This window comes from Cinclus cinclus, chromosome 2, assembly GCF_963662255.1.
Source record: "Cinclus cinclus chromosome 2, bCinCin1.1, whole genome shotgun sequence".
Taxonomy (NCBI): domain Eukaryota; kingdom Metazoa; phylum Chordata; class Aves; order Passeriformes; family Cinclidae; genus Cinclus; species Cinclus cinclus.
The window spans coordinates 36,798,675-36,942,853 of NC_085047.1; the positions used below are offsets into that span (position 1 = coordinate 36,798,675).

General features: G+C 41.8%; 1 protein-coding gene across 1 annotated transcript; it reads right to left on the reverse strand.

Annotated features, from left to right (window-relative positions):
* Nucleotides 1-3,204: 3,204 nt before the first annotated feature.
* ME3 (malic enzyme 3) lies at nucleotides 3,205-120,275 on the reverse strand. The gene is made up of 14 exons (XM_062514165.1): nucleotides 120,081-120,275; nucleotides 56,532-56,665; nucleotides 55,077-55,226; nucleotides 38,350-38,425; nucleotides 34,510-34,671; nucleotides 31,565-31,668; nucleotides 21,371-21,480; nucleotides 8,524-8,621; nucleotides 7,241-7,354; nucleotides 6,471-6,576; nucleotides 5,755-5,897; nucleotides 4,716-4,889; nucleotides 4,184-4,282; nucleotides 3,205-3,366 (listed from the first exon to the last, which is right to left on the reverse strand). The coding sequence occupies exons 1-14, from the start codon at nucleotides 120,273-120,275 to the stop codon at nucleotides 3,205-3,207; spliced, it is 1,827 nt and encodes a 608-aa protein (XP_062370149.1).
* Nucleotides 120,276-144,179: the final 23,904 nt, after the last annotated feature.

The window sequence follows — 144,179 nt, forward strand, 5'->3', positions numbered from 1 at the left end:
AAAGGAGAAATTTATAGAGACTGATCTCCATGACTCATTTCAATGATGTAGCAGACATGACCCTTTCTGTCTTCCAAATCTCATAGTGAAGAGCTTGAGCTTGTGCCGAGTGTGCTCAGGACTCTGCTCTGGGTTCAGGTGGACACAACACTCCAGGGTGGCATTGAGAGCTGTCCTGGAACCCCCCCTTAGCACGACATTCTTATTTCCTTCTCTTCCCATATCTCTTTGATGTGTTCAGCTCCCAAGCTCACCAGAATGTTTCTTTGGGCATTGAGGCTAAGCACCCTGACAGATGATGAAGGTTCCTAGTCAGTCTGTGAGACCTCTGGACATCTCAGTGATTGTCCAGACCAATCTGTAGGAGTTGCAGATTAAATAACATTTAGTGCTCTGACTGCTGACTGTATGAATACAGCCTGGTTGACTATGACTTGAGCTGGACTCTGACAGATCTTGTTTCAATAATACCAGCAGTGTTAGAGTTCTGTGATCAAATCCCCTCTTCCCTGCCAGTGGTTTGTCAGCTAGATTCTGGAGTAAACAGTCCTGTTATTCTTGAGATACAGAAAGCAGAGATGAGAGGGGTAAAAATGGGTATGAAGTTTGAATGAGGAGAAATTCCATCCTTCTACCACCATTTTTCATCAGTGGGTAAACTAATAAGGAATTTTTTGCATAGAAACACCTCACAGTAGAACTGGGCTTCAAATAACAGCTGTAATTGCTTCTGTGCACTCCAATAATTGCATATAAATCAATTACCACCATTTTAGGTATTTGAACAGCTTGCTCTATGAATAAAAACCTTTCTTTCCTGTTTAATAGCCAGACCTTTAGCTTCTTTGTTTATCCACATATCTGGGACAAATGATTCAAGCTCAGTCATTAATTAGCGATTTTATCAAGATTTTCCTTTCAGGATGGAAAGGTCATCACATCCTTGAAGTGCCAGCAAAACAAATGTCTCCCATTTGCACATGAAGTCAGGGCTTGTGAGGAAGAAGCTTCAGAACATGACTTAAAGGATAGAAGCTTAATTTTGGGGTGGCTACTTGTAAGAACACTCCTGTTGTTCCTAATAGAAACATGATGGCCAGACATCCTGACTTTTTTCCTAAAGTCTGTGATTAATACTTTTTATGTTTTAGATGACCCTTAACGCCTAGAGCCAGCTGACAGAACACCAGGCACAGGGTAAAGTAAAAAGTCAGGCCAGAAGAGGATGGCCCTGACTTCAACAGAATTTATTTTTACTGGATTGTCCAGAGCCCCTTGGGTTGTCAGAGCCACACATTGCTCCTGGATGCTCCTGGAGATAAGCCAGTGCTACAGCCTGTGGCAACTCCAAGCAATGTACTGTCTTGGCCAACTGATGGGCCCTGCCAGGGGAAGAAGAACATGTTTTACTACAGGACAAATGCTACCTGACTAATACAGACCAACTGGAATTATAAATAAGATTAAATTTTGTTAAATAAGAGGAGAGACATGAGTGATGAGGCAAAGAGAAGTGAAGGGTTTTTTTTCCTGGCAGAGGTAATTCAGATATCAGGAAATTGCCGGGCTTAGCATCATGTTTGGATGACACAATAATATTTTCTGAGCTTGAAATAGGTATTAATATTGCCATATTGTTACGTGTATTGATATGTTTTTATTATGTTTATGCCAGTTACATCACTGGTATCAAATTACCTTATTTCTCAAAGGAAGGAGAAAAGAACAGTTTAAGAATAGAAACTTTTCCTGCTGCTGAGAGAAAAACTGGGACCAGAGAAATCCAAAATGAGCTGCAAGAAATTCCTTGCTTTAAATTAGAGAACAAAGCACAGTGGCTAAAAGTCCCACACTATTCAACTTGAGTTTTTCCTACACCAATTTAGCCTCTTTTACTACTTGATGTTCCTTGTAGGGCAGACGCCCAATAACTTCAACACCAGTAAGTATTCCCCCTACGGGAAACCTTTCTGGTACAAGACTGGACAAGGAAAGAATATTCTGTGCCACTGCTGAAGTCCCTGGTAAAGTGTGCAGTAGGGCTGACAGGACCTTCTCTGCTGGGGATAAGCTGTGCATGGAAGTCCTCTGCAGCCCTCAAGTGGTTCCCTTTGAATCCTACACGGTGGGAACACGGCTGCGGGCTTTGGCAAGAGAACTCGCAGGGCAGGCATAGCCTTGCTCCCATAAGAGGTTGCCACTCAACTTGCTGTGCTTCCCCGAGCCCCACCTTCCCTTCAGCCCCACCAGCGCAGGGAGTGTGTGCTGGAAGAATTGCCAGCAATCCCTCTGCTCTTTCCCTGGTCTGGTCAAGAGCACCCATCCTGCTGGGATAATACTCAGTGAGGCATGACAATGTCACAGGGCTGGGAGAGGCATCGCTGGAACTCTGTGACACAGAGAGACTCCCAGGGGAGCCCTTGGCTGGTGGCAGTGCTTCCTTAGCAGTGTCCATCAGGAGCTGCACCAATGTGATGGCTGTATGTGGTTTTGGGAGTGTCCTGGTCTCTGGCTTGGCTGTCCTCTATGTGCCCCTTCACTCTTGCTCTCCTGAAGGGCCACCTGAATTGAGGAGGGGAGGCGGTCTGTTGTCCCCACAGGGTTGAGGGAGGTTTTGGGGTTTGTTTCCATGGGGTGTGGCAGATGACAGTGCCAAGCTGTGTGACCCATGCAGCAGTTTGGGTTGGTTGAGACTCCCCAGCATCAGGTACTTCAGAAGCAGAGAAAAGAGTAGTGCTTCCCAAATATACGACCCTCCCAGTGCAATGCACAGACTTCCCATTGTATCCACAGAGCCACAGGTAAAGTGTGGCTGTCATGTGTAAGGGATAGCCACCTGGATTTGATCTTCCTATGGACACTCCCAAGTAGCAATGGGATTCTGTGCTTCTGAGGTGGCCCAGGTAGCTTATCCCAAGGCAGCTGAGAGCAGGCAGTATGTTAAGCCATCAGCAATCAGCAGTGCTGACTGAATGTGATGGGCTGCAGCCAGTCTGCCTCTCTCCTTGGAGTACCCACTGCCCACCCTGGACTCGGTTTTATTCCCCACTGACATGCTCCCCCAGACAAAAATCAGTGGCAAGTAAAAAACTACTTGGATTAATTTACTTTTATCATTCTGCAAGTCTGGAGGTGCATTATATCAACAATAATATGGGCCACAGGAACTGATGGCAAAAATGAGAGAACAGTTCTGACAAAACATTATATATTTTGTGTTTGCATGGCTGCAGGGGGCCACCTGTAATTGTCAAAAACAAATGAATCGTACTCAGGGCTGTACACAAACTGTTTCACAAAGGATTCCTTGTCTGCTGGCTCAGGGTAACAAGAAGCGAGGCCTTGCTTGTAGGCCCAGTCAACAATCTGCAAAACGATAAGCAAAATGAGCTGCTGAAACAATGCTGGCACTTTATGAAACTGAAACCAACTGCATTTGGCCCTGTGTTTTTCCTCTTTCCTCCTCTCAGAATTGTGCAGTTTTTTTTCTTTTTTTTTTCTCTTTGTGAGTCAAGCTGCACTTCACCTTCAGTTGGGTGAGGGAATACAAGCTGCCTGCAAAGAGTGGCTGGTAAGAAATGCACCCCCCTGCCCTGACAGAATGATTGGGGTGTGCAGGTGAAGAAGGAGAGCAGCCCTTTGGCCAGCTCTGCTCACACCTGTAAGCTCCTCGGCCATGCTCTGCATCTGTCCCTAGCTCTGAACAGGAGAAGCAGATTCTCAGTGGGTGTCTCTGAATTACAGATCTGATGTACACAGGGCACCAAACCCATAATTAGACAACTCCAGACATAGAATAGTATTTATGTACTTAGGTCCCAACTAAACACAGGAGGAAAGGTTCCAAAACAGCAATTTGGAACCCAAAATCTTTTGGCAATTTGAGTCATGTTTGAATTTGACTCTAAACCTCATTTGTTTGAAGTGCTAAAGACTCACAGCTTCATGCAGTAAAGCAGAGCTTTGTGAGCTGTGAGACAACCAGAATCAGAATGTATTTTTCACACTCGGGTTTTAAAGATGGAAGATATCAAAGCAGCAATTATGGCCATAAGAATTCTTGAGAATGACTGCTTTAGACTTTAGAATAAATTGAATTTAAAAAACACAAAACAAAAATTATTCCAGGGCAATTTCTGCCCTCCCTACCACAGAAAGTGGAAATAAGAATGGAAATACTCACTTTCACAGCAATTTTGAGAGACACTTCTCTGATGTTGGCCAAGGGAGGATAGAGTCTTCCTTCTGCAAGATTCTGCTCTGTCACTTCAGCAGCAATAGTCTAGAAAGAAGAGGATGGTAGTTTATAGGGGCAGTCTCAAGCACACACCACATTCCCTCACATTACATGGCATGTGGCTGAAACCTCAGCAGCATCAGGACTGGGACTAGTCCTGAGCGGGAACTCGTGACCTGTTCAAACACATGTGTGCAGACACTTCATCACAGGCTTCAGACTGGAGCCAGAGTGGGGAGGTGCTGTGTTAGGGCAGCAGGTGTGGAGAAGGAGAACCCTGTCATGGCTACTGCACCTCTGTAGGTGTAATGGAACCATAAGCTTTCCCTGAGCCAGGAGAAGGCTTCAGCTTTTTGCTGAGGCTGAGCCATTTCTCCTCCATGCATTGTCCTGGGCCAGGTTCTTTAAAACACCTGAAGTAGATACATGTGCCTCTTATCATCTTTTTTACAGTATCAGTTAAATGCCATTTGAAAACCTCTGCTGTGAGGAGAAAGATTTCATCAGAGACGTGCCGGACCCCGCAAGCAATGACTCCCAGTGCCACTCCTGGGAAGACGTAGGCGTTGTTTCCTTGGCCAGGGAAGAAGGTCTGTCCATTGGGCAGGGTTACCTTTGGGAATGGACTTCCACTTGCAAATATTCCCCGGCCCTGATCAAAGAGAGAGAAAAAAGCATTAGGATTTGGCAGAGAAGTCAGATTCCTGCTGCTCATCATGACCTGCACTCAGGGGACACTGGTGACAAAGTTGCCAAGCCTCAGTCAGTAGAGGCATCTCAACCAGAGCTACCTCCAGCTGACACTTTGGGAGGCCCCTCCCCCCCAGAGCCATGATCAGGGCCATGCTAAGGGCAACCAAGCATGGAGTGTGTGTTCGTACTGCAAGTGTTCTGACCTTGCTGGGCTCTACCTCTCTATCAACCATCTATGGAGTGTGAAGAGAGACTCATGTAGGATAAAGGTCTGGGGCTGTGTGATTGCTCTGGCCATAGGCAGGTGGTGGGGAAGGCAAAGGAAAGAGTTAGACAAGGGCTACTCTCTCATGCCAAGTCAATCCACATGACTGCAATCCTTCAGTGACATTGGGTCTAAGTTGGGTGATGAAATAGTTACGTAAACAACTGGACTGCCGTAACACAGGGGACAGAAACCGGAGAGGATGGGACATCTCAGAGAGCTGTGGGTGAAGGAGGCAAGCAAGTTCTTTTGAGGATCATTAAGTAATTCAGGCTGGTAGGGACCCAAATTCTTGCTCACAGCAAGGTCAGCTATGAAATCAAACTGGGTTGCTCAGGGCTTTACCCAGTCTGGTCTTGAAAACTTGCAAGGATAGAGACTGTATGAGCAATCTTGGGCCCTGCCCTGCTCCACCTCCTGACCCTCCTCACATGTGAAAGTTTTTCTTTACGCCCAGCTCGAATGCAGGACATGCAGGCTGTCACTTGTTTGCCAGCATGCCCGCTGTGGTGTCCTGGGCACAGCCATGGCCCCTCGCTCCCTTGCCGAGCCGCGGTACCTGGGTGAGGCGGTAGCACTGCTCTGCCGTGCACTCTGCTTTGCTCGTGGGGTTGCTCAGGGCAAACACAATGGGCCTCTCATTGAAGGCTGCCATGTCCTTCAGCAGCTGCTCCGTGAAAGCGCCTGCAACAGCCGCGACACCTGCAACAGCAACCACGGAGTGAGGCGGTGCTTCCCCGCAGTCCGACTTCAGGGCATTGGGCTGCTTCCTCTGGGAATGGTAAATGAACTGTGGCAGGGAACCAGCTTCACCTCTGGAGATGCAGGTGGCAATGTTACTTTCTTATATGACAGTGAGATTGAAAGCCTGCCTCAAAATAAAGCCCTCTGCTCCTCCAGGCAGAGTGGGCATCAGTGTTTTTGCCAGCCTGACTGCAGCGCTCTGACTCCCACAGACCTTCCTGAGGTTCCCGTTGTCATCCTCGTCCTGCCCAGCCTGACAGGGCCAAGCTTGTTGTTTGAAAACCCTAGATCCTGCCTCCCCCAGCACCTCCCTCTACAGCTCTGTCTGAAAGAACTGCCACAGCTCCAAAAGTGAGGAAGCCTGTGCCCCATAGTTAACGCGAAAAGGATATGGAGAACTTAACTGACAAAATGGGGTGAAAAAAGCTCAGTTTGTTTTGACTAGGAGAACAAAAGGAGACTCAAGAAGAAAGACAGAAACTCTCCTAAGAATTGAATTTACACAAAAAGGTCATATAATGTGAACTCCACCTATAACTGCTGTAGGCTTCACTTTCTGCACAACCTCTTCCAGTGTGTCCACACTGGGGTGGTCCTGGGCAAACATTTCTTTCTCATGGCTCAGGTGGCTCCTGCCCTGTAAGGAAAAAGGAGTCAAACTTTGTTCTGTTGTCTGGTGGACACATAACACAGTAACTCGTCTTCAGCTCAGTTCATCTCTCAGCCCTCTACCTAATGCAGATTCCACAAAGCAGGACTTCAGCCATCAGCCAGTCAGGCATTAAGCAGTCAGTGTAATGTCACCCTGGGCTGGCCTCTGCTCCTCTCACCCACCAAAGTACACTGACTGCATGGAAGAAGCACCTGGCTGCCATTCACTTGTACACAAAGCACAAGTCTCCTCCAGTCTGAGGGGGGACAAAGGCAGAGGCCCTGGGGGAACAAGGAGTGCAGAATGGAGCTGGGCCAGGCTGGGTCACTGAGCAGGGCACAGTTTTGCTGTGATAATGCCCCATATGACGTGCAAGACTTCCAGCACTGCTTGAGGCCATGGCCAGCAGGGTATCCTTCCACTTTAGAGGCCCAGCCCAAAGCACTGCCTTTAGGGCAGCCAGTGCTGCTAGCACACTTGTCACCATGAGACCTAGTTCTCTGAAAGCAGGAGCAGCAATACGGACACCAATAAAACTGTAGCCTTTACTTCAGGGCTGAGCAGAGGTCCAAGGTATCTGCCTGCTCTGGCCTCTCTAGCTGGAAATGGATGGCAGGTGAGTGGAGCTTGGCTCTGGAGACAAATTCACCTTCACAATCAGTCCCTTGGAGTCTACCATCCAAATTTTTTTGGTGGCATCCTCTCGTGAAACTCCTTCCTTTTCCATGGCCATGAGGATGAGATGAGCTATGCCCGTTGCAGCCTGGAACACAGTATATAATCACTTCATTAGGATATCATTATCTTTTGGGAGAAGATTTTAAATGAGAGATGGATTGGGACATCCCCCAGCACTGCACAAAGCAAGGAGACTTTCTGCTTCAGGGTTCCACAGTGCCAAACTGTGGGGCTGATTTTAGCATTGTAGATGCTGCCATAAATAAAAACCCTCACAATCATTCAGCAGAGCAAGTTGCAGGTGAGGCTGAAGAAGCAGAGGTGATACCTTGACAAGCAGGGGCTGTCTCCATAATTTAAACCAGTTGCTGCAGGGGAGGAAAACAGGCAGATACTTAAAAAATGCTGGTGGCAATGCCAGTACAGAGGATCTCAAAGCCAATGTTGCATCTGAAATAGGGCCATGAGGAAAGTCTTTTCCCATTCTTGCCTGGGAAAGCAGCCCGAACATGCTGTGTGTTTGTGGTCCTACAGCCATGCCTGGCCCTCCTGCCCAGATGAGGACTAACAAGGCAGGAGGGGCTCTGTGTCACAGAGATGGTACCAGCAAAGGTAGAGAGAGAGAGAGAGAGAGAGAGAGAGAGAGAGAGTAATCTTTGTCTCAGTGATGGGTAGACAAATAGTAACAGACCTTCCCAAAGTCTCACAGGTGGGTGAGAGCTGAGACAGGTCCTGGACCAACACTTTTAGTCCATGGACCAGGCTTTGGAGGCTTCTTCTTCCTCTCTCTTTGAGCAAGGTGCCATACAGGCAACCTGGCTTCTGCCATGGAGCACTATGACTTACTCCAGTGTAAGAAAGGTGTTCTTACACTTTTTTAGTCTGAGTCCTTTGGACTCTGCTGCTAAAGAAATTCTGGTTTATCCTAGACATCAACCTTGAGAACTCAAACCAGCCTCCTTAATATTCCTGCCTCATTAGTGACTTCCCTAAAGCCCCACTGACACATGGGCAGCCTCATAGTACCCACGGAGTCTGCCCAGGACTTGTGGGCCACAAAATCACTGAAAGACTGTTGGTAACTTCCACAGCAGCAAGATCCACCTGTAGGGTCCAATCCTGCCCAATGACAAGGAACCTGCTTCTTTGCTTCATCCTCATGAAACCAAGCCTTGCAGGAAGTTTCATAGTTAACTTTTCTCTCTAAATTTGAAGACGGAGCATATTAAGGTACAAGCTCAGGAACATTCCTACCTCTCCAGCTCCCAGGAAAACAAACTTCTGGTCAGAGAGTTTGTTCTTTGTAATCCTTAAGGCTGCAAAGATGCCAGCAACTGCAACAGATGCTGTGCCTGAAAGAGAGAAACACCATGAGATGGATATCCTGGCAAATGCATTGTCTACCCTGCAAGATATACTGTCAGAAACCTTGTTGTAGGAATCATTCTCTTAGATGTTGTCACTGAAGGATCAGAGTACCTTCCCCATGCTGAAATATTAACATTCAAATTCTCCTGCAAGGCTGGAGAACAGAGATTTTCCTCCATGTAGAGTCAAAGGGATACCAAATCCTAGAACACCAGGAGAAGAAGTTAATACCTAACTTGCAAGGGTTTCAGATACACCTGACTTCTCTAAGGTCATGTAAGATCCCAGTGGTTTGAACTTGAGTCACCTTATCAAAAAATCCTCTGTGATCATGGAATTACCGTCCTCTTCTACTTACCTTCACAGCCCAGCATTACCATTTCTTTTACTCCTCTAACATCCTGATACCCTGACTCACATCCATCACATCCTGCTGCTAAACATTAAGGAGTTACTGAGATTAAGAACAGGAGTTGGTCCCAGATTAGTGAGAAACAATGTAAATGCTTTCCAGTAAATGGAAATGTCTAGACTGAATAACCTGCCTTTACCCCACATAACTCACACATAAATCACATGCAACATTCATCTAATTTCCTCTCCCAGGTGAAGGAATATGGTGGAAATAAATCAAATAAGGCATAAGTTAATAAGGATTCAGGCACCAAAGTATCTCAGCTCACCTGGGCAAGCTGGATGCAAGCGTTAAAGGGGACCTGGGAGTGAAGGAGGGAGTTTGATCACAGAATGTGTAAAGTCGGAAGGGACCCATGAAGATCATAAAGTCGATTAGTTTTATTCCTTAACATTTGAAAGAATATCAGTTTGGATATGCCCTAGTTTTAATGTGTTCCCAGCTCTAGTGCTGGTCTCTCCATTCTCATCTTTAGAAGCTCTGTGAGAAATCAGGGAGACAAGTAATGAGCCCTGTGGGGATAGTCATGGCTGGGGCAGACAATGACCACTTTTAGGCTAATACACCTGATTTCACCAAATTTCCAGCACTTCCTATTCTTCAGGCCATTTAATCAGCCAATGGTTCAGGGTTTCAAATAGCCAGTGCTTGACTGAGGTTCCCTGCAGAGTCCTAAGGGCCTGGGGTGCTGCAAGGCATCAGGAACTTGCAGGCTGAGAAACAGCAGACATGACCACAAGCAGTGACACCAGCAGATGGAGCTGTCTCATTCTGAAGGACCCAGAAAACAAATTCAGCTTTACCTAATAATTTTCTTTAGTGCAAAAGCCACAGACAAGCTAGGAACCCGCTGGTGTATCACTGGGAAATGATTCACACTCTTATCTTTCCTAGCAAGCAGAAAATCTAGTGGAAGCACAAGTACTCGACCAAATAAGTAATTTTATGACTTATCTTGTTTAGGAAATCTATATAAACTACTGTGACAAAAAAAATCTTTATAGGCCAGATCAGAAGTATTTGTCAGTACAATGTGAAACATTCTGTGATAATGACTCAGATGAGTTTAGTTCTCCAAAACCTAATAATTAGCCTCTCTTAAGAGTAGTCTAGCAGAGGTGACAGCAGCCCTCATGCAGCAGATGTGGTGTCCACATTGGCACACTGGTACAGAATGGCAGCATCACTTCACAGAACCAGAGAATGGTTTGAGTTGGAAGGGACCTCAACGACCATCGAGTTCCAACTCCCCTGACATGAGCAAGGACACCTTCCACTAGATCAGGTTGTTCCAAGCCCCATCCAACCTGTCCTTGAACACTCCCAGGGATGAGGCATCCATGACTTCATGAGGGTACTGTAAGCACTCATGCCTTAAACCTAAAACAGACTAGACTGATGGCTGATAGCTTTGTAAGCTTCTTTCTTATGAAACACTTGAGACACTTGCTTCTGCACCAAGGATGAATTCCCTTCATCAGTTCAGATAAGTTTTTACCATTACATTTCCAGACCCAGACCACCTGAGTTGAGTAATTTTAAAAGGGATTTGATGGGGAGGGAGCTAGTCACTGAGCACTTTGTTGCTTCAGTATTAACGTGTGACACAACTGAAGGAAGTGTACAAAGGATTTCCTCTTGCTCCTTCTATACTAAATCTCTGCCTTTCAATGTTCTCTTTAGAGTAGTGTCTTTGCCTGGTGAAATTCTACTGGACTATGAAAATTACAGAGGAAGATAATGAACACCCAACAAATTGAAAAGAATACTGAATAATTGCCTAGTTTTAAGATTTTGTGTTTTATGTGTATCATATAACTAGTCCATGCTCATTCTCTGTGCTATGGTCAGTCTATAATCAACAGGACTGCTTGGCGTGCTGCCATGACAATGCTGAGGGACTCCTCTAAAAAAAACATGTATGATCCTGCTCCTGCTCATGCTAAAGCAGCCACCAGAACAGGGTCAAATGAAATGCACCATAGAAGAATTACTACTACCACATGTATTTTAGAGAGACAAGGTAACTGGAATACATATAGACACTTCTGTTGCAGACATCTAATCTGTGCAGGAAGAGATTCCACCCTGTAAGTCTGAACTGCAAAGAAATGGGAAGAGACCAGGGTCCCCCAGTTGTCAGCAATGCCAAGCTTGTGACATGCAGTAGAGTATGAACATCGATGTGGACACTGTCACATGTTCACATACTATCTCTGAGGCTTACTTTGCACAGAAATCCCCAAATCCCTGTGTAGGTGGGAGTGGGGAACTGATTAAAGTTTAAAAACCAGAAGTGAAACCATTACAGCATGATGGTGCAAGTGTCAGGTCACAGCATTAGCAGTGATAGATGCCTGTGAAGTAGAAGACTGAAATGTAACTGGAGAAATATCTTGTTTCTCTTGGTCCTGGCCCAGGCAAAACTGCTTTATACCCTGTGATTGTCAAGAAGTCTGATGGGACAAGTGCTGGTACTTGCAAACCCATTTAAGTGGGAAATGCTCTTGAGAGATTCAACAGAGGGAGGTACTTAAGATACTTTTCGAAGGTGTCACTAGCAGGAATTTGACAAGTGCTGTGTATGGAAAGAAAGGGGGCATGGACTCAGTCTGCAGAGCCTGTGGGAATGGGTGTGCCATTACTCATCCCCTGCACTTCTACTACAGCTTTGACTAACGGCAGGGCTCTGTTCAGCTCTGCCACTCCTAATCCTCCTCTCTTGCTCCAATGTGTTTTTAATCCCTCCACATTTCCCAAATTGCATGTCACCCCCATTACTCAAGTAATAAAGTTACTGTATCTTGGCCTTAACTCAGTATTTTTCTTTGATAATTAAAATTTCTGAGCACAGAACAAGAGTATCTCTGTGGAGAAGAGTTCACAGCTGGTTCATGTAAAGAACTGGCTAATCATTGTGCTTCAGTTCTAAAAGAATCACAAAGTCAGACTGGGGTGGGGAACTCCTCACCATGGCAAGAAAAAAACAGCCATCCTTCAACACGTTAGTCTGTTTTCCAAAGGGAATGAGTGCTGCGATTATGGATAACTGCTTCCCTAAGTAATTAGCAAGAGCCAACTTGGCTGGTCTGTATCTGAGGTATGGAGTGGTACAGAGAGAAGAAAAGAAAGTGCTTGCAAACCATCCTGTCTATCCAAGACTTAAAGTGAGTGTTAAAGATATCACAAAATAGCAAGCAGACCTCAGGAGCTCTCTGGGAAGTCCACAGCAACAGAACCGGTACAAAAAAGAGGCATTTAGAACTAAGGCCCATTCAGGAACATGGCCACCATTGCAGGAATCAATTTCTGACACTCGGGCACAGTGAGAATATTGCAAAACAGTAAGGAAAACCCTGTGGAGTTGATGTTCCACTTGTATTACTGCAAGTGAGAACAAGCCCCAGTAGATGTCAGTGGAGGTACACTGGAGCACAACCTGAGGAAAGGATCTGGTCCACAGCATCGGATGGCAAAGGCTGCAGCAGAGCGGCTCCCATTGCCGGGGACCTGACTCTTCCTCAGAGAGGGGAGAGCGGGCGGAGGGGCGAGCAGCTCTGCACGTGGAGTTACAGGAATCACTGCACGACTCACCGGGGAAATCGCTGCGCAGTGCCGAGGTCAGGGCTGTGCCGTGGCTGCCAGCAGCCGGTGGCTAAGCAGGGGACACAGGGGAAAGCATGGACCATGGGGGTGCTTGGGGGCAGGAGTCCTCTCATGCTGATGGTTGACACTGCCCTGTCACCTGTCCCAGAGGGCTCACTGAGCTGAGCAGAGCATCACCACCATGCTGAATCCTTCCAATAGCAGCAGCAATGGGAATATACAGGCACACCACTGCCTATTTCTTCACACAGCACCTGTGTGAATGATTCCCCCTTTTCCACAGTAAATTGGTGGAAAAGATGACCAAATTAATCCTGATCTTTTATTTTCTACTCTTGACCTGCCTGCTTACACTTCACCCTGTCAAAACCAAGCTAGTATTAGGGCCCAGGGAACAGCAAACTGGTTTAACAGCTCCAGCAAAGGGCAGCAAAGGAAATATATCTAAATTTATGGATGAGGAGGAAGCCTTGGGCTTTTCCAAATTCTGGTTCACATTAACTCCCTGCAGCAGTTCCACCCATTACTGGAAAGCAGAGTGGAGCTTGTCCAGATCTACTCCAAATCCATACTCAAACACAACAATGCTGGAGCAAAAGGCTGCCAAAGTGTTTGCAGCTCAAGGTCTTCCCCTTCATGGCAGTGGGCTAGTGTTACCCTTTCCCCAGAGGGTGTCTGTAAGACATTAAGAAAATCAACTTGAAATGCTACAGAGTTAGTCAACGAGAAGAGCAGTAAAATGCAAAGCATTGATGCACAGAGATGGACCTTGCTCTCTTCAGGGTGACCCAGAACTGATGGTAGCATAGAGAAGATCGGCCTGACAATGGAGAAGCCTAATGAGGCCATCTCTAGGCTCCTGCTAAAGAAATTAGGTTCCTGCTTTTAATCCTTTCACTGTAAAGTGCTTGGACTATACTGTGCATGACCTTAATGATGGGTTCTGACCAGGGCAGCAGTGCTCTCCCTCCTGCCTGTAGGGTGCCAGCCTGCAACTGCTGTGCCAATGCAGGCTGAGCCCCCTTGTGCACCCACGCGGGCAGAGGCTGTCAGGCAGCTGCCAGCACTCTGTAAGAAAGCATCCCCATTCCCAGCACAGCACTGGGGACTCTTCATGTTCCTGCTTTTAATCCTTTCACTGTAAAGTGCTTGGACTATACTGTGCATGACCTTAATGATGGGTTCTGACCAGGGCAGCAGTGCTCTCCCTCCTGCCTGTAGGGTGCCAGCCTGCAACTGCTGTGCCAATGCAGGCTGAGCCCCCTTGTGCACCCACGCGGGCAGAGGCTGTCAGGCAGCTGCCAGCACTCTGTAAGAAAGCATCCCCATTCCCAGCACAGCACTGGGGACTCTTCATGTTGCTGCATACCAAGAAGCTAAACCAGGTCAGAGCACTGCCCTTTCTTCTCTTCATTTTGCCTCCTTAGCCTGGACTTAAAAGATCACAGACGGCTTAACACACAGGTGACCTGTGCTGTTCTTCATTGCAGAGGAGTTGGCAGTGGCATCCAGTGGATGAGAAAAACAGCAAACAAGAAAAGCAGGAAAGGGAAACAAATGTCACAATTCCCCAAGGTGACAGAAGATATGGGCCTGATCTTTAGAGTGCTGCAGTGATAAGCCCAAGAAACTGAGGCCCATTTACAGCCCGTAGTCCAGACTGTTCTGCCCTGGCTTGTGCAGCACTCAGTGTGTGAATTCAACACAAACCCAGGAGCTGGCCCTTACATAGTTAAGGCAGCAGCACCAAGGGGAAATGCAGCAGCCGCTTCCTCTGCAGGACTGAGAACACCTCCACATCTACCTCCAGGCTGGGTAGATCCCCCGGGAAAGCGTGCTGCTCAGGAGCTGCCTGGCAAGACATTGCCTGCTTTGTTCTACAGTACAGTAAGGTCCCACACTCCCTTCCTATTGTGTTCTCCCTCCTTAGCTTCCTGTGATAATTACCCATGCATTTGCCATGCCAGCTGAAACAACAAAGTAAAACACTGTACCATTTTAATCCGCTGAAATTAGTTACCGCTGAGCCAAGAACTCTCACTTTGCCTGCTTCTCACAGCACGTGGAAACGTGCCTGTGGAACAGGCCTCGTTTTCACATGATTGATTTCCAGCTTGCTCAAGTGTTTGAAGCTGCTCAGATTTGTGGCACTGGAGTCAGCCTGTTCCCAGCCTCAGCTGAGATCTGGAGCACTGTTGCTTCAGGCCAGGCACTGCTTCCTGAAGTGTTTTGGGAAGGTTATGGAAAGGTTATCTGCTCGGATAATGAGAAAAGGTGGTTGGTGGGTCAAGAGATATTTTGAGGATCATCAGCAGTCACACATCCTACAATCCAGGGGAATCATTGCTCTAATGACTTGGAAAACACTCAGAGGTGTTCTCTGAAAGGGGGGACCCTGAGCATTGCCAGCAGACTACTTTAGATAACAGGCTTTATGCTTTTGGGCACTATTCTCTTTGCCCTGCCTGTATGTGTGAAAAATTTTTGAATGACACCATCTGATCGGACATAATTAATTAAATAAAACATTAAGGATTTCTTCATTTTTTTTTCTGCAATTCTGACTAAACTTGCATATCTACTTCTGCTGTTCAGTACTGAGTAAGCATCTCAAGAGGGAGCTAACTTGGTCAGGTATGATTTGCCTTGGGAGATCCATACTGTTCTCATTCACCTTCATGTTCCTAGGTGCACTTCCAGGAGACTTGTTTTGTAATCCCCAGATACTGTGGTTAGGCAAGCTGGGCTAAAATTCCCTGGATCTTTCTTTTTTGCCTTTCTTGAAGATGGGTATGACTTTTTTTTGTTTGTTTGGGGTTTTTTTGTTTGTTTGTTTGTTTTTTTGTTTTTTTTTGTTTTGTTTTTTTGTTTTTTTTTTCCAAGCATTAGGAATCTCCTCAGTCACCATTTCCTTTGAAAGAGCACCTTTGTCGCTGGTGGCCACATGAATTCTCAGATGAATTCTTAGATGCATCTCATCAGGTCGCATGGACTTTGTCTCTTGAACAATCCCTGCTAAATAGGCAGACGTCCATGGAGATGCTGTAATTTTGCATGCCTAAAGTGATTTGAAATAATCTCCCAAAACATCCTTGTAGCCAAACTGGATAGCTACAGACTGAATAAATGGGTGAAAAAGTGGCTGGGCTGGTAGGGTCAAAGGTCTGTGGTCAGCGGTACAAAGAGGCCATTACTATTTAAATTCTCAAAACAATCTGGATTAGAAAACAGAATGCACTTCCACAAAGTTCATGGATGATTACAAATTAGGGACAGTGATTGATACAGTGATGGCATGACAGTCATTCACAGGGATCTCAGCAGGCTGGAGAAATGGGCTCAGGGAAATCTTGTGAGGGTCAGCAAAGGTAAATGAAGAGTCCTGCAGCTTTGCGGAAGAAAACTTTGGGGTCATGGTGGACAGCAAGTGGAAGATGAGCCATCAATACACCCTTGTGGCACAGAAGGCCAACAGCCTGCTAGACTGTGTCAACAGTAGGTCAAAAGTGACATTTTTTTCTATTTCAGCACTTTTGAGGTCATCCCTAGACAAGCAATGTCCCATTTGGGGCTTTCAGCACAATGACAAACTGGAGCAAGTCCAGAGGAGGGACACAAATATGACCAAGGTATACAAAAAGGACTGAGGAGCTTGGGTTTGAAAGGGCCAGACAGAAGACTAAGAGGACATCTGATTTCTGTTTACAGGCACTAGTTGGAGTCTTTGTAAAGAGGCCAGATTCTTCTCAGAGATGTACAAAAAAAGTTGAGGGGCAATGAACACAAGTTGCATCTAGCAAAATTCCAATTAGATATTAGGGAAAAAAATGCACAAGGAAGATGAGAAAACTTTGGAACAGGTGGCACAAAGAGATTGTGGATATCCATCCTTGTATACAATGCAAAGTATTTGGCTGGACAAGGCTCTGAGGAACCTGAACTAATATAAAACTTGAATCTAAGTTCGAAATCACCCTTTTTTTGAGGGAGGGCTAGCTGATGTCCAGAGGTACCTTCCAGTACCTTCCAAACTAATTTCTTCAATGGCTTTATGTCATTTCTTGTATGAAGCAGGAATCCAGAGATGCCTGCTTCAAGGATTCACCTGACTTGATGACTTTGTAAGACTTTTAAATTGTCTATTTTCTGTTTATCACTGTGAACAATTAAATGGAGCAAAGTTAGAAGGGGAAGAGAAAGAGCAGGAGCTAAAGCATTCTCATGCACCTCTAATCTTATGTGCTTCAGAGCCTGCCCTGGTACTTTACTGGGAAAAAGGAAGAAGTGACAATCAATTTTCTCCCTTAGAGCTGTAATTGAAGCTGCTGCCCCTTGCATGAACCCAGACAGAGCTGGGAAAAGACTGATGTCATCACCCCCTTAGAGGAAGGAGAAGCACTTCTTCAATGGGAGCTCCCACACGTGGGCACTGTGAGCCAGCTCCTGCCTAGATCCCAGGCTGATGGCTTTCAGAATAAGCAATCACCTCATCCCAGTTGGTGGTACCTGGCAGGAATCCCACTCAGCATCAGTAGGCGGACTCCAACTGGAAGGGGTCTGAGTCACCTTCATTCTCTGGGGTTAGAATGGATTTGGAAATACAGTAATTTGAAGGACAAAAACCACAAACAAATGAAAAAAGTAGTATTAATATTTTAAACTGTTTTCCATTTTGTGTAGGCCCTGGGGCAGCAACAGGGAGGCCTAAAGGATTTTAAGGGAAGCAACCCTTTTTCCCTCATCTCATCTGGGTGTATATGTGCAGGCACACTGCATCCAGAGTCCCACTAACCAATGGTCAATTAGTTTCAATTAGTATAGCTCAGGCCTGATCCAGCTTGCATTGCTTGTGTCTAAGATGTGTTTTTAATTCAACATACTTCAAATATTTCCAGCTCAGAAGTTGGAATAATTCAGGCTTCAGAAGGTCTGTTCTGTCTTGCTTGAGTAAAATTAATCAGGTCTGCTTAAACAAGGCATTGTATAACTCTCATTAATCATTTAAACACTACATACATTGAATTCTAACAGTTTTTTAAGTAGGTGAGTCATGGAACATCAGCATGTTAGAAAAGGGAGAGTCTAAGGTACATCCAAAGAACAGGAGGGTGTAAGTGAGAAAATGCCACTCCTACCTTTCTCATATCATCTGAAGATACAGAGGGATATATTAGGGTGGGTAAATAAGACTACTCATCCCAGACTGAACTCTTATCTCTGTGCTGGTTGTACCTTGAAAGCACCTGAGGGGAGGGGATACTAGGAAGTTTTCCTCCATGAGAACTTTCTCTGTGAATTGATGGGACCAATTGAAGGCTGGTTTAGTTGTTGACAGCCTGAGAAACCAATTGGAAAAGTCGGTTCGCTCCATGAATTTGAAGCAAGTAAACCCCGGGAAAGCTCTCCTGCATTTCCAGCCCCTCACAAGGTAACACCGACCTGGCCCGGGCCAGGCAGGGCTGGGCTCGGGAGCTGCCGGGCCCCGTTTCCAACCAGGAGCCCCGATAGCCAAAAGAAGCCGAGCCCATTGCTGGGATCCTGGCCCTTTTCCCGGTGTGTCCGTGGCTCGGGGGGCCCTGCCCTGCCCTGCCCCGGCTCGGAGCAGCCCTGGGGTGGCCGAGCCCGCCCGGCCGCCCTCACGGGCTGGGGGGAGGCAGCCGGGCCCGGTTCGGGAGAGCCCCCAGGGCTTTGTGTGCTGGGCAGGGCAGAGGGAGAACCCCCGTGCGGCTGGAGCTGGGGGCGGGCAGCGCCGGGGGAAAGCCATGGACACACGGCCTTGGCACCCATTTCTCCTCTGCGTGCACTTTGCAGTTCTCGTCCTGCCCCTCCAGCGTGGCCTGGGCACCCTGAGATCCTGACACAGCTCCGGCATGGCCTGGCACAGCCCCTGCAACTTCTGGGGGAGATTTTAACTTTTCCAATGCTCAGATAAGACTTACAGACTTTCCGTCCTTCCTTGGGTGAGATGTAGAAAAATAGAAAGGATACACCAAAGTCAATGAAGCAAATGCTAAGTTTCTAGATGGAAGGAGAATGAGGAGACGCCATGAAGGTTGGCTGAAATATTTTTTTTAAGTTATAGGAGTGGACTGTACTACACTAAAAAAACTGCTTTAAACCATGGAAAAAGACATGGGAGGTGGGGTGAGGTGTGAAGTGTTTGGAAGATCCTTTGCTCCGAGGGAAAAAGGGAGATCTCTGTTCCTGGGAATGAAGTATGAACAGAGAGAAGTGAGCTGAAGAGAACTTTTGCCTTTAAGTAGCTCATCCTTAAAAGTAATACCCCATGACTTTGACATGGCCCACAAGCACAGCTCTGGGAAGGCTGTGAAGGTGAGAGGAGCTTCATGATTGCAGGTCCTGGGCGACTGCTTTTTGTGAAAAAAGTGAAGTCAGGAGAGAACTGTTTTTTTCTTTTCCTCTCTTAAAAATATCCCTATAGCTGAAAAGAAGAAACTCCTTAAAGTGAACGGAAAAAGATTATTTAAGCAAGGAATTGATTGAAGTGTCTCTGTATGTTGTTAAAGTGTGAAAAGGGGAAGGAGAGGGTAGTCTGAAGATCTATTCTGAATTTATTATTTTTTTCTTTGTGTTATTAATAAAGTTTTTCCTTAACCCCTGTTAAGTTTTAAGCCTGCTTTCCTTTTACTTGTTTTCACAACAAAAGGTAAATATATTAAAATTGGCAAACCCAAACTGTAACACTGACATGATTCCAAGACACAGTTAACTGAGTAGATTGACATTACTTCAGCATTCCAAAGGTCCTCAAAACTCATTTCTGACTACAACCCTAGCTTGGATTTCCCTTTTCTTTCTGACAGCTTCATAAAAAAGCCTAAACAGATGCTTGCTTCCTTCAACTTGTTGTGCAGAAGATCAGCAGGATTTCTTAACTTCTCCACTACTGAGAAACCAGTGCCAGCAAAGTGTTTTATTTGAGAATATAAACATGTTTTACTACAAAGAGGTAAAATCCTACTCTTTCAAAAGGCAGGACTTGAAAGAATTTTCAGGGGACTCGACAACTTCCGTGCACTGTGACTCTAACTGGGGAGAATCAGATAAGGTCCATTCTATGACAATACTGTTTTACAGCATCCTCCTGCATGTGGTTTGCTGCTCTGAGGCAGTCATTGCCAGGAACCGTCTGAGACATTCAGCTATGACCTATGGCCAAAAAAACCCTATAAAAATTAGTCTCCTGCTTCCCAACCAGATTCTGCAGTTTAGCTTTAATATTCTTCTTTCTCTTTCTCTTAACAAAGAAACCATTCCAATTCACCAAGAAGCTGTTGCCATTCACTTCAGTTCTGCCAAGACAACCTACATCCAGGCCCCTGATGTATGATTAGCCATATCACTGGGCCTCTTTTTGACTGCTGAGCCCTCTTCCACTTTCAGAGAGAGCAACTAGACCAAAAGAAATCTTTCCAATATTGGCTTCTTATTACGGCCTTCATCTGCCCATCTTCAGGAAAGTCTGAGTGCTTGGTTCCCCCATTTAATACTTCAGTTAAAAAAATTTATCTCCTGGGTTTTCTTCTTCTGTGCTTCTCTCTCCACTGGAAATTTTTGGGGGTGGCAAGAACACCTGATGAGTCTTCTTGTACAGGAGTATCCATCTGCCCTTCCCTGAAATGCCTTTAGCTGCTCTGCTTCTAAACCCTCTTCATGAAAATGTCTTTGAGCAGGTCCATGCATCCCACTACATCAACTGCATTTCCACAAACCAGGATCTTACTCCTTGTGTCAGATAGGAAGAAGCTGCTATACACATTGCCAAATGTTGTTAGATAAGCAGCAGATGCAGAAATAGCACTGGAAGTCTGCTCACAAAAGAACCAGCACTGTGTGAAAAATAACACTGATGTTTCTTTCAGTTTCTTTCAAGTACAAGTGAGGATGAGCCCAACTGACTGCAAATAATTAAATCAAACTTTGGAAATTCCTGCATGTTTCAAGCAGGACTAGACAAAAGAAAAGATGAAGGGACTCAGAGGAAAACTGTTTGTTTGTAGACACTTGGGAAGAGCCTGTCCCTGTCAAATGGGCAAAGAGCCCTTCCAATGGCTTAAAGCAGAGTCAGCATCAGACTGGGATGCAGATTGCATCCCTCTGGGCATTGAGCAATCCTGCTGACTGCTGAGCCTCTCATGGCCTCGAGACTCACTTGTTATAACCCCAGCTTTGCTGCTGTCACTTCTCTTTGACACTGGAAGAGTTATGTTAACCATGGTACGGGAGAACAGATCTGTTCTCAGATTACTGCAGAGTTAGCATCCACAGAGAGGAAAGAAGCTGATTTACCTTTATTTTTGTGCATGTAGTAAAGAGTATAACAATAGAGGGAAAATGCTAGGATCAGCTAGTGACCACCTGGCTCAGGAAAATGGAAAGCCTTGCATAACTGTTAAAACATCATCATTGTTTTAGCTAAATTATAGAAAATTAATGGAACTCTCTAAGTTACCTGCACAATCTAAAGCATATGATCCATTTTCTCCCTTGAATGTTTCTGCAATGAAAACAATGGAGACTCACTTTTCAACTCAGATGGCTGAGCTTCTGTTTGCATTTTTAAATGCTTCTGTGTAAACTCTAAAATTTGTCAAGACATCTGACTACTGCATAATAAACAGTCTTGTGAGATTAACCACCACTTCTCATGACAAGGTGAAGGCTAAATTTGATTTTCCTAACAGTACTTACCCTGAATATCATCATTGAATGTACAGTATCTGTTGCGGTATTTATTGAGGAGACGAAAAGCATTAGCATTGGCAAAATCTTCAAACTGGATAAGACAATTCATGCCATACCTGCAAGTTAAAGGGAAATTTAAAATGGATAAATGTATTTATACAGCATAGGACAAGATATGCAATTTTTACCAAGACGATGGAGCTAGAGATTCTAGTGCAGAAATAGAAGTATCATGACAGAAATGCAGCTCAGTAGTAGCAAACAGAATTCCATCCATCCTTAAGTCCACACACTGAGAAACTGGAGTCACCAGAATTAAATTGTATTCATAACTCAAGTGGCTTCTTAATATGTGTACTTATATACCTATATGTACATGCATTTTTGGACTTTTGCTATGAGAAATTTTCAGTGGTGTACTTGCAGAGGAGCTTCTCAAAGCAAAGGAGACACTCTGTGTTGCAGCTGCCACGCTGCATTACAGCAAATCTGACTGCTGAGGGGACACCAGTTAGAGGGACACCACCAGGGGCCCACTTCAACTGTAAGTGGCCAAGAGATGAGAAGAAAATCTGCTTGTAGGATCCTATGGAGTGAGTGTTTCACGGTGGGACTGAGTAGTTCATGGTGTGATTTCACAGCCACACTTCTGTGCTTTGGAAATGTTTTTTCTCCACTGAGTTGTTTAGCAGGAAACCAGCATGAAATGACAGCTAGTGACCTGTAGAGTGAAAAGGCAGGAAATAATTGCTAACTTTCCATAATTGTCCAGTAATTTCCAGCAATTTCAAGGAAAAGTGTGCAGTTTATAAATTGGGTAATATTCAGACTGGTCCATATGTATACACATTCAGCAGTTTGCATGACTCCAGGCTGCATTAAAGCTTTGCAAATAAAATCTAAAAGGGCCATAAGTACTTGTTTCTCACACATAAATGTGATAGGGCAGTGAGAAACTCAGGGAATGAGTAATGCAACTATTAGCAACCTCTGGGCTGCATGCAGATGAAGGGGCTCTAAATAGCTGCACTTTGTTAGAGGTAGCATCACCTTACATGTTTTCTATTCAGACTTTCCTCCTTTGCAACTGAAATCTGTGGTAGAACACCCCTGCTTTAGTGTAGAAACTGATACTGGATAAATCATACTCTATTTGTGAACTGTGGCTTCTGTCATGAAAAGGTCTTTTCATGGCACTCACAGTATGGGCAGTCAGGCTCTCTAAAAGGGCCTTGAATTTTTTATTATTATTATTTTCCACTTCAAGCACATTTGTCAGTAAGGAGACAATGATAAGCACATGCATTGTGCTCCTTCATTTGTCCATCATGAGAATCTCTCACTTGATAAACCCCCTGCTCTCAAAAAGGGACAAGGGTTGGCTCTAACACTTGCTTCCCGTTCTCTGTGTTTGCTTTTAGGAAAAGGACCACAATGGGGACAGAGTTTTTAGCAGGGCCTGTAGCAGCAGGACAAGGGGTAATGGTTTTAAACAAAAAGAAGGTAAATTCAAACTAGATATAGGGAAAATATTTTTTACAGTGAGGGTGGGTAAAGACTGACACAGGTTGCCCAGAGAGGCAGTGGATGCCCCATCCCTGGTAACATTCAGGGTAAGGGCAGATGGGGCTCTGAGCAACCTGGTCTGGTTGAAGAACAGCTACTAATGGATGTTCCTCTTATTCATCATTTGGATGTGTAAGGAAAACATGGCTAAGAGGGAAATGACACAGCATCCAGAACATCTGCTAGTATCTCATAGCAAATAGTTAGCAAATCTTTAAGCAACTTCAGTTGCTATGGAAACTATTTCTCTAACACCAGTCTTATTAATTGGTATCACTGAGGAAGTGATACCAATATCAACATTACTGACTTGCTTAACAAAATCAATGATCTCAGCCAGCATTAATGTACGTGTGACCAGCTCTGTGAATTCCCATCTCACTTCACATTTGTGATCTACAGCATGGGACAGTGCACAAGTTTTTAATCTTTGATCCCTGTTTATTAAGCAGAGCACAAAAGAAGTATGGTAGCCCATAAACATTTCTCTTTCTGCCCCTCAGTATGACAGGGACAGTGCTGCAGTGCAAGCCCTTCTCACTAAGGTATTTTTTGAAGATTGTTTTCTTTTTCACTGCAGTAAATCTACTGAGCTTTTTAAAGTATGAACTTCATTTTTGAGCTTATGTGAGCCTTTGTGTAATGTGAAAACTAAAGTTTTCATTAATGAAGAACACAAATTTGTCATGGTAAAACCTGATGACGGGATGCTTTAAATGAAAGAACCAAGTATTTTGTATTCACAGTTAAAGATGGGAATCTCAGATCATGATCTTAGTCCTCAAGGGCTACTCACCTTACTGAAGTTTTGAGAGAAATTTAAAGAGCTTTGTGCTACCCAAAGTCTCTGAAATGAAACACAACTAGGCAGCTGACTTATGAGTTGTCTTAGAAATCTACCAGTCGATCCTGTTGCCCTTTCCTAGTGGTACTTCGGTGGCTGCATGTAGTGCTCCATCTGAGGGTGACCAGAGCAGGCTAAGGATAAACTTAGCAAGGAGTTTGAAAAAACCAGGACTGGGGCCATGTGCAGTAGGATCTTTGTGAGCATCAACAGGTTGAGTCAGTTCTACTGTCCCTCCCCCACAGCACAGCATCTCAATATTTGTGTAATTTCTTTCATCCTGAAGGAATTCAGAGCGCTCTACAAAGAATATTTAGGTAGTGCCCGAAAGTAAAATATAGCCAACTTGGGACTGGAGCATAGAAGTCCTTTAGTATGCAACAATGCTGAGAAGAAGTCCAGCTCAGGTAAGAAGGTGGAGAATACTTGGTACTGCAAAGGAAAAGGGTGTCCTAAGAGCTGCTACATGTATTGGAATCCAGCCAATAAAATGCAGCGCAGAATGGGATTTCTTCCACTACCTTTACATATCTAAAAGTTGGTTGTGTAATGCCCAGCTCTGTATTGCTCAGCTGGACAATTCTGGCTGCCCTCTCAGACCATGGAGAGAAAGGACATATCCAGTATCAACTTCTTTCAACTAGTCTAAGTGAAAAATGGAAGTAGATAACATCTCTGGAGATGCCTCTTTGTTCAGAATGTTTGTGAAGGCAGAGTAAGATGACCAACCTAAATTTAGATATCAAACTTTAGACACCTAAATTAGGAGAGATAATCTAATATAGTCTAATTATCACAGTCAGGAAGATCTGGTTGGGAACATCTTAAATAGATGTCATGCACCTTAGGTCACTGGCTTATCACCCTTTCACTGCAATACTACACTGTCCTTCAATGTTTGCAATTTCTTTGTTGATGTCTGCAGAAACTGCCCTGCTCCATGCCTTGTGTGTTGTGTCCAAGCAGTCCCCTGTCAGCAAACACAGAAATATTTGATGAAGTGAATAATACTGTCCGGTCTTCCCCCACCATAATGTTTTCATTTGAAATTGAAAACTGATTTTGCAAATTTATGTGTAATTGGAAACATTGTATTTTCCACTAAGAAACCAAAATTAATGAATTCCTTTGGAGGAATAATTTTTAATGAGGTATACTTTTGTTGAACCTTCTGTTCTGTTTAATATGTGACATCTGATATGAATGCAGTCCCAGTCAGTATGCATGCACTTGCTCTCTATAGGTGCAGGATGCCTTTTAACAGAAAAGGTGTGTGTAAAGTGAGTATTTGAACAAGGATTTCTGAAGATCCCTTCCAAGACCTTTAAATATTCTTAAGTTTGCAGCAAGAATTGATGCTGGCCCTGCTGAGAGATGTTCCAAACTGCTGTGATAGGAAGAGGCTCTTGAGGTTAGTCTGCTTGGCTGGTTGTCAGTTCTCATAGATTCTTCCACTGATCCATGTGACTCATCTCCTAACTTTCAGCTGAGAGCCTGAAGGAGATTTGGAAACAGATCAGCAGGTCACATCAGGACTGAATGTTTTCCAGTCCAGAAAAGGCATGGACAGCTAAGGTTGGCTCTCTCCAGCAATCTCATCCTGACTGCCAATGATTCATCTTCTCCAGAGCATTCTATGATCATCTTGGCAACTGGGACACGAATAGTTCAACAGCCAAGATCCGACTGCCTTTATCTACAAGGAAAGCTCAAATGTAGACCATCAGGATTTCAGACTGACAAGGTACATTAAAACTGAGCAAATGCCATGGTCCAGTGTGTTTTTTTTCCATTTCTCAGTTCTTTATCTCCCTTTCAAGAAAGGGAAGGTTGTAGTTTTTGAATGGTTTTGGGTTCAAAGCGTTGGGCACTCTGCAGTTTGCATTTTGTGGGATCTCTGCAGTTCTACGTCTCCTTGTGGAACTGGAGCTTTCCCCTCAGCATGAGGCATTCTTATATTCGTAGGCTGTCAAGTAGGATGCTTTGACAGAGGTGTTTTTGAAAGAATTCAGACATGCTGAAACTTGTAACTGGTTACACTACAACAGTCATTATTTAATACTGTCACCATGTCTCCTGCTGGCTGCCAGACCATCATCTGGGGGATCCTGTTCTCTGCCACCTCTGGAATTAATTTGCCCATTTTATAGAATTGGAAACAAAAAGATACACTTTGTCAGTTCTTCCTCATCCAAAAAAATTCACCACTCCTTCAGGCAAAGATTATATTGCTGTTACATTAGTTTACTTATTTCATGGTTTTGTGCCATAAATAATTATGACCTAAATTCTGGCTCTCATACCTTGCAGAAATCTTCCTGTGAAAATAGCCTCACTGGGAAATGCTTTATAGAATGGTCCCATACACTCATTTTAGTCCAATCTCCAGCCTTTGCCTAGCAAATCTTGTACAAACAGTACTTTCAATGAAACAATATACTATTGATTAAAATAATAGTACAAACTGTCACCCTAATGAAGGATTACTCTAGGATCTAAACACATATAATATTATAAGCCTATTGTAAAAGTTATCACCTGAAAATCTTTATTAAGAAATTATCCCATTTCCCGGAAAACAAACAGACATAGGATTCATGCTTTGTTTATTGCTGTATTGTTGTTCTGGTACTGTTACTATCCCCCTAGACCTACAGAGAACCCCTGCACTGTGCCAAGAGAAAAGCAAAGTCTGCATCCTCTGCAGAGAATGATACACATTTCCCTTGGATGACCACCTGGAACAAGTGGTAGAATAAAAATGTGGAACAAAAGAGTGTGAATCCCAGAAAACGAACAATGATTATATTGCTTTTAAATTCTTTATTCGAGAAACTTCTCAGTTGCCTAAACAATCTCATTATGATTTTTTTTTTCTTTCATCCTCATTTGTATGTACCTCTTTGAGTTAATCCAGACTCATTATAAGCCATGAGGTCACAGAGGAAAAAATTCATGAGGCAGCAGTTACCATTTGAGAAGTATCTGACCAAAACTGCTCAAGTCAGAACTACAAGGGTGGCCTGAGGACCTGTCCAGTGCCTTTGCTGACCAGTACCAAAAGGGCTTTTCTGTTTTATTGACAAATGAGAACAGAGTAGAATACATTCTTATATGCATAAAAGAAAGGTATTTGTTCCTTTATGGAAAGAATTACAAGAAAGAAGTTCCAGTCCTTGTGTGAATTTAAAATTTTATAGCAGCACTTTTCATGATGCAAGGAATCTGCTTTGAAGAGCTGCAACTCCTTTTCATAGTCTTAGATAAAACCAAGCAAAGAAACAAATTGTCCTTGCCATTGTCATCTTCTTATTGGTGCCTGAAATACCAGCAACCAAAGTTTTGATTTCCAAGTAAAACTAAATTATTTGTAAAGAAGCCCATCACCAGAAAAATATCATGCTTGGCAAGTGCCCTGTGTTTAAGATTGGAAAAACAAAGTCCACTCAAGCAAGTAAAAAAAGACTAGAACCTGAGTGTGTCTGGTGTCCTGAGGCCACTCTTACTGTTAAATTGTTACTATGATACTTGTCAGCAGCAGTACTCTGCCATGCAATTCCTGGCCACAGGCTAGGGGTCAGTTTGGTCAGGCACCTCCTCAGGAGGCCAGCTGAGAGCAGCCCTGTGGAGAAGGACTTGGGCATATTGCTGAATGGAGAACTGAATATGGGCCAACAGTGTGTGCTCCCAGCCCAGAAAGCCAACTGTGTCCTGGGCTGCATCCAAAGCCATGTGGGCAGCATGGCAAGGGAGGGGATTATGTCCCTCCTGACACTCCATCTGGATCCAGCATCCAGCTCTGGGGCCTCCAACACAAGAATAATGTTGACCTGTTGGAGTGGGTCCAGAGGAGGCTATGAAGATGATCAGAGGGCTAGAGCATCTCTCCTATCAAAGACACGCTGAGAGAGCTGGGGTTGTTCAGTCTGAAGAAGAGAAGGTTCCAGGGAGAGCTTGGAGCCAATACAAACTTAAAAACTCTGGGTCCTGGTGTTAGAAATCCCATGCTAGTGAGCTCCATCACAAACCCAACAGGGATTGCTGCCTGCCTCACCATCATCTTAGGCTACAGACAATTTCTAACATTGGGCAGGAGTCTCACTGGGTTTCTGCCAACATAAACATAGATACCATGCTCTTAGGCACAGAGCATGCTGTGGGTTCAGTGAGTGCTGTGCCAATAAAAGTGCCCTTGAAGCACAAAGGTATCAGGAAATCACAGAACGGGATATTTTTGGAAACTGGGGGATGTACTAGGGATTGCTGTTCATGGTCGTATGCCAGGGCATCTGCTATGAGCTACAGTTAGAAACAGGATAAGGGGGAAAATGAAGTTAAGATTGGTTACAAAGTTCTTGAGAAAAAAAGTCTTGAAAGTTCATAGTCAACTTTCATTGTATTCTTTCAAAGGAAAAACCACCAAACAACTATTTTGCACATCCTGTCTCATGACCTTCAAGCACTAAGACCAGCACTAATGGCTGCTATGACCATTCTAGTGCTTTTATGCAAAATGACATAATTCTGCTTGCAGCTGGCATGAGGAAGGACTGCAGCTGGAACTACAAGGCTTCTCAGGAGCAGGGCAAAACCAGGAGATACAATCATATTAATGCTGACCCTCAGATGTAGCCTTGATCTACCCTCTGGCACAGAACAAGGAACAGACCCTCACCATGTACCTTCTGCACAAACAGAGCTTCTCCAGCTGCATCTTACTGAAACTGCTGTGGTACATCTGGCGTAGGTGGAAAAGCCCAGACAACAGCCTAGAGCAGAGAGCTTTGTGACATCTGTAACTGCATTACCCCAAAGGATTAGAACTCATGGTAATAAAAGCCACAGTGATCCCTAGAAGCATATCTGGAGCTCAGTCATTCCTCAGTAGCAGAAAATCAAGCTAACAAAACCTAAATATTGTTCCTTGACTTAAAATATTATCCAGTGTTTTAAAGTAGATTTTAGATGCTGGCTGATGATCTTATCTCACATCAAGCCAGAACAATGGGCAGCTGGGGTGGCTTTTCCCATCACCTTCACTTCTCCCTCATGAATGGTCTTGGGGTCCCTCTGGCCACAGGGGGTCTGAGGTAGATTTGTATGGGGTAGATGGGCAAAGAGAGTATCTGCCTTGTATTCCATGAAGGCTGGATCTGGTCTACATGACCAGCCCTGCCAGGGCACTAGTAATGGTGTCCTAACAGACCCACAGATGCTAGGGAGTGACTTTGAGTGTTAGCAGTATATGTGAGGGCTTTTTTGAAGACAGTCAGTGCCTAGAAACGAGTGCCTAGAAAATAAAGTCTAATCTTTCAGGATCAATTAGCCAAGTTAACTAGAACATGTGAAAAAATAACATCAGGGCACACCTGTACTGGTGATTTTGTTTCTGAAAAGTGCTGGTGAATTTTTGATCCATGACCCTGGAGAACTGCTGGAACAGAGGTGGTTTCTTTTCAAAAGGTTCTGATTATTGAAGAGCACATGACACCTGCCTTGGTATGTTCTTGGGTAAAAGCATTGGGAAGGCATTACACAAAGAGAAATCAGTACGAAACACATATGAGGAAAAAGAAATTCAGCAGAGGTATCCTTCTTTTCCCATCTGAGAAACTGAACACTTTATCTCCGGATGCCTTCTGTGCTCTGTCTTATGGCACAGGCTGACAGAAAGTTTGTTCCCCTGGTCACTCTGTTAATAAACACTGATGGGAAAGGAAAGGGGAGTGAAGTTATGACAGGTTAATGAGGTTTTTTCTGTGACACGGTTTGCTGGGGTGGGGAATTGCATCTTGTAGAGTCTCAGGCTGCATGTTCCACATCTGCCAGCCAGTGACTGAGGCTAGAGCTCAGAATGGAGGCTGGTATTCTGGGACAGGTCTGGCACCTTAGAGCACGATGAAAGCTACACAAGGATTAATCAAATCAGATATTCAAGCCCCAGAAATTCTGGGGTTTATTCAAATTACAATCCTCGGACACTTTATTAAGCCTAAAGAACTGTATCAGGTTAAGAGTATGACTGACTTGTCCTTTGTCACAGTAACTGAGCGGACACAAAACTGAAACAGTGCATTTTCCCATGTGAAGCATATTGCTGCTCACTGTGAGAAAACAGCAATTTGTCATTTGTCTGCTTCATTCAGACACAGGTAGGCTCAATGGTCCAAATTTTTCATGTAGTTACTTCCCAAGAGGAGCAAAAGGCATAGCTTAGAGCTGTTGTTAAAAAGCTTAGTCATTTCACATGTTTTAGGTGAAAGAGTAATGAATGGTGGTTTAGGCAGCAGGAAAACACAGAAATTTATCCAGCTGTTCCAGAAAGAGCTTTCCTTTCTAAAATTGCCTGGGGTGCCCACACTTTATTTCACAATATTGGAATGGCTAACTCTGAAGTCTCTGGCACACGCCTGGTTTCATTACAAGGTGGCTATTATGAGACCAGGAGTCCTTTCTACTGACTGTGGGTCTCCAGCAGCAGAAATTTGACATCTGTTTGATATTATTATTCCATTAGAAGATTAAATCTTCAGTCCCCTGGCTTTTTTTGTGGGCTCCAACACATTCCACTTCAGTGACAAACGTCCCTTGAGTCAGCAGTGCTTTAACAGGGTGGGAGGTACTCCTGCAGAGGAACTGACAAATGGTTCCCATAAGAAGTTAAAGTACCCTCAGGAAGTAGAGAGAATTTGTGCATGAATATCAAAATGAAAAGGAAACCCCCAAATTGCAAGGGATTTGTGGCAAAAACCTAAAAGATTCATCTCCAGGAACTGAATTTGCATGTGACATTACAGACTTGCATAAGAGATTATAGCAGCTCATACTCACAGGTTGCCTCAAAACTGGAAGCAGGCTACAATAAAGCAGCATGTTCTTGACCTTCTGAACAATTTCTGCTTCCTTTCATCACAGAAGCGGGAGCTCCTACTGGGTTGAATCCAATCATTCCAGTGGAGATTTGAGACAGAATGAACCTGTTTCATATGACTTTGCCAAACCCAGGCTGATAGCAGGATTATTCACCAGACCAGAGTGCACAAGGATCACACCCCAACAATGCTTTCAAGCATGCTGGTGGTCAGGATGATAATATGGGGTAATGGCTCCTTTCGCTCTAGGATCTCCAAATACTTTACAGATGTGAATGGAGAAGTGCAGAGCAGAATTTCCCGGCCCCACTTAACTGAGAACTTTCAGGGGCCTTACTGTGTTCAAGTGTTAAGGGAAATAGAAAAGCAGGGACAGGAACCCCAGGAACTTGATTACCAATACTTGGATGAAAGCATTAGATGTGACTTCACTGCCTCCCAAGATAAGAGTTCATTGTGTCATGGTCTTCTCCCTTCAAGGCAGTTTGCAGACTCCACACTGTGTGAAGGAACATGCCATTTCCATTTAGATGATTTCCTTCACAATGGCAAGAGCTAGAAACTTCCTTTATAAAGTGTAAACAAACCAAAGTTTAGGTTCTTACTATGCTGAATGAGGGTCATAAATACATGACAGAGGCCAGATATAGCCCACAGGACACATGTTTGACACCTCTGGCCTATGTGGATAGGAAATGCTTATAAATAGTTAGTCCCGTTTCAGTTCTCTGGAGACAAATATTTTTGACACAGACTGCTCAAGCACAAAGAGTCATTTAAAGACCACCCAGGAGACTTGCATTGAAATGACCTTCCTTTGCTTGGATGATCAATTATACTAATGTTTATTTCAGGAGTTGCAACATTTGTTCTTAAATGGAAGCAGCCCAGAGGAGCCACGTATATAACCCCACTTACTTGTTGGTAACTGCCTGCATAAACTCATCAATCAGCTCGTCGTACTGTTTCCCACGAACCCTCTTGTGTTTCAGTCCAATATACAGTGGATCATTCAGGAGAGCCTAGGACACAAAGCAATTCTGTTGACATCTTCTCATCTGTGGATGGACAAAGATGTATGTCCCAGCCTACCAAAAATCTTTGTCTAATGTAGTCATGTTAATTTTACTTACTATGCAGTGAAAGCCAGCACACACGTTTCTTCCCAAGCAGGAACTGTTTCTATAGGAAGCTATGGCCTCTCTTTTCACATAAATAAAGTCAGAGGGATGCAACACTTCTTGACTGCCACAGGAAATGGAGCTCTGCATCCCCAGAACAGCTCTACCAAAGGCTCTCTGCCTAGCTGCCTCACTCCTAGTGAATTAAACTGACCTGTGTGGGGAGTGTTCACTGTGAATTCAGTTCTTAATTTTGCACTGAGGGCAGGATGGCTGTTGAACATAAACAGAGCTTTGTGCAATGAAGACTGCCTGATGCAATTTGAAATAATGTGTCACTTAGGCCTTTTAGATGACAGCACAAAGTTGACCACAATCAGTGATCAGATGACAGAATGTTCCCAAGACCTGCACTCACCTTGGTTATCTAGCAGGTACAAAGTCAAGGTATTTTCATACAATAGATTATTTTATATTTTGGTTCCCAGCAGGAAAATAAAACAGGCCATTCCTCCAACCAGTTCAGGAGATGTTAAGTCAACATCCATAAGCCATCTAAAAAGGACTGGGTCAGCATGGAAATAACATATATTTTGGGGGAAATTACAGGACAAACACTGGCAGGAGACAGGTGGGCCAACACCTCTGAGAGTCACTGCAAAGGAACTCTACTTCCTTTCCAATTTCAGGAACTGAACTATCCACATGAGGGGAGGATGAGCCATCTCAAACTTATTGTCCTGCAGCCATATGGCCCTAAATATTGGCAGGTACACTAATATCAGGTCTGTTTTTACAGCCACAGCTGTTTTCCCTTAGAAGGAAAGATGAAAGAGGTTTTCCTGTGAGTTTGATACATTAGGGCTCTTCAGGGCCACGAAACAGAAAGGAGACCCATTTCTATAACTTCACTGATTGCTCCTACAGCACTCCATGCTCTGGACCCTGTTCACAGAGTACAAAATTCTGCCACAGACAAGGTGAGAAATGTCAAGGTCTGAAAAAAGACTGATTTGCTGAAAGCGTATATAAAGTATTATGGACTGTCAGAAAAACAAGCTCACAACTGAAGCTCAAAATACAGTATGATGGCAATATTTACTGAGCTCTACCTGAGGTTCATGTGTCAGCGACACAGTCACCCTTGGCTCACCAGATATTAATAGGCAGAGAAGAACAGGATGAATGCCTGTAAGAGGTATCTTATTTATGCACTGATAAATGAATTTACTCGTGGGGCAGGATGCTCCTAGGATGTGCAAAGGGTTCAGTTAATCTGGGGTTTATGCATGTGAGAAAGCCATTAAATAAATAAGCAAACAAATTATTTATATGGTGAGCAAATACATTGTTCATATTTCTGGAAAACAGTGACTTCTATATCTTAACCCCAGATGTGGAAATTGCCTTCACAGAGAAGTTCCTGAACACATAAATTGCATCTAATCTCGGGCTGGGACTGATCCCGTAAGCCCCTTTTTCTGATGCCATCTGACCCTCGCAGATGCCTAAAAGTCATTGGTGCCACTTTGGATTTTGGTGTCTCCTGTCTGCTGAGACAGAAACAAGGCAGACGCACATGAGCAGATGCTTTTCATGGGAAGGTTTTTTACCCAGGTTCCTCTGGGAGAAGGTCCTGCTGGGAGGCTCAAAGCACTAGTGGCATGCAGATCAGCATGGAGGAGGAGATGAAGGATCCAAAGTCAAGTTCTATTGACTGAAGACTTCAGTAAGTGAGAGACTGAGACTTAATTCCTGCTTTAGCCTCAGTGGGTCCAAACTCAGAATTCTCCCTTTTGAGGAAAGACCATGAATCAGGCTGAGAGGAGCAAATCCTGTATTCCACAAGTCCATGACATGCCACTATGTTAAAGGGGTAACATAATCCTGGGTTCAGAGACCAAAGAGGTAATTGAGATTCTCAGATGTCATCGATGGACACAGATTTTGCATTCTTTCATTCATTTCAAGGGTCCAGTGTGAGACATTAGTGGCAGGATTGAAAGAGGTGCAGAAAATCTTGCTGTCTTCTTATTAATCTTATGTCCTTCAAGAAATGTGTGTTTGGTTTACATGGGGTCATGTGAAGCACAAGTACATTTTACAAAAAAGGGCAAACCCGGGCCATCATGAATAACTATAGGATATTAATTTTAAAAAGACATCCTCACAGATGTCCATTCTGGCATTGCTGAAATGTTTCGCTTTGGCCTTTCTGAGCCAGAGTCATAAGGCAAAAATCTGCAAACAGATGGAGTCCTCTTGCTTGGTTATCATGTGCAGTAACATGTGCAATCTAACAAAACAGTGACGTTAATCATTCCCAAACCACTCACCAGGGATTCTCCATTTCTGGAATATAGTCATCTCTACACAGACATGAATATCTGCCTGCTCCCTCACAATTACCAGAGGAAGAAAAATTCTGGGACTTCGTGTATGAAGCCTGTCAACTCACTTTACCATGCTGAAAAGTGGAGCTGAGCTTTCAGCTCCAATTGGTAACACTCTGAGTCTTCTCAGACCATGAGTCTATTTAGTGTTTATTTCAGTTCCCCATAAGAACAAAAGGTTCTCATGCATCAAACAGAAATTAAACCTTCCCTCTTTCCTGCAGTGCTGGTCAAGCCATCATCTCATCTTGGATGTCTCCAGCTTTGTCTCCATGTTTAGGGAACTGGAGTTAAGCACTAATCTTGATTCTTTCTCCCCCCATGTCAGATTTATGAAAAATCCTCTTACCTTGTTGTCTGTGCCAACATCCAGTAGGACAGGGAGACATTGTTGGGGGTGAACTCCACCACAAGCTGTGTACAAAGCAAGCTTTCCAACTGGGATACCCATGCCATAACTTCCTAGGTCTCCTAAACCAAGAATCCTCTCTCCATCTGTCACCACAATAGCCTAGGAGGATCAAAAGAGACTGTTGTACAGGGTTGCCAAGGCTCTAGAAGCAAAACCAGCTCCACTGATTCCACAACGATGCCACTTTGCAGATGCACTGTGCAATGGGTATTTGCTACTTGTCCATGACAGCATGTTAATTAGCTGTTAGGAACCGGAGGCTTTTTAGGGGTATAGAAAGTATGGTGAACAGCTCATGGTGTGGGACAACAACAGCTCTGATGGAGAATACTTCAATTCACTGTAGCAGAGTCCAAACAGCATGGCTTTCTGTGCATCCCCAGCTGTACTACAAGAAGTATCACAAATGAGAGCTGGCCTTGATTTTTTTCATCTTTTTTTTCTAGAAGAAAAAAGTGTGTTTAGGAACTGCATCTGTGGAAGAAACATATTTCAGTGTCCTTTCTTATTCAACATAAACTATACACGTATTCGAACTTTTTGCTATTTGCTTTTTCTTCTGAGTCAATTTGAAGTGTTAGCAATGAGAAAGTCTCTTTTTGGGTGGGATCCATCTGGTTTTGGGTGTGCACTCACTTCTTTACCACACCCAGAGGATGCAATTGGGATTGAAAGGCAGTAATGGGAATAAGGAAAGCAGAAAGCATATGCACTGCTGCAGGCTTATCCTGAAATTAAATGGAGTTAATATTCAAACTATGCAGAGAATATCAAAACAAAATTAAGTTCTAATGAATCAAAATATTTCCCTGGAGCACTGGCCCCCTCTCATCCAAATAAATAAGTGTTCTCAGGCAAACCTAAAAATCTCTCCATAGCATTTAGATACCCATCAGAGAGACAAAAATTCTTCAGCCTAGGATGTGCTGAAGCACTCTACAGTTCCTCAAGGCAACACTGAGAAATTAATCAGAACAGAAAATACAGCATGGGAGAAATGCATTGCTATTTGTAACGGAGAGAGGAAACTGGATTCACATTTGTTTGTGGCTCTTTGGATTTGAAAAACACTCCAAAAAAGAGCACAGTTTCTGTGAGCACCTGATACAAAAGGACATTAATGCTTTTATTCACTCATGTTCATATGATCAGAACTCAACAAACAGGACATTAATCTCTGGATGAGCAGGGCAGACCCTTCTGCCTGAAGGTAGATTACTGGTTTAACAGTTAGGAACCTGTTTTCTACTTCCATCTGTGACACAAATTTTCTTGATGACTCTAGTGAAGTCACTGTATAAAGGTTGGGTGTACAGTTTATGACAGCCATCTAAATGGTTTCTAAACTCATTTGACATCTGATGGGGAGAGACAGAAACCTCCAGAGGGCATCTCCTCTCGCTGGGGAGCAGCAGTTTTGGGAACAGATGAACGGGTTATTTCTCTTTGAAAAACTCAGTTCCCTCTTCATTGGCAGTACTTCATTGCAGAAGTACTTACAATATGAGACTAGACACTATATCCCCAGGCACCTTATATTAACTGAGGTAACTCTGGACCATAGGCTGTACCCAGTTAACCAGTCCAGGTTTGCAGTGCCTTAGTAGCAGGCATGTGGCCCAGCAGAGTGATCCGGAGTGCTACACTGATCTCCAAGCTGCCAAGGCAATGCAGAGAGGCAAAGTGCTGCTGTTGGCATCCCTAGTTCTCTGCTCTGATTGCACAAGGCCAGCATTTACAGGATTAACTGATACTCTACATTGAGTGAACCAACAGAAAACACTCAGTGGTAAGGTTTTGAATAGCCCTGTACAGCAGTAATCCTGGTGGGGATTCAAGATTCTGATCCCACAGAAAGAGGGAGGAATGAAGAGAGGGCAGGTAGGATGGAAGGCCAGTGCAGTAGCTTGCATGAGAGCACATTTGTCTTGGAATAAAATACATGTTTCTATACCATCCTCTCTTTGAGTGGCTTGAATTCATAGCTGCCAGGATGACACCCATCCTGTATAATTCTTTGCATTCTTTTTGCTTATGATGAGCCATTGTGAAGAAAAGAGTACAAGACTAAGGAAGCAGAGAGAAAATTGGCAAGGGAAGGCACTCCTGAGGATGGCCAGCATTTTATCCAATATTTCTTCATGTCAGGATTCATTAGCCATCCTGGAAGAGACACAAACCTCCCACATTCCCACGTAAGTATGACCAGAAATTATTTAGTCTCACTTGTTCTGCTTCTGGTACTATGATTCTTTCAGGGCAGCCCAGCTTTGGCAGGAGGGTTGAAGGTGTGGCTCATTAGAACTTGGCCAAGGCTTTGCTAAGCTAAGCAGAGCACCAGCACCTCTCTAGCCCTTCCAGGCAGAGGACTCAGGGTTTGGCCCAGATTTCCCATTTCTACAGTAAGCATTGTTGCCTTGAAGCCCTAGTGAGCCAAATCTAACAAGCAAAATGTGGGTAGCATCTCCAGGTATTTCTGCTGTCTTTAGTGGATGGTGTTCAATGGTGGGGAGTGTTCAGCCTTAAAAATCCAAAATAACTGGGTCCCTCCAGGGACTTAGGTGCAGTCCAGGTGCCTCTCTACTTATCTTAAAATCTTGAGTGTTCCAGTGCCTACCAGTTCAGGCATGAAGAAGTCTGTGCACAAAGACACAGGGAACCCTGTGGTCCATAACAGTAATACTGCTAAAATGAGCTACCTTTGTAGTCTGGCAGACCTGGAAAGTAGATAGTCTGAGTCTCTTTCATGGACCATTGCCCTTCCTATGGTCTGTTTTGGGCGCCAGAGCAGCTATTTCAATAACAATCTCTAATCTTTCTGTGCCAGTTTCCCCATCTGCAAAAACATTTCTATTAGCCGTAATGAATTCTGCTCACGGTTCTGAGTTGGAAACAAATGGAAGTACTGAGTTTGTTGGACAGAGCAAGGACAAAATATCAAGCCTGCCTCTCTTCTCCATGGTTCCAAACACAAGTTTATATGACTGTGATCATTTCTTCTGAAAACATGCTAAATTTTCTCTTTTTTTCCTCTTAGAAATGGAAAATGCTTGCAAGATTTTCTCAGCTGACAAACCTTTGTTCTTGGAAGAAGCAGATGATTGATAGGGGACCAAAACTCTGTCAGTAGCCATGGCAATTCCCAGGAACGTGTACTTTCAGACTGATAGAATAAGGTGAGGTGACTAGCAAGACCTGTCTTAAATGTTGACTTTATTTAATGCCAGGGACTTGCCCAGCCTCGAGCTCTAGTGAAAAACACTTCACAAGAACACTTTCTGGGTGGGGTGTCATTAATATTTTCAGCTGCTGGATATCAAACATGATTTTCAGAGTTGCCAGTGCTCTTGATGCTGCATGACTCACTGGATTTGGGAAGGAATCCTACAAGTATGTTAATGACAAAGATATCTTAAAGAGCTTTGGTATAAGTTAGCCACACAATTCTTCAGTATACTGTATCTTACTTTTTCACTAGGGCCCCTATTCTGTACAAATTTATTATCCTGAACTTTTTTTTTTTAATTGACCAAGATCCTGCTACCTATAAAAAGTTGTTCTTGACTGCATATATACATGATAGAGTCTCTGAGGTCCCAGCTTGGCTGGAAATGGAAACTGAAATTCAGCCTGAAAATTCTCTGAGGAAAGGAAGCATTCTTTGCTTGTCCTTTTAAATAGCCAGTTCTGTAAATGATGTCAAGCAGTTCTACTAAGTATCCCATTTTGCACCAAACTGCCTGTAATTTCCCAATCCACAGAAGACATGCCACATACCTTAACATTTTCTTCAGGCCAAGAGTTTAGCATTGTTGCAATATGGCCTTTGTCATGGATGGTGATGAACAATCCCCTAAGAGAGGAAAAGAAAAGGAAAGAAAGACAAGAAAAATAAGCCTTGTAATAAAACTAGTAACTCCAAGATAAAAGAAAACAGGTGAACTGGAAAATGGAGGGATGTAAGCTGATAAATACAAAGGCAGGCAACTCACTGATACAAAAATGAGACCACAAGGGACTGCTAATAGCAAGGTAAATTCTCATTTTCAAACCGAAAGGGTCAACACCCTTAATGGCAACTTCATTCAGCAGCCACCAGTGTTGCACATTTAACACTTGTGAAACATCTTTGCTTCAGGAAGCAAACTCTGCCTTAGTGCAGAAGTGTTTTCTACTTAAAACAGTTTTGATAACTGCAGTGGAGGCTGATGGTTTTACCATAAGCCTTGCTACACATTGTTTCCTGAGGAGTTTATAGCTCCTGGCCATCCAAACAGTGAAAGCATGATCCTTCTCACCCAGCTACGAGTGTCAATAATGGGGATCAGTACTCCAGAGAAAGATATTTTGGGTCACCAAATATTCTCTAGTCCACAGAACTCCAATCTGACTGTATCAATATCTGCCATGACATTTGCTTTGATCAAGCCAAATCTGCCCTTGTAACAGTGTTTATTTTTTTTCCATGAATATCTGATCCCAGTTTTTGATATTCACCAAGTGAAAAAGCATGAAAAAATATGAGATGTGAAACAGAAAATTAAATATTTGGGCATAACTTCAGTGTGAAGTGTTTATACAGACAATAACATAGCTGATTGCACTAAGGCTAATCATGTCTCAGTGCAAAGGGCTTCAGGATTTAAACAAAAGTGCCTTCTTTTTAAATAAAATTAGGAGCTGGAAGAGATAGTTTTTGAAACATGTTTTAGATTTGTGGCTTGTTTTTTCGCTTCTCTTCTGTTGTTATTAAAAAAAAAGTATCTGTAGCAGGGATTCTTTGAATACCCAGGACAGTATTATTTACATTGAATGATCTCTGCTCTGATACTCTGGGATTTTGCTGAAGTTCCTTTTAGGTTGCACTCACCCCAAAAGAAGCAACCTGTCCTCTGTACCTATGTCAGGGAAAATTGCTTACATTGCTCACAGTTCTGTCTAATCAGCGCAAATCAAGGGCTCTAACTCGAGGACTCCCCTTGGCAGGACGATGCAGCCATTTTCCTTGCCTTGTTATCTGCTCACAAAAGCAGGAGTTGTGCCAGCAATTAGTAACAGTTGGAAAAATGGAGAGATGCATTTTTGTTGCTTACATCTCTCAACTATTGCTCAGCACCAGAAAGTTCAGATCCGGTCATGGTTTGGGCTTCTAATGTGAAACATTAGGGAGAAGAAGCTTGGAAAAAACCTCCATTGTGAGGCTATATAAGTGATGGATAATCAAACATAATTGGGCTACTCACTCTGGCAAGGGCTTACCTCACGTGACTCTTCTAGGGGACGGATATCTTCCCACAGTCAATTGTGGGATTCCTAATGAAAATGCCCTTTACTTCGAAAATGAAGAAAAATAAAAGTGCTGACTTCAACACTGATCAAGTCACAATCACACAGACAGATCAGAAAGGCAAAAAAGGAAAATAACATTTCATTTATTCAGTGTAATTCTTTAACACTGTGCCAATAACCAATGAACTAATCACATACACATGGCTTGCCTCAAAGACAGTATTCACAGATGTCAATCTTCATAAAAAGGGAGTACTGTACTGCTGCCACCTAAGTTTAGACAGCAGTTATTAACTGAGAATTAAAAGTGCAAATTACTAACATCACTGCATATATTTTAGGTTGTGATATGCTTTTAGGAAGAATGCTATTGTTTGAAGATAACATTTTCCATACATAATGAAGACACTTATTAAGTGTCTAGCCACGTGCCTTATACATTCACATCCCTTCAGTACTGAAGGGAGACCACCAGCTATTTAACCTTTGAAAAACATCCTGAGCTCACAGCAGAAGCTGAAACCCAGCTGTCTGCCCACTGCTGGTCATGCAGCTTGATGGAACTGAGAGTTATTTAATATAAAAATGGAGAGGGCAGATACCCAATGCCTCTTGATTCTGACCCTTGAATCAGGAGGGCAGTGGGTTGGTCTTCAATCCCTGCTCAGGATTTTGCAGTAGAGAGAGTTCAGCTTGGGTCTTCCAAAATCTAATGACTACTCTCACTGCTCCTTGGGAATCAACTCTCACAGCTGTTATCAGATTGGCTTGGCTTAGACAGCCTGGTTGGTGACTGAGAACCAAGCACAGAGACAGCCTGCTCAGAATTTGTGTCCCTTCCATAATATCATGTATTTGATGCTAATTGCTCCTTACTTTACTTCAGGCAAAATCAGTTGTTATATTTTAGACTAACACTCTAATAGCACTATCAGCTTTGCAAGGGAAACCATCAGGAGGAGCAGAAATGGTGATCCATGTGGAGAAAGTGACCTCTCTCAGTGACACAACCACACCGAGAAGTGAGCGTGTATCAAGCAAGCCTTGTATTTCACTGATGCTGAATCCAAGCACCAAGGGCCCCAGGTTCAACAAAACACCTGCATTTCCAATGCCTTTAGACAACCAGCTGAATCAAGTTCCTGAATCTGGTTGAGGCTCTGTGGCCTCTCATTAGGTGTTCAAGCATTCAGAAGGGGATCCTGGTAGTAGTGAGCTGGAAATCCCTTTGTAGATGGAATATGCAATGACCAACTCTGACAGGCAGTTGAACAAATTCATGGTATTTTTGAGATGCAAAGGGAAACAGACACATCAGACTTTAGAGTCAGGGGTCACAGTTATGTCCTCATTTTGTATGATCCCCAGAAGAATTGTGCTCTCCCTCCTGACAACAACTTACCCACAGAGATGAGCTGGCCAATTAGTTAAATAAAAATGTACCAAACTGGCAGAGGGTTTATCTGCCCAAAAATCCCTTCTGCAAGACAGGCAGAAGAAACAGACAAGCTCTACCAACTGAACTCAAAAAGCTTTGTTGATGAGTGACCAGGGAAGAGTAGCAGCCAGGTTTGTCTCAAAGGACACACAGACACTTTACCATGGGGGTGGTAAGGCACTTGTATAGGTTGCCCAGAGAAACTGTGAATGCTCTTCCCCTGGTTGAATGAAAAGACCAGGTTGAATGGCTTCAGGCAAGGTGGTCTAGTGGAATGTGTCCCTGTCCATGGCACGGGGTGGACTACATGAACTCTCATCATTTCCAACCCAAACCATTCTATGATTCCTGATTACAGGAGAGGCAACAGGAGCAAAAGCTTATTTGTGCCTTTGAGAACAGCAAGGTAGAACTCTGAATACTAAGAGGAACAGTATGGCCTATGTGGACCAGTAGTAAATAAGAAATATCCAAGTGGCAACAAAATAAATTGATTTTTCTGTGGAAAAGATGCAGCCTAAGCCTTCTGATGGAGAAACAAAACCTCAGCAACCTTCTTTATCCTCGTTATTCTGCCTTTATCATCATGTCTGCTCCAACTCCCTTCTGATTACAATTGATATTTTGCTTCAGAGAAACAAAAAGAAATGAAGTTTTCCTTTAATCTCCTTGGTACTCAATAACAAGGATTCAATTAAGATGTAAAGCTAAAAATGTAGATAATTTTGATCAAGCCACATAACACAGGTATTGTGTGGGGCAGAGATACAATGTTTTTACAGACAAGAAAACTGACCTGTGCCCAGGCACCTGCCATTCTACATGGGTTCAGTCATGCACGGGGACAAAATTACAAGAACTAGAGCTTAGTAAAAATTAACTGCCTCAGCAATTTCAATCCAGAATGTAGATGCTGTACCATTATTTCTGGTTAAATAGTAACCTTCAGAGAGCTGTTAGCTTTGTGGGCGTAATTAAAAGGGGGGAGTGCTTCAGCCTGCATTCATTAGGGTTTCAGAGCTGCAGTCTCATATTTAGTCCATTAACGTCACAGGTTTCACTACAGCTGCCTTTAGTTAAGGTGGAAGTCAGACTAGATTTTATTGTGCCACTGAGCACGTCTGCAAGATCCCAAGAAACTTCAAGGAGAGTTACAGCTTCTTAATTTGTCACTAGGGTAGTACTTCTGCCTGGATATCAGCAGGTCGAGTCAAACTGCCCAAGCTGGACTGCAGGATCTAGCAAACTGCAGGTCACTGCAGAATCCATCAAAGGGTCTGAGTATATTCACCCACAAGACCTTTTCTTATCCCTAAGGCAGGGACATTATCTTTTCTTTTCTGGTTTTATCCTGACTGAGTTCTTGGCAGTACTCCAGGACTAATAAAGCTACACGGTGTACCATGTGAGCCATAAGAAGAATCCTGCTCTGAGCCCTAGTACTGGTTAGATCTTGGCCTTCTGATGGCATTCTGAAAGTCCTACAATGACAACATCCCTTAACTACAAGGCTCATTATAGAAAAAGTTCAGAGACCAAGAAAACATGGCACACTTGATGCCCAGAGGAAATGGCACTAGATACTGGTGATGGCTTTTTGGAATAACATTTATATTTTTACAAGGACATGTAGTGATAGGACAAGGCATAATAGCTCTTTCAAACTGAAAGAAGGCAGGTTTAGATTAGATATTAGAAAGGAATACTTTACTGTGAGGATAGTAAGGCTCTTGCAACATGTTGCCCAGAGAGTTTGGGGATTTGCCATCCCTAGAAGCATTCAAGGCCAGGTTGGATGGGGCTTTGAGCAATCTGACCTAGTGGAAGATGTCCCTGCCCATGAAACTAGACAATCTTTAAGGACCCTTCTAACCCAAACAATTCCATGATTCTATGATTCTTTTAGATGTTTGGGAAGGAATAAGTTTTAACATGTCTCAGATATTAGAATAAATAAATAAATATCCTTTAATCCTTTCATTCAATAACAAGATATTTCTCCAAAAAGGCTAAGTAGTGTTCCACTTTCTAACAGTCCTGGTTAGCAATGCTGATTTGTGAGCTATTTCCCATTAGAAAAAACAGTGGAGCCAGCAGTGCTATCTCTAAAGTGGTATTGTTTGTTTACAGAGAATGTTCATTCCTCAAAGCCCCGAAGGGAGTGAAAAGCATTATGCAATCTTTCCTCATAGCTCTAAATCTCTCCTCACTCCCCTCCTACCCAGAAGTCTCTTTCCCTCTTCTCATGGATTTTCCTTGGCAATTACCGATGCTCCTGTGGCTGTGTTTGCAATCCTCCTGGTGTAGTCTTGCCCCACTGCTGCCTCTGATGTGAAATCAAACAAATCCACTGCAAACAAATGTAATCAATGCCTTTGCTTCATCAAGTTCTATGTAAAACCTCTTTGGCCATTGCCATGCTCATCTTCCACTCTTGTCCTGTGCTGTGGGTTTGGACAGCATTCCTATGACTTCAGTTACCTGTTTACATCTATAAAATTAATGCCTCTTTAAACTTACCATATATGAGCAACAGTCAGCAATGATACTCTCCAGTATTGACATCACACTGGTCAAAAGCCACAAAAAAGCAGAACAAATGATGTCTCTGGATCACTAATATGTATACTAGCATGAAGCAAAACAACATCACTCTTTGATTTGTATGAACTTCCCTTACACACTGAGATTTCAAATAATTGCATATTTATGATCTGTGGAGGAAAAGAGAAACCACCAGAAGGACCTCAAAAGCTCCTAAGTTGACAGGAGATGAAAAACACAACCCGTCCTACTCAACTATTGCAGCTTCATCCTTCTGCTCACTCACTCCTCCAAAGGACTTCTCTCTGAAGAATAAGATACTTGCTCAGTAAGGGAGGAATGTCTTTGCACAGCATTATATGATTGTTTACTGCAACGGTCAGGATTGCTCAGGGTTTGGTATACAGCAGGAAGAACACAAAAAAACCCTCAGCTGCAAGTTCCTCAAGCTTTCTGCACAGAGATCAGTCCATCAGCCTTGTTTATTCAGAAGAAGAGGTGTCTTCTTTAATGGGCTACCAGGCTTTGCCTTATATAATTACTTGTTCCTGAGAAGAGGAACTGATAGAGGGAATTAGATTAGAATGCTAGCTAAGGTCCTTAATTCTCCAGATACTTCTCAGCCAGCCAAGGAAGGGTCCTTCCAAGGTGTCTGGCTCCTTGTGTGTGTGCTGCCAGTTCAGCAAACTGCAAGACTAAAGGTAATAAAGCTCAGGCTTTCTTTAATTTTCTTTGTACTTATTAACTTCTAGTCTGGGTGCTAAGAGGGGAACTTGCTCCACAAGTGAGGAGGCAGGCAAGCAGGCATCATGAGTAAATCTGGATAGGAATGGCTCATTCTTGGAATACTAATAAAGGTTAAGTGTCTCTCCACTTACAACCTGAAGGTGATGAAAATTCTACTCACATGAAAGTCTTTGAGCATTTTAACTTAATTTGGCCTGGACTTCCCTTAGAAGACATAGGAAAACCATGGGAAATCATTGCTTAAAAAAGAAACAAACAAAAGAGATGAGTCGGATCTTAGCCAGCATCCCAGCCCACACCAGGATGCTGTTGGACAGGCATGAAAAAGTTGTGAGACAGCAGCCAGAACCTTACAGTGGGTTATAAGGTTAGACAGAAAACAGCTCTGACAGGCATGGCACAAGCTGACCTTCCGCAGTGATCACAGCCACTCCTTACACAAAGGCACGACGCTCTCAGAAAACCTCAAGCAAAACCATCTCAAAGTAACAACCAAATCCACATGTCAAAATTATTTTCACACTCAGGAAATGAAAAACCACGTTGGCTTGTCACGGTGGAAGGATGCTGACTGCTGCTGCACGCCACTCTGCGCTCTTTGCAATCTGGCTCAATTATGCCCCAAGCCCAGCTGACTGGTAGGTATTTTGACTGCCCAAGGCTGCAAAAGGGACACACACGAGGGAGGGATCAGCTGATGGACTCAGCTTGTGTACTAACCACAGAAAACTCTTCCTGCCAGAGAAACAGGCTGGAGGAGCCATTCTGGACAAAGTCTGTGCTAGAGATGAAATAAAATGTGGTTACAGTAAGAGCCTACATGTGGTTTTATTTATTTTCACTTTCAAAATTCATATGCAAAATGGACAGGTTGAGCAATATGAGCCTTTAGGGACATTTCCACCAGCTGCACCCCCACTGTTGACTTTTTTTTGGTTCTGGTCTCTGCCAGAACAGGACAAAAGGCTTCAGAACAATAAAATAAACTTTGAAATTGCTTGGCTGTTTTCTGGGAGCTTGAGATTACAAATGCCTGTGGGCTACAGACTTTGGAGAGAAAGTATGTGCTAGCATGCACTGATTTGTCTAAATACAGTACAATTAATCACTAGATTGGACAAAATCTCTGTGATAATTCATCAGCTATATTTTTTTCAGATTTGTTTATAATAAAGGCCAAGAAATTTTCATTGTTTTAGGTAATTTTCTTTGTAAATTGTAGGCTGCTGACCAGTATCCTGAGGTTATGATAAAAAAGTAATAGCAACCAAGCACAATCAACTCTTGGTGAAATCTATGCAGAGACTTATAAGGCAAGTATATCTATAATTTAAGTGCAGTAAGAGATTTAATTTGAAATGATCTTCAACATTAATAAAATTTTCATTACTACAAAATTTCATTACCACTATAAATGTTCTTTACATTGTCACCATATATTTTAGGTAGGGAACCCAAAATTCAGTGTGGAAGCCAGAAGATACAGGCTCCAAGGTATAATAATGAAAGATTCACTATCCACACAACCTCCCTAAATCCACACTGGGAAATCTCCATGATCCCAAGGGATTGAAAGCTGCTAAGCTGTAGCAAGCTGCCAAAGATCAGAAACAGAGAGATTTAAGTGAGTACATATGAAGGCAAGCTGCAGCTCTCCCCATGCTTTGGCATAGTCCAACCCTGCCACAGCAGGAAGATCCAGACCACAGCCTAAAGCAAAGCTTTTGGATCCATCTCCTATCTGCCAAATTATTAATACCTACCACTTTAAGCAGAGCATTTTTTCCAGGACAAGGGCAATTATACTGTCCTCTCTTACCTGCTAGCTCATTTCAACAAATTTATCAGAAAGGCAAAGGTCTCAAAGATGTTTTTTTCCCATACGCTTTTATGAAAATTACTGTTGAGATAAAGAGAAAAGATAAAGGGGTTCATTTCCTCACCACCCTGGGGAAAGGAACACAGACCTTACTCTGACAATTATTCTGACAGCTGCCCAAAAACAGTTGACAGCTGCACAAAAACAGCTTACAGCTGCACACTACATGCACTGCTTCCCACCTAATACTACTCTAGTATCTACTTAGCCCTCACTAGCAAAGCCTTAGAGCTTTCCTGGGCTGCAGGAATAAGCAGAAGACAGAGAAAAGGAGGAAAAAAAGGTGACTGGAGAGGAAACCAAATGAAAATACAGAATGATTATGGGGTAGGATGGAAAAGGCACAGATAGGAAATCAGAGGGAACAGCAAGCAGAGCACTGGAAGCTGTGCTCACTGCTCCCTGAGGAAAAGGTGAGGGAAAGGGAGGAGTACAAGCTGGTGTGGGTGGCTATGGTGAAGCACAGGTGGATATGAAAAAAGGATGAAGGGGATGTGGAAAGGAACATAAGGTTTCACAGATACAAAATGTTAAGGGACGGTGGACAGAAAACTGGAGGAATCCTGGATTTATTGGTTCTGCTAGTCAGGAATCATCCTAAAAAATAAATATTCCTTCTGCATCTCCAGGGGGAAGTTGATGGAGAAAGACCAGCTCAGTACCTATTGGTCATTATGCAGTAATGTGAAAAGGCAGAGGGTTGGAATCAGGTCCCTAATGGATCTCTGCTATCCCCATTCTAGGATTAAGGCAAGAGGCAATTAGACCTATATTGCTCTTGGCTTGTCATGAGCTGCTTTTCCCTACTGTATTCTCAGGACTGGATTCTCTGGCTGAACCAGAGAACTGCCAAGTCAGAGCATAATTTGGGCATTAAATCCTCCTTGTATGTTAAAACCTGACAACCCCAAATTTCCCCAATGTCCTTTCCAGCAGTGGTGTTTCAATACTGTTTAAGAGGACCTCAGAAGATCTGTCTGTGTAAGGATCAGGCTGCAGGAGCCAAGGACTGGGTAAGAGCCAAGCAGGTCTACAGTATGGGGCTCACCCTGCGTCTCCCTTCTTGCTAATGTGCAGGAGGGAAAGACCAGACTGCCTTCTGTCACCCACAAATAAATTTACAGATGCAGTTGGTAAAGACCAGGCACTGAGGTGAGACATGAATTTCCACCATCCAGGGATTCCACCAATCAGCAAGTGTTGACATTTCCCAAATTCAGTAACCTTTGCTGCGTTTAAGCTCATCATGCTCAAGGGGCTTGATATTCTTTGTTCAAAAACAATTTTAAGTGTAGGAAAATTTGACTCTGCCCCGAATTTCCTCTGCCTTTTTGGAGGTTCAGTCCTATACCTGACTGTGTGCTGGATCCTGGAAGTATGTCAGTAACTGGAAGATTATAAGATTACAAAGAGAAACATGCTGGGATGTTCCATTAGTGCTGTTGCTCAGTTGATTTACACCAAGGAGCCCTTATCTGCTTCACTGGTAAGCACACAATGTATTCCATTTTACTTGATAGTGCAGAGGTTAAGGTGGGATCAAAAACCCCTGGGAAGTGAAATTAAGTCTACCCTGATTATATTTCCTTCCCGTGCTGTGCAAGTTCTTCCAGGACCCACACCTTCCCTTTTAAAGTGCACTGCAGGGAGACCCAAGAATGAACACAGAATTAGAGCAAAGTTTGACAAAGAAAAGGAAGATTATTTTGACAATACTAGAGAAATCAGCTTCAGATAAATGAAAAATAATTTGGTATATTTTTAGTGAATCCACCTAATACAAAACCCTGCCTTTTGCCAAAACTGTGGCAAATACAGAAAATAGCAGCAACTTCTGTACTAATTCTTCCATAATCAGGTCGTAGAATCATAGGATGACAGAACTGTTTGGTCTGAAGGGGACCTTAAAGTTAATCTAACCATGGCAAACCATCTAATCATGGCAAGCCTCTTGCCATGGGCAGGGATACCTTCACCCTCTCCAGATTTCCTGGTACTCCAGGTGCTGTAAGGTCTCCCTGGAACCTTCTCTTCTCCAGGCTGAACGACCCCAGATCTCTCAGCCTGTCTTCACAGGAGAGGATCTCCAGCCATCTGAGCATCTCCGTGGCTTTCTCCAAACTCTCTACGACAGGTCCATGTCTTTCTTGTGTTGGGGGTCCCAGAGCTGGACACAGCACTGCAGGTGGGTCTCACTAGAACAGATAGAGGGGAGAATCACCTCTCTTGCTGGGCTGGCCACGCTGCTTTGGATGCAGCCCAGGACATGGTTGGCTTTCTGAGCATAATCCATGGCTGCTCCACAGCCAAATGGATAGTGTTGTCCAAGGTTTTCCTGATAGTCAGCATCATTTCCCCTCAAATTTACGTCCTGGTATTTATTATTTTAAATAATTCTTCTCCCTCCTCCCTGTCTTTGGCATTTATTGTTTGAGGTGGGGTTGTTTCGTGTGGCAGCAGCACAGATTTATGCCAGATCAAAGGAGAACACATTCTCTTGTATTTCCTTCACCAGGTCAACCTCTTTCTTTTGGACAACTCCACCTCTTCCTTTGAGCTTCTCCTGGTAAATCAGGGAATTTCAACAGACTTAAATCTAAATCATCTTAGACAGGAGCGGGAAGCCTGACCTTCATAAATTAACATGAGATTTGCTGTTGACTTCTGTGGGCCTGACATTTTACCTCATGTCCATAAAAGTTTCTCATGGTTGTTACAGACAGTAACATACACATACACATTTTTCTTACGAAATGTGAGGAAAAAAGAGAGAGACACAAGACTGGAGATATGGAACAAGGAGCGCTGTTTTTCTAATGAAAACACAGAGCAAAGTCCTTTTTCACTACCTTTTCCACTCATTGCAATGTAGAAACTGTGTTACAGCCTCACAACACCAACATCCCACTCCCCAGCCTGCATGGAACCTCAGATCAGGGACCAATACTCCAGCTTTTCTCTCTGTATGTTCACAAACCAAACTCTGCTTGTCTCCACATTTAAAAAAAAAACACTTCAGTGAAGTAGAGAAGGGACAAGGGGAGGGGTACAGCACGCTGAAAAGACTTGCCTGAAGAAAGTGGGGGGAGAGAGAGAGAGCAGTGGGAACCTTTGAACTACTTTGCCAACTCTCAGAAGTTCCAAACAGGCTGAGCAGCCTTGGGGTCCCTCTGCATGAACTACTTTCTCCTCACCTATTCTTATCATGGCCTTTGTCCCATCATTCAATAATCTTGTCCCATACCAACGCCTGTCTCCCAACTATGTGTCCTGACAGCCTCTTCAGGGCTCCCTGTGAAACTTTCCACAGACATTCCCTCCCCTTCAGTCAGGCACAAGACCAGTCTTTGGGTGGCTGCGGCAATGTTACCTAAATACACCATTAAACACATTCCTCTTCTCGTGCACTGACTTCAGCTGTATCTGGAAGAAGGCTGAACCAGACTCATAGCAATAAGAGAAGTTATGGTGACTGGTGTTTTACAAGAAGTAGAGATTATCCAAACAGCTTTCAAAATAAACTTTCAGGACAATAATCCGAACTCCAGCCTTCCCACTCACTTCTGGTCTCCAATGTTTTATAGAAGAGGGAATGGAGACAATTCTGTGGTTAGGGACAAGTCTATGGGATTTACACTTTTGTTCTAATTCCCTTTGGTTTGGTCTTACAGTGTCCAGAAACAGATGTAACTTTCCCTCCTGCTGCTCAGACAGCACAACACCACAAAAAAAAAGTCACTCATCAGAGCCAGACCTGCTGACAAGACAATTCTGTAGGCTGACTGATGTTTAATTTACTCATTTTTCATCAGAGACACAGATCATTATTCTGTCAGACTTAATTTTCACACCATCTGCATCCTGTTAGCTTTCTCCAGGTTCAGCTTAATCCCAACATGTTTTGCATTGTTCTGCAAGAAGTTCTCAAGGATATTTACATTTGTAGGGAAAAAAAAAGTGACCTTAGTCACGCTTTTTCTGTCCCCATAACCTTTCTCCAATGGTGATACAGTCCTACCCTCAGGGGATGCCAAAAGTTTTTGAGGAGCATCTGACAACTTTATACTTTCAAATAGTACTATGTTTATGAATTAATCATGTCTTAAGAGACTGTGGTCTTATGCCACTGTAATAAACTACCTCTCACCATCACAGAAGAAATAAAAATGGCCCGAAGTTTCCTCTTTGTTATCTCTTCGTAAAGAAGGATAGTCCCTTTCTAAGACAATGACACAATTAAAAGAGATCCTCAGGCTTAAAACATACTTTTTAATAGCACTACATGTGTGCAGTCCTGTGTTCCATAAGGTCCCCCATGGTACTCGTTAAGTGAATTTTACACTAAAAAAAGCAAAAAAGGGAAAAAAAAAATCAAAATACTACTATGCATGTTTTTTTTGGTAGAGGCTTTGTATCCTTACTTTAAAGCAAAAAAGACCAAGATTCCTCCTTTCTTCCTTCATTTAGTGTCTCAAAACTGCAAGCCCTGCTCTGTTACATTTCGTTCTTTCCTTACACCAAACTTGTGATGAGGATAAGGGGTTCCTGGGCTTTAAAAGCAAAGGCCCATATACACATATATATATATATATATATATGTATATACACACACATACATACATGTATATATATATACACACAAACACACATATATATAGAGAGAGAGATGTATATGGCCCCTTCCAAGGTCCATATTCCTTAGTACCTAGGACAGCCTATCTTTTGCTTGAAGCCAATTTTTTTATCACTGCTGCTGAACATAAGCAAACCTGCCCTCCCCATGCCTTGAGCAGCTTGCTTCTGCTTCAGCACATCAGCACAGCTCCTGTCCAGGTGGCAGTGAACTGGCTATTTGGATTACTGCCAGCCTTGCCCAAAAAGGACTTGGATCTGCCCAGATTTATCCTTGAACCATCATTACAGAGCAGCTTGGACATCTGTGGAGGCACAAGAGTAATGGGAGGGAGGAGTGAAGGAATGCCAGGGATGGATTGCAGGAGACAGACTGCAAAGCTGCACATGTGCAGACATAGGATCTGAAGCTGGACAACTCTGCAAGAAATCTCCCTTAAGTCTGGATCACTCTTGATCATCATACACTGTAACTGGTATGTTCTTTATATGAAACAGGTCTAGTCACCCTGGGACTCTAGTCACATCCTCTGGCCTTGACAATGTGCATACATCCCTTCACAACCATTACAGAAATTGTGAGTCAAAGAGAGCAGCAGATTTACATAACAAAACTGCAGCCACAAGACACAAAATGAGGAGGAGCATAACCTGAGAAATCCCCAAGAAGTGAGCATGTCTGCCTATCCTAGTCCTGTACTCTTCCTGTTATTGGCCACAGCTACAGACAGGACCTGTGCTTAGGAAGATTTCTCATTGGACATGCTACTCCTCTTTTGTGTTATTTAACATGGTTTGATCACAGAATATATTTGATTTAGACAGGGTTCTTAATCATTACTGCAAAAGAGGTGTTATTGCTTTTAGTACTTCAACCTGTACTTAAAAATTACATAATATTTTTTATTTCTTATTTTAAAAATTCAAAATACAAACCCAAACTTTACTTTAGCCTGAAGGTTGCAATGCTTATTATATGGCTTTAAATAAACAAATATACTTAAATCACCAGGGAGCTGGCTGGAAACCAAGATAGGAAAAATGTATTCAACATAGACACCTTCCAGCACAAACTTCATAGCTCTTAGGCAACAGTGCCTGGATGTAGTTTTTATAAATTTTATGGTACCACCTCTATTTCAGTCATTCTAAACCTGTGAGGCTTAATCACACAGGAAGAAGTCTGAGGTCAATGGAAAAAAAAGTCCTGCCTGAAGGATTTAAAGTAACTAGTAAAGAGAAAGGCAGCAGGAGTTTGGGAAAGGCGGAGAACCTGCTGGAGCACCAGAAGCTGTGCCTGGCCCACCAGAAGAAGTGGGGAAACTGTGGGTGTCATAGATGAGCATGAGAAGGGTTGAATGCTTGCAAGTGTTTTTGTTCCAAGTAGCTCTTTTCTACTGTTAAATATAGAAAGCCTGTTCATTTGGGCTGCTGGCTGGATAGTTCTTTGAAATAAAAGAACACCAGATGTCTTATTCCAGTTGGAGCAGATGAATCTGCTAGCAGGGACTATGCTGGAGCCCTGACCTGTAAGGAGAACTGTATCCACTGGCCCCATAAAAGTGCAGGTTAGAGAGGTTTACCCTTTAAGTGTTTGTACATAAAGTCTATGAAAGGGAAAAGAGGCATTGAGTCCTGCAATTACAACAACAGTACCTGACAAACAAAACCTGCAGCCATGTAAACATAGATAAATGTGCTCTGATAAATGATTCTGAGAGAAGCCCTGCTGGACATCTTGGGACTGTTTTAAGATGCTATTGTACAAGAGCTGCTTTTTAAGCAAGTTTTGTGCACTGTAATCTTTCCAGGCTCAACCTTCAAGTATAAAATCAAGCACTAATGGGACTGAGAAAGATCCCAGCATGGGGAAGAAGCTTATTGTGTCCAAAGGTTGCTGCTGTGGCCACAGACAAGACTGCACAATAAGCTGTGCTATATGGGCACATCCATCCATGTTGGAGCACAATGCGGGGTTTTAAAATGGAGATTTTAGCAGAAGTATTGGGATCCTACCTTGAACTATGTGTCTTGCAGACCAACTCCTAATGTATATAATATATTCCAGAACAAAAAATATATACAAGACAGTAAGAGTCAGATTGAAAAAAACCAGCACATATATACACTTCCTATTTTAGTCTTATCACTTTACATGATACAGCAGTTTTCTTTTCTTTTTGCAACAAAATCATTATTCTGCTAAAACAACCTTGATTACAATCAAATCTGAAGTAGGCTGAAATTCATTCTGTATCTTCAGGGAAACAAACTTCCCAGGACAGGAAATCCAGTGGTCCAAGGACATGGTCATTTGCGCTTTCCTGAAGAAACCACAGGCTGGAATCTAGAAAAGACCCAGCCCAAATTAAGCAGCAAAACTGTTAGACTATGAGAACAGACATTCCTATCACATTGGTAAAATAATGTGGATTTAAAACATGAGAAAGACATGAATTACAGGAAGGGGAATTCTCCAATAGAAACAACTGCAGATAGAGTTCAGTATGTGGAAAGACATCCCTGCTTTCCTGAAGATAACAATGAATGGAAAATAAAGGAAGCAGAGCTCCCAAATATTATTTTAACTTATTGCAAGGTAAAGGCAGCTGGGAGGCAAAGGCACAGTGGGTGTACAGCAGGAATTGCTGCATGAATATTGATTATCTGTGAACCGGCAGTTGTTGCATTAATATTGATTAGCTGAAAACCAGCAGTGTGCCCTTCTCTGCCTGACAGTGCTCACTGCTCAACACCTGGAGACACAACCTGGGCGCTTATCTCTCCTACCTTTTATTCATGCCCAGAAAAAGTTAGTGTCCTCCCCCTATACAAAGTGCAGATCCTTCTCTGGTTTCCTCATACACAGAGGAGGAGGAGGAGGGGATAAGATCAAGGCTTGGCTAGATGAATGACTTCACCACAGCCCAGCAGACCCACAGGGCACAGAACAAAATTACCTGGCACAGACACAAGCCAAAAAGGAATCCTGAGGAGCAACTCATGTGAAGGAATACACTGGCTTTATTAGGAATTTTCATCACAAGCAGGAAGCAACCATGTTTGCCAAGATAATATTATACATAAAATGTTATTAATTACCTTGTCTAAACAGCCCTTAGATCTTTGAGATGTGCCTCAGGGACCCCCTGTGACCTAGACTCAGCAGAACTTGCCTCAGTTGCCCCATCTGTAGCACTACTCTCATCTGAAACTGCAGTCAAATCTCATGCTTGTGAAATGCTTTGAAAATGGTATTATTTCATTCATTTACTTTGCAAATTTCTATAGCAAAAGCTTAAATGTTCATCTGACTACTGACACAATTCAAGGTCAAAAAAAATTAAAAGCCTGCAAAGAAAACTGAACTGTACCATTGAATTTTCAGGCTAGGTTAAAATGCACTTCAGAAAGCTAACAAGGGATTTATCTAAGCATTAATCATTAAAAAGAATTATACAGAATGGTGTCTTCCAACATGGTACAGAGTGTTTAGTGTTGCATGAATTTATACAGTGAGTGTTCTGAGCAGAGAGGGAGGCACTGATGCAGAGCATCATCTATGAAGATGATTCTAGTGGGGTAGTTTGTGGAAGTGTATACAAAAGTTCAAAATCAGCGCAGTGTATCCAAACCCAACAATTACTCAAACAGCATTGCAGAGGGCACTCAGTGCTCCTGAGACAGCAGATGGGGAGGGGTGCAGCCCTAAGTTCAGCAAGCTGTTTGGGGACTGTACAGCACTGTTTGAGAACAAAACCACTCTGTTCACTGTTTATAGGAAGAAGTCAGAGCTGTTCTCGACTCCCCAACTCATCATCAAATGTACACACACGAAGCTGCTGGCTGGTTCACTTTTTGATAAGGGATTGAGTTTTAGATGTTTTGGGCCACCCACATAAAGACGGTGTCGATACAAAAGAAACATTCCTATGAAATTTAAAAAAAAATGCAAACACAGTCTCTTGAACTCACCGTGGTCTCCTGAAAGCCAAACCATAGTGCTGACAAGCCAGGCCAACTGTTGGGGTGTAAACTATGGGCATGAACTTCTCGATATCAGAGGTCAGCACTCGGTAAAAAAGCTTCTCATTCCTGTCTTGCAATGTCATAAGAATAATGTACCTTTAAAGTAATAAAAAACAGTTATGTATCAGTATTTCTGATAGTTCACAGTTTCACAAAAAGCAGTTATTGGCTAACTCAGTAGACACTCAGTTCTCCCAAGCCCTGACACTCCTTTGTGCTGTATCATGAGGAGGTGCTAGGAGCAAAATTTCCCAGAGGGCTTCGCCAGCTCCACCATCCTCAGTGACAGCTCACAAAGACTCCGTATGGCTGGACAACACACCCATGCACAACCTTAGAATTTTGAAATTTGCATCAAAAGGCATCATACACAGCTATCAATATATAATTTTCAAGATTAACAGAGATATTTGTGACACAGAAGAGCCAATGCAATTGGTCTACAGGGTAAGAGTCCTGCTGCCTCAGTCCTCAGATCAATGGAAGCTGAGAGATGGAGATAAAAATCCTACTGTCCATCACAGCAGGAATCAAACAGCATCTTCCATCATTAACCCTGATGAACAATACTGGATGCAACAAAAACTCACAAAGATTAGCCAATACGATATTGCTTCTGTTTTCTTTTTATTTTTTCTTACACACTGACAGTTTTTTTCTGTTCTTCCATCCAGTGTTTTAGTGAATGTATTGGGGAGCATACAGATAGGTACATGAACTACGTGTGTTCACTCTACCTTCAGTGCTCTGCTTTTTTTTTTGTACCCAAAGTATACCAGAACTCTCCAGTAATGTAGCAGTAGAAAAAAGTAACATCAGTGGACCTGTTGGAGCAGGTCCAGAGGAGGGTCAAGAAGGTGATCATAGGCCTGGAGCACCTTTCCTATGAAGACAGGCTGAGAGAGCGGGCATTGTTCAGCCTGGAGAGGGGAAGGTGCTGGGGACATCTTCTAGAAATTTCCAGTACGTAAACAGGGCCTAAAAAAAAGCTGGAGAAGAATGTTTTACAAGGGCACGTATTGATAGGACAAGAGGGAATGGCTTCAAATTAGGTTTAGATTAGAAGAATTATTAGGAAGAAATGTTTTGAGTGTGAGTGTGGTGAGGCACTGGCACAGGTTGCCCAAAGAAGCTGTGGATGTCTTAGCCCTGGAAGTGTTCAAGACCAGACTGAATGGGGCTTTGAGCAACCTGGTCAAGTGGAAGGAGTCCCTGTCCATGGCAGGGGGTTTGGAAGCAGACCTTTAAACCCAAACTACTCTATGATTCTGCTGCTGGAGAGTATGGACAGCTGGAAAAAAGTGACTCAGGGAAACATGTACATTGAAGCAAAATTCATAACTTCTCCTTGAAGCTTTAAAGAAAAGCAAAGGGAGAGGAAATAAGATGCTTCTGACGTACTTGTCTAGATCATTAGATTGCTTTTCAAAGTTTTTCATCACACGAAGGACTTGAACATCTTGGCTCAGGAAGCAAGGAGGGAGGAGACCATGAATTCCCAGCTGTAGCCTTTCTTCAAGTGTAAAAGCCATTCCCTGGGAAGAAAAAAGGTAGGCATATTCAAATGGCATAACGTGCACTACCAGCTAGGATACCAAAAGAAGAAAGCAAGCAACAGCATGCAACCCCTGTGGGCCTGGAGGCAGTCCTGCCCTGCAGGGAGTGTGGGGTCCAGAGCGCTCAGACCTGCAGCTTCTGGATTAGCTGCCCAACAGCAGTTGTGCTTTTATGACTCATGCTCTTTTGCCATCTGAATTTGGCTTACTTCTACAGTATTTTTGACTTCATAGTATATATTCTTAGTGTTTCTTTCACTTCATACTCTTTTTATATTATTTCATTAACTCATGCCTTCTACTTTCCATGGCCTTCCTGGAAGCATGGCGATCATCCTCTACAGATCACATAACGTGTAGAATCATGGAATCATTTAGGTTGGAAGAGACTTCAAAGATCATCAGGTCAACCACTAATCCAGCACTGCCAAGTCCACCACTAAATTATTTCCATAAGCATGACATCTACATGGCTTTTAAATACCTTCAGGTATGGTGACTCCACCACTTCCTGGGCAGCCTATTCCAAAGTTTGATGACACTTCACATAAAGAATTCTTTCCTAATATCCAATACTAACCCTTCTTGGTGCAACTTGAGACTGTCCCCTCTCCTCCTATCTATCACTCTTTACCTGGGACAAGAGACCGACCCCCACCTGGCTACAATCACTTTTAGGTGGTTGTAGAGAGCAACAAGACCCCAGGCCTCCTTTTCTCTAGACAAATACCCCCAGCTTCCTCAACTGCTCCTCATCAGTTCTGTGCTCCAGACATGTCTCCAGCTCCGTTGCCCTTCTCTGGACACTCTCCAGCCCCTCAATGTCTTTCTTGTAGTGAGGGACGCAAAGCTGAACACAGCATACAAGGTGCAGCCTCAGCAGTGCCCAGTACAGGGGAAAAATCCCTGCCCTGGTCCTGCTGGCCACACCATTGCTGATACAGGCCAGGATGCCATTGGCCTTGTAGGACCCAGCACTTCACTTTACTGAACCTCATACAATTTGCCATGGCCCATCAATCCAGCCAGGGCAGATCCCTCTGCCTCCATCAGACAAACACTCCCACCCAACTTGGTGTCACCTGCAAACTTAATGAAAGTACCCTTCACTCCCTTATCTAGATCATTGACAAAGATGCTAAACAGGACTGGCCTCACTACTGAGCCCTGGGGACCACAACTGGTGACCAGCCAGCAGCTGGATTTAACTTCATTCACCACCACTCTGGGCTCAGCCATCCAGGCAGTCTCTTACCCAGCGAGCAATGCACCTGTCCAAGCCATGAGCAGCCAGTTTCTCCAGAAGAATGCTGCGGGAAATAGTGTCAAAGGCTTTACTGAAGTCCAGGTAAACAACATGCACAGCTTTTCATTCATCCATTAACTGGGTCACTGTCATAGAAGGAGATCAACTTGGTCAAACAGGGCCTGCTTTTCACAAACACATGCTGCCTGGACATGATTCCTTGGTTGTCCTGCACATGTCGCATGATGGCTCTCAAGATGACCTAGTCCATGTCCTTCCCCACAACCAATGTCATGCTGACAGGTCTTTAGTTCCCTGGATCATCCTTACACCCCTTCTTGTAGATGGGCTTCACATTTTCTAACCTCCAGATAGCAAAGATTTGTATTTGGCATAGTATACCAAACCCACTTCAGTTACCTACTAGTTTACCATCAGACACGGTTTATTAATGACGTATTAGCGATGCAGAAGACAGGATGCTTTCTCAGAATGCTTTCCCAAGCCATGCAGAATGCTTTCTCAGTGCTAACCTTCTGTTTTAAATACAAGTAGCTGACACTGTCCCACAGCTGAAGCTCAACTGCTAGACTTTGTAGGATGACCCTGCTCTTACAGGACAAAGTCACACTTCCTAGGCAGAAGCCTGAGGATGTCCTGCTCCTGTGCATGCAGGGGCTGATGCTCCAGACCACCAGCAGTGCCCTGTGCTGGACCCAGCCTAATGAACAGCAATGGTAAATGCATTCTGCAGTCTGTAAAGGAGATTATAACAGTCTTTAATTAATGATATTTCTGCTGTGCTGATAGCAGATTAGACAGCAGGATGGCAGAAAACATTTTCAGTAGTGTCTGAGGAGCTCAAATCCTAATTAAAACTTCACCCGTAACTAACAAACTAGTTCATCTCTTGATTAACAGCTGGCAGTGAAATATTCAAAATCAGTAATTATTGAACTACATCTGCACAAGTACACAGACACATGCTTGACAAAATATTAATGGGCTGCATAGCTGTTAAACTGCTGTTTTCTAGCATGGATTTAACATTTCTCTATGACAAATAACCGTTATCATTGCCAGAGAAAAACTGAGGATGTATCTTGATGAGCTTGGTTTTCGCAACCTTCCATCCTCTCCTGTTGTTTGCTCCCATCCCTGCGCCATCCCAGTGGTTGTGCCAGTAAAACCATGGTCACGTGGTTAATCAGCAAGAGGAAGTAACTGGCTTAAAAATAACCATCACTCAATCTCAGAGCAGCTCCCCTGGTTGATGATACCACACATGGCTCTACAGACATTGGCAAACCTGGACACAGCCACTGGGAACATATGGCTGTGGGAATGAACTGCTGGAAGAGCTGTTCACTTGTAAGTGGTGCAGATGCTGGCAAAAATGTTTGTCAAACTGTCAGCAATGCCAAAGAACCTGAGCCAGGACAAAAGGGAAGGACTGAAACTAATTTTCCCGTTTGCAAGATCCATGCTTTGTACATACATACTGTGACACTCCTTTCATTAGTAAAATATGCACTGGCACAAATTAAAAGAAAAAAAAAAGTTTTCATATATTTTAGTAAAGTTATTCAGCCTCCAGGATAGCTGAAAACAGTCTTCATCTTGCAAGCCTTTCCATAAGATTTTTTCTGCTCTGAATCAGGATAGAGTCAAGTATTTTGAAAAATCTTTGCTGTAAGAGCATAGCAGAGAGAAACTGCTCCTCTTCCAGCCAGCAGATGAAGAGTCAGCAGTTGCCTGGGAGGCAGGAGGCCAGGATTTTGCTGCCAAGCTCAGAAACAGCATTGAGGTCTCCATGGTTGTTGTTGAATGTTGTACCCAGGACATGCCTGTTTCTGCTGAAATGCCTGACATTTCTGACCCAAATTTCCTTCCTGGACAAGAAAAACTTTCCCCCAAATGAGTTTCAAAGCAGAACTACTACATTCACACTAGATAAAGTTTGAGTTTTTATAAGTCATCATTTCTGAATTAAAAAAGAAGCAAAAAGTTCTCATCAGAAAGCTTGTAATCATCTGAATTCTCCAGGCTGGAGACTGCTGAAATACTACACTAAGATCAACAGTGGACATGAGCTCTGTAACAGTATTTGGCTTTACATTGCCAATATTATATCACAGCAGGGAAAATACAGCTCCCGTGAATGTCAAAGTTTATATACAATGAATAGGTAAAAAAAGAATACAATTTCAAACCATTTACTTCCTGTGACCTTTGCACATGGAGGATAGACAATGGGAGACAGAAAATATTTGTCAGCAAATACTCTTGCTTGTCTAGAGGAAGTAACATCAAAGATTGGCCAAACAGGCCCAATGCTGACCCCTGCTCATACCCTAGAACAGAAATGAAGCTAGCAAACACAGTAAATAAGCAGTGGTTACTCTTCTGAAAAGGGTAGAAAAGGCAGAAACATAGTATCCTATGCATTTCTGCATCCAACCACTGAAAATCTTCTTGTGGTAATTTTTCAATAGGAAATAAAATCCATTCAGAGATTTTCCACACAGTGAGAAGTTTTAGTATTTCATCAAATGACCACACATCCAATACAAGAAAAACTTTCTGTATTTCAGCTCATTTCGGTTCAAAATAATACCACAATGCCTTAAAGAAACAACAGCCTGAATGGCCACTATAGTAACCTGTTCTTATTTTCTGGGTTGGGTTCTGCCTGAAAGACATCTCCAACCGTCCCACAAGACCAGGAGCAGCTCAAACTGCTCCAACATCTCAAACTGTTTAGACACAACCACAGTTGTGCTGTTAATAGTCCAAGGCTAAGCGTGGCAATAGTTACACAGCACATCTCTAACTCACTGCAGTTCTGCATTAGTTGCAATTCTGCATTTATCTGAACGAGCTATACCAGTATCAGCATCTTCATACTGGAGCAATTGCAAACACGTGTGATGAGGAACTTGCTGCTTTCACAACCAGTTAAATCTCCAAAACACTTTTCAGTACAGAGCTGGTCCATCATCCAGTGCCTCTGTGGCAGGGCTGGGAGTGGAACAGAAATTGCCAGGTCCAACATTAAAAGGCTGCTTTCTGAAGCTTCTGTGAAGACCTAGGAGCAGGACCCCATGGTGAGGTGGATATATTCAGTGAAACAGCACAGCGTGAAATGAATCTGGAAACACATTCTGCCCCAGATCAAAAGCTCAAATTCACTGAGGTATTGCTATGTTTAAGATTAAGGCTTTTAGACTTGGATTTTTTTTTAGACTGCCTGAAAGCCGCATTGTATCTCACTTTTTCTGGTCTTGAAAGGTCTAATGATTAGATGATGAGCCACAACCTTGCAGAGCTGAAGCCAGGTGCTCCAATTCAATTTTAAATGTATTGGAAATGAGTTGGCATGGAGAAAGCCGATGCTATGTCGCTAACCAAAAACAAAGGCAAAAATGTCAGCTGCCCACAAGGCTTCATGCTACAAAGAGGCTAAGTGAGAGGTTTTGTTCTGAAAAAGGCTTACTGCAAACAACCTCAAATGCTTCTGTTTTCTTATTGCTGACAGCACCAAGTCTGTTACATGGCAGGTCCCTCTTTGCAGTTTAATCCCAAAAAAGCCACTTATTTTCAAAACTGAAGGGTGAAGCAAATTCACGGATAACGATTAGCTTTATCACTGCCCACACTTTCTAGCAGCGAGAAGGGAGTGTTTCACTCGGGGCTGGATGCAAGCAGGGGGGACGCTGGCAAAGCTTTTGTTTTTAATTTACTTGTTATAGATCAGCCTTCTGTAGGTGGGAATAAGGGCACAAATGATAGTTCCTATGGTATCAGAAAACTGTTTGTAATGCAATGGGTGCCTAATCGAGGGCTGAATTATTCTTTAGTTGGTGTAGAACATCCAGAGTCCAGTGTAACTCAGATAATGTCCAGCTCCTGAGCATCTTTTTGGAGCAAAGCCTTGGCTTACTGCATCTATCCATATCCCTGTGCTCTAGAGAGCAATGAGCAGCCACAGCACAGGGAGAGCTGTGGGACTTCTTGGATGGCCAGACCAAGGGGTTCATACAGTTTATACAGTCCCAGGCCACTGCTCTCTGTGATGCTGGGACTCCAGCTGCAGTTCTCAGGACTTTGGGACAACATCCTTCATCCATGCAAGTGAAAGCTGGTTTGCAGACTCTGAGCTGAGTAAACAAGTGAACATCTCCAATGCTTTGGCAACAGTCCCAGGAACTGGGAACGTCCTAGTGTGACTAGAGCAGAGTGCTGGAAGGGCACACCGGGGAAATACAGACACACGGGGATCACCGCTGCAGGCTGCAAGAGCAGGTGCAGTTCATCTACTTCTCCTTTACAATTAGTATGTTAATAGCCAAGCTAGGGAAGACCTAATAGTCAGGGAACTTAACAAGCTTATTCTATACAGATTTTTCCTGTAATGTGTTTTCCTTAGATCTTTGCACCCGTCCAGCTTTATGGTAGGGAAGTACTTTGACTATCTGCAAGCAAAAATTGCTCCCATAAGGGGTCAGCACCAGAAGTTAAACTAATCCCCACTGAAACTGCACATGGGCTGAGGAACAGACAGCAAGAACAGAAAACATCCGTTTTCTACATGGAGAAAGATTTTTCTTTCAGAGATCAAATCCTAAGGTGACCTCCTCGACTCCAAATGACTTGATAAGCTTCTTCACAGTGCTCCTTCTCAGATACTCAAGCTTCTCTTCCCGGTGTGGATGGACTGACAGGTACTTCACTCCACCCTGGAAAAGCTGTATTGAAAATATTATTTGCAAAAAAATAGAGTGAAAGAGGAACATCAGAGGGGCAATACTTCATTTTCACCTTTTAAAAGTCTTGTAGCTTCGTATTACCTTTAATTTGGATATGTTTGTGCTCTTAAGCTTAGGAAAAACCCAAACCTGTGATGTTTTGGAGTATGGGGAAGACATTCCTAAAGTCTGGAAAGAAGTATCCCCTCTGCGTCTTCTCAGTAGTTATTGCTGGGCACACCTTCTGTTGACTGTGATTTACAAACTCTTCTCACAGTGTCTATTCTTCTTTCTGAGTTCACAGTTACTAGTTGAAAAATCCCTCACTCTCAGCCATCCCCTTTGTTACAAAACAATATAGTAGTGGATTTCTAATCCTTTCATATTGTTCTTCCTTCCTCTCCCACAGAGCCTGGGAACACTATTAAAAACTCCAAGACAAAGATAATTAAGCAACTCAACTTTGTGTTTGTTTTAGTTCCTGGGGGAACCATCTTTAATGAGGTCCTCTAATTCAATTACAACGTAAGTTGTCCCTACTATTAATGAGGTTTTACCAGTAACTCTTTTGTTTTGTCCAAGTAACTTCTTTTCACTGGATTACATTTCTATTATTTTTCTCAGTGACTTTTGATTTACACCAACGTAAGACTGAGAAGAACTGAAACATGACAAAGCCCCTGTGCCAGAGGGACCTGATCCTGCACAGTTTAACTTCACAGAAGTAAACACTTTCCTGGTGAGGACATTCCTGGTGCAAGATGTGACAGGGTCCCAGGCAAAAAAGCAGCAAAGCTGTGCTGCTCCCACGTGTTGTAGGAGGTTTTCTTCAATAAATTAAACACATAAAACAAATGTTTTCAGGGATTTGTTTATTAATCCATAGGAAGAACTGCAGTGCTAAGCTCCTCAAGCCCTGCACTGTGATTTTAGATGGCAGCAGTACAGCTCTATACCAAAGTTAGTAGAAAACTCATTATGATTTCCTGAAGTTTGTCAGCCTCCAGGGCAGCAATTTGTCCTCCATATTAAAAACAATTCTATATGCTAGAGACTTTATGTGTTTTATCTGCAAGTAAGTTTCTGTTGCATTGAGAGAAACAGATTTTTAAAAGATAAATGAGACAAAATTCCCCAAAGAACAGCTTGTTTGGCACACTTCTTCCCACAAAAGCAGTGCTAAGATCCTCATGAAGTTCTAGCCAAGATAATGGGAATATTGCTTTGGCTCTGTGGAGGGATAGATAATTCTGACTTTTGTTTTGATTTAGACTAGGTTTACAAATGTGTTTACATGCATGATGTGTCTAAATACAAGCTTCTGTGTCTTTTGGTAAAGGAGAAGAGTAAAATCACTTCAGTGAGAACAAGACTGCAGAAAACCAGAAAAAATGCATATACAGAAAATTAGGTGGCATGTGGGAGAAAACCCCCAGAGAAATCCTGAGAAATTATTAGGAGCAATAGAACAGTGCAGAATTCCAAATGGTGTGGGACACATGGTGCATGCAAACAACAGAGCAGAAGACCATTCCTGCCTGGATCAACCTAAGTTGTGAAGCACTTGCTGGTTTCCTTCTCATGTGAAGCAAAATATCATACACAAGGGTGGTCTGATGGAGTAAGCAGTAATGAGGACATCAGGTTTTGGGCTACTGCCAAGCTGTTGAGCAGAATCCTGAGTCAAACTCCAAATTTCCAGATCCTTATCAAAAGTATCCCATGTAATCCTGGCACACAGATTCTGGTGGACTGCCTCTTCTAACTCCAAAGCAAATGAAGACTCCCTGGTGTTTCCTCTACTTTATTCTCAGACTCCCTAAATGTGTTTTACACCCACAACTGTCACAGCTTTTCATGCCAATTAGTGAGTGAAATGAGCTAGTCCAGGACAGAAACGGGAAGCTCATAGTCCACATGCCTATGTCTCAGGTAAGGGGGAAGCTATTATTTCTTCTCATGAGGAAAGGGAGCAGGGTAAAATCAGTTTCTGCAGGCAGTTTGCCAAGCACTAACTTAAATATTTCAGTTACTGTGATTCTGAAGACACACTTTTCTCCCAGATATAATGTTCCCACTAGACAGGAAGAATTCAGCATAAATGACAATGCTTGCATTCCTAAGCCTGTGAAAACCAGCATCATTATCAATTTGGAAGAGCAAATATGTCTGAGAAGAACGATCAAAGCAATTCTAAGGTTTAAATGTGATCCAAAACTTTAAGAATAATTAAGAAAACATAAAGCAAAATGCAGTTTTAAAAGCCGGTTTTACAATGTCTGGTAATTCTCCCATTGTACGTGCAGCTGATCATGTGAATTGTGGTTGCATACAATTTGTGTCTGGTGCTATTGAGAGCATTTCCTTTTAAAGTCCCTTTTGAGTAAATTTAATAAAATGAGATTTGTGCACTTACTGCTTGCTCACAGACTGCACTATGCTATAAGTCTGGAGGGTGGGAGCCTTTCTGCAATTTGTATATCTTTTGCTATTGCCATCCCAGCAAATGGGGTCGCTACAAATGTAGGCAGGAGCTGGATTACAGTTCATGGATGGTTGCTGATGTTGTATTTGGTTAAACACCACTGAAAAGCACTGCCTGGGCCATACAATTAGCTGTTTCACAAGAAAATAGTTTGGATGGAAGCTGAATATGAATGAAACCAAGAGTATTTTTGTTACTGACTTTACCAGAGATGTTTTCTTCACTGTAGCATTCCTACATCCTTGTCACTGTCCTCCTTCACATGCTGCTTCTACCAAACCTCTGTAGAAAGAAACCTTAGCAGCAGCTTCTTGAGCAGTACCAGATGTTCTTTGCACATCCTTGTCTAATCCAGGAGAAGCAGGCTTGGCTCCTGAACCACGATTTTGATTGCTGTGCAAGGAGATCTAACATATGTCAGCTTCAGAACATTTGATATGTTTACACAAAATTCAGATACTCTCTCAGATGTAGGATTCTAGAGAAAGGCAATGTTTTCTTTTAAAAATTAGGACCAAGAGAAACAGACAAGGCTCCAGCTAAGAAATTTGCCATCTTAGTAAAACAAACCCACTAGAAAAAACACCCTGAGCTCTCATTTAATGATACATCCACCACTAGAAGGCAACTAAACATGCAGGTAAATACAGAGCACCCCACAGGAAATCTGTGTGAGCCCCCATTTCCTATTTGAGTAATTTGTGCAACTTTTGTTTTTCCCTCGCTGTTTCTGCAGTCCTGCATGTCAAGGTCACTGCTGGACTTCAACCCAGCAGCTTTCTCTGCTGCGGCTCAGCAGAGAAACCATCTCCCAGTGCAGTGCCCATTGGCACTGGAACACACCAGAGGCAGACAGCAATCTCAAGAGTGTCCAGCTTCCCCTTGGAGATCTTTGTGCAGTCCTCGTTTGGCAGCTCACCTTAAGAGTTTAGCTGCACTCTGTGCCATGGTGATATTTTTCTTCCCACTTCTCAGCCTTCCACAGACTTAATTCTCCAGTGGTTTTGTCTCTCAAGGCATTAAGCAAGTTGCTTTCCTCGCATTTCTATGGCTACATTTCACAAAACCCTTTTCAAGACTGACAGATAGCTAAAGGTGTATATATACATGTATATACATATATATATATGTATATATATACACACACACATATATTTGTGTGTGTATGTGTGAGTGTATCCATATACACAAAAACTTAGCTCCAGTGCATGTTCTTTTCCAATCCAGCCACGAGCCAGTCCCAAAATGATCTCCATGCTGACCTCGGGGGCCTGTCACTTTGCCAAGCACATGTTTTTCCTAAGCACACATGGGCCATCTAACTGTCCAAACTACTTCTGGCATCTCCAGGAGAGTAGCTGGCCTATCAGGACTACCCTGACTCATCCCCTTGTCCTCCTTGTCTGAACGCTATACTTCAAAATTTTATCCTTTTAATGCGGAGAGGAAAAAGGAAGATTCATGAAGTGCTTACATACATGCTGTCTGACCCTCTGTCTCCAGCTCTCATCACCTTTGTGTGCACTCTCCCTGCTATCTCTGTTTACTGACAACTCTGTGTGAGCTGTTGCTCAATTCTATGCAGTTGAATGCTCAGCACTTGGCATACTTGGTCCTGACACCAAGCATCTGGGCTGCAATTTCTACAGCAACACAATACAAAATGATACATCCTTTCTATCAAACTTCCCCTTCCAAATATTCTTCCAATTATACAGTCCTTTTATTTTCCACTTTCTTTGCTCCTCAAAATTTCAGTTCTATTATTTCCATATGGTGTGAGTACACTATATCTAAATATTGCAGGTGACAAAATACCATTAATTTCATACCTGTGCTTTAATTTTTATCACTTTCTTGAGACTGAGCTTAACCATTTCAAGTTTCAAAAGGACACACTGCTTTATAAACTATAAATCAAATACCTAATAAAGTTCCTGAGATTTTTAAAAAAGAAAGTTAAAAAATGAAACTCCCATCCTCCTCTTCCAACTGTTTTTAATCAAGGACAGTATGAAATAAGTTATCCAAGCTCAGAATGAAAAAAAGAGAAAGCACAATTACTCGGAGATGAAATTTGAAGATTAAACCCCTTTTCATTCCTTGAGCTCTCTGACAAACATTTCTGTGGGACAGCAATTACAGCAAGATGTTATGAAATATTTATGTCAGTTTGTAACATGCGTGACCACATGTTGGTCAAGACAGCTGAGCTGTTCATTATTGCTAGGAAGCTGTAAATCACCCCTCTGGCAAACCTTCACATGAGTTTCAAAATAAATTGGTTCTGTTCTTTATCCCATTAGATGCTATAGCTTAAAATGCAAACAATATTATTGTTGGCATGTTTGCTGCCTGTCCACCTTGGCTCAATTACTCTAGCCTGTCCCAGCTTTAACAAGTATTTTCTGAAGCCAAAGCAGTGCTTTCCTTCCTCCAGCAGAACATCTATTCCTCTGTACCTGAAACAATTTGGCTGAATGACACAAAGATGAAGCATGACTTCAGTAAGGGTAGCAAACAGGCCAGGCTCTTTGAATATAAAAGTGATATCCCAAAATAATTTCATATATGGGTGATCAGGTAAAGATTATGGTTAAAGCATTGATTTCACTCATGCACCTCAGTCAGGAGACACCAACCAAACCTCCAAACTTGCTATTCAAAGTGGGGTTTCAACTTCATAATACTGGCCTTGTTAAAAAGGGATGTAGTAGTGTGGGGAGCACTGGAGGTAGAGCCAGAGTCTACAAATACTGGGAACACTGACATGATTTCCACTCATGGCCTGCCTGTGAAAGTCCTCATGAAAGTCCTGTCGGTAGGGCATATCTTTCGGAACAGACCTCTCAAATTCAGGTTTGAGGTCAAGGTTTTGATTTTCCTGTGCCTGGCACCACAGTAATGCAGCAACATCAGAGTAAAGCAAATGTAAAATGATTTTTAACTTCTCAGTATTTGAAATAAATGAAGGTCTGGATAGCCAGAGCTGAAAAGTTGGATTGAGACCTTATATCGAACTTTAGAAATAAAAAGGGCAGCTATAGGAAGGATGGGGACAGACTTTTTAGTAGGGCCTAAAGTTGTGATAGGACAAGGGTTAGTGGTTTTAAACTGAAAGAGTGTTGGTTTAGATAGGACATAAGGAAAACTATTGTAGAATAACACTCATATATTTTACAAGGGCATGTAGTGATGGGACAAAGGAGAATGGCTTTAAAGAGGGCAGGTTTAGACTAAATACTGGGAAGAAATTATTTCCTTTGATGGTGGTAAGACTCTGTAAGAGGTTGCTCAGAGAAGCTGTGGATGCCCCATCCCTGAAAATGTTCAATGCCACTTTGGAGGGGACTTTGAGCAACCTGGTGTAGTGGGTGACATCCTAGCCCATGACAGGAGGTTGGAACTAGATGATCTTTAAGGTCCCATCCAAGCCAGTCCAAGAGTCTATGTTCCGGGGAAAACAAGGTTACAATTAACCATCAGTATGATTCTGGAAGTTGCCAATGGCTATTTGGACTTTTATCATAACCAGCATCTTCCTCCTGGACCTGAAACTCAGATGTAAGAAGTTATCACACTGTCTATGAAACCTGACTAAGGGAACTCTCCTGAAGTTGTAGGTTACCATTACATTTATCACTGAACAAAACCTAACAAGTGACACTCTACTTTGTTATTCCTCACAATAAAAGCATGGTTGTCAGAGTATGTGTCCATACGGCATGTCTTTTGTGTGTTTACAAAAGCTTTGTCTTCTGTCCCATCAGTACAGAAGTGCTGACTTCTCCAGGTCAGTCATTAACAAACATCACTTACTTTCTAGCAGCGTGTCTGATTTGCTGCCACACAGCAGCATCCTTTCCAAACTTAGAAGAGGTTGGCAGTTTTGACTGACTGATCCATTACTGATTTTGATGAACTAAGGATTCTCTTGGAGGGAAATCCTGAAGCTAAGCAGCACCCCAGGGAGTTACTGAACGTACAACTGCATCAGCAGCCTCTTCAGTAAATAAAAGCCATAGGCTGGACAAAAGCCCATGAACCAGAGATGTGGAATCCCAGTCCTGATACTGGTGTGGGTAAATAGAGGATTTTTTGGTGCAGCTCTCTAATAGTATGCAATGGTCAGGAGGAAACCAATTGGATACTTCAGTCCCCCGAGCAGGGTCAGCACTGCCCCAGGAGCTGACTCAGTCTTTCCAGAGCCCAAGAGGAGTTCCTAGTCGCTTGGACTTGAGCATTTTCAAGCTCAATTGCATTTCCATTTGTAGAGCAGTTTCTACTGTTTTGTTACAACAGAGATGTAGCATGCTTCTTCCGTCCTCTCTCTCTTTTCTGATTTTCTTTCAGAGAAAATGCAAAGAAGTTATGCAGCAGAGGTGGTAACAAATGCCAGATTATCTCGTGGCTGTTGCTATTTCCAGGATGTATCACTCAGAGCTTTCAAGAACATCAGTGAATATTTTGTTTGGGCTTCAGTACTGACACACTGTCGTTGTATTTCCTCTGATGACTTCCTGAAGCAAGGTTTTGTTTTTTCTAGCTGATAGCAGATGTATGTGTGCCAGAAGCTGAGGAAATGAACACCATTAGTGCCAAACATGCAGGATGAACCTGACTGTTGCTTCAGCACACACTTAAAAAACCTGCACTAAAAGTTATTTTCACAGTTATTAGTAACTTGCTATTAGTACTTTCACGATAATACTCTTTGTACAAATAATGTTAGTAATAAAGAATGATAATTGTTAGACAATTCCAGCACATTTATTGCTCTAGGTTGTGTTAGGCAACTAGGTACGCACTGATTTAAAGATCACAAAATCACTCCTGTTGGCACAGAGGGGTGACCTGCTCTTTGAGATAGTGGCTGTTGTGAGTTCACCAGCCTTCTGCTGAAGTATACACACTTGTATACTTGACGTATACACAGCTGTATTTCAGCCAACAGTGTTAAACCTTGCTTTTTAAAGATATCAGTCTTTCCAGTTGCTTCCAACCCATACCAAGATTTAGTGGACTGAGCCCTTGGATACAGATTAAATTCTGATTTAGAGCTTGGTCTCTGAACCACTGCAATGTCTGGTGTGCTGAAACAGGGCAGATACCACACCCCAAGGCAAGCTGTGTGCAAGCTTCTTACATGTTGTCAAAGGTATCTAGCTCTGGAAGAAGCTTTCAGAGAATGTGTAGAAGATCCTGGATGTGATCCAGAAATAACCAAAACCCTTTCCCATCAGCAACAGTACCCCTAACAATTTAAAACAACCTTTTATTCCTAAAGCCCTATCAACTCAATTATTCAAAAACACAAAGCACAACAGAGAGCTTAACCACAGAAGGAGTCTGGACTCCTCAAAGGAAGGAAGGTGGTGTCTCTGTGCCCGAGTCCCAGGATGACAATCAGTGATATGAAGTCTAAAGATGAGCAGTTGCTTGTCTAAAGACAAAAGCACTGAATTAATCCTTCTGCTATAATACATTTTAGAAAGTAATATTTGAAACCAATTTAGAAATTTGTCTGAAACCCATCTCTTCTGCCCAAAGCTTGCAGATTTGTTCTGAGCCTAATGCAGGCCTTCACTCAGCAGCAGGCTAGGATGGAAATTATGAAGCTGACATTTAGGCCTGGCAAAATAAAACCCTGTATGTACTGAAACATAAAGCTAAGTGGAATAAGCTTCCTTTGTTAGTTAGCCAGAGAGTTTGGCTTAGTACTTAGCCTAGCCCTTCTTTCCAGCTTAAGAGAAACTGGACTCTAGTGGTAATACCCTGGCTCCACAGCAAAACTCATGTTGGATCCAGAGCAGATCACATATGATAAGTCTTTGCAATTTGTTTGCTAGACAAAAACATAAATGTAAACAATGGCAATTACTACATTATTATTAATAAATCATCCTTTAAGAGAAAGTTGAAGCAATGGCAAGACATACCAAGGCTTAATCATACTAAGCCTGCATGGTCCTGTGAGGAGGAGGGAGTAGGACTCAGTGATCCTTATGGGTCACTTCCAGCTAGAGATATTATACAATTCTGTAATCTTAGTATCTTTGGATTTGAATTTAGCTAGCAGGTACAATATTTTCTCTCCATTTGGGCTAGCCACAAAGTGAGAAAACCAACTCATATTTGATAAAGGAGAACTGGTTTTCCTTCACCATTCTTTTACTAAGAAAATTAATCAAAAATAAAATCCATTTAGTCAAAATGAAAATGAAATGAAAATAAAATTTCATTTTCTTCATGAAAACAGAGTGCTGCTTTCCAGGTATATTTAGGTGCTTGTAGATGAATAAATACACCTACTTGGATTATCAAAGATATGTTAATAAAATATGTCTCTAACTTGCATTGTGTTCAGATCCCAGAGATTTAATATAGCTCTGCCTAAATACTTCCACAAGTCTTACTGAAAAGATAGGAAGAAACAACATATCCTCTATTGCCTGTATTTTAATTATTTTATAAACCAGGTTTTTTCATAACATTATCCTGCAAGGCTGGGTATACACACACAAACAAGTGCATACAAAAAAAAGAAGTCATAAAAATTTATTTAAAAGAGACCTCACCAAATAGCCCTAATATAAAATCAGAATAAAAACATCGGGAAAGGAAAAGAGAATACATATGAATGGAACTAGATAAGCCATCTAGCTGCTCAACTGAAAACATGTCTTGGGGCTGTATTCTGATAACAAGAACTTGCTTACAGACATACACGTGCATAAGCATTGCCAGCCAAGAAGAAAGAACATTAAGGAAAATCAAGACAAAATACAAAATCAGGTTTCCTTCTCATTACAGGTCAGACCTAAGTGAGTCAGCATTTCTCTCCAGATCATTCACTTCAGCAGGATGCTGTTTCTGCACCACACTGCTGTAATTCAAGAGTTGCTTTCACTACAGGGGTTCATTTTGTTCAGGGGGCTACATGAGTTTTTCTAAATGTGTAGCTTGTTGGACAACCAAGTTCCTCACCTTCTAATTTTGAGACCTCCTCTGCAATTTCTAAGGATCAGAACAGCCCAGCTTATTAAAAGGATGTGCACATGTGTAGCGTTGATAATTTTGTTAATGAATCCAAAACCAGTAGGAGGTTAGTGTCTCTAACAAAAGTGCTAAAGGTAAAATGGCATTTTGGGAAAGCCTCTACCAGTTGATTTCTTCTATTTAACCATGAACTAACAAGAAGAAAAAATAAGTTTAAAGTGAATACACAACACATTTTTCACATGGAGCCATGTAAATGAATATTTTCTGTTGATTTTTTTGTTTGTTTAGAGGAAAACAATTATGTGCAGGTATTAAATTGTAATGAGACAGACATACTCTCTTAGTGTGGTTTTGTCAGCATACATTAGATTACTTGGAGCTTTCTTTAGAGCCTGGAGCAGAGCCAGGTGGTGACTAGCGGTGGCACTGAAAGAAGAGGAACACAGTGGAAGTCAGCCACCAGAAGAGACCTTTTTTGCTTGTGCTTTGCCAAGTTGCTTGACAACGTGGCTGATGGAAACAGCTTCTTTTCATCAGTTACAAAGCAATTCTTTCAGGCTCTTTCTCAGCTCAGCCTTATTGTCAGCCCTGTACACAGCCCAGTGCTGAGTTTTGCAATGAAGTCACCATAGAAATGACATGATGAGCATGTACTGACCTCCCAACTGTGTTTCCTGGTCCTGGAATAAATTTGAGCTCAGTTATTACGGCGCCTCTGATTTAATAATTGGCTTTTGGGAGACACTCAAATACTTCAAATGGAATCTTTTCTTAGGGTCAAATCCTGTCTCTTATTGAAGCCTATGGGAATTCTGCCACTGGACTTTAATGAGACAACAATTTGGCCATTAATCCATGAAAATTTGCTACTCTAGTTCACACTGCCCTCCCATTTAGGACCCTGTTGTTCAATTCACTCTGAACCAGCTTGTTTTCACTTTCAAGATAATTGTGGAGACTAAAGAGTAATTCAAACAACAAATTCAGCAAGAGCAGGCATTATCTGCATTAACTGTATGGCTGCTGGCTGGACACTGCTAAACCCCACCTCAAAATCTTCCCGAGCCTGATTACAGTCACTGAAAAGTAATTTCAACAAAAAGACAATAAAAACACCATAAACAAGGAGTTTATAGGTGCACAGCCTAGGACCATGAATATCTTTTGCCTCTGAGAGAGAGGAGCCAATTCTTTAGGCCCAGAAACATCAAGGATCAAATTCTCTCTAGTTGTATATGAGGGCTCACATTACTGGGAGTGTACCTTAGGGCACACCTTCCAAATTGCCTCTTGCACATCCTGGCTGCGATGTAAAACATCTGTAAGCTTCTGTCTATCATAACATATTGCATTTTTGTAGTCTTGTTTGAGCTGTAGGTCCCTGATAATCTTCAAGCGAGATACAAATGTTCTTTTAGAAATGTCTATGCAGTGCTGTTCAGCAGCTGCACACTTGTGATCCAAACCACTCTTCACAGACTTGCTTAGAAGCAATTCATGGACTCCTGGGGCTCACAGATTAAACACCAGTGGTACAGAAAATACTGCAGATTTTCAGAGGTTACCAAGATCACATTAACTACCACTAATTTCAAGTCTGTTAGATAACTCTTCCTACTGTGGCAATTGCTCATCACTCTTGTTCACAGCTAATTTGAAGTTATTCTCCTAGACTTCATTCCTACAACATTTTGCAGCACCTAGAGAAATGCCTCTTTAAATACAATGGAAGATTTCTCTGTGTGGAAGAGGGTTGAATAAAAGAATATCCAATTTTCTGTGTCTCTGGTTAATAAAACATAAAGCATTTCTCTCCTGTTGCCTCTCATAGATCCTGCTTAAGTGGTCTGGCACGCTCTGAAAATGCACAAGGGCTCTATTATGTACAGGCAGTAGGTACAGCAGGTTTCACTGGACTGTAACTGATTTGTTTCAGATGAAGGGATGCTGTTAACCACCACTGTGAATATAATTGCTTAGTTGATTTCCACATTCTTGTCATTGTTGGCCTGGCTACTGCAAGAACAAGCTGGTGAGGAATTCCCTACTGCTGGTTAAAAAAAGAAAAGAAAAGAAAAGAAAAAAGGAAGTCTTCAGGTCAAACCAGGAGTTCATCCAGACATGCCCACACCAGAGGCAATACAAATACGCCTTTTTACTGCTTCACTGCTTTTCCTTTGCTCCTTCTTCAGACCAGAACCTACTCCAGAAGGAGAGATACTCCAGGTGAAGAGGGATAGGACCTGTGCATATGGTCAGACTACAGAGGTGCCACCTCCAAGCTCTGGGATGAACAATACCAGATTCCTTCTGTGACACATGGCAGGGGGCTCAGAAGCCTTTAGCAGACTTTCAGTGCTGGTTGTTGCTCACAGACCATCCTTACATAAAGCACAACTCTGCTCCTGATGTGTTGCCTCTGTAGCATGTCCTGTGCTATGAAGTTTGTGGGACAGCCCCCGTATTTCAGCTGAAACCAGAGCTGGGTGCTTCCATCAGAGCATAACACCACAATTAATTTAGCACACTGGGTCTTAGCAATTCTGGATTTGGTTCTCTCCCCTCTCACAGGCTCAGAGCAGAGTGTTTCCACCATGGAGTCTGGTAGCACCTGCAGCCTCCAAGAAAGATTGATGCCTGCCTGTGCCAGACATTACACATACATGGGGTCCATGGGTTCTGATGTTAAGGCTGTTGAGCAGCATAGCACTAGGAATGGGAATATTGGGAATATTACAGGGAAGGTATTTGCAAAGGTGTAACTGGAAAAGTCTGGTAGACCATGGGTCCCAGGTATCCAGGAGACCTTAATATCTCTCTGCTGCCAATTTCCACTACATTTTTAATCTACATTCTTTGGATTTTTGTTAACTTTGTCTCTCCCATGGAAAACTCACCTGTACATCCTTCCTCCTCTGACTTACTCTTTTCAAAACATCAGAAATGAAGGCCTTCTGTTTTTACAGAGGCTTTTGGACATGCTTTTTCCCCTCCATCTGACACGTAACGCCAAGTGCACACATAATTCTTTATAGAGTGGGACTCCTAAGCCTGCTTTCTTACCATTTAACTTATCGCCTTCATCGTTATTATCTAAATATGGGATATTAAGTATGGTATCATATTATTCATTTCTCAGTAAAACTCATTGGAAAGTAATAGTGATAGTGGAAACATTATCATTCATAGCCTTTTGAACATTTTACTTGGTTTAAGTAATTAACTAACATAAATTCTCCTTATGAAAAAACCAAACCAAACCAAAATCCACTGTGGTGAGACACAGCCCTTTACAGAAACAGCCTGGCAGCATTAGGTATTGACAACTATGCTTGCAAGCTTTGCTTACCAGCAGCACAGACACGTAAGCTCAATGCACTCCAGGTACCAGGAGAGGACTGTAACCTGCAGACAGACTGAAAGAAAAGCAGACTGCTTCTTTTCAACAAATGTGAAGGTGTTGTTCTGGACTATGAACAAACCTTCAGAAACATTCATATTAGAATAGCCCTTGTCATGCATCACAGCTTTAGGGTCCAAAGCACAATGTAAAAAAAGATATAGGAGATCAAAACAAAGCAATGAAAAAAGGTGGGCTCTGTCCCAAAGAGACAACTGGTACAGAGAGGCAGGAGGCAGCAGAGAAGCAGTACTGATTAGCATGATGAGCTTCAACCTCAGCACAAGACTCGCAGTGCTCTCAGCATGCCTGCCGCCAAGTCAGTAAGTCAGCTCAAAAATATTTGTTATGCTAAAGTAATCCTCTGTGCAAGTCGATTTAGTGTAGGATGACATTTGTCTCAGAGGTAAAACACAAAGGATCTTTGGCTGAATTCTTATTGTGAGTGACATGAAGAAAAACCCCTCGCCATAGGACACCGATTTATTGCCTATGGCCCCATTGAAATGTCTGCATAGAAAATCAGGCTACTCCCATCGAGCTGCATGACACCCAGCTGGGCATGCCGTGCAAATGAGGAGCTCACAGTGCCAGCTTTGGCAGTCACCAGGCCTGCTGAGGACAGACATGGCTAAGCAGGACAATCATCCTATAGTATAACACAGTCAAGCAATGCTTCCTTGGAGGGACAGCATTGAACAGACCCTATGGATCTATACACCAGAATGGAAAAGACAGCATGTTGGTCTTTGTAAAAGCAAGGAAGACTGAGGAAGAGATGCTCCAGATTTCTGTCTTGCTTCATGTAATTGGGATGCATTATCAGCTGCAGGAGGTATGTAACCAGCGTAAATTACTGCATCATTAGCAACCTAATAGGCAATTCTTGCTCTCAGAATTAATTGGGTGAGCCAGGAAGGGCAGAATAAAAGCAGACAATGACACTGTATGAGATGTTTACCTCCTAATACCATTCAGTAGACCACCCCCATCTGAGGGCAGTAAGGAAAAGTTTTGGGATGACACTACAGCTACAGATAGCTCTTAGTAATATTCTGTCACCAGGGACCTTGTATTGAGTCCTATTACATTCTTTCATATATTTTGTGAATACATCACTGATCCTACAAATCTGACACATAGTAAATAAAAAGTTAAAAGATCAACCCATTTTCCCAATAGCTCATTTCCCATATACATTTTACTGCAAACACAAAGGCATTTCAGCTTTCTGGCACTGTTGCCATGTAAAGCTCACAAGGTGAATTTCATGGTCAGTGTCTGAAATGTGCAAAATGACTTTTCAGTTTTACTGCATCAAAGGGAACTTTCTCCAGATTGCAGAAGTGCAGTCAAACATGGATGTTTAGTTTCAACCTCACAGGAAGGGCTGAGAAGTACACACAAAGCATGCTCCTGCCAGCACAGCCCTTCAGGGAGGTCACAGGCTAAAGGTTTACAGCACTTTCCCTAAAACAGGAAAGGAATTAAGTCATTGTTTCTATACTGAACAAAAAGTTAAAGAAAGACTCAAAGCCAGGCTCAGTTGTAAGTAGATGGAACCCACCAAACACTTAGTAAACTTCCTTCTGTCCTTGAACTACCATGGCACCTTTGGGGGACATCTCTGCTTGTGAGACCCAGACCAGTTGTTCTGGAGGTGGTACCATGAGAACAAAACCTGCCCAAATAGACTATAAAGCTTAGGAAGTCCAGCTTCCAGGTCCAGGCACAGAGCAGGGGACAAATGTGTGCCTGCAAGATAAGCAATGATTTTGAGAAATGTGGTGCTTAGGGACATGGTTTAGTGATGGATTTGGCAGTGCCATGCTAACAGCTGGACTTGATCTTCAAGATGTTTCCCATCTTAAGAATTCTATGATTCTGTATCAGTAGCTTAACTTTGTCAGGTAGCTGTTTTTTGAAAAGTTGGTTGAGTGTTTCAGCTTTGGTGACTCAAAGGAAGTTCTTTCTAATGTGGAGAAAATGAGAGAAAGCAGAAAATGTTACAGAGGAATGACAAAGGTTTATGTTGCAGGCTGCTTTGAATCAGGAGTCAACATCTGACAATAAATAAAAGAAGCCATGCAATGAGAATCACCTGTGCACTGCTCTGACGGAAAAGACTGGTTCAATTCATTACAGAGAAGAACAAAGAATAACAGCACACAGAAAAGCCAGAACCAAAGCAGAAATGCTTCAGGTCAATTCAGATACAGAATTCTAAAAGCCTAGATGAAATAACAGCTGTATGACATTTCAGCATAAGAAACACCATGCACTGGAGATGGTATGCAAAAAGATGCTGAAAACATGCAGATACACTGAGTACAACTTTTAGAGACACAGAGTGCCTGCTTACATTGGGATGGAGGCTGCTGCAGCTTACAGTGATCCAAAAAGGTAGGGAATGAAATACCAAGTTCACTATCCTATGTAGAGAAGGACTAATAATAGCTAGATAGCTTTAAGGAAGGTCAGATAAAACTGTATCTGAAATAGGCTAAATGGGAACTTGTACAGAAAGGACTGAAGTTTGGAAAGAGATTTGCATGTGGAGAAATATAGAATGTACATCACAATGGTAGTTGCACATGTAGTTATGGTTAAGGTCAAGGAAAAAGAAAGGGACAAACAGCAAGAGATCTTCCCCCAAGAAGTCTTTTATTGAGAAGAAAATAAAAATGTGATGAGAGATGTATGAATAGAGGCAAACAGCCACAGATGGCAAAGGATGATGGGACTTCAAGAACAGAGATGTTATGGACTTCACTGAGGTTGGCAGAGACTGAAATAGAAGGAAGGGTGTAAAATACTGTCTTTGAGGCTTTTTTCCTAAGACAAGGAGGTCTTGTCACTAGAAATGTTTCTTCCAGCAGGAATATGCAGTATGCAACACATAGTTATTTAGACCACAGAAAAGTGCTGCATTTGAACTTTTATCAAAGAAGAAGAAACTTCTATATCACTAGGATCTGGTCCTACCCCACTAATTTCTCATTCCTGGTATCATAACTGTTTCCTCTGAAAAAGAGAAAAAAGTGATGCAAAGGATTTATGACTTGCTTAAAGCTCAGCTGTAAATAGGAGACAGGGAGAAACTTGCATGAAAAGAAAAAAAACTCAGAAAGGGGTGACGTAGAGACAATGGAATGACGATATCTCTGAGTCCACAACTTCTGTCCCATGAAAACAGGTTGAACATTTCGATGCAAAAAGCTTTTATCAGCCTTAAAACACCCATAAGATATAAAGTCTTGCACTTCTTAGAAATAAATACCTAGCATTCAGAAACCTTGCCAAGGAATCTGCCCTGTCCAAAAACTCCTGGCCTCTGCATCCACTTCTACATGGAGCCTACTAAGGGGGAAACACCACCAGCAGCAGCAATACTGGGGATGTCCCTGTGGCATCTGGAGGAAGGTCTTAAGCTAAGCCAGCAATCTCCTGCAACCAACATCAGAGTTGAAGGCAGCTTCAAGAGGGAAGATTCCACACAGCTTGAGGTCCTTTTCTCTTTGTCTTTTGATTCCTTTTGAATCCTGAGCAGCTCATCAGGGCAATTCTCCAATCCAGAGCCAAAACAGTTTGAACACTTAAAACATGGTAGTTATTGAACATTTCCCCCAACAGCATAATACATCTCTATTTATAGTGCTGTTGACTAATGCAGACCCTTCCCAATACTGAACCTATAGGTTGGCATATTTTAGCAGGGTATTCATTTTGTATTAAAAAAGCATCCCTTAACTGTAGCCAGATGTCCACTGAACGCCACAAAAAAGCTTTTTCTACCAGTGCCACTTGGTTTACTCTTACATCTGTTGCGTAGCTCAGGAATTAGTAGAATGTAAAATGTTTTATGAATTCCCTCTGCTCTCATTCAGTGTTAATGTATTCAACATGTTTTTCTGAAACCACATGCACGTTTTTTCCATTTCTTCTAATTTACTTTCATAACTTAACTCCCAAAGTTAACCTGGAAACTTCACAGAAATAAGAGACAAACTCCATCCACCTATATAAAAGCTTGGTCCATTTCTCATTCTAGAGAGGATAATTTCCAAAGGGTGTAATCTGACCTGACTGAAGCTATGGGCAGAACTTTGAGGGGCACCATTAAAAGCAAGTTTGTCTCAAAACTACCCCCAGGACTCTTCCCTCATCCCTGTTATTTATGGTTATGACACACCATCCACTCTATATGAACGTTTGAATCAGTATTAGGAAGTTTAAAGCTCCTTGGGCTGTAATCAAGCTTATACACACCATAATGGCATCACAAAATTATAAGCATCTCAGTTTGCTATTTTCCTAGACACTTCTTTTTTGTTTGAGACTGAACTTTCCATCTTATTTTTCCCCCTTTAATCTCAAGAAATAAGCACTAATGTCAGATTTGCCAAAAAAATCCCAAATCATCTTGGGTCTTTTTTTTTTTTGAAATGAGCAATGGAAAAATGAAAAACTGTAATTACCATCTTATTCTCTATTGTGCAAAGTACAAATTATTAAATATTAATCATAAATAGTAATTTTGTTCTTTAAAGTAAATTATGTCCTGATTTCAATTTTCTTCTTGGTTAAAAAGGTGGTTGGTTGTTGCATAGAAGGAGGGAGAAAGCAAATAGTCAGAGCTGCCTATACGGTACAGATGTAAAAAGAAAGGTTAAGAAAATCAATGAGCAGGAATCTGCTGTTTTGGATACTGCTTTTGCATCATTCTGATTTCAGGCTGTGCTCACAGTGCCAACATAAATCCACAGAGAGTAGCAGCCTCTGCACATCTTGTGCTTCCAGCTGAACTTGCTACTTTAATGAAAGTGAATTCCTGTGCATGCTGTTCCCCTGCTGAATGCTTCAATGGGCAAATCCAGCTCCTCTCTCTCCTTGCCAATGTCCTGCTGACATAGCCCACATAATGACACTGAATGTTGGCACAGGGTAGGAAATACATCTGGATGAAGTTCTATGTCCAATTTTGTAGTCATGAGCCAATTTTTTTTTGCCAAATGCTTCTTGCCCCTATTAGCTCTCCTGGGGTAGAGAAAGGAAACATGATTATTGATCTACCAGAAGAGGTAGCATTCCCCATTAGGTGGCCTTAGGAGAGTATTAATTTCCTTCCCACTCAGTCAAGCTTCCATAAGAATGTCCCACATTTGGGACTAGGGTCTGCTCAGCTGCAAAGTTACTTTCTTTTAGTCAAGAGAAGAAAAGGGGCTGGAGGGGGCATGAAGAGGTCCTCTGGATCATAAGACAAGATGAGCTACACCTACATCTCTCTGGACAGACCTTTCCTTTAGTCTCAACAATCACCCATGTTAGAAATTCCACATCACCTATTCAGTGCACTTCAGAAAACCACCTGTTGTCCAGCCCTCACTTGCAGTGAAGCTCACTACTTCCCATCATGTCTCCCAGAGCTACAAAAAACAATTTATCCCTCTGTGTTACTGTCCCACTTCAGATATATGAAGACCACTGTCCTTTATGGAACATACCTCCAGCTTCTGACCAAGGGGCCACATCTCTTTGGAAGTGCTGTGTGCCAGATGGGGCATGGCACCCAGCTCAATTGCACAGGCCACAGGGAGGAGAAGGTTCACTAAATATATCCTGCAAAGAATAACCAAATTTATACCTACTCATATGAAGACAGGACTTTTTTTTTCACAATAGTATGAGGTTGCTGTCATCTGTTTGGTTTGAGATCTGTCACAGCCCCCCCAACTCCCCTTTAGATCCTTTCCTGCAGATGTGCTCCCTGGCTGGGATTCTCCCCTCAGCTTGTGTTTGCACTGTTGATTATTGCAAATCAACCTCACATATGTATGCTCTTTCATGTAACTCCTGCAGTTTGTGCAAATCCTTTTGAGTTCTAGTTCTGCCCTCAGAGGTGCACACAGACACTCCATAGCTTGTTGTCAGCAAACGTCATTAATAAATAATGTAATTGCATTGCTTTAAAATCATTGCTAACTCAAACCCTACAATACACAGAAAGTAGTAAAAAGCATAGAAAAGAGAGCCCTCTGTTGTATCACTACTGGCATCTAAATTCCTAACAGGCAGCTTAAAGGAATGATTTCTTAGTTTCTGTGTTCTGCCATGCCAAAGTGCATGGGCCATGATGGAAGGTTCTTCTGGGTCTCAGTAAACTCAGGAAGAGGGAACCACTGCTCCCAACAGCAGCCAACAGCATTCCCACGATCTCAAGCAGCAGCTGATAAATGCAGATTGCTCAGGCCTCCTGCGTCCACAAGAGCTTAGAGGGAGCAGTGAGTACAATGAACATTACCATGGAATAATTTTAGTATATAATTTCTTTATTGTTATCATTTCCATCTAAACCACACAAAGCACAAGCTGTTCAGGCAAACAGAAAGTAAGTATTGCAACTGCCACTACCAGAAATGTTTGCTACAACTCGCATTTAAGGAGAAAACTCCTAGACTGGGTGCTTCAAAGAGCAGCAGGGTCCCATCAGAATGAGTTACTTGGAAGCTACAGCCAAGAGAACTGCACTATGCTTCTCGGGGGAACAATGCAGGACTGGAAAAGGCAAAATGGAACAAGCTAGTTGTTTAATTTGTATACCCCGGTTGGTGTAAAAGTGTAAAAACCAGGTGGGAAAATGTCTCCAAAAACATGAAATGAAGCAAAAAATGGTCAAAGGAAATACAGACTATGTACATCTTTCTCTGTTTGTACATCTTTTGTTTCCCGTCTTTGTTCTCTCCTTCCTGTTCCTTTAAGCTTAGGTATAGTTGTTGCAACATGCCAGTGATGAGCATTCTTGAATTATCATTTCTTCACACTACCATGTCCTACATCCTACAGCCCTTTGCAGAGCATCCAGGCAGTTTACTGCTGTCTGGCATTACTGTCCATCTCCAGACAGAACACTCAGCTGTGGCTGCAATCAGCTGGGATGGCTCAGGGCTGCAGGCAGAAGTAGCTGCCAGCTCACTTCTGGAGCCAGCTGATGGCTGCCTCAGTCAGCTGAAGGACTTGCTCTTCATTGCTGACTTCTACCAGTGCCACTCATAGCTCATGACTTTTACAGTTGCCCTGCAAATCCTCTGTACTGAAACGGAAAGAGGTGCAGAGGACTTGGTGCCAGCTCCTCTTTGCACTAAGAAAAGCCTTTAATATCAGCTTTATCTGCCCAGAACCCAGGCCTTTTATGATCCTGCATCATCCAACTGACAGACCAAATGCTGGGCACAGTATCATTGGATTCATGACTTGCATTGAGGGAGCGAAAACCAAAAAAACCCCATTCCCCAGTGTACAGCCAGGAAGGATAAACAACATAATTCAGCCTCAGAAGGTCTCCTCTTCCAGACTTGGACAATAATCTAGTGGCAATTAAGGAAAACTGGCAACAACCAAGAAGGCGTCTCCTGCCTCCCTATGGGAGCAAACTAAGAATGTTAATCTGTGTTTTCTCATTTCTCCTAGCCTCTCCAAAGGCCATATACAAAAGGGAGTAGGAAGCAAACAACTTGGTGAAATGATCCTGCTACATTACATCTGTCTTTTCAGAAGCTTGAGTCAGCAAGCTGTGGAGGCTGGAGCACTTGGCTTGGAAGTACATTAAGTCCACAGAACAGCATGGTAGCAGCAGAGCCTCAGCATGCCACAGCAAGCTCCCCTCCACCACTGCACCTTGCTGCACTAGCAGAGTCCAGTGTCTGTGTTTCTGAAAAGCTGGACTATGCAGTGTGGGAACACATGGGATGGAGGGAAGGCAGGAGGTGCAGGCAGAAGCAGAGCAGCCACAGTGGCACAGCTGGAACAGCAATGGTGTTGGACCAGTGACCCAAGCAACCTGCTCAGGAGAGCAGGCTCTGACAACAGACAGCACCAGCTGCTTGAAAAAAAAAAGAGGAAACGATTTGCAAAGATGGCAAATGGGCATCTGCTTTGCATCCATTCAAAGGTCTGGGGCTTGTGCCTGAACAGTCTATCTGTACCCACACATGTATTGGCTGAGCTGTTAGTGCACTTGGTTAAAGAGGCTTTGGAAGTAGAAAATAAAGACCTGTATTTGCATATGATGCCACAATGCTCCAAATGTTCAAGTTAATTCAGTAAATAACAGGAAAATCCAGGGAACTACACCAAGTCTCTTAAATCTCAACCTTTCTGTGAGTCCCACTTGAAAAAAGGGGTGATGCTCCTCACTTCACTGCTTCTTTCCACTTCTCCCTGCATCTCAGGGGCTACTGCTGCCTGTCCAGCATCCACCTCAAGCACGGCACAGATTCATCATACTGGTCTTATTGCCCCACCTCTGTCCCTCCAACATGCAAGCAGAGCTCTGGACAAGGCTATGGTTCAGGCAGAGGTACTCCACTTTGTCCTACAGTCCAGATTACCAACCCAGTATCTTTACAATTTAATCTCGGGTAACTGCAAATACAAGATGAAATGTTAGCTTCAACAATGTCCAGAATTTGATGGGTTTTATAAGCAATTTTCTTCTTCTTGTAACTACACTATTGAAACTGTGGCATGCTGGGAAGGTAAAAAAAAAGGACAAAGGGCAGCCCGAAAAATGTTTACAAATCTCATGTTATGATGAAGAACAAAATTATTTTTATTTCACCAAAGTAAGGGATATGGGCTAAAACGTTTAAATACTTTAGATTTCTGAATACAGAAGAATAAGAAAAAATTAGCAAACAAGTCAGGTACCTACTAAACAAAGGACAGAAAAGGGTCACAGCAGGTCAAATAGCTCAACCCAGCTTTTCAGACCAAACTGATCTGAATTCAAATCAATGATGTCCAATTCTGTAATTTACAGCTTAGTAGCATCTCCCTCTGGAATGTCAAAATAGCAACTCAATGCATAGTCCAATGCTTTCACACTTCCCTAATGGAGTTATTCACATGCTGAACAAAGCCTGAAAGGAGCTAGGCTAGGAGAAAAAAAGTATGAATCTCACTAAATATTCAGGATTTAAAATGCAGGTCAGAGAACGCAATTGAGTTTAATTAGAAAACTCAAACGGGACCCTGCATGTTAATGCACTTGCTCACTGCTTGGGTTCATTTCAAAGTGTTCCCACTTGATTGTCCTTGGAGACATTTGTGTTTGTATCTAACAAAGAAGATAAAAAATGACAGGAAATGTTTGTTCTGGGTGTATCTGTGTAAATCTGCTTGCAGCAAAGATGTTATTGCAGCCCTCCACTACAGCACTGAGTTCATGAGACAGGAATGGTTGGACACTCAGTGCTGTGTGAACCTTCTTCCCTGGAAAACCCCTTACTAAACTGCATCCATAGCAAAATGTAGTTTCCAGGGCACTAGGGTTTGACTTTTAGAACTCAGACAAATGTTGTGAAGAATTAGAGCAGTGACACAGATCTGTATCACAACCTGCCTGAAATAAACAGGTTTTCAATTCCCAGATGCAGTGCACAGGATGCTGCTTAAATGCACAGATACAATGATGATGTACTTATAAAAGAAAACTTCACATGCTTTCATTTAGGATTATAAATAAAATTGCTTCTTGAAATCACTCATTGTAATAATAAACCCTAAGTGTATGAAGCACAGTGCCCACTGATGCCCATCAGATGCTCCTGTTGGTGCTACTGAAATATGATTATAGTGAAACAAGTTGGGTAGCATTCCTCTAGACAAATTTTCCAAACCCTTTAAAGTTTAATCCTTCACTATCTGTTTTTCAGAAATTATCAAATAATATAAATCAGCAATTTTTATTGCAGATTTGGTATATTTTTTAGAATTAAAAAGAAAGATGTGTTGTGTTTATGTTTCCTTCAGTTTATGGCTTTTGTGGAAAAAAAACAGGGCAAAAGTCAGAGCTGAATCAAACACTATGAAATATATTTAAGAAACAGTTTAGAAAACTTCAGGCCAGGACTGTCCTGAGGGCAGCTACTAGGGGGTTATTGCCATTATCCCTATGAACAATTGACCTTCTTCCTTGTCCTTCCTAAAGACATTACATGAAGTACATATGTAGGTATAAGAAAAAAAGAAAATTAAATCCTGACTGGAGGCACACAGTGTTTGCAATAGACCTGAACAAACAACCCAGTGGGAATGCTCCAAAAAGTCTGAATGTTTTCAGACTACTCCTATCTTTCTGTTGTATTTGCAGTTCAAAAGTTTCAATGCTAAACTAGTGCACTGATTCTTAAATTTTCCTCACAAATCTCCTTTGCTCCAGAGAGACCTGTCCTGACTAGAAGATATCACTTCTGTTTGCAAGGTGCAGTAGTAGATGGAGGGCTGGAATCCCTTTCTGGGGCACATAATGAAGTGAATTGGAATCAAAACAGATTATGAACGGAAGATTAACCTATGTAGATGCTTGTTATTTCAGCTGAATTAAATGAAACTAATAGTAAGTGGCAGCAAACACACGCACGTAAACTAAGGTTGTTAACACCAAATATAGGATGTAAATCATACTTTGGAAGAAATATTCAATTTTTAGAGCATTATCCACAGATATAGACATTGAAAAAAAATAAGCTAGTCACAGTAATGCAATGAGGTGAAGATCTGGAGGAATATCCTGTTCTGTCAGGCTCAAGAACAAATACAAAGCTGGAAACTCAACATGAGATTGTCCTGTGTTATGTGACAGCCACCTATAAGGTGGCCAGTGTGTGTACTATGAAAAGTCTTATTTTGTATTGCCTCAGCTGGGAAAATGCTGACTTAAGTAGTTGCTTATTGAAATAACTTAATATCCAGTTCACACACTTGGTCAAGAGTGGTGGATGTGGCTCACGCTCCTTGGTGTGAGCCATGTCCATGGGGCAGGGCCAAGGAGTCCATCCACAGTTCAGTGCTTGCCACTGTCCTTCCCACAGTCTGCATATTATGGAACCAGCCATGGGAACCTTTCTGAGTTTTAATGTCAGAGGATATCTCATCCTAGACAAAGTCTGCTGCTGCTAAAAGCTGTTCCATGAGGGGTATTCCCCCTCCACACAAACTGAGTGCACTCAAGACCAGTCTCAGTCTAAGACCCACTTTCAGCAGCTGCAGATGGGACTTGACAAAGGCACAACTCTCCATCCCATCTTCTTGCCCTTATTCTCTCTTGTGGTCATCAAGTAATCCCATGCCCATTTTGAGGTGTCAGTTCAGAACTGACATCCCAAACAATTCTTCCCAGGAGGGACTAGCAAAGCTGTGGCATCTCTCTAGCCACACCTATGCAAAGAGCACACACTGCTCTTCAGAGAAGCAGACTGAAACATGGGACAACTGTTAACCACATCACTTGAGTCAAACCTGACCCAAATAAAACCAGAACCTGCTTTTAAATCCCTAGCTCCTAATTTGTAACTATCTGGCTAGCAGATGCCTGTATGCTTGTATTTGGTCTAATGAGATATGTTCCCCTTCCTGCCCTTAGCAAAAGACCCTGGATTGCACTCTCCATCAGTGCAACAGGAATTTGAGGGTTGCATTTTTCTTTCCCAAAGAGGAGACAAAAGTTACCAAGCATCTCTACTCCTTTGAACCTTACAGACAAACTGGAAAAAAAAAAATCTCATTACATTGGACATATTTTACCTCCTGCAAAGGGTGAAACAGGCCAAGTGAAAAGAATAGTTAAAAGATAATTAAAAAACCGAACCCAGTCACCCTTCCTCCATCCTTGCAAACTCACTGGAGCCTAAAGCATTTCCAGAGATCTCCCACTGTGGGGAGCTACAGACCACAGTGCCCTTGAATCACCCAGAAAGAAATAAAATTAAGGGTCTTTAATACAGCAGGTAGGAACTGGATGTCAGGACTTCCTTCTGGAGAATTTGTAATAATTGCAGTGGTGCACAGAGAGTCAAAGAGATGAATACCCAGATGCCATAATCAAGCTGGTCCCCTGAGCAAAAGGCTGGCAGGTCCCCTTTTGCATGTCCCCTCTAAGCTGCAGGTAGCTGATGCCCTGAAGGAATGTGAGCTTTTCCCTCCTTCAGAAATGCTTCTGGCTCTTTGTGTGCTGCTCCTGATAGAGAAAATCCCTTCCCAACCCCCAGCAGGAGATCACTTTAGGCATGTGCACAGACAGACAGCCTGCTATGCCAGCCAAAATAGGCTTTCTTAAATTCTGCACATTGACATCAGGTCGTGAGCTGATGTCTAAGAAAATTAGTAGAAAAACTCATAGCTGCAAACAGATGGCCCCAGTTCACCTAGTAGACAGCAATGAGAAAAATCAAATAACTGTCAGATGAACACTTAAATGAAGAGAGGCAAAGTAGCACAAAGATTTCAACATAAGCTAAACACAGAACTGAGAGCTTAAATCTGACATGATCTTTTTGCGTCCCAGCAAAAAGCTTCACACAGAAAGGAGTGACAGTGCAACTCAGAAAGCCATGGCAATGTGGCCCTAAGCAGATCAGAAGGCTGCTCCTTAAGATAGCTGCAGGGCTCACTTGTATTTGAAGATTTAGCTCAAATCTCACCTACAAGACTCTTGGGTGCACCAAGACACTGACCTCCCAAAAGGTCAAATTCTTAATAAGCATCAGAGTGAAGAAAGCACAAGAAACAGCCTGTTTTTCAAATTCCAGCCAGGACAAATCCACCCCATCAGCCATGGAGCAGCCTGATGATGCCAAATTCAGCCCTGCTTGGGGTTGGACTTCAGCTGCCAGGCTGAATCTGATCCAAGTAGTTAAAAGATAGGTGTTTTGGTTCATCCCTCATACACTCCCAAACTACTACTATTTTCCCACCCCTTAGAAAAATTAATACCTGGTACAAAGAACACAGGTCAGACAAATTAAAGTTGCTCCATTTGAAACTGCTAAGGAGAGAGGCCTCCCTTTCTGGCAGGGAGACTGAATCAAGATCACTTACAGGACTGCTTAAGTTGGTTTGTCTGGATTCAGAGCAGAGGCCACAAAAAGCATTCACAGATACAGCAATGAAGGCATTATGATCCCCATATCTTACCAGGCTGAACAAGAAAGTACTTTTCTGCAGCAGGCTGCAGAAGTATAAAATCCTTCTTTCCTATATTTTCACTGTATCATCTGTATTTCCACACCCATAACAGGAGGTAAGTTCATAAAAGTGCAAGACCCAATGAATCAGCAGAAGCACTGGCAATATGCAACACACATAAAATGAGGCTAAATTTCTATCAGTTCCTCCTTTCCATCTGCCTTATGGACTCTCCTGTCTATTGCCTACTCCCTGTGCTGTAGACCCTCACATTTACCTCTCTCTGTGCATGTGATTTTGGTAAATTATCTGGAGGCATCAACATCATGAACTGTTAGGAGCTTCAGTTTATACACATGAACGAAAAATGGCCCAACAGCAAAGCTGCAATTAAATGTTTGCATTTTACTTCAGAGAAGGTGAGCACCTTAGAAAAAAGAAGTTTATTTTAAATACCTGCAGAGTCTGGTAGAACACGGCACTGCAGCATCACACCACCAGTGCAAGGCCTCCCTCATGCACTGCGGGCTAAGAGTTTTATTGAGTAGATATAGCCTACAATAGGATAGCTGCATTCCTGGCAATAGCAGAGGAGCTTTTAAGTAAACAGTCTTAGGGAAAAGCTGATGGAAAGGAGAAAACAAACAACCATTTTATAACATGCTGCAGTAATTCCTTTTTTTTTTGAACTCTCCCTCTTCTTTCACATCTCTGTCTTGAGTTGCCCTGCCTATATTAGCCTCACAGAAGATGCAGGATTTACATGCAACACAGCCCCAAAGGCAGGAAATACTTGTGTAGCACACACTAATCTCCTACTAACTTCAGCAGAACTGAAATCATGCTGACATGAGGCCACAGTTCATGTCTCATTTGGGTTCTAACTACTATAAGTAGTTTTCCTCCCAAAATTGTATACAGGCACATGCACAGCTGCTGAAGTGGATGCAGGTAGGAAACACATTTACTGTGAAACTCTCCAAAAGTTAGAAAAAATGATTGGCTGACAGTAATTTTTTCTCTCAATGACAACATTTTACAAATATATATACATAGCCTGTAAATGAAAACCAGAATAAGAAGATATTAGAGATATACCACCTTTAGATTTTTTGGTGTTAAAGCAGTTAAATTTTCAATGTTTCATACATTGGAACACTCCTATATTTTCATATCAAATGTACATGGCCAAAGTGGATGAAAAGCAAAGTGACAACAAATCACAGGCAAGATACAGTACAGGCAGCAGAATTCTAGATTTTAAGGTCCCTGTAGGAATTGCCTTTCTGGAGATTTCAAATGCAACTCTAATGTAAATTTAACATTTGCAGTACATGTTGAGCATCAGTATTTTCAGCTTGAAAAGGAAACAAACCTTGGAACTGGCAGAACATAATCTTCTTATGCCTTAAGGAGAGCACACTCAGGTGCAACAAAGCACCTGGAAGCACAGGATTCTGTAACAGCAAAATCCTCCAAATAACACAAAGCAAGCGGGGGGAGTAATTTAGGATGGGACTCTGTGCCAAATCTGGCATATATATTAGTTTATTGTGTGTGAAGCATGAAATACCTGCAGCAAGCTCCACATGGCAAATCCAATGAGATAACCGTAGGTTTAAATACCCTGGGATTTCTGAATGCTGCAAACAGAGAAAATCAGTTTGAAGTCAGAAAAGATATGGCATCTGAGGATCCTGGGATAGTGTTTTGTCACACAAGGTTAGGAAAGCAGACAGAAGTCCAGTCGAGAAGCACCATGAGGGATCAGCGCTCTCTCAGATGGAAAAGGAGGAAAAGAAAGAAATCTTCAACATACATTTAATCAAGTCCTAAAGCAGAATTACTACTGAAAAGCCCAAAACAAGAAGCCTAAAAAGACAGAGAAAGGAGGAAACAGCATCACATCTACAGAAGGAGAAGTTTCACCCTGAGTGACCACAGAGGACCCACAAGGTCAAGTCTGCTCTTTGGCAGAGTAGCCTCAGGTGGTTGGAAGAGGAGGCAGCTGCAGTGAGCCAAGACACTCCTACTGAAAAAGAAGGGTAATGGCTAAATAACCCCTAGAAGGACATTTTCTTGTAATTTTCTTTTGTAGATGTTCAAAGTAGTACAATTGTAGCCTACGATCATGTTTATGAAGATAAAGTTCAAACATAACTCCTTTGAGTTAGGGCTGGTACTAAACAGCTTTCTGGTGATCTGACAGTTTTGGGGAACCTTTGGGAGCAGCAAAGCAAAAAATTTGACAAATTCCCTCAGAAACAAACTGGTTCTCTAAAGCTGGAAATACTCTTCACACCCTCCTGGAAGCAGCTGATTTAGGGACTGGTAGTACAACAGAGAGGTCTTCAGGTCATTGAAGTGGGTGAGAATCCACTGCCTGAGGCAAAGAGCAGGAGTGTAAATCAGTCACTGACCCTGAAAACACTGTCTCATTCCATTATTCAGAAATTAATATGGTTAAACTAAATGTCCTGGGAATAAATTAAGTCATTTAAAGGACACAGTATAAAACAGATAGTTTGGGCATTTGTGACTTTGGGTTGATTTTTGAAATAATTAACTAGGCATCTTGCAAAAATATGCATTTCTGTGACTCAGCATCCAACAGTAGTGTGTTATTGAGTCTAAAAGCTGATATGTGCTTCAGAGACCTAAGTCTACCCAAGAGTCTTTACTTGTATCTTAACTACAGATGCATGCCCTGGGACAAGACAAAGATTTCTTTGCCCAATGTGACCAACCTTCACAGTCTGATGATTACAAAATTTCTTTTTTTAGCAATTTTCATGGCCTTCAAACACAAGCATTTGCAATTATTGCATTATCTAGATCAACACTTTAATACATAAATTAAAATTACATAGTTAAGCTCCCAATCCTGCCTAGCAGCATTTCCTGTTCAGTGATTCAGATCAGCGTGGGCTGATCCTTATTGGAATGCCTGAAACCTTTAATTGTATTGCACGTGAACATAACAAGATTTTATGTTCATGGCAATGATTTAACGTCCACTCCTCTTTAATGAAGTCTTTTAAGTAATATATATGGAAAAAGTTAACAACTTTAATGCTTTTGGCTTACTTAAGGAGTCCCTTTATCAATCAGCATAAACCCCAATACTTCTGCAACAACTCTCACAGCAAATAAATGTCAGCAGCAGTTGGTCTGGTTTGGAAATGAGTGCTGCTCTCCTTCTGGCAACAGTTTAAGGGCACAGTTTCCCCTTGAAATAGTGAGCCTAGTTCTCATTAAAAATCTGATTTTGATAGCACTTATCAGCAATACCTGGAGCAACTCTACTGATGTTAAAATCAGGCTAAGTGAAAATAAGGACTCGGGACCACAGGCAATAAAAGTTTTGCATCTGTTTATATTGGATCCAAGCTCGGCCTGGCTAATCTAATTCCCATGTATTCATGAAAAACAAGTATGTACAATGCAGCAGAAGTACCCAAGTAAAGCTGAAAAAGCACCCACTGGAATATTTTTGGCTGCTTCTAATCTTATAATCTTTTATTTACTCAGCGAATGCTTCCCCCCCCCCTTCCAATTTAGACAAATTCAAAAATTACTTTCCTCTTTCCTTTTTATTCTGGCAACACCCTTCAGAAGACTATGAACAATCGGGGGGCTGTATCATACACCTACATGAAAGAGCAGGAATTTACTGTCCTCACATTCCAAACTAAATGAACCCAGAGTCACTCTGTTCTGGAAACAAAGCAGCAGGCCACTTTGGCAGTGACTAATGTGGCCACAGTCTTCTTAACAGGAACTATGTTATTACTGGCCAGTTTTCTAGTAGAAGCAAGTAAAGTCAAGTCTCTCTAGACCCATTTGCTTAGATACAACTTGTGTCTTACAAAAAATCCCCCAAGCAATACTCAGGAATTTGAGTATTGTGACTAATTTTGGGGTCTCATGCTGAAGCACTTCATGTTCAACTTTTAGATACCAGGAGAAGATACAACTTTATCAATCTCAGGAGAGGACTTCAAGAACAAAATAAGACTGGAAAGACTGAAACCAATCATATTAAATCCATGTCTCAATGTTAGGCCTGAGAAGTTAAGGAAGGCACTAAGAAATGCAGATGGAACTTGTGACATTTCCAGTTCACTGTTTTAACACCTGGGGATTTTCTTTCAAGAGATAACTCCTGAAAATTATATCTTACTTTTCATACATGCCTGGAACACTGAAGTTATCTTTGTCCATCCTTTCCATGCCACTTACAGTTTTGAAAACCAAAGAATCCAAATATGGTCAATTGTTCCTTATATGAAGCCCTGCTGCCATTCTGGTGACCTTTGGCAGGACATCCCTTTTTGCAGGGCATTTATGAATGAGATGAGCAGAACAGATTTCAGCACAGATTCTTCTGGGACTTCACTGGTAACTCCAGTCACCCTAAGCACTTATTTCTTATATTTTAATTACAGATATAACCATGTCAGGATCTTTCCTCTTCTATCACAATTGCTTCACCACCTAAAAGGTCTCTGGCAAGGGCTGCATCAAAAACTTATCACAATCCATACAGACAGTACCAATCAAACCATGTTATCTATGTATTTGTTGATCCCTTCAGAGATGTATAAAGCAAGGTGTTTACAGTAGTCCTTAAAGGAGCCTATGGATTCTTCCTCAGCAGATTAGCTTGTCCAAGCATCTACTCATTCCATCCCTTATTAGAGTCTCTGCTAATTTGCTGATGTTGCAGGCCTGCAACTCCACACATTTCCCCAGAATGCTTTGAAGATGGATACACATCACCCACCTGGAGATCTCCAGACACTGAGAAAGTTTTAAGCAATGATACATTTTAGTAGAAGCAACACAGCTACTTCATATGTGAGTTTCCTTAGACTCAGATGAACATTTTATTATCTACTGCAACAGAACTTCCTCCACAGTGGCCTCGATATTGAACATAATCTTTCATGAATTTACCACAAAATGCTCTGTCTTACCTGCTTCCTCAATAGTGAATAACAATGCAGATAATGAATCTGGCTTCACTGTAACAGGGAATCCATCACATCCAGCTGCTCAGTTTTAAACTATGACCATAAAGTGATCCTACAGTCTCTGGTCAGCTTTGTGCTTTTGAGGGTTTAAAGAATTTTTACTGTTTTTTTGAGTCCTTTAGCTAATTGCTCATACCTTTTGCTTTATATTTTTGTATCTTTATATCTCCTTCTGGAGATTAGAATCCTTTTTCTTCTCATCCTTTGGATACGTTTTTAGCTTTTATAAAACTGTCTTTCTGTCATTTCATAACCCAATTTACTTTGCTGCTTAGTTTGTATCTTCTCCCTTTGATAATTTCCTTTATTTTCACCCTGTTAGCAGGTGATATGCACTAACAATTCTGGGGGGGTATCGTTCAGCAACCCCATATCTCCTCTAGGTGTTTAATTCTCTTAAAATCTCTTTTTAATGTACTTGTATCAGTTTTCTTCATACACACTCACATTTAATCTTACAGAGCTGAGCACAACTGCAGCGGATGTTTGGCCTTTTTATTCTGCAGGGACAGTGAATTTTTTTTTTTTTTTTAAATTTTTGTGGTGCACCTTGATTAGCTGCTGCAGGAAAGAAATAATGACACTGTCTGCCCATTTTGCCTCTTGGCAAATCTTAGACAAGATGTAAGGCAACAGCTATGGTGGTAACCAGATTTTCCACATACAAGAGCATTTTCTGCCCCGTGATCTTTGTGTGTGCAGTTAGAGTCATGGTTCTGCCGGAAGAGACAACAGTACTGTTCTAATGTTATTCTCTTTTTATTGAACATAAAATTTCAGCCCAGGCTACCCAGAATTCCAAACACTTCCTGCTACCAAATGTGATCTTTAAACTATTCTGAATTTTTTTGACTGATCACGAGTGCTACAAATTCATGTCCAGACTTGCACCTTACTGTGATATACGTCCTTCCAGATGGCAGGTGGCACTCACACACACTCACACACACAGTTACATGCTTACACATACACTCACACTCAGCCTCATATAGGTGATATCAAAACATTAGAAGTACAGTTGTTATGGTCTCTCCTATTTCCAAAATAAACCTTTGACAGGTTTTTCTGATGGCCTTTAAAGAAGGAATGGCCTATGTACAAATAATTTTTAAAATTTTAATTAATAGCAAAAAAGGGAAAGAGTATGAGGAAGTGTTGCAAAGTATGGGTTAATGTTTGTGTGGAACTGCTATTTGGAAGGATTTTATGTCAGTACCTGTGAAAGATGAGATGGCAGCAGCTATCTCTCTGCCTAGCTTTCACATACACACAGCAGATGCTACTCTCAGAATTATTCTTCCACATCCCTGTAGCACCATACCGAGCACATGGACTCTCATCCTGAGCAATGGCACAGCTATTTCTAGTGGAAAACAAGTCAATCCCTAGAGTCAAGTTTTAAATTAGCCAGACACTTTCATGTTTGAAAACAAGTTGTCCAAGTACTTCTTGCCATCCAAGAGTACATTTAAGTAATCTGTATAACCTGGCAAGAGCAATGTCCTTGTTCTTCTTTGTTTCAGAGATGCTTGTATGGATGTGCATGGTCTTTTTAATTTCAAAAGCTCTGTGCTGAGAAATAGGGAAGGAGAAATAAACAACAATTCTCTTGGCACAGATTAAAAAAAAAAAACAACTATTATCTTGGCACAGAATGAAAAAAATCCACCTTCTGCCAAAAGTTGTAGTTTAACTTTGGTCTCACTTACAAAATAATCTTTACAGAACATTAAAATTCTACATTTGTGTCCCTTAGGCAGCAATAAAGTATCAATTAATGTCAAGCTAAATAAAAAGAAACAAACCAATTTGTTTTTAATACCTAGAAATCAATAGCTAGAAATTAAAGTCTTCAACCCCTTAAGCTACTGGTTTCAACCACAAGGACAGAGCTACTCTTCTTGCTGTCCAGGTCAGCAGTGGAGGCAAAACTCCAAGGACAAAATTTACTGAAGTACAATCTCCCACAGGAACACTAGTGTCACACAGTCACTGATGAATTTAGGTAGAAAGGGACCTCCAGAGACGATTTAGTCCTAGCCCTGCTCAGAGCAGGTCAGCTTGCTCAGGATCATACCTTCTTAGTGGTTTGCAAAAACCAGGTGCGTCTGACAGAGAAAAGAGCACAGCACTGACCTAATAATTAACAATTTAGAAACTTTTCAGAATAAAAGAGATGACACCAGTAGGAAAATGAAAATATTTTGGATACCCATAGTAAACCAAGTTTTGTAGTGTAGGGTTTTTGTTTTGTTTGTTTGTTTTAAACAAAATGACCAGGAACAGAGACAAGCAAAATATTTCTTGTTGCCCAGACCTGGCATGCTGCGCATGGTGACCTGAACCAGGCATGCCAGCCTGTCTCATCCTCCTGAAGTTCTTCACTGACAGTCATTGACACAGCATCTGCATCCTTGTTCATCTGCCTGGAGGAACCAAAGCCAAATGCCTTTTGATCTTTAATTGCTCCTCTCCCATTCTCTGCTTTTCTCATGTGGCAGAGAACAACAGAACAGTGTTTCTCACAATTTGAATTAACCTAATTAGCAGTGAGACCCAGGCCACACATGCTGTAGAGATTTAAACAGTATAATTACAGAAATATTTTCATTTTAAGAATGTTTTTGTTGCATATTCCCTTTTTGCCTCATTTTTCCTCAGATGAATTACTGAAAAACTCATTTGATTGTGTTCACTGAGTGCCTGTAGGACCCTTGGAGGAGGTTGGCTTTTGTTATTCAAACCTTATTTCCTCCTCTCCTGTTCTGTTTTTCTGAAAGAAAATAATTCAGTTCTTTCCTCCTTCCACATTTCAAATTCCTTTTTTCTTTATTCTAGCTTCTTAAGTTTGAGCTAATAAAATAAAACCCCTGCAACATGGTAACAGGAGGAACAACAAAAACGGTAGGTAGGTTTTATTGTACTTAGTGACAAAAAGTAAAACTTTTTTTAAAAGGCTAAACTAAAAACAAGAGAGTTTTAATATTCCATTTTTATTGGAAACTGGAAGTCTTCTAACAAAAGCCTTCTGTGAAAAATTTTGAAAGATACTTTTGTAAGGGAAAAGGCTTTTAACAGCAAAAAAAATGAAACCCCAAAGTAAGCTCTCATCTTAGAACCTTGGGGACAGACCTTCTAGTAGGGTCTGTAGGTACAGGACAAGGGATAATGGTTTTCTACTAAAAGAGGGTAAATTCAGGCTACTTATAAGAAAGAATTCTTTTGCAATGATGGTGGAACTGGAACAGGTTGCCCAGAGAGGTGGTAGATGCCCCTCCCTGGAAAGGCCAGGCTCTGAGCAACCCTAATCATGGCAGGGGGGTTGGACTAGATGAACTTGAAAGGTCCCTTCCAAACCAAAATATTCTGTATTTCTATTTGTTCCTAGTCACAAGACAGTGGGTTGACCACTTGTCCAGCACTATCAGCCCTACTGGAAAAGCTGATTAATAATTTTCAGTTGATCCCCAACTACTAATTAGACTTCAGGACAAAACAGCTCAGTTCCCTGCACTCTATCACAAACCAACAGAGACTTGCTGAAAGAATTTCAGGTCAAGTTCCCTGGATGCAAGTGAGGTGAATTATGACAACCATAACACAGACTCCAATAACAGTCCAAAACAAAAAAAAGAACAAAACACCCCAAACAGAAAACCCAACCACATTGCTGAACAAATAGACAGGACAGATGAAACTGCACAGACCCACATGGCTTCCTGCAGTAGCAACTTGGAAATAGATGCCAGGAGAGCTGCTTAATGCACCTGGGGTACAAAAGTTGACAAAGCTACAAATGATGTGGTCAGGAAAAGAATTTTAGAGCCAAAGTTGCAAGGAATGCTTTGGCAGAGCTGCGCCTCTCCAGAGGGGTGAGCACTCCTGGCCATGCCAGTCCTCATAGGCCTCTTTAAGGGCACACAAGTCCTTCTGAGGGCAATACAGAAGGCTGAGTCCACAGCGGCTTTAACTCCCCTCGGGTCATTCTCATGTGTGATCTCCAACACTGTACTGGCAGAAACCTCCACACAATTTTGAAGAAAGTCACAGGGCTTTCCATCTCCATATTTTTCCCGAAGCAAAATTTTTCCTTGGTTCTAGGTTTGACTTGTTCACATTCTTTGCAGAAGTGAAGCCCAGCGTAAGATCCTCAGCACAGCTGAGAGAAACCTCTCAGTGAATGAGAGGAGTGCACAGTAAGATAAAACAGATGGGATCGAGAACATAAATGAGTTTTGGGATCTGCGCCTACAGCTCCACAGGGCATCCCTAGGGAGTTTCCACTGAGGCCACAATGGTGAACCTGCTGGTTTTGTATTCATTCTCTTACAAGCTAATAATGAACCCTCAGAGCAGCAGATGACTTCAAAATACGTGGAAATTTCAAGCCCAGCCTGTAACAACATAGGTATTCATTTTAAATTAAAGCCAGGCTCAGAGCAAATAATAACATAAAATGGGCATGACTGTTTCCTTAAGAAAAAATGTATTTTACAGGGGTTTGTTTTTAAAGCAAATCAACACCAAAAACTGTTGTAAAGACCCTAATAGCTTATCTCTACAGCTTTATCACCACAGACCAATCACAGACCTACCTTTCACAGACCAATTTGTATTGAAATTCTATCCTATCGATTTATTAAATATGCTTTGAAGCTGTAGAATATATGCTTATGTGCTGCACTTGAAGTTACATTTTCAGATTATGGCAGTAATTTTCCTTTCAGAGCTGTATTTTAGATATTGCTTCAAAATACTTACTTTCCTATGAAAAGAGAAACATTACTTTTTATGAATGCACATTTCAAATTCATTTTCTAGCTCTACTCCAACACACTAGGGCTTGTAAAAATCAAGTCTCCATCTTATTTTTTAATTTTTCACTCGTTCACAATGAGAATTTTAGCAGCTAGCTGAGAACCAATTACTTTTAAAAAGATCTAATAATTTTTTGGTAATAATATTTTGGGCTGTTTATTATTACTTGTTGTTTGTTTGTTATTTTTAACATTAGTGAGACTCAAAATGAATCTGCTTCAAATGGCACTCACATTTCCTGAGTCGTAGTATTAGTCTCTTCCCTGCACACGCTGGAAATAAAACCTCCAGTGTTGAGATTGAGGAGGTCATAAAGATCTGAGCATTAATAATGTACTATATTAACTAGAAAACTTGAAAGTAAAGAAGAGAGATCCACTCTATCTCCTTAGCCCCAGTAACTGGTCCCGAGGATTGAAAATTGAATTAGACTAGTCCATGTTGTCCTACTTCAGAGGCTTCATCCCACCACCTCAAGGCCTTCATTAGTAATGACTTCATTCCATCAGCACCTCAGGCTCTGACATTCTCTAGATGTCTCTCTTGAAAAGTTGCTGGACATCACATTTCTCCTGGAGGGACAAAGAAGTCTGTGATTATTCCGGGTCTCTTCTAAGAGAAGGGCAAGAGGATATCAAACAATTCTACCAAACTGCAGGCTCAAAATAAATGAAATATTTCTTTATACAACTCTCAGTCATCATAATGAACTCATTACCTTGGATGTTACTTCTTTGAATATGGAGTTCAAAAACATTTAATGAGCAGGAGGGAAAAAAACATCTTGAAGGCTATTAAATGGAATTATTTAAGTTCGCAGGTCCCTGCTGGTGGCAGGAAACATTGCTGCTGCTTGCTTGCCTTCCCCTGTTTTTCCCTAAGCATCTGCTCCTGGCTGCTCTGGGAACAGGACACTGGCATAAACAGTCTGGTCTAACTAAAGCCAAATAGATATATCCAAGGATTGAAATTACTAATCTACTGAAATCTGTGAAAGATAGGCTATGAATAGCCATCTGATTGGCAGAATACAAGAAACCCCCATATTAGTTCATGTTCCTCATGTTTTTTTTTTCATACTATTTCTTGCTGTGCGGTTCTCCACACACATCTTTAGCATTGATGCTCTAAGTCAAATTCACTGCAGATCCAAGGCATGTGCCAGAGGATCTTACCACACAGTTCGTGCAGAAATCAAAATTCTGCAGCTACCAAGTAGTGGCTTCTAACAAGATCTCTTAAAAAGGCAAAAGTATATTCTAATAGTTTATAAAGCAATGAAAACAGCACTAGGAACAACTTGAGTAGAATTGTGGAACTGTTTCTTAACACCAACACAAGACCGCACTTTTTGAACAGAAAACTTCACACTGGGTTGGCTATGATTCATGGCTGAACTGGATTTCCTAAAGACAGACAACTGGGAATGAAGTAGTGGAACCTCTGAGATTTCTTCACTTTTATATTTTTCCTTTCCAAACTGTGGAACAGGGGAAAATAAATCAGAGGGTGGGTGGAGGGAGAAGAGAATAGAGTCAGCTTGACCAGCCAAACTCTGCTGACAGAGCCATGTATCATCCAGCATATTATTGGGCAAAAAGCCCTACACTGGCTGTATGGCTTCTGCAATCAAGGTACATGTAGTTACAACAACAACAGCCAGGCATAAATGCTGAAATAAACCCAAATGAGGTATAGGTAGTGCTACAGAAACAGCAACCCTGATAGAGTGAAACAGATATGAATGGCTTTAGATGAATAGGCTGTAAAGAAAAAAATCCAAGAGTGTTTTGCAATTGGAAACTCTTTGGATGCAACACCACTGTTTATGCAAGGGTATAAAGAAAAAAAATTTAGTCTATAAAGAGCAAGATTATAAAGAATATCAGCCATTATATAATCCATAGTTTTTTAGTTTTTTTTTTTTTTCCTATACATACACATACTCCTAAACATATCAAGGTGTTTCTTGAACTTCTGCTTGTGGGGCAGCTCTCTGGCTGTGAAAGGCCTTCACAGAAAATAAGCTGACTATGATCTGTCACTGGAAAGATTAGCAAGGCACAAACATCCTTTGGAACAACAGCATAAACCCCATCACATGCTCTCTACTACTAAGATGTTTATATGTATTCAGCTGGCAGTACTTAGAGGATTTTTGCAGGTTTCCCACAGATAAGCAGTCAATACAAAAACCATGTCTCACATTTTTGTGAAGGCAGAAACTAAGATGTAGTGCTACTTGAAAAAACACTAAATATACTTAAAATCTGAATGCTTTTCTGAAGTGCTGAAGCATGGCACAGATAAAGTGTGTGACATTCAGCTAGATCCCATCCCTGTACCAGATCTGTCTGAAATATCATACTAACACCTGACAGTGCTTCAGAACCGAATCTTGCTCAGCATAACAGCAGGCTTTTCTTCATATTTAACAAAAACAAGATCTGTCTGCAGAAAAAAAAAAACAAAAACCACCCCCAAAAATGTTTTACCCTTTTATGCAGAAACAGGAAGTTTATTTATAGAAAGGAGACTTGACAACACTCTACAAATGAGCAGAACCCCTTCAGGGCTCACAGATGCAGAATATCCTTTCAAAATCCAAACACCCACATATAAAGGTTTGTACCACAACATTGACAAGGGTCCTTTGAGGGTCTGTGAACTGCTGTGGTGGTAAAGCTTTTTGTTCAAGGCATGAACACTGGCTTTTGGGTAGAATGGAGGTCTCAAGGTCTTTTAGTCTCTTTTAGTCCAATTTGACTATCTAGCCTTGCTTAAGCTGATTGATGCTGTAGTAAGGTGAGCAAGAGTCTGTCCACATAAAGCATGAAGCAACAAGGCTAAACCACTGATGAAAGGTCAGTTGTGGAGCACAATAGACATATATTTTGAAGCTCCCTTTGACCTTGGCTCTTTAACTCCAGAACACCAGTTACCTAACTACTGAACACCATTCATCCCTTGACAGGCTTTGTTTTTGGAAGGTTGGTAAACTAGTATTTGAAACACAAGTCATCACTTACTGTGGGACTGATGAAGTACTACTTTTCAGAGGTCCATTAGACTACTTGCCTTGTATTTGGAACCTGTCCCACACAGGTATCTCTATGAGAAGCCTTTTATATGTACCTTCCAATCCCACCAACCTTACAGGTGTTTCAGGTAGGAGAGCATTTCCTTCAATGGCCAAAAAACTCCAAGAGTATTGGCAATCACCAGAAGTTCTGAGGCTTTAAGCAATCCTGTTCCAGAAATCAGACCTTATAAATGGGCTTTAGTTCTTCATTCATCTCTAAAACATCTACCCAACTGAGGTGAGAAGCAACAAGTAAGATACCATAAACTCTCAGTACAAATCAATTAAGAACCCAAGGTTTAAAAGACATTATTAAAGAACTAAATATTTTAAATAATAAAGTTTGAAAACTGAAAAGATCAATTCTCCTATGTAAAATTATCTGCAATTGCTTTCTCAGCTTTCATATTAATTATCATAATTAAAAATTAGTCCAAAAAAAGTACCATCCCGGGGGAATGAAAAGCTTTCCAATCAGAAATGCCAGGAAAATGCATTAACTATTCTGCACTAACCATAAGCATTGCCATTCTCAGTCTCAGAATTATGAGCCCTTGGAATATGTTCATCATTGCCATTTAGCTTGGGGATGCAATACAGTCATGGATAAAAAAAAAAGTAATGGACAAGCTTTCAGGGGCACAAATTCTTCTTCAAATACTGGAAATTTTTGTTTACTCTAGACCACTTAACCAAGCTATAATTTGTGGGTTTAATGCCTCATGATTCACCAACACTGAGGAAGCCCACATGAAATACAATTTTCAAATAATTTCTTAAAAATGTGGCTGGAAAATCCCTGTTTGCAGCACAAGAGGTTTTTGACGCTACTGTGGATGAGCATAAAAATCCACAGGCAGCTGTCATACAGACCACACTGGATTTACACTGAAAAGGTGCAGGCAGAGAGGTCTGGGCCATCAGAGCTGCACTGACACTCTAAGGTGTCAGTGTCCTTTTCCATAGTCTAGGCTTTTAGCCACAACTTTGTAAGTCCTATTAAAGCAAGATGACATCACGCACACACACAGAATTCATTATTTTTGTACCTTATTCCAAAGCAAATAAATGGAAATAACATCACAACTGAGTTACACCACCAAGAACAGTAAGGCAACGTGTTGTGCATATTTTCTATTTTAAGACTAGAATTTGAATTAGAGTCTGCTTCAAAAAGAAATTCTAGTTCTATCCAGGATATCTTCACGTGGGGACTCATGTCTCTAAGTAGAAAGAATGGGACAAAAGAAATTAAAACCTGGGGTCATCACTGATGTGGAAAGAAAAAGAAACCAAACAAATCACACCAAATAAACATAACACCCACCCCTGAAAAGAAATAAACACCCTCAATGAAAAGTCTCCCTGGCTAAAAAAAGAAAAGACTGTAAACCCTAGTTTGTATTTTGAGATTTAAAGAAAACTGGCAACAAAAACTAAATTGTACCATTGTTAATATATCAAAAGTAGAATTGCACTTGCATAACTAATCATATTAAAAACAAGCATAGGAGAATAATTAAATACATGTATATTGAAAGCTGTCATTACCAACATCACATTTTACCTGCGAAACCATGATGTTCCCCAGTAACAGTAGATGGAAAACCTCTGCAGCAGTCAATCCTATTTAAAGGACCAGTGATTCCTGCACTGGCCATTTGTGAGTTCCAATGGGTCACAGAGCAGACCCAGTTATAAAGACTCACTGTTACAAGGATTAAGGCTTTAGTAGTGTGCATGCAGACCCTGAAGCTGGCTTTGGTTGCTTATGCTGTGTTTGCCTAATTTGTTAGTACATATACTTCCTATATCTGATGTACGTCATTTGGTGTTTCTAGAGTTTTTACAGCAGCAGGAATCCAGTACAACACAAAACTGAAAGCAGACTGATTCACAGAAAGTGTTGACTGATATGTTCCCCTGAGACAGGGATGAATTTGAGCTATAAAGCCTGCATTAACAGACTGTAATCAGATTATAAATGCAAACATTTAATTATGTCATTGAAACTAGTTCAGAAGGCAAAGTAGCCCAAAGTGGTTTTAAATGAGCAACAGGATGTCCTGATCAATTAGTAGTCCAAAGAAGTCTGCTAGTGATCATAACACTGTTCAGAGCTGGCAGATTACTGGATATTGAGAAGGATAATAGATCACATTCGATTTTGATTGAGAGGTGAAGCTAAAACCTTTCTGGGTATCACACACACAAAAACCTCCAATCACTTTCAAAAATCACCATTCCCCAAGAGCTGCAATACCTTCCCTTTAAAATAGTACACTGCTTTCAACACCATGATATCACCAAAACCCGATGTCTGATGAAGCACAGTGAAGACAAAGAGGTATTTCTAAGGGAAATATTTATTTCAATTTTAAATCAGATTTTTTCCTGAAATCTTTCTAGATGTATCAGACGGCTAAGTAAACTGTGGGCAATTATGCTTACATCCAGTGAATGAATTTATTTGTGACAAATCATCTGGGTTGAAAAAAATGGTTTCTCTGTTCTTCCCTTGGTAGTTGATCATGTTTCTAGAAGATAAAATCTTGCAAACCTTAAACTTGACTGTAAATCTCACCACATGTTTAAGTCCTCAAAGGCGAGAGAAAGGCATATGTATTTTATCTTTGCTTTCCTGAGACATATTGATAAAGTTAAAAAAAAAGATCATCTCCTTGACTTCAGGGTGGCATAAGATACCTATGTCTGTGGTAATGTGCTGCAAACTCAGAGAGCTACAGACACAGAATTAGGAGGCAAAGCGCACTGGGCTGCATCTATATGGTGCTTTATACCTATAAATTGCATTATGCAGACTTCACTCCCTTTTCTTTGCACTGTACAGGAGGAGGATTTTGTTTTAGTCATTTTGCAAGCATTACTTTTGCTTAAAGATACAGAAAAGCAAACTAACTGGAAACAAATACACGTTATACAAGATTTCAGAAACAGGATCACCGCCTACTTCTACTGTGTCTTTCAAAATGCCAGGCTCAAGGCCTGTTTCACTGCTTGGCCATCCTGTTCACCATCAAAAACCCTCCACAGGACACTACCAGGATGATCAGGCTGCTATGACTAAGAAAAGGTCTCAAGTACAGTCTGTGCTTTACAGTACACTCAAGCATTTGCCCATCTCCTGTGGAGGAGCACTTCACAGGGAGGCTCACATACGCTCTCATCCACTCTTCAGCAACGTGATGCCAACAGATAGGATTGCATATACTCCTTCCTGAAGATATTTCCACAAGAGTTTCAGTTTCATGAACAAGATGAAGCTGAGCTGCTTACCAAGACAAATGGACAGACAGAAACAAGATCTGGGCTTCTCCATACTAGCCCAAATACAGTATAGACACAGGCAAACATCAAGTCACCTTCGTTATCTATCTTGCTTTTATTATAGGGAAGAGATTTTGTTTCTCCTCTCCTTATCTCGTACTCCTGATGATAAAATCCCCTCAGTTACATTAAAATTGTTTTCTGACATGTCATATTCAAAATAAGGTTGTATTAATAGCATGAAACATTTCATGCTTTTCTCAAAAGTGTTACAGATTCTCCACAGTATGCAGCTTCAGATTTGAAGTTATGCCTGCATATCCAAAGCACTTCTACTCACAATCTACATCCAATATTAATAAAATAAGAGCTCTAAAAGAGATAGCTTTTGCAAATATAGCTAGAAGATACTACTCAAAGCTGTTACTGCTTCAGAGGAATGTTTTTAGTTGTAAAATACAAAATATGGATCAACACAAAATAGATAAACACATCATCTGCAGAATACACAAACTGGAGCTGAGGTTCACCTAACAAATTGGTTACATAACAAAACACATTCAGTCTCTTAATTTTCCTGTTTGACATAAGATAAAGACATACCTTTGAACATTCTTTAAAAAGACACCATATGCTGAGAGGTCAGTGTGGTTTTAGCGTGATGTAGACACTGATGCATTGCAGATGGCAGTAGCAATGCCTCTGCTTGCATGACAATCAGAAGAGAATTTCAGAGAACAGCAGGAATGAATCAGAACTTGAATAAAGAGGACAGATTCTGCCAAAAACCATGGTCTAGGCACATGCATGTGATTGCTTATGGGGGGGAAAAAGGGCAGTTTCAGACAAATGTAATGTAAAAATTGACTTTGATAAGCATCCACACTGTATTTAACTTGTCCAAATCTTATACTGTTGGGAGTACTTCGTATCTTTGCAATCTTACTGCTGACTAGAATGTTATGTTAAATGCAAAGGGATGCCCCTGCAGTTGCACATTTTAAAGTCACTTCCTAATACATGCAAATATACAGAATCTCTATTACATTGTTCTGGCCTCAGTCAAACTTTCTGAATAAAAGCTACCCTGATGCTTCTACAAGCCTTTGTCTCTCCAGACAAAATAAAGCAGTTCTGCAAAGCTTGAGGTTACCTGAATAACTCAGAGAAAAAAAAATGTTTTTCCTAAAAGCCAACAACTTCTAAGCTATGTTTATGTTGGAACAACATTGCTAAGACTCAGCAAGAGGCAAACATTCTGGGTTTATTTTTGTCCTTACTGTAAATCTATGCTTTGGAGTACTGTTTGCACAGACCTAGGCATCCATGTTCATATTATTCACCAATCTTTCAACCTCTGAATTTTATCATCAAATCTCAGAATCTCTGCATAGTCCTGAACCTACTACCTTGGTATAAGTCTTTCCACACGGGTCAAGGAGATAAGATTCCACTTCCTGACTGTAACCAACTGTATCTAAGGATCAGTAGGATCAAACCCCAAGCATTTATACAATATTGCTGATCTCTTTTCTTTTAAGAAATACATTGATTTTTGACTTGCAAAGTGTCTGGTATATCAAAGAGGGCCCAAGTTTGCCATGACTATGGGTTTTATTCCTTTTATTTACTGGCAGTCCTCACTATGATCTTTGTTACTACCACATTTTGCTTTGTTTTCCCTAACTTTCCAAACCTAGGAACAAGAGAGTTGGGACATGGGATTTTTGAACCAAAATAGCAAATGTCTTAGAGTATGTTCTTTCACACCAAGACAAAGTGAACCAAAATTTAGTATCTGTTTGGGGAGAATGGTTTAGAAAGGCTTGCTCTTCATGACTTGGAGGCAGATACTGGCTCCACACACCCTTACTGTGTCTATTTTATCAATCTTACTGGTAAGTTACTGCATAGCACATGGGGAAGACAGGTCAAACACTTACACAAGCATTACAGAATCCAGAATCTAAACCCACTATAATATATGGGTCTGTCATACCACTTCAGGATTTCTTCTTCCATGCATCCACCACACTTCCGCTTTTCCTTTTTCAAATTAAAGAAAGAAAGCGATTCAATGAAAAAATGCCATGTAACCTCAGCTGAAGGCAGATATATACATTCAAAAGTGACTGTGTTTTACTTCTCATTTATTTAATTCAGCAAATGCCAAGTGGAGTCATCATAAGCTGTCTGAAGCTCATCCTGCAAATTCATTTCAGTTTTGCAGTTGATATTCTTCTGCCTGCCTGGTACTCAAAAATATAAACATATTATTGTCTTGTAGTTTTGCTTCTCTTCCCTCTGAATGCAGAGCAAAGTGCATCACCATTTGTTTACAACCCAGCTGTGCTCCTATAAATCCACCCCTCAAAAAGGCGTTAGCCAGAAGACACCCGGAGTCCTACAGCAGTGGGATAATAAATCAAAAACCTATGCCCTAGTTCAGCAAAGCACTTTCTTAAACAATATGAAGCCAGTAAGATTGTAACTTCACTGCAAAGGACTGTAAATACTCATTTGCTTCTCATAAAATTCAATCTGCTCTGGATCTAGTCCTAGACATTTGCTGGAAGGTGTCATTAAATAAAATGAGAGGAAAGGCAGGCCAATAATGTCCTGATTTCTAAGAAATTACTGGCTATTACATCTGTCTCATTAGATACTTGAGCAGCAGTCACAGGGGGACCACACATCACACCCACTAGCCCACTCTCTGGCCCACAAGCTTTAAATATAAGTATTTAGTCTATTTGGTTCTCTGTTTGAATTACTATTTTAATTATGCAGACAAGGTAATAATCTCAGGTTTACAGGTATTGGCATCTATAATTTACACACACTGTGATTCAAAGTCTTGAACAGTTATGAAATAAAGCCAGAAATTTTAAGTGACTGAATGAAAAAAAAAAAATTAAGTGAGCTCGGGTAAACAGAATTAAAACAACCTCCTATAACAGCTGTGTATTAGCACTCACTTCCTTTTGCACAGCTTTTGGCAAATATTTCACAAAATGCTTTTCATTTTATACAACAATGTATATTTGATGGCATGTGTAGGATATAGCAGTTGATACATCACATGTGTTTCTAACAGGCTGTGGTGAAGAGCATTTTTGGTACAGATAACAGATGATACAATAAGACAACTGAGCAAACGGGTTTGCTGTTTCATGAGTGAATTTATTCTGAGAGACTCATATTCACCTACAAATGTTCCAAATTACGTTGAGCAAGCTAAATGCAGCTCCCCACTGAAGTACTCCAAAACTAAATGTAAATTATGACAACATGATGCCAATGACTGCACGATTCTTTCTTCAGTGCACATCAGTGATTCAGAAACTGTCCTCCATAACTGATAAGAAATGGGACAGAGTTCAAGAGTGCTTGATGTAATGCAGCAGTGTGTTAGGGCTCCACTAGCCTGAATGAATCTCACTAATGAGAAGCAGAAAGTAAATGATATATGCCTTGAAAGTCCCGAGAAATAGGAACAAGAAATAAGCCACAAATATTTCTCTCAGTCTCCTTATTATATTTTTCTTCAAGTCTTGATGTTCAAATTCAATAGCTTCTACATTTTGTCAAAATCTGGAAGCCACATCTGGGGATTATGTGTCTAACCACAGCCTTACTGGACTGAAAAAGTAATCTGACTCCATTTCATGCTCAAGCTGGGAGAAAATTCTACATAAATCATGCATTCTAGCTAATTAAGATGTTTCTTAATTTGCAGAGTAATAAGTAAGTACCTTTACAACTTCTAGTATACTTTCTCTTCACCTCTCATTTGCCAGGTGAATGAACAAACACGAATAGAGATGCTCTTCCTAAAGAATGAGCTCTGAGAACTATTCTCTCCTGTACAGGTATCTCAAGGCATTCCCTCTGTTTCTACCTAGATTTTCTATTGGGGAAAAATGTAAGTATTTTGGCTGTTGCCCCCTGATTTCTGAAAGTTCAGGAGCAGGCTCAGAGCTTCAGCCTCACATGATTAATTAGTCTGCAAGTGGACAGTAAATCAAATGTATCCCAAATACGATCAGCCTCTGCATATGCACAGATTACATGCAAAGGAGATGCTGGATGCCTAGAAGCACCAGATATATGGCCCATCTCATCCAGAATGGAGCCAAGGAATATCTACAAAGCCCAAAGTTTGTCCAGATGGTCTAGTATCCATGCCCTCCACAGACCTGGAAACTTTCACATACTTGCAGCTCCTCAGCCCAAGCCCTCAGCCTCACCTCTCCTAGTAGCATTCTTCTGCCTGGATAGGAAAATGCAGTGCTGCCCCAAAGTAAAGGCTGAAGCCTCTTTTCAAGAGACATAAAGTGCTTTCCATAATATAAAATTACTACAAATCTGAAAGGAAAGAGGCTCACAGTACTTCAAGCCAATTTGGTTTGGGCCCCAAATCAGGGTTCACTGCCATCAGCTCAAAGTTTGAGAAAAATTTTCCAACACTAGGAAAATTAAAACCAGTGATGAACTGACCAGGTGACTCTTTTATCAACAAGTTTATGCCTCCAACAAGCAACTTGATACAGTACTGCAGTTCAGAGAGTACATTATGACAGTGCCAATCAGACATTTAGAAAAACTTGAGAACAGTTCCAGCTGCTCACTGTGTCCAAGTAGATCTATAGCCACATTGACCACTGCTTTTCCCTGCTCCAACACTGTGCCACATTTAAGCTCCTGTGAGATGTTATGCTTATCCTCTGACAAAAAAAAAAACAAAACAAAAACCAAAGAGTTAAAAGCGTCTGCTTTACTGAATTTTCTATTTCTCAGGAAATACTAATTGAAAACTTCTTGCTCTGTGTTACAAATTGCAGAAAAATATTATGATTCTGTAAGTCAAACAATATTAATATCCCTCTTTCCCTGCAGGAAATCCTAATAAATGCTACAAGGGTTTCCAGCTTTGCAGGAAGTGAAACTGCTGGACTCTCATACTCTTTTATATTTGGCTTCAGTGAGAAACTAATTTTGCAACTCCATCAAATACCAGTTACATTCCTACAAGAAAAACAGTCCAGCTGCCAGTCAATAGGACATTTGACCTTGCAGAGAAACCTGAAAGGCACTTGTACAAAACAACAAGATCTGGTTACAGTTGCACTATCATTGCCAATTCCATTAAAGCTTATCTTTAAAATGTAATGAGCTTTTTAAAAGAGGCCAAAATTAAGCCCATTGTACAGCACCAGCCAGAGTCTTGCTGCTGCTTTCCAGCGCCTTCCCATCACTTCATTTTTATTTATATGAGAAATTACTTTGTTATAACTTCAAATGCAGTTAACATGCTAAATACAAAACAATAACTTGCCTCTACAGAGAGTGGCCCGGTTTCAGCAAGTATGACTCATGCATTCATACTGCTTTCATAAACCCACCCCATTACCCTTGACCAGCGGACATTCGGAAGGTCACAGTTCAAAGGCACTTTTGTAAATTTTACTAAGCTGCAAGAACTCTGCAGGGCAGCTTCAAGCTCTCCAAGGCATCTCACTTAGTGCCCTCATTTTTCCTCCAGCAGCTTTTGTGAAGAAGTCCAGCTCTTCTTGCCTGCATGCCAGAGGACAGCTTCTGACTTTGAAAAGGCATCACTGAGCAGGTCACTCCAAAACTCTTATGGAAGATTAATGAGTTCAGGCAGACAGCACTAAAATAAAGGATGTTAACATGAACTTCTGATTTTTAGGACACAAAACCATGGGAGTAGCTAGAGCCTTCATGGGATTATCTATCAGTAAAAATTGGTATTATTGGTAAATTCCACTTTTGCTTTGAGACTTTGGTTTAAACAATCAGTAAGCACAATTTTTAACATATGCTTTCATTTTAATTATCGTTTATTAACAGAGCAAGATGATGAAATTTGACATTTTACTACCTTCAACCTTAACAGTTTGCAATGAAAAGGAACTTGCATCTTGAATGGTGCAGTTGCTTATTTCTAAATTCAAGAAAGGCTCAATGTAAAGTTGACTGAAGTTAACAAAAACCCTCTCAATGACTTAAGCCTACACTGCCCCTTAGAAACCAAAGATCAATGCTCAGACAGTGCTCTGCTGTTGCAAGCATTTTATCCCCCGTAGACACAAGCCAGGAAAAGCTGCTGGCATCAGCACATGGAGTGAAAGGCATGTTCACATCTCCTTCGAATAAATACTGCTGCACATCGCAACCTGGGCAAGTTACCAAACCTAAGAGGAATCTGCTGCACGTGTGCAATGAGCAACACGTCACAGTGGTACGTGCACTGCAAATCCTCACAACTTGAGAAAAAAACATTCTTTTATTTTACCTTTGAACAACTATTTTTGTGTTTGAATGAAATGTACAAGCTCATGAGCCACCAATGCAGCCAATTCACCAGTGAGTATAAAGTACCAGAGTATGCAGAGCAAGCCTCTCTGAATCAACACCTGCAGTGAATTCCACTCAGAAGGTTTTCTGTAGAGTTGCCTACCTGGAGCACGTAGTCCCATCTATCATTGCTTTTCATGACTTTCACACACCAAGCCACTGTATCTGCCGGGCACCAGGGGAAAAGAGAAGTTTTCAATTCTTCTTCCCAATATCCTCATCACTTCAAGTACTTTGAGATCCTCTTCCACAAACTGTGTGCCTCTGGCCCAGAAAACACCTGAACTGCTAAGTTGTTCTAGTACAAATGTGTTTCACACTCCTGCAACCACTGCATAACACTTTTCCCTAAAAGAGTAGTGTCTGCTGGAATTCAGACTTTATGCACATCTGCTACTGCAAATGACTTTGTCTTTTTTTGCTAGATTTTGAAGAGATTCTGTCATGGAAAAATAAAAGCCAAAACAATGGGGGATAAAATTTGTAGATTTTTTTCCCCCCCAGTAGTCAGATTTAACACTCCAGCAAACAATTTTTTTTTTTTTTTTACTTTTCTCATTTAATGGCTAGATCTAGAAACCTTCATACAGCATTGGGGGAAAGAAGGGTCTTGACCCTCCAATAATTGTGATCAAGGAACCTGATTTATAGAGGCAGTCTTTTTATCACAGAAATTAGCTGCAGACACAAGTGACAACATAAAGACATCAAATTCTCTGTGAGGTAGGAAATGGCTAAAAAGGAGAAGTTTTTGGTTTGGGTGGTGGTGGAGTGGTGGTGGGCCTGTTTGGGGCTTTTTTATTGAATTTTTCTTTCTTTGTTTATTGGAACAAGTAATCTAGCTGGGGAGAAGAAAAACTGAGTTGCCAGAAGAAGGGTTATGAACATGAAAATCCCTGGACTTATTTCTCCCCTTCCTGCACCCCCCACCTCTAAATCATTAGGCACAATAAAATTGATTATATCTTGCTCCAGCCTCTGTCCTGCTTACCTGCTTAGACCATCTTGACAACAGAAGTCCTTAATAATGTGAATACTTAAAAAAATAACAGGATTTGGCAGTTTAATCAATTTTCTCATTTATAATAATCACAAATAATGCAAATAATCATAGCTGAAATCACCTGCAGGTTTTACATCAAACCACTCAAATAAAGATTAAACAGAGATTAATATTTTCCATAATGAATTTAACCACTAGGCAAAGTGACAAATCCATTAGCCCAACCAAAGAGAAAACATTCAAGTCATGTTGTGCAGGAGAACACAGCACTGCTGTTTTTGAAATAGCCTATTTTTTCCCAATATTTAGAAACACAATGAAGTCTTAACTACATGTTTTATGAGGCTGAACACAGCTAATCCATACGGACCTACTATAAAACAGACTTACCACTTTTTGAGCTGGACTTCTCTAAGTTGTGGAGCTAATTTTTTTTAGTATCTACAACAGAGAAATGTACTGAAAATCTGTTTCAGTTCTATGGGTCCACAAGTTGAAAAAGGTTATATGTGCAACAGAGAGCTGCAAAGTAAAGTGTTGATGTGCAGAAAACTTTTGCATTTGCTTTATTTTCTCTGTCAGAACCATAGTCTGCTTAGTTCCTGTCTTAGCTTTGTGTTTGGCAGGGTCAGAACTATAAAAAGCTTTGCCATTTAAAACACTTTTAGAAGAAAGACATTGTATTAGGCTGACAATACATTTATCAAAAAGTCATTTATCAAAATGTCACATTGTCTGGAGAGACAGATAGAAAGAATCACCCCTGGGCCTCAAAGAAGAGGTTAAAAAATTGAAAACATGCTCATCATCTCCACTAGAGCACATTATAAACTGAAAGCAGTCAAGTTTGCTGTTGTGCTAAGCCTTCTATTGAAAGAGAGGGAATTTCAGCAGTGTTTATTCTCCCCCAAGCACCAAGGCCTGTCTGACCTGCTTACAACAGCTCTAAAGCTAAGTCTGTCCCAAAAGAATTTATCTGGGTAACTGCTACAATAGGCTGTTCAATGTTTGGTAGCAGGTCTGTATTTCAGAGAGAGAAAGACAGAAAACCTAAACCCCCCTGAGCAAAATCAGACTATCTGTTGAACTGCACGTCAGTTCATATGAGAGAGGTAGAGACAAGGCTCCTCCTCTGCAGGGCAGCATCCAGCTTTCAGCTACAACAGACATGTGCATTGCCTGCTTCCCTATCAAACTCAAGGCCCAAACTCTGCCAGGGCCTCGGTGCTGGAAATTCCAGAGTGCTGCCTGCATGGGGGCATGTGGTGGCAGAGGCTCCCTTTGAAGTGAAGTATGAGTAAAGCACTAAAGTCCAGGAGAGCTGCCAAAAGGTATGTTGGCACAGCATCTCCCATCAGCCAGGCACGTGAGGTGGGGCAGGAAGGTAGATCAGCATAATTTATAGAAAGAGAAGGAAAATTATCCCAAAGCCCTGGAGGGGCCTAAATACTATTAAAAATGGTAACTGTCCCTCCTTCAGAAAGGGGTATTAAGAGAGCACAGTTATTCACTAAAGAACAACCTTTCCTTTCTCATCTCTGAATGAAGGTCAGTAACAGCTCCAAGTGTTCTTCTGCAGGTGGCTGTTGCAGTAGCTAAAGATGAATTTAATTCACATTCTCTTAATCCAAAATCAAGTCAAATGAAATTAACTCTAGGTCCAGTTTTGTTTAGCAAATGATCGGTTAGATCTAACACACCAAAATCAAAAACTCAGGAGTCAAAATCTGCCACACAGCATTATAAGGCTGCCAGACCCATCTCTAGCAGGTAATTTACTGCACGTCCAAACCTTGTGAAAGCAAAACCAAGCCACAGACTATAGGTCTACACTTCAACTTGGGGATCAGCACTGCCTTTCAGCACCTGCTGGTGAATCATCACTAATTCTGAGGAGCACCAATGACACGTCTCATCATAGAGCAGCACACAGGCTCTAACATCAGTGACACTTTGTCTTGCTACTTACGTGGGGCAAGGCTTGGAGTGTGCTGAGCTCAGTGGAGTACACATTGTACACCCCACACATAATATGCTCAGTCTTTATGCCAAAATCTAGAGTGTTTCCAAAGTAATCAGCTAGTAGCTTACCCCATATTTCCTTAGATGCAATGAACAGGAATGTGAACAAGCTACAATATTCAGCACTAAATCAATTCTAACTGCAACAATATCAATTTCCATATACTTCACCAAAGAGTTTGTGTTACTTAAATGCAAATTTTATTCAAATGCCAGAAAAGCTTAGTCCATCCTATGAAACCAGAGCTACATTCATTCTTGGCTCTGCCTTACTAAAACATGCCTGATGTAAGGATTAAGGCTTCTCCAAAAGAAAGGGCATGATAAAAAGAAAGCAACATAAGCAGTTGCCAAAGTGATGAATTTCCTCAACTTAAAGGCAGTTTTAAAGGTATTTAAAAACATTTTCAGAAAACAGAAAGAAGCGTTTTGTTCCAAAACAAATTTATTTTTATTAAAATCTTATATTGAGTACAAGCATAAACTCAGCACTTATAAAAGCTGCCCAACCAAAGTTTTCAATCTCATTTATAAGGGCTGAAGGGAAAACAAGGACCAACGCATTACCAGGTTAGTACAGCACAGAGGCAAGGTCTGCATCAGCACCCCTCTCACCCTCACAGCAACAAACATACTATGCCCTTCCAAGCTTTTCCATGGGAATGCTACTCCCAAAGCATTAGCAGCATCCCAAAGGGGAGAGTGGCAGTATTGGCAAGAGGTTATGCAGGCAGACAGGAAGGCAGATGGTTTCTTGGTTTGGCTATGATAAGGGAGACAAACTGGAATCCAAGCTGATGGAGAGCAAAGGGACTTCTGCAGGCTGCTGCTAATACCAGAAGTACCAACAGATTTAGTTTGGGCTCAGTCTGCTGACCAGACCATAACAACAAGTTCTTTGGCATCAAAACATTAGGAAATGTCCTTGCCAAAAGACAGTCTGGACTCAGAAAAATATATGATTGACACTAAGACCAAGCAAACAAAAATGAAAGTTCACATGCCAGGATCACGGTCAAAACAAATCTAACTGAGGAATCATATATCCAGAACTCACCACATTTGCCAAAATATTTGGCCAAAACTCACCTCCTTGGAGTTTGTTTCCAATTGAAGTCATGGGAGATACACCTTGGCTTGACTGATGAAGTACAAATTTATAAAGAGTGTCTCTGCTCTCAAAGGCTCATCTCAATGCACAGTGCTCCAGCTGACTCACATTTCAACTCTAGAGTATTTAGAATCTGATTTGACAAAATGTCATCTCTCAGCTACAGTTTTACTCAGGTCTAAAGCTGAAGGGTTTGGCTATGAAAGTGCCGTGTTTGATATCCCTAGAAACACAGTCATACCATCAGGTCAGTTCATGTTCATGAGCCGCCTGTCTCCTGCAGCAGCCATAAGCCTTTAGAAGAGTAGAAAACACAAGTCAGTAGGATACTCTTCCACTGCACTCTACCATCTTTTCATCACTTTCAGTTTGGCGACCTTCTAAGCCAGGTGGGCGGGGGTTTGAGTATTTAGTAACCCCCAGTGGATTTTTCTTCCTCTTAATTAACTTGTCCAGTCTAAAATGTGTCCCCCAAAACTTGCTCAAATAATTACGGGCTCCTGAAAAAACATGAGGGGAACCTCTAAACTCTGGCCGTGTCATACTCTAGTTTGCAAAACATGAACAGATGGCAAGTTAACACATGCTGGAAGGCACACTTGAAGCCCTGTGCATCACTCAGTTGTTATGTGTCTATCCAGACCTAAAGCTAGCCAACAGAAAATTCCAGCTGCAAAAAAAACTCTAGTTATAAGAACACAACCTTGTGGATTTAGAGAGATTCACTACTTTAAAAACAGAATTCTGCCTTGATTTCATCTTGCCAAATAGTTTCAGACACACCGTTCTTGTGCTCATTACTAATTTTTTTAAAAATCCAATCATTTAACAAATCCACCTAATTCTAGCCCTGTTTCACCACACCTGCCAAATGCAGCCTGCAGCCATGTGCAAGATCATACAATTTGTTTCTCAGCTGCAGTGGCAAATTATTGATGCTGTTCAAAGAACCCTCAGTTAGCTCAATTTCAATCCCTGCAAAGCTGAAGGACAAACAACCTTCCTGCATTTTAATTGTGCATACAGCAGTACATTCAAAAAAATGCTTCAGAAACCTACAGCAATTTTTTAAGGTTTAATTCTTACAGATCCAGACTAGTAATCTTGTTTTGCTGGGGTTTGTTTTTCGGGATTTTTTTTGGTCATTCATTATGACATTCCATGAAAAACAATGGAGAGCATGTATGCACATTAGAAGGGTAGAGAGTATTATCCAGATGTACTCAGAGACCACAAAGTCAGATTCCTGCACTGCACTTGCAGGAAAGCTTAATGGATTTTCTCAACCCTTCAAATAGGGCAATATCCTGCCACTCTGAAAACAAACAGTGACCTCCAGTTCTGCATCTGTTTGTGATGGCAGATCTCCAAGCAGGCATAATTTATCTCAAAATTAGAACTCCCAGAAAAATGCAAGAAGTGTCATCAACCCTCCAGTCAGATGTTATGAACAAAGTTACAGCCAATTTTGGACATGACAAGATTTTTGAGTCCCTGCAGGTGTGTGGTCAAACTGGGAATTGTCCAGCTTAGCCTGTGTTTGTTTAAATACAGAAAAGGCATATGAATTTGACAGAGTCCCTGAAAGAACTGGGAATCATAAAAGGCACATCTGAGATGAACGGAACTGCACAAATCTTAAGACCTGGCAGCAGTGTTGGAGAGAACAGGGCATGGACTTGACCACACCAAACTCAAGGCAGCTTTGATAAACAAGGCAGCAGGTAAGAGAACCCCCATCTTTCCTCCCAGGCTCTGAGCATCAGATTAGCTTTTCACAAGGTTGGGGCCCCACAGTAGAACAGACTTACTTCTCAGCAAGTCCAGTCTTCATTGGATCACCACAGAACACTCTTACCAACGCTTTGTTGTTATCTGACATTGTTAACATTTTTAGGTTTTACAATTCCATGGCATTCAAGTTCTGGAAAAGAACTTCCCCATGAGGCACTTCATAAAAATATGTGACAAGCTCTTCTTCACCCTCTTGTTATTTCTGAGACTCTTCAGTCAACTAAGAACAACTGCTATTGCTTTTTAAAGCTGCAAGTACTGCTCACAAGAATGCTGATGTTTCCCAAGTCCTGCCCTTGGATTAAACATGGACTGTCACACTTCACAACACAAGGAAGAACAGTATTTGAATACTACAGTAGTAAGAAATGTAGTACATAGTAAATTACGACCAAAGGGAAGGAACAACTGCAAATTTATTAAATCCATAATTAGTTTTTGGATTTACTCTTTTTCTTCTCAGTCAGCTTTGGAAACCAGGGGACAGCCCACTTTTACTAATATTTAGGATATCACAGAGGACCTGTCAGCAATGGATTTTGAGTCTGCTTCTTCTTCAAAGCACCTTCAACCTAGTAAGCAAGCAAAGACTTGGATCAATAACCTCAGACTGTAAATCTGTCTGCAATTCTGCTGAAGGGACAGTGTTCTTCATTGAATAAATACCACACACTTCACAGCTTCAGACTGACAGCTTAAACTTCAACCAAAAGCTATAACACAGCCAGGGCATTGAATAAAGTAGCAAAACACTTCCTGCCCAAAGTCTCACTTCTGAACATTTTTTTCAGAGGTTCCTGGAGAGACATAAGGACTATTCCCTGCAGAGCTGCTTGCAATCAGTAGAAAATTAACATTAAAGTGAGATCCACTGCAGAAAACCAGCAGTAACCCCACGCCTGCATTTAGTTACCAAAGGGATAAAGAGCAATTGCTATGTGAGGAGAGTACAACAGCTGAAAACCTACTTAAAATAGGGATCCCTAATTTTGATTTACACCACTGCAGCACAGCAGACCAAAGGGCCACCAATCCCACGCTGACAACACATGAACTGCCTGAAACACACTGTTTCAGCTGCAGAGGGGTAATTCTTCAGAGGCTGCAATGAACTGTTAAGAGCCACAGAGGAACGGAAGCCTGTTTAGAAAAGTCTGGAAAGAGGTCTTGAGTGCTTAGTAATGATGGCTTGGTTACCTAGGTGCATACACAGGCAGTCCTTATCTCTTGCCACAGATGTTAGCCATCTCTGCCTTGACTTGGATGCTCTGCAGATGATTATCCCAGTGACCGTACGGTCTGCACTGACTGAGGAACATAATGAACAGCAAACGCCCAGGCTGGAGAGCAGCTGGGAGACTTCTCTTGGCCAATTAAACACGGCACATTACAGTACATTTTTCCTCCAGGAACAGTTTTCCACCCTTCTCTCCATATGGATAAAAATTCCATTTAGATATTAAGAGAAGTACTTTATTTCACTGGGAGGGGGGGAAACACTTAAAAAAAGCCTCAGTTCTGAAAATTATAAAACAGGACATTAAAAATCTACTCTTGCATCAGCCAGATTCAACTGTTTGTGTGTTATTATTGCATTACATAGAAGAAAAGTCAAAGTATTAATTTTTCAGTTCAAGCAACATATTCAGCAAGAAATATAGAAACAATACCTATGTCACTCTTTGTAACGATCACGAAGCACCCATCAAAACCTCTTTTAATGCCAACAAATTACTGTTATTTATGACCTGGCTGGCAGTCCCTTTTTAGCCTTACAGACAGGCACTGTATAATGATTCAAACCAGGCTGCCTACAAAGTTGTTGCACATTCTGTAATATCCAGTGTCATTGCATGCCTTGGTCCTTTGGGATTCATCTCTATGGATGCTGAAATGATACCAGAAGATGCAGCTCAATGTACAGCATCCTACACAAAGCAAAAGCGGTCATCCAAAGGGTCTCCAGTCTGGAAGGAGGCTCATGGACTGTATAACTGTGTACCAACCATATGACAAATAGTCACTACCCAATCAGTCAATCAATCAGTCAATCAATCAACTTCAATACCATGTTCCATACCTGCTCATTTTAGGCAAATAATGCACTTGTAGTTATTTCTAGCAATATTAAAAGAGTAGAATCCAACATTCTTGAGTCTGACATATTTGATCCCAAAATTGGCACCCAGATTATTTTTTTCCCTTCAAATTACAGAAAAGCAGTGTAGAGTTAAATTTCGGGGTCTCACTTCACATGCTTTGCAGACCTTGCCGAAAACTTTCTCCAAAAGCATGTTTTAAAATTCTTCTTATTATATCTGCATTGTTAATGTTTCCACAGTATTGACGATAAAGACATCTTCAGCCTGGCGACACGTTGCTTTGGTAGTGGAGCACACACAGCTATATAGGTATGCTGTCAAAGGAAGACTGAAAACAAGAACAGCCACACACGCTTGTTTCATCATGAAGGTGTAAATGACCGTTTTCACTGCTACATGCGTAAAACGATATACCTATATATATATATATATATATATATATATATATATATATATAAGTTGCCACATATATATACACGTATATATATATATATAACCTCAGTTATTTATATACTGAAATAGCGCAGGTTTTGGCATTGAGGAGAAGCTGTATTTTCCCCATCCCAATTGTTTGTGCCTTCAGGCAAACAGCTTCAGCTCCTAGGCAAAGGCACTTGTGCCCTACCCGGGCTCTCCCAGCGCCGCTGCGGCGGCAGGACAGCGGTCAGAGGGGAGGCAGGAGCCCGGTTCCACAGGAGGCCGCAGTGCCAAGCCGGCAGCGGGACACCCATCACACACCCCGTGCTCTGCTCAGCTCAACCCACGGCCGCTCCCCTTCCCCAGCACTTCGCCCCTTCGGGAGCGGAGCCGCTCCACGGGTGACGCTGCCACAGCCCCCGCCAAGCGGGACACCTGCGACCCGGGCCCTTCCCCACGTCCGGGGCCTCCCAACAGCCCCGCACCAGGTACCCACCTTGTTGAGGTGGGGGTTCCTGGTGATGTCGTAGCCTCGCTTCTTGACGGCCGGGGCGCGGCCGGGGCCGGCCGGGGCGGTGCTGTCCGCATGGCCGCAGCGGGCCCGGGTGAGGCCGGGCAGGAGCGGCCCCCGGCCGGCCCCCAGCACCCACGGCAGGCGGCGGGCGCAGACCCCGGCGCACACCGGCACCATCGCCGCGCTGGTCCTGCGAGAGCGAGCCCGGCGGGGCTGGGCGGGCCCGGCCCGGCCCAGGCGTGCCCTGCCCAGGTGAGCCCGGCGCGACGGACCGGCCGAAGCGAAAGGAAACCCAGGAAGCGGATCCCGCCGCAACGCCGCGGCGGCCGCCCCTCCTCCGTTACCTGTTAAGGCTCAGCCGGCGGAGCAGGGGAGGGGGAGCCGGGCCGGGCCGGGCCCGCCCCCGCCGGGGACAGCGGTGAGAGCGGGGCTGCCCGGCCGCGGCATCGCGGCCCTCGCCCCTCGGCAGCGCGCTGCCCCGAGAGCCGCGGTAAAGGGCGCCATAAAGGGTGGGCGCTGCCGCGCCTGGCACCCTGGACAAGGACACGGGACCCTAGCGGGACACGGAGCAGGCAGCGGAGCAGGGCTGCCCGGAGGAGCTGTTAGTGCTTAAGGAGCATCTTCAAAGAACTTTTCGGTCCTGGAGTGTGAACAACCGTGGTTGGTTAGGCATTTCAAGCCGCATATGTGGATTCACATAGATTCCCTATGTGAAATTTATGCGCACCGTATATTGTACATATAATGTATTTACTATGTATGCAGTTATATGATGTATATAACCTGTAATTCTTTATTTTGTAATTGTATGTTTACTGAAGAAGGCAGGTCCTTGCACCGCCCCCCCCCCTTTTTTTTTTCTTTTTGATAAATGAGCTCTTTCACCCTTTAAAATAGTGAAAACGTCATCACCACTACTACTACCATCACCACAACCACTTCTGTGGAAAAAACAGTGCTCTGATTACCCCTCCAAAACAGTGGAAGATTCGCGTTCAATTTCATCTTAAGACCAACACTGCTGCTGTGCCTGCATCCCTCTCATGAAGCTCATGTCTGCTTTGCTAGAGCAACACTCTCCAGCTTATCCTTCCATTAGTGTTGCTATCTGCAGGTATATTTTTTTAATGTGCTTTTATATATTTGTGGATAAATGATACAGTCCATGCTGAAAAGAACAGACTGCAGAGCAAAAGACGACTTAGATGGATGTGGTTGTTTTTCCTTGCCTTGCCTCTAGGCATTCAGTAGAATAGACTATTGCAATTTGATTCCACAACCTTATGATTTCTCCCTGAAGAGCGCATGGCTTCATGCATTGTTCTCTGTGTGTTCTGGATATTTACAATTCTGCTGCAAGCAATGATAATGTTCAAATCTCATACTGGAGGACTGTGGCAACTTAACTCCTAGAACTATGGGGGAGGGGGAAATACTCCTGGAAACAGGGTTGTTTGTCTGGTCTTTGGGTCTTTCCCTGAAAAATTGGTCATAATTGGAGACCCACTTCTGGGGACAAGAAAAAGTGAAGAAAAAGAGTATGTGCATCACTGAGGCCAGAATATGATCAGGGAGACTGTTAGTGCATAGAAGACACAAGAACAAATATACTGCTGTTCTTACTTTATTTTTGTTTAGCTATAAACTGGAAAAATCTAGAGATTTTGATCTCATCAGGAAAACTTATCTTAAAAAGCCTAGTCAATATCATGACAGTTTGCCAAAGCTTTCTTCCCCTCACCATCTGGTTGGTACACCAGCTACTGTGTCCTTACTCTGACATCTGCCTGGCTTCCTCTGGACTTGATCCACCAGGTCCACATCCTTCTTATGTTGGGTGCCTAGAGCTGGATACAGCATTCCAGGCGGGGTCTCATGAGAGTGGAGTAAAGGGAGAGAATCCCTTCCCTGACCTGCTGGTCCCACTGTTTCTCATGCAGCTCCAGGAATGTAGGCAGGGGAATGGAGAAATGGTTTGCCTTGGGCTACGCAACAGGTCAAATGGCAAAGGTGGGAATTCCCACACAGCCCTTCTACAATGGATTGGCAAAAAGTGCAAACTGGGGAGTAAGGGAAGTGCTGTATCTGTAGTGTCTGTCTCATCTTGTTTCTAAATGGGGAGTAAGGGAAGTGCTGTATCTGTAGTGTCTGTCTCGTCTTGTTTCTAAGTGGGCTGCAGAGATGGTTGCATATGTGATCCCCCATTATTGTCTGCTGAGGTTATTGGACAGGGCAATTTTTAACAAGTGCACAGGATTATAAACATTTTTGGCTCACTGCCACAAGAAGATATATACACATATGTATGTTTTCAACTTTACTGTTACCATGTGGACATACTTTACACGCTGACATACTTTATTTCCTCAATTTTAAAATTCTAGCTTATGTGCTTCTAAGAGCAGGGATGTATTATATAACTGTAAAATAAAATTTTTCTCTGCAGCCACAAATTGTCTCTCTACTTCTGTGCAGCCACTGAATAGTGCCTTGCAGGGGCCATCTCACCTTTTACCTTCTATTGGCTGACAGTAGCCATCAAACTGACTTTTTCATCTTAGTAAGAAATAAATTACAAATGCTGGGCCTCTAAAATTTACCTGGCACTGCAAAATAAAGCTTGAATCTGATTTAGATTTGTTATCTCCAAGCTGCAGAGTGCTTGCTGTCAGATGCACATGAATGTACTTAGCCTAATGTGCAAACCTCTCTTGAATGCAAATTGAATAATAGAGATGGTCAAATTCTTGAGTAAAAACTGGAAAGGACATTACAAAAAAAAAAGAAAAGCCATAAAAACAATGAAATGCACACTTATATTCACCATTGAGGTGTTAAGATTGTTTTAAAGCTATTTTTCAGCAGCAGGAAGGAAACAATGGTTTGTGGAATGGGATTCCATATACACTTGGGGATTTGAGAGTTGCTACAGGATGCAATTGAAATTACAAAGCATGTTACAAGACCAAATTTATTCCTCTAGCAATTTAAGAAACCTCTTTGTGCTGTGGCCTTGCATTTGACAGTTTGGCATCTAAAAGTATGCCAATGAAATACTCTTGAAACCTACCAGAGAATGAATTTCTAACATAAGAAGCAGAATTGTGCAGTGTCTATTCTTCTATGGCATTATCTTTCCTCTCACGAAATGAATTGAGCTGGAGTTATAAACTTCCATTGTGGTGATTTTCAAATCAGATACCTTGAGAATTCCTGGCATTGTGCAGCCATGTGTCCCCTGGTTTATTAGATTTTGCACAGACTATATACTATTCAGACTGTTAATTTAAATTCATTGTGACACAAGAAGCCTAACACAACAGGAGTAATGAGTTTTGGTTGGGACCCCTCTGTACAACAAATAGTGGCTAGAGAAACTGTAAGTGCTGTAGAAGAGTCTGGAGCCAACTGATTCACAGATAGAATCAAGGAGTCGTGTAGATTCAAAAAGACCTAAAATCATCAGGTTCCAACTTTAAGCTAACATTGCCAAGTTCACCACTTGTTTCTAGTCTGAACCTCCCTGGTGCAACTTGAGGCCGTTTCCTCTGGTCCTGTCATTTGTTACTTGGTAGAAAAGACTGATCCTACCTCTCTACACCCTCCTTTCAGGCACTTGTAGGTCCTTCCTTTTCCCCAGCTCCCTCACCCACCCCCCATCAGTTTTGTGCTCCAGACCCTTCCCCAGCTCCGTTGCCCTTCTCTGGACACGCTCCAGTCCCTCGATGTCTTTCTTGTAGGGGCCCAAAACTAAACGCAGAATTTGAGGTGTGGCCTTGGCAGTGCCAGCTACAGTGGGACAATCACTACCCTGGTCCTGCTGAGATTTGAAGATGCTACAAGGATCATTGTGCCAACCTTCCCCAAATGCAAGCAATTGCATACTTTATGTTTAATCCACAAGGATTCACGAAAGTCTGTTTTGGAGATGTAGCAGCCCCAGAGCCCTTCTGTTCACCTCTAACAAACACAATACCCAGTGTTACAGACCAAATGCCCCAGATGATCACATGCTGCCATACAATAGCAGATCCCTGCAATGGGAGAACAGGCCTCTCTGGTCTTTAAAAAATCCATGTTACTACAGCCTGTCCCATGCAGTAAAATTCAAGGCTTTTTAAAAATATAAGTAGGATTAATGTCACTGTGCTAACTCCATATTTTCTCAGACACATTACAGATGGAGGGACATGCAGAGGATTCTTGTTCACGCTCACACGGTCAGATGGTGACAGAACTGGGAACAGGATCCATACATCCTGGCAGTCAGTTCCTTGCTTGCTCTGTCTTCTATCACTAGGCTGCCTTTGTCACAGTTTAATTCCTCGACATATGCTCTAATGGTGTTATTCTTTAGCAGTGAGAGACTTCACTGTCATCCACACAAAAAAACCCTCTGCAGTTATGCAATGAAGGCCTTAATCAGACTCCTGGACCTCTTTCTTTGCTTTGGCTGATTTTAAGTGATAATGATGGTGATTTATACTTACACCTCTTAAAATGAATAATGAGGATAGAAATAAACATACTTCACACAATAAATTGTCCCTTCATCTCCAATACAAATAGTGTCATTTTGTTGTTGCTATGTTGCTTTACTCCCATCTTACTACATACATCCTAAGCGGTGCAGTAATGCTGTAGAGCACATGCATGATCCTCAGTGTCCAAAGTTTTGAAGAGGACAGAACAGCAAAGACAATGCACTGTTAAATGCCCCAATCAATTTATAGTGATATATAAGCATTTCATGTTGATTTATTTTAAAAATACTTTTTTAATATGCATAAGCTTCAAGCTTCCTGCCATAGAAGGTGGCATAGATTTTACAATTGGCTTCAATAGGACTTAAATACAGCTATAGTCCAGCTATAAATTTTAGCCATATTTTAAATTTTAAAATGGTTCCATATACAGTGCAAGAGTACATGTTTTCATCTAGCATGATAATGCTATTTTTGAGTAATATCATGCATATCTAAACAGAAGGTTCTGGAGTAAAAAAAAGAGCTGTTTTTTTCTTTTTTTAATGTCTGTTTGTTATTTGAAGGAGCATATCTGACTGACATCTAACTGGTAATGTGGCACAAGTCTGACCTGGACCATTATTTTCACAGGAAAACCTTAAGCAGTTGAAAGGTTGAATTAACAATATGGATTCACTAAAATGATGCTGAGTGAGACTTTGCAGCTTTAAAAAAAAAGAAAAAACTAAAAAAAGAAAGTGTCCCAATAATGTCTTGTGATGTAAAAGGAGTCAAGGGGGTGATCAAAGACTCAGACACATGAACAGAAGCTGTTATACAAGTTAATAAGAGATAAAATTACTGTGTCAGCTAGTCCACCCATGCACATCCTCACTTACTGCTGCTGTGAAGGCAGTTCAGGATGGGTTAACTATAAGTGAAAGTGCACTACAGTGATCTGTGTTCCCTTCAGCCTGAGCGAGGCAAACACAGACAGTTCAGGTGTTTATGAATAGCTCACATTTGTCATGGTATAGGAACATGTACAGCTGATATGCAGCAAGTTTAACAACTCATGGCCACCAAAGTTTTAACAGTCCTCTGTGGCTTTAAAGCAATAAAATATTTATGTTCATACCACAGTTTGGTCAGAGGAGCTTTAAATAACAGTTTGCTACCAAAAAATGTGAGCATGATAAGTTTCTGAACAATCTTTTTACGTTGTGCAGAATTGCAATTAGCATTTGATCAATTCAATCTGATTAGTTTCAGACTAATATAGGAGAAATGGTTTTTTATTGTGAGGGTGGTAAAACACAGGAACAGAGTGCTGAGAGAGGTGGTGGATGCCTCATTTCTGTAAACATTCAAGGTGTGTTTGGATGTGGCTCTGAGCAACCTGACCTAGCTGAATATGTCCCTAATCACTGCAGGGGTGTTGGTACTAGATGGCTTTTAAAGGTTCCTTACCATGCAAACTGTTCTATCATTTCATAATTCTATTTATTGCAGGTCATATTCTGAAATTCCTAAGTGTTCTAGGGCAGTACGAGTCCATATGATGAAAAGACAAAACTGTGTAAGAAGCTTTTAAACAGAGAGGATAGTTTTGCTTCATACTTGTGTTCATTGGCATAAAATATTTTAACTGTATGTGTAAAAAAGCAAAGTTTAAAAATAGCTATTTTTTAACATTGAAAAATGAGAAAATAATTCCAGGTTGTGCATAAGTGAACATTCTGAAAATTATTTCAGAGCCAGGTAAACCACAAATCACAAAAAAAAAGAAAAAACAAACAAACAAACAAACAAAAAAACCAAAAAAAAACAAAAAACAAAAAAAAAAAACATGAAGGAACCTGCATGTCTTCATGCAAAGCATTTCTTCACTCATCTTCTACAACCAAGCATTTGTCATCCCTTCATTTTTTGAATATATTCCTAGAAGACAAGGCTTACTAATGTTAGGTGGAGTACTCTCCAAGTGCTATATTTATATAATGTTCTTTATACTCATCCCTATCCCAAAGGATATCTTCCTTAGCAGGCAAGTGTCCAGTAAGAACTGTAGTAAGAGTAAAGACTGGAAGAATTCATCTGCTGAAGATTTCTCAAGCTCTTAGAGAAACTGGTGCTGGTGTGGTACAAGACCCCTTAGAAATCTGCTTTACTTGACTGGCCTCTGCATAATTGTATTCGCTCTGCCATTAACAATCAGGAGCTATCAAGTGAAACTGCAGCCAGGGCCTCCTGGTGAAATCATCTCATTAGTGCTGTATCTGAAAGCGTGCCTTCCTTTAAACTCTTTGGTAGAGGGAAAACACTGGCACAAAATTTCCGAGCGATAACCAGTTCACAGAGGGCAGCAGCCTCTCACTGACCTTTGCTGTGCATCCAGTTATGCATGAGAGAGCTGTTCAGAGCTCTACTGATGAAATACAGGACTGATAAGCAAAGTAAACAGCTGGAAGTGAGAAGTAGCTTGAAAGGTCAGCTGCAGAACAGGTACAGATATATTCAGCTGCTGGCATGCTCTCCTACCTGGAGCAGAGCTCTCAGGCTTGCTCCCATTAAAAAAAATAAATGTGAAATGAAATGTTTTTTGCAGAGTCCTACGCAATCATAAAATTATCTTTTTTAAAAAAATCACAGGCTTTAAATCATGTGGCATAAAAACATGTTATTTACATAAGTAAGGCAGAAATATTTCCTGGTTTTCTCATTAAGTGCTCTTTTTCGGCAATACAAAGGTTTTCAAAATTTTTATCTGTTCATCAAGCCTACAGTTAATTCTCTAATCTCCCAAATAATCTTCCAAAAAGCCTTTGGGTCTGATTTTAGGGGACCGAGTCTCTTATGCATCTTAAAATAAAGGACGGCTAATATTTTAAAGTCAATGGGCCTATATTTTTGACTGGTATAAATCAGCATAGCTTTTTTTGACATTTCTCTTATTTGCACACTAAGAGAAGCTTAGCAGCCTTGTATCATTGACCTTATCTCTTCACTCCAAACAAGCAGCATTTCTCCAGAGTGCTTGTAATTAGAAGTACCTATTTATTGCAGAGATACAAAAAGCAGAAAGTGGGAAATAAACACCTTAAAAGGCCGTTTAATAAAAGCACAGCAAAACTTGCACGGATAAAAGTAAATTATTTTCTATGGTTCACTGAGAAAAATCTCTCAGATACTCTGCTGAGAAGATTTGACAGTTTTGGTAATAACTTTATTTCATGGAACCTGCATACATGAAGCAGCTGTAGAAAGGAATTTTAATCAGTGTGCTCATTTTCTAACCAACGCTGCTGCCCATCATTAAAAGTAGTGGCCTGCCAAGCTCCATCTGAAGACCAGCTTTGTACTGAGGCTTCTGGGAGCTGGGCAGACATGTGCTTCTGCTGACTCTGCTCTGAGAAATCAACTTCTGGCAAAGAGGGTGGACAGCAGCTGGCTCTGCTGATGTAAACTTCTGTGGTACAAGTTGCCAGCCTGTGTGTCAGAGAGGAGTGTTGTTAGTTTGGTTTTGTTTTGTTTTATTTTTTTGAAGAGGAGGGAGAAGACAGCAATTATAACATCAAACCAGGCAGAAATCAGTTTGGGTTGGGTTTTTTATTTGCAAATATAGATACTTTAGGTCACAGTGGGGAATTGTGACATTGCAAACAGGATGAATGAATTAGTAGCAAAGTAAGAAGAGTCTCTGCTTGTAGCTGTTATGTGCAAATGCTGCCAGCATATCCATACAGGCTATTGGATCCATGCAGAAGTCTAGGAAGCTTCCAAAAGCTTTTTAACCCATGGAAAATGCCACATGGGAAAGTTAATGCTTTATGAATTGCCATTTAATGAAAGGGGAAAACACAGATCATTGTAATGGTGAACATAATTTATGCCATAACAAATTCTAAATGTTGAGCTAATTTGTGTTGCTTCTGAATTAAGAGGGAAGGATATAGCAAGCCATAGGCCCATCCTTAGGGTGCTCAGACTAACTGCACTAACACCTATTGGCATGTTCAATGCTGATGAATAAGCTCATTCTGTAGGGCTGAGTGGAGACAATCCATTACTGATACAGAGAAATCTGCAAGCAGCAAAGGTTGCAGTGAGCCATTTATAAGTGAGGAGACACTTCCCAGGAATCACAAAAGGCAATTTGATTAAAAAAAAAAATAATTTCATGTCCAAAACTCATATCAAAATCAATTTAAAACTCTGTCTGTTTCCCGACATCACTAGAGACATCAATGAAAAGAATCAGAGGGGAGAAGAGTAGGGACATTCCAAATCCAAAGTGCATGCACAAATTGTATATAATCTCTAACCTGCTGAAATCCAAACTTTTCCACAGGATACATCATGCACCTCGCAGCAGTGTGTGGGTGGACAGTATGCAGTAGTGCATATTTCACTGAAAGGGAACTCTGAATGTCAACGTGGATAACTCCTAAGGACCCTCTCTTTTGTCACTACAACAGAATATGTACGAGTTCAGTGCAGGGAGGAGCAGCTGAGAGTTAGTGGGACAGAATCTCAAAATTGAACCACCAGAATAATAAAGAAGAAATGTATACCATCTTTTTGGATACCATCTTTGATAACAAGACAAACTATCACTTGCCCAAGTGTCAAATTGCCAATGCAGTGTAATAAAAAATTGTAGAACACAACAAAATGAATGAAGGACCTTTGAAGCCAAAAATTATACTAAATGCTCCTAAGGTATTAGATGTTGTTTAACTGCTGGAAACAGGAGGGATAGTCTAAGACAGGTGAGCAGAGTCTAATCTTGAGCAAACAGAGAAAGGTATCACCAGAGGCTGCTTTCTCCCATCCTAAGTTAAGCACTTAAGGAGCTGTGAATCACCAGCTAGGAAGTGCTTGACTCCTCTCATCCTAAATAATGGAGGTGTATCTCCAAGCTGCTGTCTAACATTTAAGCAGGCAAAACAAACTAGGATTAACCCTTAGAATCCACCTGTAATGAGTCCAGGTTGTATGCCTTGTTCACTACAGTTAATGAACTATTTATAAACAGTTTATAAACAATTATTTTCCTATCACTGAAGCTGGTTGCTTTCGTTGCTGTGTATCCACATCAGTATCTCCTGGGAAAAGCTAAATATTTCCTGCAGCGCAAGAAGGGTCTCTACTGACAGCTAAGTCCCAGTTAGATGCTGTATCTGTAGCAGTGACATCTTGATAAAATGATAGGTTAAATCTGAAAACGGAGGTCTACGTGTGTGCTGGAAGGAGGGTGGAAGAGAAGATGAAATACAGAAGCAAAATTGCTTTGGAGTACTAAATGTGCTGGAGTCTCTGGTATGCCAGTCTGTGTAGCAGCAGCCATAACTAAAGTGCAGTATCCTTGCAGCCTGCCAGGCTTCTCCCCCATCCCAGCACAGGCAGATACAGGAGCCCTTCCCCTTCCCACTCACATTCTCTAAAACCTGGATGCTTATTGACACTTGGCTGTACGTCAGGGCATGTGTGAGTCACTGAGCAAGGGTTTATTACTCATTGCTGAGCAATAGCTCAGGAATTAGGAGCTCTGGGGTTCATGTGTCGGTGGTCCCTGTCTATGCGATATTAAATAGGGCAGGTTTGCCTGGGAACCCTCCGAGTCATCCCTGGGAACCCTCCGAGTCATCCCTCTTTTCCTTTAATTTATTTATTTATTCTAGTTTTCAACAGGGTTCAGGGACAGGGTGTTCCTACTTTCTGGGTTATTTTGTTACCCGAGGGTGAGGAAGGAGACAAACTGTGCAAGAAAATGGATTTTTTTCATTGTGGGAAAGTCAGTGTAAATGGGGGGAAAAAATGTGTTCCACATTCTCTCCACATGATGAATTTAAGATTCATGTGGAGATAAACCAAAAATACCCATGAAACAGCTTTGGTTTTTGCATTTCATTTCCACAGGAGATTCCCAGAGCTGTTTGTTTGAAATAAACAACATAAAAGGAGAACCTCTGCCCACCCTCTGATGTGAAGCAATTAATGGCTGGATCAGCATTTCCACCCTTAATTCTGCTTTTCATATGGTTTGTTTTAAAAATTTGCTCCAGTCATGAACTTAACATGTAATAATACTTTGCATTTAGAAAAGTCTTTCATCTGAACAGCAGAAAGTGCTTTGAAAATGTTAATCAATTAGTAATTCACACAATCATGAGAAATACAGGTTTTTTCCTCCAAGAGAAACTGAGACATTTGGGGTGAGACACCCTGGTGACATTTTGTGTGGTGATATGACAGAGTATCAGAAATACAGATTTCTGTTCATTAATTCTGGTAATCACTTGAACCCATCATTCTTTTGATGCTCTACTTAAAGAAATCTTTTTCATTTTCATACTGAGAAAAATTTCAAACAGTTACTCCACTATATTTTTTTTTACTTGGCTAGATGTAGGTTTAGGATATGAGGTAATAACAAATAATAGATTGTAAAAAATATTTTGTATGTATAATCCTCATGGATGATTGTAAGACTTCATTGATGAAACAGAGGAAGTCACTTGCTGTTGATCTGCAGTCATCTTATGGGTGTCGAGCATCAAATATTAACAGCACACTACATCTGCACTGCAGCACAGCCTGCAACTGATAATGCAGATGGGAAGAGAAACTGTAAATTATACTTATCTGGGGCAGAATTTGCCCTTGGTCTCATGATCACTTAGAGTCTGGATGGGGGTAAGTGTAGGTAATTTAGGCAACTAATATGCACTCTAAATTTCCAAAACTGAGTATAACAGTTCTTGTCCATTACAGGCTGGGTGTCCATTTCCAAAGGCAATTCCCTCTTTTCATTGACCATACAGACCATGTAGGTTCTGAAGTTCTGACTTTCAAAAGACTAATTCTTAGCTGGATACAGTTCAGGGTAGCACTTGGTTGCTTCCATTAGGCAGATTGGATGCATGTCTCCTTATGATGTTCAGCAAAAATTTCAGTGGGATCTGCAATGCCTGTGTCTCTCCTAATGATTTCAGCACTTGCTGCAGCATTTAGGACTTGCTTAAGTATCTCTCAGCCCAGTTTTTGGAGCTGGTCTTCTCCATGAGAATATATAAGTTCACAACACAATACAGCCAAACTACATGTGAAAATCTTTTTTTTACAGCACAAGAAACAACTCTAGAAGTATCATTTTTTTTTTTTATTGCTCATTTTGCTTAGGTAGAACAGCTCTTAAGATGTTCTGCACTGTGGCAGACAATGTTACCCAACCATACCCTGCACGATGTGACACCCAACCTAAGCCTGTGGGTGCTCTGTGTATTATGGGAATGACCTATAAAGAAATAAGTCAGAAATTATCCTTATCCTTTACAACCTTGCTCCCTGACTTATGGAAGATTGCAGAAAGTTGTTGTATCATGCAATCAGGAGGAAGGGAGGAAAGAAAAGAAATTTTATAGGAGCCAACAGGATTACACAGGTCTATTGAATGCCTAAGCAATTAGTTTCAAGTCAATTTGTTTCAAGTAAAGTAGTTGCAAAAGAGTGAAGTATGTGAAGGAGGCATAAAATCGATGAAAGGGAAATGAGATGCCTCACTTGACCATCTGCCTACCTGCAAGCTGGAACAGCTTGGCACAAAAAGTAGTGGCAGGTGTGGGAAAAGCTGGCAGAGAAACTGGAGAACTGGAGCTATTGAAGACCTAATAATCTCATGAGTCACAGAATTCACAAAATTAATGTGAATGGTAGCACTCTGGTATACTACTTAGTTTGTGACATTCAGTTTGACCTTGATATCCTATTTTAGAACATGACAATGCCATTACCTTAGCTGAGAAACAGAGCCCTGGAAAGAAAACTGTAGTGGGCTCCATTTGAGGTACTGCAGAGAGAAGCATGGAGGAAGGAGGTAAGTCCTCATTAGTCCTGTTAACTCTGTTTCTCTTTCTGAACATGTTTTTTTCTACCTATTGAAAAAATTGATCAAATTTCAGTAGCCAAGGACTACCATATCTGCTCCTTTCATGGTCCAGCCTGCAATGCAGAGATTAATTATCCATGCTTTACACTTAATTACATAACCAAGGACAAAAAGTATCAGTATATCAGTAAGTTTCTGTCCAAATGAACAAATTTAAACTTTGTTTTAACTATGAAATATGAGGTTGGCAGGGACCTCAAGAATCAAATGGTCCAACCTGTTCAAATCCCCTGAAGACTATAATACCAAAGTCTGCATATAAACTGCTCCCCTGACCTTTATAAGGAGAAAATGTATTTCATCTTTAACTCTGGAGAGGCAAGAGTAAGGATTTTGTGTGACTGCTAATAAGCTATGCACCACACGACATTCTGGGAGGATTGCAGAGTCATGAATTACCCTAATGACTCCTCAGAGGGAGTGACAGTCCTGCTCCACAGTGTACTGATCAGCTGCCAAACAAAACAGCGGTGACACATCAAATATACATTAAACTTGGCTCTTTTTCTCACAGCATCTTTTTCCAGGGATTGTAACTGAACAACTTTAGGCATTAAATGGTCCTGTTTGCATTAACTGTGTGTTCCTTCTGGGGAGCTCTCTGTAACTATGGTGTCAAAAGCTTTCCCATCTTCTGACACACAGTTCTTGCTCCAATTTCCTGTGATGCCCATTTCTCAGAAGACAACCTACCCCATAACTGAACAGGGTCTTTTTTAGGTTCACATGGGAAGAGTGTGTCAAAAACAGGAGTTTCACCTGTCCATCATATTGGCCTAAGAGCTGTGATAATTGAAAAAAGATTTGTGTCAATCATAAAAGTAGTGGGGTTTGTATAAACCAGAATACTCAGGTCTGAAATGAAGCATGGACATTAGACAGAGAAAATATATATGATTAACGAATTTTGTTTAAATTCCCCTATTATGAATATTGTGGTTTTTTTAGTAAATTGTATCTGATACCAGTTTGTAAAATGGGGGTTTCCCACAGCATGAAAGATATCACAAAATCAGATTTCCTGCCTTTGTATAATCAATTGCAGCCTGAAAGATTTTGCAATACCAAATTTCCTGCCTTGGTGTAATCAATTGCAACTTATCTGTTAAGACCAGACCCCCCCAGGTCTACTGTTCCTTATCTACCAAGACCAGACAACAAACTGTCTGGAGACTACAAGGAAAACCATACTATAAAAAGGAGCTGCAAACCAAGGTTTGACGGAGCGTGGAGTGAGCAGTGACCCCTCACGCTGCCCAGTGCTGCTTGCTCCGTCTATATCAAATAAAGGAATCTAAATTTTGCTAAATATCGAGACTTTGTTTCTCATTTATAACAGAGCAAAGCCATCTTTCAGTAGGTTCTCAGGTATAATCCTTTTTTCTGCCAAACTGTTACAATGCTGAGTGCAGTTCTGATTGCGAGTGCAGTAAATGCAAACAGAAATAGTTCTTGTGGCACAAAACAAGAAATTGGGCAATCTGCAGGCAGAAACAAGAGGTGACTCTAAACTGATGTATTGCACCGAGCAGGGTGGCAGCAAAGGGACTGATGTAGGGGTTGTAAGAAGAAGCTGCATCCCTTCTGCAGACTGGGCTTAAACTTTCGTTTTGTATGGAAGCTTGTTATGTTGCAGCTTCTCTTCTTTTTTTTTGTTTTTGTATTAATCTAGGGCCACTGGTGGTATAAAATCCTTTTAAAAGATTGCTTAGGGCATGGCCCACTGTGATCAAGGGCAGCACATTCTCTCCCTGTCATTGAACAGTGCTGCCTTTAATCCCTAGAGGTGAATGATGTTACATGCTTTTACGATGTGGCAAATACATATGGCAACGTTCAGATATGGGTTATGAGCGAGCGTGTTTTATAGGCATGAATGCAAATGTATAAAACTGTTCTGAGCAAGGTCAGAGCAATTCATGATACGTATTTTGGCTCAGCTTGAGGATCATCAGCAAAACCTGCATACAGAGAATAGCGAGCAAGACTAATAAAAGACCTAAAGTTTGTTATGATTTGGTTTGGAGCTCTTTCAGCTGCTCTTTCCTCATGCCAATAAACACTGGTCATTACCCGCCCGTGTACCTTCGTTTAGCTTGCCGTGAACCACACCTCAGAAAAGACACTACAAGAAAGCTTTGGAGGAACTTTCTACAAGGGCACGTAGTGATAGGACAAGGGGGGATGGTTTTAAGCTGGGGGAGGGCAGGTTTAAATTAGATATTGGGAGAAAATTCTTAGCTGCGAGGGTGGTGAGGCACTGGCACAGGTTGCCCACAGAATTGAGGATGTTCCACCCTGGACAGGTTCAAGGTCAGGCTAGATGGGGTTTTGAGCAACCCGGTGAAGTGAAAGTCCCTGTCCATGTGTAAAGACTTAGAGACCACAATTGCCTGTTTCAAACACTGTGAAGGCCACAGAAGGACTTTGCCATGAGATAAGTACAGAAGGGAGTGATAGGATGGCACTAGCTCCAGTCCTGATGGAGGTGAGATCTGGTTAGCACATCCTGGGTAACACATCCAGACAAAAATTTACACTGTGGTAAGCTGTATAAAGAAGTAACTGCTTGTACACATATCACTGGTCAGACAAAGATCATGCCAAGTTTTGGGACAGATGGCATCTGTGACCACCAATGACCACCAAAGCCCCCGAATGTACCTGGAACCTGGACTGTAAGTTAAGCTGCCACAGCAGTGACCTGAAATAAGGTAAAGGTGGTACTATTTTCTTGGGTATTATCTCAGACCTAGGGGGAGGTTAACAAAGCTGGGGGAGAAGAATGTATCACTGATAATGGACACCAAAAATGCAGAATTTATGGCCCACTTGGAAAGCTAACTCAGCTGAAATCAGCTTGGATGGGGTAAAAGGCAGTTCTGGCAGGGGGAGATTGTGACCCCCAACTCTCAGACCAGCAACCCAAGAAACCAACTGAACTGAAAAAAAAAGAGAAAGACAGAGCTAATTAGTGGACTAATTAACATTAGAAATGAGGGAATAATTTAACCAATAGAATAAGAGAACTGTGTAGCCAATGGGCATTAATTCCTTTGTTTGCTAAGGTGTATAAAGAGTGAAAAGTTTTGAATTACTTCAGGGCCTCCACCACCATGAATTTCAGGGTGAAGAAGGAAGAACAGGACAGGATGCTGCTGGATCCATGAGTTGAGACTATTTGCTGCTTGATCCCTCTCTCTCTCTCTTTCTTCTTGCTTTTCTATTTCTTTCTCTACCTCCCATTTATTGTTAAATAAATTTGTATTATTGACTTCCACATATGATCTTGTTTGCACCTTAATTCAGGCAGAGGCATCTCTCAGTAGTTGGATCTTAACACAATGGTGGGGAGTTTGAAGCTAGATGATTTTTAACAGCCCAATCCAAAACCATTGTATGATTCTATATGGGAATGATGTTTGTGTAGACACTCAATGGTCTGTAAGAACCAATCCAGATCTGGTGTTTTATATCCACACCCAGAAGAATTACACCGGAGTCATTTCTCTATCTCAAAAGTTAGTTTCAAAACACAGTCTTGTTTATAATCTATTCCTTTTTAAGGGTAATTCCAGAACATTAGATGTCTCTGGGTAGTTTTAACTGTTATTTTATTTGTCTGATAAGAGTCCTACTTGAATATTTGAGACTTATCCTGGGGAGCACACTAATAGGATACGGTTGCATCAACATCTGACTGGAAGGTTCACTAGCCATGAGCTTACAAAACCTCAGCTATTTTGTGGAAACAGCCCTTTGCACGCTTGATCCCCTGGCGCCAGGGAACAAGCTCCCTGGATCAGACCACATTGACCATGGAGTATGCTCCAGCAGTTATCGGGATGCTCCAGCAGTTACCGGATGCTCTGTGGACCCACATCCCAATTAACCCCTCAAGAACACGTTCACAGGCCTAAGCACAAGACATTTAATCTGCAACGTACAATAACAGGGACTCTTCAGCATCAGGTAGAGTACGTTCTTGTCATGTGAGAGATTTTGGATGTTAACAGAGGGTGGGAGCATCAGCCTTGCCAGTGAGTGGGTTTAGAGCTTTAAAGGAAGAAAAGATTCTTAAGAGTGCTGAAAGCCTGAAAAACAAGGATTCCCCCCCCCTCCCCCCCCCCCAATAACAAACAAAACTGAGACCGCAGAGTCTGCCCATCCTGAGTCCCTGGGATACTGCAGGGAGATGATGCATGATTAGAAACAGCTGAAATACTGTTTTAAACCTCTATTAATTAATCCTGTAGCAATCCCAGTGTCTTCAGAACTTCCTTCGACAGGAAATTTTCCTTCCATTCTCTGAAGGCTGGAGACCATTTTTCTCTTATTATTCTATGTCAAAAAGTGGTTTTGCAATGAATTTGTCAGACTGCCCTGAGTGATGCTGTACCTACCATATAACTCTGCCAACGTGAAGAACCGCCACAGAGCATTAAACAACTCACTCCACCTATAGGAAACAGCCTGTAGTGCATAAACATCCCTCCTGGGCAGGATCACATCTGCATTCCCGCTGCCTGGTATCCAGCTTGGCAGGACACCAACATTCAGCTTCTAAACACAAACCTGTGACAGCAGCAGGGCTCTCTCCCATAACCAGTTTTAGTCGTCTTTCAAAGCTGATGTTGGAAAGCAGACTTTGAAAAGGTGCTAAGAAGGAGAATTTTCCTAACTATCCTACAGGTCGATCCTCCACCTCAGGATGTGTGTGTCTGGATCCCATCAGTACTACTGCACAGCTAGGTCACCCAGGAATCGTAGTGCTGAAATCCCCAACAATTCAGGATCCTCATATGCAACAAAGAGAGGCAGGAACACACATGAAATAGGTGCTAATTGTGTTGTTCTTGCTCTGCACTGCACTGACTCATTCTTTCCATTTTGGAAGGTTATATCCAGAAAAACAACTCTCAGCGATGGCTGATGCTGCCTGCAATCCTGGCAGACATACAACAAGAGAGATCACACCTGTTTTTATAGGTGTAAAAAGGCCAACATCGAGAACCAATCAAGATGGAAGAAAGACTTTTTGTTTACTCTGCAAAACTGTTTGAGAAGTGGGCACGTGCTGTTCTGTCCTTTCCACCTTTTCTCTTGGATTACTTTGTCACTGGGACAGGTTCTGATCTCCCCTACACGGAGATAAAAACACCAGGGCAGTGTAAGTAACCTGGCCTTGCATCTGTGAGTTCTGCTTGCACTAAGCTTGCTTTGCTCTTGAGTGTGTCAGCTACGTCTGTGTCATCTGGGACAGCCAGAGGATTTCTCTGAGACTCTGACACAAAACTCACATAGGAATAATTTCCTAAAGCAGAGCCGTGACCTCAAAATGGATCTCTACACAAAGAGGGGAAGAGTGCTGGGAAGAAATGCTGGGGTCAGGAGTGGTAACTGAAAAATGCAGCTGGTGACAAGAGAAAGGAAGAGAGTCAGTCCCAAGAAGCTTAAAAGAGTGAACCTAATCTGTCAAAACACGTTGCTGCTGTCCTGCTCTGAGGATAACCTAACTCAAATTCTTGCGACAAGACTGGCAAGTAAGTGAGGTGTGGTCCTCTGAAAGCTTATGGGGTATAAGTCAGCCTGTGGGAGAAGGATGCTATCCCTTCCTATTGCACAGTGGTTTTTCCATGACCATGTAGGAAGCTGTGGCAGAGCTGGACCTTGGACATGGTCTGAGGAGTCCCAGCAGCCACAGCTACCCCTGTTTGCTGGTTGCAGGTGCTGGGTTTCTCTCACCGACTGAATAAGGCCTGAATGTCACAAATGTCCAAAAGGCAGAAGTGTTAAACTGGTATTATCTCACAGAGTGAAACAAAAATAAGCACAAACATAGAATCATGTAAATGCATGGGATTATTAACATTTATAAGAAAATAAAAACAACCCAAAAAACTGAACATACTCAGTCCCAGCTCCCACTGGAACATGCTGCAGTGTGTTCACCTTTACCCGCAGGGAAGGGATGGGAGAACAAACACCAAATGCCAGATGTTTGATTGCATAATATATTACTGGAAAATGGAATAAAGATGAATATATAGATCAGTGGTGAGTAATACAAAATAAGTAATAACAAAATTCACTCCTATGCAAGAAGCACAATAATTATCCATAGGAACCAGAGGAAACTACATCCTTTGTCAGAGTTTCAGCTACACTTGGCAGAGTACACTCATCAAGGAATATGCCTGGGAAAATGATAAATCGTATTATCTGGACCAGTTTACCATCTCTAAAAAAACCATTGTGCTATAGAAAATTCTGGTTTAATACATTCAATTCACAAATGGGCTGTTTTTCTACTTGGTAAGATAACTTGGCAGAAGCTGACTGCCTTATATATTCACTTGAAGATTTTCCTATGTTAGATAAGAATTAAGAAAATATCTTCAGCTCATTGAAGAAAAAGATATTTACTTTAATAGTGACTGCCCCTCTTCTTCCAAAGACTAGAACTCATTGTAAAACAGGCCCATGTTTAATCTCTTGTTGTAAATCTACCCACACTTGCCCAGGCCACCAACTCCTACCAGAAGGAACCTGAACTCTGAGTCACAGAGTTCTGTGAAACCAACAGCTAACAGGGACTCTCCTGTGTTTCAGTGGCTGTTTTTTCTGAGCCACATGTTCATTCATGCTGTGAAATTTTAAGTAACTATAGCTTGAAGGCAACATCTGTTCTGAGAGACTTCAGGGTAAAAGGACAAGCAGGTACTGAGATTGCATTTTAACAGATGCTTTCCTGGGTTCCTATGCCACTTACTTCTAAAGACCAAGGTCCATAGCATGCTTTAAATGCTAAGAAATTATTTACACAGAGGCAAACAGCTTGGTGCAGCATAGGCTTTCATCGGAGGTGTCGAAAGTCATTGGTTGTTTTCCTCACCTCTACTTTTCTCCATACCTTGCTCCTTCTTACTGTTTCCTGACTCCAACATCACTGATTGAATACATCATGAAAGCACACACTGACCCTGAGACTACTCCTAGATAAATATTTGTGATACCTGCTGAGAAAGAGTATGGTAACCACAGGATGGTGACAGATGCCTGGAAGAAGGCATGGAGAGGGGAAAAAAAAGACAGTAAAGGTACAGAAAATAAGTTTCTATGTATTGTCTTGATGAATCCAGTAGAAACACATTGAAGAGTAGTTGGGCATTGGAAGTGCTGATACAGAGAGCCAGTGCAAGAAACTGGACAAAGACTAGTCAATTGAGATGTATCTAGCAGCTTCGTCCCATAGCTGGTGAAAGAGAAGTAAAAGAGAAGGACAGACTTAGATAATGGTAGTGCTAAGGGCTTTATCATCTGGGCATCCTTGCACGGCAGCTAAAATTCATGGTTTCATGCTGTAGAACAGCACTGAGGCAATGAACTTGGGGGTTTGGGAGAGAAAACGGGGGTTGCCATTTCAGGCATCCAAGCCAGAGAGCAGGAATGCAGCAAGGGGGCTGTGTTACCACAGCTTGATGAATCACAGCCCATCAGCTGTACACACCAACACAAACCAACTTCGCCTTTCATATCTGCCAGCCAAAATGTGTGAACTGACCCTGAGATGAAGGTGGATCCCTTCCAAGGCGCTGTGAGAGGAGTTTCATCAAATGCATGTTGATTGTTACCTGAGGTGCATCTTATTGGACAGATGGCAAAGTCACAGCATTCACATTGCTTTTATTCAGATAGTCATATAAATCACCATGGTTTTGGCACTGATAGTCTGCAGTCAGTTGTTTCCCCATATATTGCATGGACTTTCCTTATAAGACACACTGAAAAACTGCCCAAAGTTACTTTTCCATTCTTGGACCCTGTATTAAAAAGAAATATGAATATTATGAAACTGCCATGGGAAAAAGAGAGAGGGCTAAATTTCATACCAATAGCTACAGGTTTTTTCTTTTAATACAAGCCCAGATGACAAGGCATCCCTCGTGTATTATAAAACACTCCATGTAAATAAATCACAAGCCTCTTAGGTGGAAGAGGAGTTAGGGACTGCTAACCTTTCCCTTTAGGGTCTGTGAACGGAGTAGTTTAGGAACCTCCCTTTTTTTTGTGCTGCAGACAGATGTTTGAGTTCAGCTAAGCCATTCCAGCAGATATTTCCCAACATTCATCTGCCTTATGGACACCCGCCATCCCAAGCAAGCAGTCATTGGCATTCCTGGTGTATGGTGAGATCACTTACCCACTCTGTTAGTAAAGGACCAGTGAAAGTGTAGGGGACAAAGCCAAGAAAGCAGCTAAGTGTCACTAGGTCTTTTTTCATATGTTCATTCAGTATACGAGGCAGAGGTAGATTAAAAAATCATCACTGCACTGTTCCTCAGTTTAGGGAAGCACCAAAGCTGCAGGATGCCCAGTAGTAATCTTTCTTATGGCTAAATAAAACTTTGTGTTTGTATGGCACTTTCTGTTGTGAAAAAGGCTCTATCATTCTTTTATCTATCTAAGCTTAGAGTTTGATCCTTACATATTCAAAAACCAGTGGGTTCCAGTTCAAACTGGGCTGCTGAATAGAAAAGTAAATGTGGCCTAATGCAATGGAGGCTGTGTAAACATTGCACACACAAGCACACTCAGAGATACGTGGGAAATGTACATGTAAGTAATGTATATGAGGCATATATATGCTTAAATAGTGGGTTTATGTGCTCTCAATACTGTACACTTGAATGAACTTTCCCTCAGAGCAAAAGTGTAGTTTTCCATCTTATAATTTTTTCCCCATAAAAATATTTTAAGTCCCACAAGCCCAAGAGTTCCAGATGCATATTTTAGTTGTTTGTCATAAGAACCATCCAACATAAAAAATGACCACCCTTTCAGCCAGAATGAGTTTGCACAGTGTTTAATGTTGAAGTGAAGTAGGTTTTTCACAGTAGTAAAATAAGTCCTTGTAAAAGTATCATTCGTGAAACTTTAAAACCAGCAGTAGAAAAATAAGATTTTTTTTTTGCCATCTGAAATTCTTTTAAAGGAAATAGGTCTCTAGAAGGTAAACTCTTGTTCCTATCAAAGGCAGCAATAACCTTTCAGTACATTTCAGTGGTGCTTAAGTTTTAGAGAGAGATATACCTTTCAGCTTTTTCACTTTTTCCTTTTTTAGTGTCTTGAATTATCACCATCCTACTCTTTTGGGAAGAACTATGTACCTACCATATTAATCAAACTCTCCTGCAAGGATAAGTAAATAAAAGTAGGATGTTTTTCCTAAGCCATCCTGATTGATGAATGAAACAAAACACTGATTTTCCAGAGGGCCACAAAACACACTGCTCACCTGCCTGTAACTGTTGTTAAATCAAGGCAAGACATGGATCTACCTGTATGGCTTCCCATTTCTTCTTCTGGGTGCATCCATCCACTTTCTTGGGGCCTGGATTTGGATGCAAGAGAGGAGCCCAACAGAATTCCATGGATGCATGTTTCAGAGCAAACTGGATTTGCACTGATTTCAGGAGGCAAAATTCACTGTCATCTCCTGAGGAACAAGATTTGGATGTGTCTCTTATCCCTTTTCTCCCAAACATACCTATCTGTATTTCTTGGTGGAAAATGCTTGTCAGGGGCACATGCCAGAGGGAGCAGACTGCTTCAAGTCAGGTGTGGTTAATTGAACTTCCATTTCTCATCTCTGTATAAGACAGTGTCATCCACTTCCCAATTCTTTTTCAAACTGCTTATTTTTCACTCTAGGTTAATGATTTTCCCATAAGCAATACTCTTTGTTTCTGGAATTACTTGGGTGATGCCCACTTAATTGCCCTCTGCCCTTTTCACCTTGGGATGAACTCAGATACAGAGAGTGATTTACCTAAAAGGGAAAGTTCTTGCAGTCTTCAGTTAAATATTTACTTATGCCTTTTTTGGTGTGCCTCGTCCTTGGTATTCCCAAGTCCTCTGAGACATCAGTGTCAATTCCCACTGACTCTACAGACACTCCCCTCCTCAAGGAGGGTTACTCAATACTGTTTTGGACACATTTTTTGCTACTTAACTTGACTGCAAATATTTTTGTATTTGTGTTACTAAAGTCAACAGAGACCTTGTGGACAATTTCCTCCTGTTCTTAGAAAAGTATGTGCAAGTGTGGTTAGGATGCAGACATTTCATGCTGGGTTCAGAGTGGACTGCAGGACCAGGCTGAGGTTATGGCACTCAAAGAGGTGTTCCCTGTGAAAAAACCTGTGTACTGTCAATTTGAAGAGTGCTGTTCGGGGTGGCAGCTGGCTGAGGCAATCCAAACCCTCCCATTTGGATACCCATGTAAAAACACCTCAGGTGAGAAGGTTTTTGTTTTTGTCTTGAAGATGACTGATCAGATTTGAGCCAAGCTGTTTTGAGCAAGCCTTGAACATGCCTACAGGGATGGGAGGTATTTGGGAGGGACAGTGCTAAGCCTTTCTTGTGCATGTTTAATCTTAAGTTGCTGATAACGTTTGAAAAGTGTGGCAAAACCCTCATTGCACAGCATGTACTTTGACACAGAACCAAGTCCTCGGTGGAAATGTTGTCTTCTTCCCCTAAAGATGATCAGGTTACCATGTACATATAATGAGATTTCTTCAAAAGCTACCCAATGATGCATTCCCCAATGTGCTTAACTGGTCCATGGAGCTTGTTATTTAAAAGTCCCACTGGCTGCAGCTGTACTACTACATGCAACAGACTAGTGACTGCTGCCTGGCACCAAGCCAGAGGCATGTTATGATTCATACCCACCTGACTGAACTATTTTACCCCTAAAAACAGGATGGCCACACCCATCTTACCTTTTGGGAATGGTCCCAAGAATGTGCTGTTCTCTGCACTGTGCTAACAGGTATGTATTCTCTGCTGGATGATGCTAATCCTTGTCAAGGCGCCATGAAATAACATAGAAAAGCACAGAACAGTGTCAGAAGTGGTGTCATGGCCCTGTTTAATTTAATGGTCTAGACACAGCCATTAATACCAAGAGTTTAGCAGGATTCTTGGAAGGGCCAATGAATTTATATGGCCAGTGAGAATATTCAGAGGAATAGGAAAAATATTTCAAAAGCCAAAAAAAGAAAAACCCCAACCAAAATCAGATTTTTGGAACTCATAAAGTATTAAGTTCTTCTGGAATCAGATTACAGAGAGTTTCTGGTATCCTCCCTAGCAGCATCTGGTGCTGCAGGTTTTTGGGAAGAGGATGCTGGACATAACAGCCCTCTGTTCACTCTGCTGTGTCAGTCCTGGTGCTAACTGCCACTCAGTGTTACATTCGTGGTAAAATCTATGGGGAAAATGTGAAAATACCTCTCATGCCCTCCGATTTCCTTGATTCACTCTCTGATGAACAGGGAAAAGCCTGGAGCTGGAAGGAGACAGCTGGCTTCTGCCCAGGGCTCCACTGACATTAGGGGGCCTGAGTGCACCAGCCCTGCTGAGTGAAGCTGTTCTGCTTCACACCTGGGATGGTACATTGAAACAAATGTGGATTTAGTTTCCAAGGCAGTTTTACTGCCTAATATCTTTATACTTGTGGGAAGTATACATCTTAACTGTGTCTGTCACGATTTTTGCAGTGAATTCTGCAACAACGAGAACTTTAGTCCCACTTAAGCCTTTTCTCTTTTTTTCTTATTTAAACCCATCTAAACAAAGACACTTAGTCTCATC

Excerpts from the sequence above, each read along its gene's own strand:
- ME3 (XM_062514165.1), bottom strand. The coding sequence starts at position 120,275 with ATGGTGCCGGTGTGCGCCGGGGTCTGCGCCCGCCGCCTGCCGTGGGTG. Across the intron at positions 34,672-38,349 it reads GGCCTGAAGAAAATGTTAAG|GCTATTGTGGTGACAGATGG; the intron begins GTATGTGGCATG and ends TGATCCTCCTAG. Across the intron at positions 6,577-7,240 it reads CCAAGGGACTGATTGTGAAG|GGCAGGAGCCACCTGAGCCA; the intron begins GTGAATTTGTCT and ends TTTTCCTTACAG.